We start from the raw sequence: 144,179 nt of genomic DNA, 5'->3' as shown, positions 1-144,179 counted from the left end.
ACAAGGGGGCATAGCTACAAATTGAGGGGCGATAGATTTAGGACAGATGCCAGAGACAGGTTCTTTACTCAGAGAGTGGTAAGGGCGTGGAATGCCCCGCCTGCCAATGTAGTTAACTCAGCCACATTAGGGGCATTTAAACAGTCCTTGGATAAGCATATGGATAATGATGGGATAGTGTAGGGGGATGGGCTTAGATTAGTTCACAGGTCGGCGCAACATCGAGGGCCGAAGGGCCGGTTCTGCACTGTATTGTTCTATGTTCTGTCCCAGGGATGAAGGGCTTGTCATATGAGGAGCAGTTGAGGACTCTGGGGCTGTACTCAGTGGGGTTTTGAACAACAGGGAGGTGGGGTGATCTTGTTGAAACTGACAAAATTCTGAGAGGTCTGGACAGAGTTGACGTGGAGAAGATGTTTCAACTACTAGGAGAGATGAGAACCAGAGGGCACAGCCTCAGTGAAGGGATGACCCTTTAGAAGCCAAATCAGTGAATATATTCAAAAGAGAGTGAGAGACTTTTTTTTTTCAGATTTTAAAGACATCGAGGGGTATGGGGAGAAAGCAGGAATGGGGTGTTGAAACAGACGGTCAGCCACGATCATATTAACTGGTGGAGCAGGCTTGAAGGCGTACTCCTGTTTCAAGCTTCTGTTTCTGTGCTGTGAGGTGAGGCGTGGATAGCTGAGTTACTGGCTATGTAGTTTACACTGTTGGGAGTTTAGAAGAATGAGAGGTCACCATATTGAAACATGCGAGATTATCAGGGGACTTGACTGGGTCGATGCAGAGAGGATGTTTCCCCTTGTGTTGGTGGGGTGGGGTGGGGGGGAACACTATTAAAATATACTTTAAATATTTAAAAATAAAATTTAAGATGGAGATAAGGAGGCATTTCCCCGTGAGTCACACCTCTTTGGTGTTCTTTTCCCCCCAAGAGAACTGTCGAAGCTGGTTCATTAATTATATTCCAGGCTGAGTGAGGCAGATTTTTATCAGAGACGTTTATTGGGAAAGGCAAGAAAGTGGACTTGAGGCTGATCAAATCATTGAATGTTGGAGCAGATTTGATGGGCTGAACAGCCTATTTCTCCTCCTATGTCTTATGGATTGGCCCATTCGAGATAGAGATAAGGAAGGATTACTTTCCTCTGGGCCATTTTTTGGAATTCTCTCTCCCAGAGACCCTGGTTGAGGACATTGAGTATATTCAAGGCTGAGATAAACAGAGATTTGATTGGTAACAAAGTAAAGTGTTACATGGGGGTAGGCTGGACAGTGGAGTTGAGATTAGTCAGATCAGCCATGATTGTACTGATTTTGAAGGGCAGGATGGCCTACTTCTGCTCTTGATGGATCTGATCCGATGATGTTGTAAAAATTGGTCTGTGTGTGTGTGTGTGTGTGTGTGTGTGTTCAGAATCGAGCTTTCAATATTTTCCCTCCTTCTGTGTTCGCCATCCTGTTATGCATTGAGCAGTAACAAAAGTCTTCACCCTCGGATAGCTTTTATAAACTGTGTGTCATTGACGCGTCCTGTGTTTGGTGTCCAGGCTTGCACTGCTCTACTGGCCCATCAGAAGCAGTTGACGGTGGGTTTGCCCCCAGAGCCACGAGAGCGGATCATCACCACGTGAGTATTTGACGTATTGACGTATAATTTGAGTATTCTATAAATAGAAAGCGTGACATAACACCAGCGCTTCGTCGGAGGCTCACTGATGATGTTACCTAGAATGGTGACGAAACGTCTGAAAACGAACCTTCCAGCTCAGCGAGCAAACTCACATCCAGAACCTCAACCTGAGCTACAAATCTTCTCAAAACTCGCTAGTATTTGACCCAGTTTCAGGGGGACCTATTCACACTGGGCTTGAGAGGAGAGGGGTTGGGGACAGCAGCAGAGGGGATGAGCAGAGTGATGCATCAATTGGAGGTGTGCCATCCGAATGCAGATTGAATCATACATTTCAGCAGATAATTGGTACAGCACTGAAAAGTAAAGATTGTCAGGGCCGTGGGAGCTGAGCAGTAGAATGGCACTAATTGGATAGCAGCAGAGGGATTATGGACCAAATGGCTTTATTTGGTGGCACATGTGGAGGATAGTATAATATAGGGTATGCACGGTAGTTTGATCTTATTAGGATAATAGGTCAGCACAAATTGGTGGGCCGAAGGGCCTGTGCTGTGCTGTTCAATGTTCTATCATTCTACAAGTGGACACCCCACCATAGTGGATACCAAGACAACAGAATTGCTTTATTTTTAGTTTATTCATTTTGTGGGATGTGGGCGTCGCTGGCTGGGTCAGCATTTCTTGCCCGTCCCTAGTTGCCCTTGAGAAGGTGGTGGATGAATTGCCTCCTTGAAGCGCTGCAGTCCTCCTGCTGTGGGTTGGTCCACAATGACATTAGGGAGGGAATTCTGGGATTTTGACTCAGCAAACAGTGAAGGAACGGCGATATATTTCCAAGTCAGGATGGGGAGTGGCTCGGAGGGGAACTTGAAGTTGGTGGTGTTCCCATATATCTGCTGCCCTTGTCCTCCTAGATGGATGTGGTCGTGGGTTTGGAAGGTGCTGACTGAGGATCTTTGGTGAGTTTCTGCCGTGCATCTTGTAGGTAGTACACACTGCTGCTACTGAGAGTCGGTGGTGGAGGGAGTGGGTACTTGTGGATGTAGTGTCAATCAGATGGGGGCTGCTTTGTCCTGGATGGTGTCAAGCTTCTGGAGGACTCATTTTTAGTCTCCAGATGTTGATGGTAAAATACTAATTGATGGGATGCGAAGAGATGATGGTGGACTGAGTGTAGCGTGGATCTTGCAGCTGCTCCTGAACTTCAGGCTTATTTCTAGATTTACTTCTCAATTTCTTACTCTAGGATTTGAAAGCTTGCAGGACTGTGACATCTTCCTGTTCTTTTCTAGACCATTGCCACCGAACGAGCTGGCGCAGCTTATTTATGAAGCAAGTGGACAAGACATTAGCTTAGCCGTCCTTACTCAGGTAGGGTCTGTTGCTTGGGGTGAGGGCTATCGGTTACTGCACTGCTGCTGTTATTTACATGTTATTTCTGCCCTGTCCACCAGGAAATCATGGTCTACCTTGCGATGTATGTGAGGACTGAGCCCTGCCTCTTTGCTGAAATGCTCAGGCTGCGAGTTGGGCTGATCATCCAGGTGATGGCTACAGAGTTGGCCTACAGCCTTAGCTGCTCAGGTAGGCCCGTGTCTATGTGGAGGGCAAGACCTGGTTCAGAAAGCTGCTCTCCCCGCTATTTCCGCCTGCCCCTTTTTCCCTCATCCAGCTTACCCTGCCCTATCTGCCGAAGGCTCCGAGAAACGCTCACGTCCTCTGTGCAGTCAGCATCGCTGCAGAGCCCATTTCTCCTGTCTCCACACGAGCACCACGCCCTCAGAGCCCACACCTCAGCATGAAGTGCTTAGAGGAATGTAGGAGCCTGCTCTGCCAGTCAGTCGTTGGCCTAGCTGTGGTTCCCAGCCCCCGTTTCCTGCCTGCACCCCTTACCTTGCCCCCCTCCTCCACTAATCAGTTTTACTTGTCCATCAAACAAAAAGTCCGATGGGATTTTGCATTGCATAATACTGCTGTCTGCAAATACAAACATTCTCTTCATCTCAGTCTTAGAAAGGGACCTCTTATGGTTAAACTCTGTCCCCTGGTTCTGGCCTCACCTACAGGAGTATTCACTCTGTCAGTTCTTTCAGGATCTCATAAATCATCCCCAGTTCTATCTCTCAAATGTCCAAATATCCAGACCTCTCAAATGTTAATTCGGACCTGTATCTCTCTGCAGCTGTAACACTGTATTCTGCGCTCTGTTCCTGCTATCCCGGTGCACTTTGTATGGTATGATCTTCCTGTATAGCTCGCAAAACAACACTTTTTTTACTGTGTTTTTTCTAATTAACCGGTTCAGGTATTTATTACACCCCTCTGGAGCAGGTGGGACTTGAGCCCGGGCCACCTGGTCCAGAGGTAGAGATACTACCACAGCTTCACAAAAGGACCCTCCATATTACTACACACTTTGGGAGCAAGTGGGACTTGAACCTGGACCTCCTGCCTCCAAAGGCCGGGGCACTACCGCTGTGTTAACTTCCCTCCCTCACTGTATCTCGCAACAATAAATCAATCAATCACCCAATAAAATGAACACAAAGATTAGTATTCTCATTATGCCAAACTCACAGGGAGGTCAGCTCAATCCATTCAAAACTTTCTTCATAACATAAACCCTCTCGGTGGGTTGATAAACTGCTCTGAATGAGTGGGATCAACACTGTAGGCTATCTTCTAGGTGTGGTCTCACCAAAGTCCTGTCCAGCTGCAGTAAAACTTCCCCATTTTAATTTTCCGTTCCACTTGCACTCCCCATCTCTATTGTTGCATGAATTCCTGGGAAGTGTGAAAAATATGGTTTTGCAGTTGATTATCACATAATGTCCAGTCCCCTCAAAATATGTGCTTGTGTTCGCTTTGAGCTTGACATGAAATTTGATGCTTATTTGTTTATATTTTGTCCCAGTCAAACTTCTAAGCATGGCGTGTAAAGAAGTGATATGAAATAATTTCTGTGAGAGGGCCCATTGTGTTGAAGTTTAAAGGATATCCCTGAGTTAATGACTCCATGCTGAACAAGTATGGCTGAGAAAAGACCCATTTTGTCATAGCTTTTTATCTTTCACTCATCAGGATATTTCACAACAATGCAAATGTAGAGAGAAAACAACATTTATGCTGTATGAGAGAAGAGTGCTGATCATGTGGGCAAGGGGACACCAGCAGTACTACTGCCATGGAGAATGAACCAGTTTATGATGACTGATAGTTAACTGCCAAGCTTTGTTTAAATCTTAAACCAGGCTGATTGGCTCTGATTGGTCAAGCTGAGTGAATATGATATATGATAAAAGACACGTGGCATCACATTGCATTCAAATTTATGTACCACATTACTCACTGCAGGAGTGGTATTGATAGTGTTTGCAAAACACAGCACCAAAGATTGGATCTGATTCCATGACTGGACCGCATTTAGCACATAATCTTGAGAAATGCTAAGAATTATGCTGACGTTTGAGATTGTGAGCTTGAATGACAGTGTCCTACTGGACATACAGGCCCTTTGCCTTGCTGGAAGCGATGTATATTACTGCACAGATTCTGCTCTTTGGAGACAGGAATAACATGTCTACACATTGCACCTGTTTCAACTCAACAAAATACATGATAGCCAATCATTTTGGTCAACACACTTGCCTGAGGACAGAGTCAACCTGCCTGGTTTAAATTTAAACAAAACTTGACAGTTAGCTGGCAGTCATCATCAAACTGGTGCATTCTCTATGACAACACCTCTAGTGAACATAGCCCATTTGCTAACCAATTAGCACATTTCTTCTTACAGCGTATAAAATGTTTTTCCCCTTTACATCAGTATTCTTGCAGATGTACTGAATGGTGCACAATGGGAAAATTTAGACAAAACTTTGTCAGCAGTGCTCAAGTCTGAATTATCAAACAGCAACTTTGATAATAAGATGCAGATTAGTCTGTGTTAGTTATGGAAACAAATGATGTTGGCTTGTTGGACATCATAATGAAGTCTATCAGGAGCCAGAGGTGGCATATCTGTCTCATAGACAGATTCATAGATTCCTTGCAGCATGGAAGCAGGCCACTCAGCCTAGTAAGTCCATACCAACCCTCCGAAGAGCATTCCACCCAAACTCGTCCCATCCCTGGAACCCAATGCTAACCACTGGTCCACCATGCCACACCGTCTCCATCAGGATCTCATTGTAGACTTCCTTCGCTTCATCCAAAGACTGGGTGGCATCATGAGCTTGGGTAGTGCTTCATGCAACGCCAACAATAACCCTTTCATAAAGCCGCGAATACCCTGCCTATCGCTGAGTGGATATCAGCTTTGCCTAGATGAAGCTTTTTAAGTAGGCATTGATTGGTAACCTCTGGGTTTTAATTGGCAGCGGGAACAAGAAGACAATCAAGCAGTTTAACTGGGGAAAAGGTGACAAGGCAGTAAGCAACCTCCTGCTCAATTAAATGCCCCCTCAAGCCCAAACTGAGCAAATGGAGGACATTCAGTTCCACTCAGTGACTCTGAGCAGAGACATGCAAATGGGGGAAAAGCCAATGAGATTTATAAACACTGTCCCAGTTGGTGACAGTGTGTGTGTGGGGCACACTGCATGCGTAATCTTGTTGGTGTTTGTTAATGAAAACACGTTCTCTTTGGATGTGCAGGGGAGATGGCTTCCGAGACTTTGATGAACCTGAGCCCTTTTGACATGAAGAAGCTGCTTCACCACATTCTGAGTGGAAAGGAGTTTGGAGTTGAAAAGAGTGGTCAGTGTTAGCATTATAGTTGTAACATTGCTGCTTGTCAAGAACAAATTCGTTTTTCACCGTGACAAAATTATTGTTGATTATTAATTTATACCCTCAGATTTGGCACCTATTTTGGTGTTATTTTATTTTTAAAATTGTCGCAGTTGTTTGGTTTATATTCCCCTATGGCTCCCATCCCACATGTAATGCCTAACATTGGGAGTTGGGTTTGCAGGCCCAACATTGCGTGTCCTAATGCGAGCCCCAATCCCATGGAGGTCTTTAACTTGGATCTAGACACACTACCACCCTGCAGGGGGTGCTCTGAAGTAAATATGACTCTCTTTGCTGACGCGTTCCCAGCCATCTTTGTTACCATTCTGTGACCGGTCCAGTCTGCCTCTATCGCAGTCACCTCAGAACGTAACTCTCTCATTAGCTGATTTGCAACCACCTGGAAACAGAGGCAAAGAACCATTCCAGCATTTTCAGAGGCCAGTCGGCCTCATTTAGCCTTATGCCCTGCAGTGAGTGAGGTAGAAAGTAAGTTTTACTGTCTTCAAAAGACCTTAAGCTCCTGTTTATGTTATTGAGAGATGATCCGTTATAAGACCGTAAAACGTAGGAATAGAATTAGGCCATTTAGCCCATCGAGTGCTGTTCAGCCATTTGTGACTATGTTGTGACTTTAAGAGGTTATTTTGTCCTGGATTTTATTTTTAAGGAGAGATTGTAAGGCAGAGGTTTCAAGCAGTTTACCAAAACGACTGGAGTAAACAGCTTGTGAGGCCTTCAGGGTTTTTTTTTAAAACAAGTTGGAACAATAGAGGCAGCCTGGCTGGGTGTGGCCAGCTCTCTCAGACCAGGCTTTCTCGTTTTTGTTTAAGTTTTTAGGTTTAGTTTTAAGCAGTGGGTATTGTGGGTTTGAAGAAGTCAAAACTATCTTTTCCACCTCTCGGTTACAGCTAGAAGCTGGGGTTTCCCTTTGGGTTACTAAATCTAATTTTCTGAATTTGCCTTTGTTGCCAAGGGGGTGTGTTTGTGGGATACTACTGTATTGGATTAGTTAATTAGTAACAATTACAGAGTCTGTTATTCAGTTAAGATTTTCAGTAGAGTTAAGCTATCCTCAGTTCTTCTGTCCTTTGTTAGTATTTCAACTACAGTTGTTAAATAAATTGTGTTTTTGCTCAACGTCGAGTAGTTTGACCAGTTGCGTTGCATCTGGAACATGGCCCTTCACATCTGCCTTTTAAAATAACTAAAAGCCATGATCTATGCTCCTTTCTTAAAATATTTTGCGGAGGTCTGCTCTGGTCTGGTCCATAATACATTCAATGAGGTCATGTCTGAGCTGGTCATCCTTAACTCCGTGTTCCTGCCTTTTCCTGCAGAATCCTTGTTTCCCTTACTGATTTAAGAGCCTACCCCTCTCAGCCCTGAGTGTACTCAACAACCCAGCCTCTACGGCCCCTTGTGGCACAGAATTCCACAGATTCGCTACCCCACTGAGAGAAGAATTCCTCTTCTTTAAAAGTAGAATCTTGCCCTTCAGGTGTGTCCCCTAGTTCAAGCCTCGGGATGAAACACCTTCTCAGCATCCACCCTCTCATGGCTCCTCAGGGCCCGTAAAAGCACACAGAGGAGGCCCTTCAGCCCATCAGATCTACACCAACAGTATCCTGCTACCTACTACAGTCCCACTTCCCCGCACTAGCCTATAGCCTCCAATGTTATGACACTCCCAAGTTCACTTTTTGAAGTGAAGTTTGCCACTTTTGACTACCCTGCCAGGCAGTACATTCCAGACCCTTTCTGCCCACCTTTTTTTTGTTTCAATAAGATCGTCTCTTATTCTAAACCCCAGAGCGTAGAGGCCCAGTCACCTCAACCTTTCTGTTGCCTACAACAACCACCCACACCCTCCTGCTTCATCCCAGGGGTCTGTCAAGTGAATCTTGTCTGAACTGCTTCTTGTATTAATTTGGGATATTGTTAAGATGGAGGGGGTTCAGAAGAGATTTACCAGGACGTTGTCAGGAATGGAGGGTCTGAGTTATAAGGAGAGGCTGGATCGACTGGGAGTTTTTTCACTGGAGCTGAGGAGGCTGAGGGCTGACTTTATAAAGGTTTATACAATCATGAGGGACACAGATAGGGTGAACGGCAGGAGATTTCTAGGTGAGGGGCCGTACTTTTAAGGTGAGAGGAGAAAGGTTTTAAAAGAGACATGAGGAGCAGTTTCTTTTACATAGTGAGTGGTTTGTGTGTGGAATGAACTTTCAGAGGAAGTGGTAGATGCAGGCACATTAAGAGACATGTGGATAAGTACATGAATAAGAAAGGTTTGGAGGGATATGGGCCAAGCACAGACAGGTGGGATGAGTTTAGTTTGGGATTTTTTTTATTCGTTAAGAACACCATGGTGTGGAAACAACAGGCCATTCGGCCCACCAAGTCTGCACCAACACCCTGAACTCCACCACACCCAGACTCACCTTTTCCTGTAACCCCACATTCCCCTACAGCAACCCCCTGCACCCCCCCCCCCATGGACAATTTAGCATGGCCAATCCACCCTAGCCTGCACATCTTTGGACCGCGCACAGACACGGGGAGAATGTGCAAACTCCACACAGACAGTTACCGGAGGGTGGAATCGAACCCTGGCGCTGTGAGGCTGCAGTGCTAACCACTGAGCCACCGTCTGGTATGTACAAGGTGGACAAAAGAGTCTGTTTCCATGTGCTCTATGACTTAATACGGAAACCAGAGCTGGACATAGTACTCAGTTTTGTGTCTTTCAATTATTACTGGCCTGTCACTCACTGTTGAATCTTCAGCTATCGGTGCTGGAAAGTCAGAAGTTCTCTCCCTCACCTGTGAACCCTTTGCTTCTCCATTTTAAAGTACTCCTTAAAACCAAAATACTTAACCTGATGAAGGGTCTAGGCCCGAAGCGTCAGCTTTTGTGCTCCTGAGATGCTGCTTGGCCTGCTGTGTTCATCCAGCTTCACACTTTGTTATCTTATACTTAACCAAGTTTTGGATTATCTGACATTTTATAGCTTGATGTCATATTTTATAGTCATACAGCACAGAGACAGACCCTTTGGCCCAACTTGTCCACACTGACCAGGCATCCCAATCTGACCTGATCCCATTTGCCGGAATTTGGCCCACATCCCTCTGAGCCCTTCCTATTCATATGCCTATCCAGGTGCCTTTTAAATGCTGTAACTGTACCAGCCTCCACCACCTCCTCTGGCAGCTCATTCCATACACACACCACCCTCTGTGTGAAAAAGTTGCCCCTTATGTATGTTTTAAATCTTTCCCCTCTCACCTTAAACCTATGCCCTCTAATTTTGGACTCCCCCAGGTTGAGGAAAAGACCTTGTCTATTCACCCTATCCATGCCCCTCATGATTTTATAAATCCTCTATAAGGTCATCCCTCAGTCTCTGACATTCCAGGGAAAATAGCTCCAGCCTGTTCCGCCTCTCCCTGTAGCTCAAACCCTCCAACCCTGGCAACATCCTTGTAAATCTTTTCTGAACCTCTTTCAAATTTAACAACATCCTTCCTAGAGCAGGGTGACCAGGATTGAACGCAGTGTTCCAAAAGTGGCCTCACCAATGTTCTGGACAGCCACAACATGATCTTCCAGCTCCTGTACTCAGTGTTCTGACCAATGAAGACAAGCATGCCAAATGCATTCTTCACTGCCCTGTCTACTTCTGGCTCTACTTTCAAGGAACTGTGAACTGTTTGTTTTATAACAATCCCCTGAAGTGCCTTGTGTTGTTTCATTACCTTAAGGAGGCCATAAAAATGCAAGCTATTGTTGTTGGTCACTTCTAGTTTACATTGTAATGCAATGGTCAAATATGGAATTTCCCAAAAGCATTTGTGTTGCGTATTCTAGTACGACCCATCGACTCCGCTGCCATCAGTCCCATCATTTCCATCCATGAAGTTGATCACGCGGGACCTACAAAGACTGAGAGAACTGGAATCAGCAAAATCAAGACAGAAATAAAGCAGGTACAAACTTGACAGAAATAGCTGTTAACACTGGGCAGAAGGAGGATTAAGGGCAGAGTTTCTCTTCTTCCATTCATCAGAGGGACTGAAGTGTGAGGGCAGCAATTTAAAGGGTAAGAAATTGATGTTTCCTTTGTAAAGTTCGTTATCTTGTGTTTCAGTCCTGCTGAGTCCAGCAGGAGAAAATGTTGATTTGCAAGTGTTTAAGTTCTGTACTATTAAGCAATTATTGCAAAGAGTTTGTTAGAGCTGCAGTATCAGTTTAACTGAGCTGGTTAGTATACAAAACAGAGTGAGACCAGCAGCCCGGGTTTGATTCCCACAATGGCTGAAGTTGCATGAAAGGTTTGTTCTCTCAAACTCTCCCTTGTCTGAGGGTGTGGTGATCCTCAGCCTAAAATGAGAGAGCAATCCTCTACTCCTCTAGGGCCGTTACAACTTTATTGCCCTGATTGGGACTTGTTAGCTGGTATACATATAACACAGGACATGTTCCATCTTCTAACTTCTGATTACAGGAGCAACTACGCTATCCTGATGTTATATTTTTGTACAGAACAGTCTAAAATCTTATCGGGAATCTTGAATTAGCTTTGCGATTCCATGGTAGTTTCTGTAGCCTGGACATTATAAATTTGTCATCTTATTAGAAGTGAGAAAAACACAATCAAAGTTCCAGGACGGGCTCTAGGGTCCAAGTGGCCAACTGGCCGATTTCCTATTTTGTTCAGGACTAGTAAAAGCCAATGGCCTCACTTTCGGCCAGTTCCTGTGAGTGACTCAGGAAATAGCAGAACACAAGACCCATGCTGTGGGATGGAGGAAGTCCCCGAGATGGGCACAGCAGGGTGGATGTAGTTAAACTCATCTTTGTCATCGTTGCTAGAAGGTGTCAGGCAGTTTCGGCTCCAGTGGAGATTATGGTCATGACTGTATGAGGATGGGGGCGGCACGGTGGCTCAGTGGTTAGCACTGCAGCCTCACAGCACCAGGGACCCGGGTTTGATTCCACCCTCGGGCAACTGTCTGTGTGGAGTTTGCACATTCCCCCCGTGTCTGCATGGGTTTCCTCCGGGCGCTCCGGTTTCCTCCCACAGTCCAAAGATGTGCAGGCTAGGTGGATTGGCAATGGTAAACTGCCTGTAGTGTTCAGGGGTGTGTAGGTGAGGTGGGTTAACTAAGGGAAGTGCAAGGTTACAAGGGAAAGGGTGGGTATTGGTTGGGGGGATATGGGTCCGGGTGGGTTGCTCTTCAAAGGGTCACTGTGGACTCGGTGGGCTGAATGGCCTGCTCCCACACTGTAGGGGCTCTGTGATGAAATGGTAGGAGGCAGCTACGCAGATGGGTGCTGGGTGAGCACAGCGGCACATGCAGTACCAGGGTGGGTGCTGAGGGGATGGCTGAGAGGTCGGAGGGACCGACAGACATTCCCTGCGGATTGCGAGCGTGTCAGAGAAGTGCTATCACCCGAGGGGCAAGAGTTCGCGCGCAGCTCGTATTTCCAAGGGAATGGTTCCATCTTCGACATCCTCTCTGATAACTCGGCCACTGTGTTACGTTCTTGTAACAATTAAATATATTTTGTTTTAAGGCAGTGAAACACCATTTGAATTCTGAGGAATTTCCTCCCTTCCTGGAGACTGTGGGCTAACCCCTGCCCCCACCCCCCAACCCTTGCTGTGGCTAGGACCTCCAGCTGCCCAGCGGGTGGTTTGTCTCTAGGATTGGCACCTACCACTGGACCCTCATGGGCAGCTGCCTGGCACTGGGGCTGGTGCCCCCTTGTGGCCACCGCTGCCTCTGCTGCAGAGAGGCATCTCCCAACACCCCCTTTGCTGTCAAACCTCCCAGACCACAGCTTGACCCAGAGCCCTCATGTGGGTGGGAGGCCACCTTCTGAGGGCTGTTTGTGAAGGACCACAGTGACTTGGAAGGGCAAAGGGCTTTAGGGAGAGAATTCCTGAGCTTGGGGACCCAGGGAGCTGGAGGTGGGACCTGCCAAGGGCAGAGTGATGGAAATCGGAAAGAAATCTAAGGATGAGGTGAACACGAGAGTCCTGGGGCTGAAGAAGATTGCATGGGAACACACAAACTAGGAGCAGGAGTAGGCCATTCAGCCCATTGGACCTTGTGATGTTCAGTATGATCATGGCCGATCCTCTATCTCAGTGACACTTTCTCCTTGTGCATCTTTTAATAAACTTTTATTTATCAGTCAATAAATTCACTGACTTGGCCTTCACTGCTTTCTGCGGTAGAGAATTCCACAGGTTCACTACCCGCTGAGTGAACAAATGTTTCCTTATCCTAGAGTTAATGGTCTTAGCCCGAATCCTAAGACTGTGACCCCTGGTTCGAGACACTCCAACCAGGGGAAAGCATCCACCCTGTATATACGTCAGCTGTGAACTACTGCCCGTGCAGGTCAGTCATAAAATGTAATGGTCTGTTCAGCCATGTTAGAACTTTTATACATTTCACTCTCATTTTTCTGAACTTAAACAGAATCATCCAGTGTGGAAACAGGCCATTCGGCCCAACAGGTCCACACTGACCCCTCCACCCATTCCCCTATCCCTGTAACCCTGCCTTTTCCCATGGCCAATCCACCCGGCCTGCACATCCCTGAACACTATGGGCAATTTTAGATAACAAGATGTAGAGCTGGATGAACACAGCAGGTCAAGCAGCATCAGAGGAGGAGGAAAGCTGACGTTTCGGACCTAGACCCTTCTTCAGAAAGGCCTTTCAGCTCCTCTGATGCTGCTTGGCCTGCTGTGCTCATCCAGCTCTACACCTCGTTATCTGAGATTCTCCAGCATCTGCAGTTCCTACTATCTCTGGGAGTGGGGAGACAGTGAAGGGGAAGGAGGTGGAGAGGGTAGTGCAGTTGGGCAGATCACCAGGAGTGTAGCTGGCACAGAAGCGAGTATTGGAAGGTTCCGGAAACCGTTGAAATGCAGACTCAGGACAAGGGGCCCGTATATCCCCAGGGCATTGCCCCTTTGTGGTGGAGAATGGAACGTGGGCTGGGTCTGGACACTCAGAATTGTTAGATTGACATGATGGGTGTGGGGTGTTTCTGCCTTTGAGGAGCTGAGCTGGGAAAGGAAAGATAATGAGGCTGGGAGTGATGGCGGGGACGGGGAGGGCCGAGGCCACCGGATAGGGTGACCAAGGAGACAGGGACATTTCTAAACAATTCTGTAAATTCTAAAGAGCAGGCCAGCTTGACAAAGGACGTGAGTGCAGACCTGTGCTCTCAGGACCATCCCTGTCAATGTATCCCTTATTTTAAATGAAATATTACAATGGTAACTGACTGAGTAAGCCTTTATTTTAATAAACATTCTCTGTCCTAGATGGATAGCAGTCTAAAACTTAGTTTGCTGGCCGATCAGGTGACTTTTTATTGTGTGCACCTTGTGGTTTTGTATGTTCATTAACAACTTGTAAAGAGCTCAGTGCCAGTCCCGACCAGATACTGGACATCTCAGGCACTGTAATACTCCCTCTTGTTCACTCCATCCCCCCCCCTCCTGCTCCCTTCATTCCTATCTCCATCACTTTTCTCCTCCTTGCATCTTGCCCTCTCTCACTTTGTGCCCCTCCATCTCTCTTTCCTTCACTCCATCTCCTCCTTCCATCTCCTTCCCATCCAGATTCCCACCTCACCTCAGTCTTGCCGCCTCCTTTCCCCCTCTCTTTCTTTTTTTCTCTCCCCCTCTCTTTTTTTTCTCTCCCCCTCTCTTTCTTTCTTTTCTTTCTCCCCCGCTTCCCTCTCCCCCCGCTTCCCTCTCCCCCCGCTTCCCTCTCCCCCCTTCTCTCCCCACTTCTCTCTTCCCCCCCTTCTCTCTCCCCCGCTTCCCTCTCCCCCCTTCTCTCCCCGCTTCCCTCTCCCCCCTTCTCTCCCCGCCTCTCTCTCCCCCCCGCTTCCCTCTTCCCCCCTTCTCTCCCCGCTTCTCCCTCCTCTTCCCTCTCCCCCCTACCTCTTCTCTTCCTCCCCCTTCTCTTCCTCCCCCTTCTCTTCCTCCCCCTTCTCTTCCTCCCCCTTCTCTTCCCCCCTCTTCTCTTCCCCCCTCTTCTCTTCCCCCCTCTTCTCTTCCCCCCCTTCTCCCCACCCTTCCTCCCCTCTTCTCTTCTCTCCCCCCCTTCCTCCCCTCTTCTTTCGCCCCCTTCCCTCATCCCCCCATCCCTAACCCCCCTTCTCTCCCTCCCCCCCCCCCATGTCACATCTCTGTCACCTCCCTCCCTGCGCCCCCCCCCCCCCCCCATTTCCTCCTACTTCCCCTCCTCCTTTAGGCTGTCGCTGTGTCCGTTTCACACACCGCGACCCTGTGGACTGGCTAAGGTTGTCTCCCTGGAAGGGTCCGTTCTCTGGGTAATTTCACACAAAGCTATCTCTCTCCGACTACCCCAATCTCCTTACTTGCTGGAAATTGGATAAAATTGCTCCCAAATAGGCAGAGCCTTTGCAAATTTCCGGATAGTTTGCTAGTTATTTCAACATGTTCAGTTTGTGACTGAGCTGAATTGGTGTCCTTTGTTGAACCACAGCCTGCAGCTTTATGTGCCATTTAATTTTACAGTCTAACCAACAACTATGTCCTTGACATTCATTTTGCATGTAAACATTACGCCCCAAGAGCGTGATAGGTTGATCTGCCTGCTTTCTGCTTTGAAATTTGAAATCGGAGCAAACCCAAAGGGAAAGGACAGAATTGTTGGTGGAAAACCGTATTTATTTTGCGTTTTTACTTCAAGGGGACAACTTTAAACCAGATTGCAGCGAAGAGATGCATATAATCCGTGTGTGTGTGTGTGTGTGTGCGCGCGCGCGTTTTCAAACTTACATTTTCATTATTCTTCTGTGGCTTTTGCTTCTAAATCTGTGCAAGTTGCATAATGCAGTGAAAGGTTGCTCAGATATTCCGATATAAGCAAAGTACTTTTTTTTTAAGCAGCACAAATTACTTTTTCCAGTAGCAAAAGAGATCCCGCTGGATTGGAGGATAATAACAGTTCAAACCAAATTGAAGTTTACATCTCAAAACCAGACCAGGCATTTTCAGAATGCACCCAGCTGCTTTAAACTTTGTTACAATAAGACTAAACCCTGACAAATTCAATTATTTGCAGCTACTTGTAAAATTACAGAGAAGGAAGTAGGAGCTTTTCACATGTCCAGTTTACAGATTATGAGCACGCAACAAAATGTCTGCTCAGGAGCTTTTCACTGCAATATTAGCTTCGGCTACAAGTTCCACTGTTGCTGTGTACTTTGTTGTTTCTTTGCTTTTCCTTTTGCCTCATTTTCTTATTTCTGTTTTGTCTTTTCTTTTTCTGCTAGTTCTGCATTTTCAATGGAGGTTCGTTAGGGTCCGGCATTCAGTCACTAAGATCAAGGGTAATCATTTCCAGTGTGGTACAGTATCAGCCCACTGCCTGTCCAACAATCACTTCAGTGTGGTACAGTATGAGCCCACTGCCTGTACAACAGTCGCTTCAGTGTGGTACAGTATGAGCCCACTGCCTGTACAACAATCACTTCAGTGTGGTACAGTATGAGCCCACTGCCTGTACAACAGTCGCTTCAGTGTGGTACAGTATGAGCCCACTGCCTGTACAACAGTCGCTTCAGTGTGGTACAGTATGAGCCCACTGCCTGTACAACAATCGCTTCAGTGTGGTACAGTATGAGCCCCCTGCCTGTCCAACAATCACTTCAGTGTGGTACAGTATCAGCCCCCTGCCTGTACAACAATCGCTCCAGTGTGGTACAGTATGAGCCCATTGCCTGTACAACAATCACTCCAGTGTGGTACAGTATGAGCCCACTGCCTGTACAACAATCACTTCAGTGTGGTACAGTATGAGCCCACTGCCTGTACAACAATCACTTCAGTGTGGTACAGTATGAGCCCACTGCCTGTACAACAATCGCTTCAGTGTGGTACAGTATGAGCCCCCTGCCTGTCCAACAATCACTTCAGTGTGGTACAGTATCAGCCCCCTGCCTGTACAACAATCGCTCCAGTGTGGTACAGTATGAGCCCATTGCCTGTACAACAATCACTCCAGTGTGGTACAGTATGAGCCCCCTGCCTGTACAACAATCACTTCAGTGTGGTACAGTATGAGCCCACTGCCTGTACAACAATCACTTCAGTGTGGTACAGTATGAGCCCCCTGCCTGTACAACAATCGCTCCATGTGGTACAGTATCAGCCCACTGCCTGTACAACAATCGCTTCAGTGTGGTACAGTATGAGCCCCCTGCCTGTACAACAATCACTTCAGTGTGGTACAGTATGAGCCCCCTGCCTGTACAACAATCACTTCAGTGTGGTACAGTATGAGCCCACTGCCTGTACAACAATCACTTCAGTGTGGTACAGTATGAGCCCCCTGCCTGTACAACAATCGCTCCATGTGGTACAGTATCAGCCCACTGCCTGTACAACAATCACTTCAGTGTGGTACAGTATGAGCCCCCTGCCTGTACAACAATCACTTCAGTGTGGTACAGTATGAGCCCCCTGCCTGTACAACAATCACTTCAGTGTGGTACAGTATCAGCCCACTGCCTGTACAACAATCACTTCAGTGTGGTACAGTATGAGCCCCCTGCCTGTACAACAATCACTTCAGTGTGGTACAGTATCAGCCCACTGCCTGTACAACAATCACTTCAGTGTGGTACAGTATGAGCCCCCTGCCTGTACAACAATCACTTCAGTGTGGTACAGTATGAGCCCACTGCCTGTACGACAATCACTTCAGTGTGGTACAGTATCAGCCCCCTGCCTGTACAACAATCGCTCCAGTGTGGTACAGTATGAGCCCATTGCCTGTACAACAATCACTCCAGTGTGGTACAGTATGAGCCCCCTGCCTGTACAACAATCACTTCAGTGTGGTACAGTATGAGCCCACTGCCTGTACAACAATCACTTCAGTGTGGTACAGTATGAGCCCCCTGCCTGTACAACAATCGCTCCATGTGGTACAGTATCAGCCCACTGCCTGTACAACAATCGCTTCAGTGTGGTACAGTATGAGCCCCCTGCCTGTACAACAATCGCTCCATGTGGTACAGTATCAGCCCACTGCCTGTACAACAATCACTTCAGTGTGGTACAGTATGAGCCCACTGCCTGTACAACAATCACTTCAGTGTGGTACAGTATGAGCCCCCTGCCTGTACAACAATCGCTCCATGTGGTACAGTATCAGCCCACTGCCTGTACAACAATCGCTTCAGTGTGGTACAGTATGAGCCCCCTGCCTGTACAACAATCACTTCAGTGTGGTACAGTATGAGCCCCCTGCCTGTACAACAATCACTTCAGTGTGGTACAGTATGAGCCCACTGCCTGTACAACAATCACTTCAGTGTGGTACAGTATGAGCCCCCTGCCTGTACAACAATCGCTCCATGTGGTACAGTATCAGCCCACTGCCTGTACAACAATCACTTCAGTGTGGTACAGTATCAGCCCACTGCCTGTACAACAATCACTTCAGTGTGGTACAGTATGAGCCCCCTGCCTGTACAACAATCACTTCAGTGTGGTACAGTATGAGCCCCCTGCCTGTACAACAATCACTTCAGTGTGGTACAGTATGAGCCCCCTGCCTGTACGACAATCACTTCAGTGTGGTACAGTATGAGCCCACTGCCTGTACGACAATCACTTCAGTGTGGTACAGTATGAGCCCACTGCCTGTACAACAATCGCTCCAGTGTGGTACAGTATGAGCCCCCTGCCTGTACAACAATCACTTCAGTGTGGTACAGTATGAGCCCCCTGCCTGTACAACAATCACTTCAGTGTGGTACAGTATCAGCCCACTGCCTGTACAACAATCACTTCAGTGTGGTACAGTATGAGCCCCCTGCCTGTACAACAATCACTTCAGTGTGGTACAGTATGAGCCCCCTGCCTGTACAACAATCACTTCAGTGTGGTACAGTATGAGCCCACTGCCTGTACAACAATCACTTCAGTGTGGTACAGTATGAGCCCCCTGCCTGTACAACAATCACTTCAGTGTGGTACAGTATCAGCCCACTGCCTGTACAACAATCACTTCAGTGTGGTACAGTATGAGCCCACTGCCTGTACAACAATCACTTCAGTGTGGTACAGTATGAGCCCACTGCCTGTACAACAATCACTTCAGTGTGGTACAGTATGAGCCCACTGCCTGTACAACAATCGCTCCAGTGTGGTACAGTATGAGCCCATTGCCTGTACAACAATCACTTCAGTGTGGTACAGTATGAGCCCCCTGCCTGTACAACAATCACTTCAGTGTGGTACAGTATGAGCCCACTGCCTGTACAACAATCACTTCAGTGTGGTACAGTATCAGCCCCCTGCCTGTACAACAATCGCTTCAGTGTGGTACAGTATGAGCCCCCTGCCTGTACAACAATCACTTCAGTGTGGTACAGTATGAGCCCCCTGCCTGTACAACAATCACTTCAGTGTGGTACAGTATCAGCCCACTGCCTGTACAACAATAACTTCAGTGTGGTACAGTATGAGCCCACTGCCTGTACGACAATCACTCCACTCCAGTGTGGTGCAGTATCACCTCTTTGCCTGTGTACTGGCCACGCCAATGTGGCATGGTATCAGCCCAGTGTCTGTACAACAGTCGCTCGAGTGTGCACAGAAGTGGTGTAAAAACCTGACCAGTTTGTTGCTGTTGAAAATAAACCCTGCAAGTCGCTCCCTGATAGCTGAGTGTGTGTACGTGTGTGCCTAGCCCCTGAGATGCACAGTAAATGACAAGGGCCGTTCAACATCACCTTCTGAGGTGTCATTTAGGGTCAGGTGATCAGCCTGGCTTTACCATATTTGTAAATGATGGAAATCACTCGGCCATAAGCCATGCCTTAAAAACTATCTCAAAACAGAATCGACACCCATAATTCCAGTCAGGAATTCCAGAGAATCTCAGGGAATGTGGCAGAATATGACGTGCTGTCACATGACTAAATAAATCGATGGAGTGATGGGGAAGTGTAATAAAGAGGTGAGTGAGAGCAAAGTTGGATTGACGTGCTGTGTGGTGGACATAACATGGGCACCACAAAAGCCAAACTAGCTCAAACGGGCCGAATGGCCTGGGGTCCGATGCTGCGGGTACTTCGTAATAACCATTCGAGGCTCCATGTATAACTAAAGAACAGCAAAGTAAATTGGTAAACCTTGGTATGGTAAGAGCCCTCTCCCTAAACAAGACTAACTGGATTTTTTATAATAACTAGGCGGCACGGGGGTTAGCACTGCTGCCTCACAGCGCCGGGGACCCGGGTTCAATTCCAGCCTCAGGTGACTGTCTTTGTGGAGTTTGCACTTTCTCCCCGTGTCTGCATGGGTTTTCTCCGGGTGCTCCGGTTTCCTCCCACAGTCCAAAGACGTGCAGCCTAGGTGGGTTAGCTGTGGGAAATGCCGGGTTACAGGAACCGAGTAGGAGGGGGTGTCTGTTTGGGGTGCTCTTCAGAGGATCAGTGTGACTCAAAGGGCTGAATGGCCTGCTTCTGCACTATAGGGATTCTGTCAATAGGTTTCAATTCCAGGCCTAAAAATTGAATTGAAATTCCAGTGGTGGTGGGATTTGATCCCATGTACTCAGAGCCCTGGGATTACAAGTCCAGTGACGTTAGCACATACATCATCCTCCTGCATTATTCCAAAAAGTCCTAACATTTGCATATGGCAAATGGCTAATAGCTGACTGGAAGATAGCCAACCAGTGATGTGCAAATAGCTCCCTGCAGCATAGCGTTTATTTTTGACTAAAATTGTTCTATTTCTGAACTGAGCATCTTTGGACCAATTGCCACTCTGAAGAGTAGGTCTCTGTAAGGCTGAGAATGAGGCAGAAATTTCCCCCTTTGCTTGCCACACATCTCACATGTAGCAAGACTGTAGAGCTGTGAAATACTTCAGAGGCTATTGATAGGGTGGAGGATAATCAGCAACAAACCTTGCAGTGAGAAATATTCCCACACTGCATCATCTGTTCCTTCTTCTGGCTGTATCATGCACATTCCAAATGGTAGGTAGCACTGAGTCCATCGGCTTTCAACTGAGAATCTCTTCCAAAAACATGAGAAATTTATGGCTGCATGCCTGGTATTCTAACAGTGTGTTTGCTGTCACTTTGCCAAACCGTGAGGAACACCTTTCAGCAGCTTTCTAGTTGTTGTAGCCTTTAATCCTGGAATTGTCAGAAATTAAATACCTGGGATGTTGAGCATTGAATGTGATGACTAATAGGTTTTGGCTATGTTAGAATGTGAAATCAGAGTTTAAAATATCTGTGATCAAAAATATACGGTCAATCTGCAGGAAACCTGAGAGAATTTAAACCCTACTTATAGAACAGTATTGTAGTTTGTTGTATGTATTTATGAAAAATATAGTAAAATGTGCATAAGTTGCCATAATTAATCCAGTGCCATTTTAATTCTTAACTCTATTTCCTTTTTGAAATAATTTAAGACAAATTTCAGTTTTTGTTCCAGACACAGCTTCTCGATTTCATAATGGTTCTCAGCTTAAAATCATTAGCAAGGCTGGAAAGTTATGTTCATGAATGAGTTTGTATTGCTGAAGAAAGAGATGTTTTGTTCAACCTTTTTGGCCTGCAATCATCAGGACCATTTGCACAAATACTGCTGTAGAGGGACAACAAAAAACAGTAGTTGCTCAAAGCTCAGCAAGTCTGGCAGCATCTGTGAAGAGAAGTCGACATTAAGGTCTTAAGTCCAGTGACCTCTTCCTCAGAACTGCTGTGCTTTTTCAGCAACCTCTTTTTTTGTTTGTTTCTGATTTACAGCACCCACAGTTCCTTCAGTTTTTAAATGGAAAAACAACCTTTTCAATACCATATGAGGGAGAGTGGTACACTAGGTTGGTAAGTGAGATTCGATCAGTAGAGGCATCACCATTGGGAAATGCACTGTTAGAATGTGACTGACAGTTAGTCACCAAACGTTGCTTCATCTTAAACCAGGTAGGCTGTCTAGGCCCGAAATGTCAGCTTTCCTGCTCCTCTGATGCTGCTTGGCCTGCTGTGTTCATCCAGCTCTACACCTTGTTATCTCAGGCTGACTTTGGTTCACTTCTCAGAGTGATATTTTGAACAATCGCAGGAAACTGGCCTGTTTTAAAATGAAAGTATAAAAAGAGTTATTTTCCCTCTACCTTGGTATACTTGCAAAATGTCCTGATGAACGCAATATGAAAAACTTTGACAAAAATGTGTCTGTTTTTCAGCATTTGTTCCAATTCTGTACAATGAAATGATTAGTTTCTATATTTATTATCTGATCCTGGTAATGTACAAGGAAGCTGCAAAATAGAAAACTCATACTTTGTATTTTGTGGACAGATAACATTGGCCCTTATTTTCTACTTACGGCCCAAAGCCTTATTCTGACCCTGATGGGATTAAAAATCACCCACTTCCCGTTTGATACCTTCTTCTGCATTGGAGATTCCTAGACAGGTGGCAGTTGTTACAAATCTATCTAGGAAGTTCCAAATCCAGCAGCAAGGAGAATAGCCATGGGAACGATCCCTCTTTTGCATTAAATTGCACTTGCATTTAATTAAACATCCAGCAGCACAGACCTGACAAGGGTGTGTATGCAATGTAACTGACTCAGTGAGGGGTGGCATAGCTGGGTCAGGAAGGTGCAATATGCCAGGAGGGTGAGGCAGGGGATTCAGTGTTCCAGGTGAGTAAGGTGGGGGCTCAGTGTGCCAGGTGGGTGAGGGGGACAGCCAGATGGATGGCGGGGTTAGTGTGCTAGGAGCTTTGGCAGATGGTGCATCAGGCAGGCTGCAGGAGGAATAGTGTGCCAGGTGGGTTCTCGGAGCGGGGGGGTAGGGGGGGCGGTGGGGGCGAGGGGATGGAGGGGAAATGTGCCTGATGGTTTTCCACAAGTTATCCTGATGAGTATAAGGGGGGGAAAGATTTGAGGAAATGTGTCTTTTTCATCAATACTGATGTTACCCAGGAGCTAGAGCGTGTTTTCAATCCTCCAATTTATTCTGGGTAGCTATTAAACTAAAGTGAGATAGAACCTTCTGAATTCTTCCCCTTTTGAAGGTGCTTTCAGATGGGGGTGGGACTGCTCTTTGGAAAATTCCACTTCCCTGGGCAATTCTCACAGAGCCAGCCATGTCAGAGATTCTGTCAGGGATGGGGGGAGCTGTTCCTGGCATGTGTAAACTCCAGTCTGCGCTGGGGAGACAGTATCTGGGGCATTTCCCTTGCACCAGTGAGTCCTTTACAATGGGCTGAACCTTGACTTTCGAAAGCCCAGCGCTAGCAGACTCAAAGGAGTGAGTTGACTGCCTCCTGGTGGTCAGAGGAGCTGGCAGCCAGCTGCTGCAGGGCGGTTCGACCCAGGGTTTGGGCTGTTACTGTTTCTGGTGAATCTCTGTCTTCTCCCCTGCTCCGTCTCCAACAGTTTTGTTTTTGAAGTAATAACCGGAAGCATTTGTAGAAAACGAAACGAAGACTTGAATTTGCATTTGGCCCCCCAATTACAGGAAGCAATGGCCTGGAGGTGAATGGATGGTTCCTGCAGATTCTGGGACAGCTGGTCAAATTTGTTGAAGTCAGTGTTGCTAGGAGCCTGTTACATTGAAGAGCCTGTTCCCAAGGTCAAATTAGCCCCAACTTAGCATTAATTTCACATTCACAGAGGTCAGAGACTGGGCCTAGTAGGTACCACATTGGAGAGAGAGCAGAAACAGGGGACCAGTGATAATGGGAACTGCAGATGCTGGAGAACCCGAGATAACAAAAGTGTGGAGCTGGATGAACACAGCAGGCCAAGCAGCATCTCAGGAGCACAAAAGCTGATGTTTCAGGCCTAGACCCTTCATCAGAGCAGGGGACCAAATTGGATGATCAGCCATGATCATATTGAATGGTAGAGCAGCCTCGAATGGCCTACTGCTGCTCCTGTTTTTAATTTTGATTTGTCTGTGTAATGCTACCTGGGTGCTGCCCTGAACTTTGGACTGAAGCAAGCTTTAGATTAGCCGAAGCAGGAGGCGTTTTGAATCATCCAGCGCTAACTCGCAGAGCAGAAACGGGATTCTGGTGGAATGATTGGAGAGATGCCTTGGTGCGATTGGTCAGTTCTCAGACCGTGTGAGGGAATCGCAGTGGGTTTCAGCGAGAGGGGGCTGCCTGTGACTGTGACCATCCAGCCATGGCGCAGTGCTGTTGTAGTTCCAAAACGTGCATGCGGGGTTTGGGGGGCGGGGGCGGTGGTGGTGATGGGCAGGGGGGGGGGGCAGCACTCAGTACAGGTCTCCGAGGTCTTTGCCCCTGGATGGAAAGCAGGCAGGTGCCCCATGTTTCGAGAAGGGCCTGTCAAGTTAATTGGCTGCCAGGGATTGGAGTGGATTTTGGCAGACCTCCCCGCCAGGGGGTGATAGAAATTATACCAAAGGGGCACAATCGGTGGTGAGACGGTACTGGACATGAACCTGCCCTCAATCAGAATAGAGGTAAGAACTCTCCTGTCTGATTAAATACTCTCAACTGCTAACCTCCAAAAGCACCCACTGTCTAAGAATGACATCAGTTTGTCAAGGCCATACACGATACTGTTGCTGCATCCATTGTATTTCTACCTGTCTCTCTGTCTCTAACTATTCCAGAGATGCAGTGGTTCCTCCTCTCCCACGACCACCACATCCCCCGTGGGCTCTTTCTGTACCCGTTTGACCTGGGACGACCGGCAGGGCCAGTGGCTCCGTAGACGACGCCTCGATGGAGCCATTAACCGTGTTCCCATGGGCTTCTACCAAAAAGTCTGGAACGTTCTACAGAAGGTGAGTCTCCAGGCTTGTAAAGGTGTGGCTTTGCTCCCACCCCTCACGGCCAGAAGCAGATCATTTATTTTCTGAGGCGTCATCGGGAGATGTGGGACCCAATTTTCACACAGCAAGCTCTCCCCGATAGTGAAGTGGTAATGACCGTTTTGTGTGATGGCAGTCGAGGGGTAAATATTGGTCAGTGCACCAGGGAAGATCATGGCACATTCCAGCAATCGTGTCACAGAATGACAACTGTGCCAGAGGCCATTTGGCCCCTCAGTGCCTCATCCGTTGTCCATTCTCCTTCTCACGCTCTTGGTTTTACAAATGACCATCCACCTCCCTTTCGATTGCCCATGCCTCATCCATACTCCGAGACATTGTATTGCAGACCTGATTATTTCCAGGAGCTTTTCTGTGCTTTTTTTCCCCCAAGGAGAAGTAGTTGTTTAGTTTCTCTGCATTTCCCTGCCCTCTGTTCTTCGACTTTACACATTTCATTGGCTGCCTGAATGATTCTCATAGCTCCTATTCAAATTCTGTCTCCAGTTCCTTGGCCATCCTTTGACTTGCTCTAACTTGTTTCCAAACTTCAGGCTTTTCACTTTCCTTGTGAACCTGTGATCTGTTGCAACCCTTAACTTTTTTTGTTGCGCTTCATTGATTTTCTTTTTCTTTGGCAGTTTGTGCCTTTGAGGAATGTCTATCCATTGTAAATCATGTGGCATTTATTTTAAAATATTACCCATTGCCCATCTAAGGTCAAACTGTCTGGTATAGGTTCCTAACCTGCCAGGGCCAGATCACTCCCAAGGTTTCCAAGACCCCAGCTTCAGACAGAATTTTTCATTAGGTTTGAAAACAATCATGTGATGATCACTAGTTCCCAAAGGCTCCTTTACAGCAAGGTTATTAATTAGCCATTTCTCATTAAACAGCGCTAAACAAAAAAAGCGCAGTCTCTAGTTGGCCCAGAATATAGTCGCCCCGTCCCTTTCCCGGTCGCCCTGTTCCTGATATGTACACATCGACACTCACCTGTACATATGTAATATAGACATATATATAGGCACAGTGGCCAAGAGCAAGGAGACTAGGTGGTCAAGCTGCGGTTGGTGTATTGTGTTTAGTCAGGACACCTCACTTGAGGAAAGGTGCAAACATAAAATTCGAGAGAAGAGTGATAAGATCGATACCAGGGGAACAGATTTCAGTCAATGTGGAGAGAATGGAAATGTTGAGATTGAGCTCAGAGCAGAGAGTTACTGCAGGTTTTCAAAATTGAGAGGTTTTAGTAAAATAAATGGAGGGAATAATGCATCACCATTACAAAGGAACCTAGGGGCTGACTCTTCGTATGATTCTGTGATATTATTGCCAGATCAATACAAATATTAAACTTTGAATGGATCATTTTTCCAGAGATCAGTGAGTAATCCAGCTCTACTTCTGCCAGATCGAAAGTGGGACTTTATTGTTTGACGCATTTTCTGTCAAAAAGACGACCTGGAATTGCTAACACATTTCTCTTTGCTCCCCTTGTCTTAATCGGTGGCTAGTGTCATGGACTTTCTATTGATGGCTACGTCCTCCCATCTTCAAGCACAAGAGAGGTAGGTCTGAACAATGTTTAATTCCAACCTACTCAGATCCCTGTTAGAGCTATCGTTTCAGTCAGATCCCATTCATTTTGTAATAATGGACCATTTGTATTTCAGTGTCAAACCCTGACTGATATCAAAATGTTGTGTTCTGACCAGCCAGGATTACAATTTGATACCTGGATCTGGTTGATTCTCGTTGATGTCTCAGTAGTTCATGAGCGAAATGGTTTTGAATGTGAATGATGTGTGAATGTTATGAGTTGACATCCCCCACTGTTATTCTTTCAGCTGTTTCATCATTCGTTCAAACTGAGTTGCATTAGGACAGGGCAGAGTCAGTCATTCTATCTCCAAACATTGTGTGTCAAAACTCATCGATTGTTACTGCATCAGTGCACGCGCACACACACAGGCACAGGCACACGCACATACACACATGCACACAGACACGCATTCTGCCAGTTCACTGAACAAGATATTGACAAAAATGGACTGGAGCAGTTTGTCATTGTGTCCTTCAGCTTTTCTCCTGTGACTTTATTTCTCAATTTGTGTTGGACTGTGTGTGATTGACTCATTAATAATTGAAAAACAAAAATGTGTAACTGTGCAGATAGTGGTGAACCAGATGTAGTTTGTAATGTTAGCCCAGTTCCCTGACCTAATCCCTGTAACCACAAGAGTGAGATTTTCTGGACCCTCAGAGCAAATTAATGGGGGTTGAAACCCCCCGTAGACACCCCGTCCATGCATGCAGTCACAGGCATATTATACTCTCACACTCTCTCTCACGCTCTCTCTCACACTTACAAATATACACGTAAACACATACAAACACATGCGCGCACACACACACGTGTGTGTGTGTGTGTATATATATATATATACATTCAAACACACACACAAACACTCATATACATACAGACACGTACACACACATACAAATATATATATATTATTTATTATTATTATTTTATTATATATGGTTATATATATGCGCACACACACACAGACGTGTACACGTATACACGCACATGTACACACACATACATGCGCGCACACACACGTACTCACTCGCGCATTCGTATACACATATGCATATATGCATGCACGCACGCACAGACGTGCACCTCCTCTGCCCAACCCCTTTGTCAGTGACAAATCGATAATCTGTTGTGGACTACCTTTCCCACTCTGTCGTCTTGCTGCTTAAAAACCCTCTGGTTCAATGGAATGTGATGATATGTTTTCAGTTCCCTCTATTTCGCTAATCTGGGCTTGTCTGTATGAATCTTCAGTTTTCTCTAAATTATCATTCCCCTGTCTCCCACTGTGTTAATCACACGACAGTTGAGGTTTGGTCCACTGTTACTTCCTTTTACAATTCTCCAATCCTCTGGCTACACCCTGGACCCTGAGGAAGAAGCACAAAACAATGGTGTCCTTAAGTCTCCGGTCTTTCTTCCTTTGTTTTGCTGCAATACAGCGGCTCCTGAAGCCTCATGAACCTGAAATGCAGTGCCTTCTCTGTCCTGAATGTTAAACCTCACTAGGGTGGGAGTCAGCTCACTGTTCTGTGACCAGGCTGCTGTAACCCAGCTGCCATGGATCCATTGGCTATTTCAGTGTTCTCACCACCTTTTTAACCATTGGTGATTCACACAGCAGTCGCATTAACCTTTAGTTTGTATTGTTCTCTTCAAGATGACACCCCAGGAGATCAAATTTGCTGTTCATGTGGAGTCAGTTCTGAACCATGTCCCTCAGCCTGAGTACAGACAGATTTTGGTGGAAGCGATCCTGGTTCTCACAGTCCTGGCAGAGCTGGATGTTCACAGTATTGGAGGGATCATCTGTGTGGATCACATTGTGCACTTGGCCAATGATTACTTCCTGCAGGACCAGGTAAAATTGTTCAGGGACCTTGCTGGTTGAAGCAAACGTTGTCCAGAAATGTCCCATTTGGAAGCAGCCATTGTTTGAGCAGAACCATTGTCGCTTCAGATCATCTGTGTACAGCCCCATGGGAGGGGAAAGGTAGATGGTTTGTGGATAAGCAAAGCCATTTTTATTTCTGCCTTCTCAAGGTTTGATGAGTGCTCCTGGTAAAACATTCAGATGGAGGGTATTTTCCAATTGACACCCTTGTGGTTAGTGTTTTATTGCCCAGAAGGTTCTGGAATTGAGAAATGCCTTGGCCCTAAGCTTTCCAAGCTATCAAAGTTAATGTGATCAAATACCTTAGCTTAGAATCATAGCATCCCTACAGTGTAGAAGCAAGCCATTTGGCCCATCGAGTCAACATTGACCCTCCAAAGAGCTTACCTTATCCCCGTAATGCTGCATTTCCCACAGCTAACCCACCTAAACTAGCTATCCCTGAACACTATGAGCAATTTCCCATGACCAATTGCCTAACCTGCACATCTTTGTACTCTCGGAGGAAATCAGAGCACCCAGAGGAAACCCACACAGGCACAGGGAGAATGTGCAAACTCCACCCAGACAGTTGCCCGAGGCTGGAATCGAACGCGGGTCCCTGGCGCTGTGAGGCAGCAGTGCGAACCACTGAGCCGCACTGCCACCTCGTGTAGATATACTTAATTTGTTTTTTAGAAAAATGAACCTTGTAAACAGAACACCTTTTCGCAGTATCTTTGTAACTGTGTTCAAGCACAAAGCTCAATTCGGGCTGCGAGGGAAGGCAATAAGCAGGAAATTGTTGAAATGTTTTTGTAAAAGGAAATAATATGCAGATAAAACAAGGGCCTTTGTTGCATTGGAGTTGATGGGAGATGTCTGTACAGGGCATTTAATACTGTGGCAAAGCGATGGTCTGTCGTTGAACTTCCTGCTTTGTGTCTCTCTCAGAAATCCCTGGGTGCAAGTGAATCCTTGTTAGAGATTGACGGGGCTACAAGAGTCTGCAACATGTTCTACGACAGTGCTCCAAGTGGGAGCTACGGCACCATGACTTACTTGACAAAGGCTGTTGCTACATACATACAGGACTTCCTGCCAAGTGCTGGCTGCTTCATGCAATAGAGCCTGTTAAAACAAACCTCGTGGAACAAAGGAGTTTCCTTTCTGTGTTGTTTTGATACTCCATCAATATAAGCTTGAAGTGAACAGATTTCTAATAAAATTCTGAGGCCTGATTGCATTAGAACATAGGATATTATGAACTGTGTCTCCGACTCGTACAGTATATGGCTATCATTCATTTGGCACATTGTTACTGTCAGAATAAATTGCACATTGTGAGAGGGCCAAACCTCACCCTCTCAAGACTGGCACCTTTTGAAGGCTAACCTGTAAATACATTTAACTGTTTAAAAATCAGCTAAATTCTGCAGTTTGAGAAATGTTAACCCAATGGCACAGACTTTTCTCTGCTCAATTTACTCACTCAATCTCTAATTATCCTTTCTTTCTAGCTAAATTTATAAAGGCATGATAAGGCGTATTTTAATTGGAGGAACACAACTATTAAACTCCATCACTTTAGGTTGTAAGAATTGTGATGCAGTTCTCAATCCATTTCACTGGTGAATATATGATGCATGTGAGAGATAAGGCAGGTTTTGTGTGTATTTTATAAAGTGATATTGAACAAAGACAAAGGAGAAACAAATAATGTTTAATCTCTTGTGGGACATGGGCATCACTGGCTGGGTCAGCATTTTGTGCCAGTCCCTAGTTGCCCTGGAGAAGGTGCTGGTGAGCTGCCCTCTTGAACCACTGCAGTCCATGTGCTGTAGGTTGACCCATAATAGCCTGAGAGAGGCAATTTCAGGATTCTGACCCAGTGACAGCGATATATTTCCAAGTCAGAATGGTGAGTGGCTTGGAGGGCAACTTGCAGGCGTGGTGTTCCCATGTGTCTGATCTTTTTGAAATTTTCTTGATGGGAGTGTGGATGGATTTTGGCATTTTCAAATTAGGAATTTTTCTGGGATGTTTTGAAATAATGTCCTATGTTTCATAAGTTTTGGGGTTTTAAAAAATGGAGTTCACTAACTCAGGTGTATTACTTGGGTAGATTTGAATTATTTGACTTCCCAGTGTGTGCAATTTTATTCATGGAATCCCTACAGTGTGGAAGCAGGCCATTTGGCCCAACAAGTCCACACCAACTCATTGAATAGCATCCCACCCAGACCTGTCCCCCATACCCTATCCCTGTAACCCTGCATTTCCCATGGCTAACCCAACTAGCCTGCACATCCTTGGATACAATGGGCATTTGAGTATGGCCAATCCACCTAACATCTTTGGACTGTGGGAGGAAAGTGGACCACTCAGAGGAAACCCATGCAAACGTAGGGAGAACATGCAAATTCCACACAGGCAGTCGCCCGACTGTGGAATGGAACTCATAGAACATTACAGCACAGTACAGGCCCTTCGGCCCTTGATGTTGCACTGACCTGTGAAACCAGTCTGAAGCCCATCTAACCTACACTATTCCATTATCATCTAAATGTTTATCCAATGACCATTTAAATGCCCTTAAAGTTGGCGAGTCTACTGCTGTTGCAGACAGGACATTCCACGCCCTTACTACTCTCTGAGTAAAGAAACTACTTCTGACTTCTGTCCTATATCTATCACCCCTCAATTTAAAGCTACGCCCCCTCATGCGAGCCATCACCAATTGAGGAAAAAGGCCTCACTATCCACCCCATCTAATCCTCTGATCATCTTGTATGTCTCTATTAGGTCACCTGTTAACCTCCTTCTCTCTAACGAAAACAGCCTCAAGTTCCTCAGCCTTTCCTCATAAGACCTTCCCTCCATACCAGGCAACCAGGCCCCTGGCACTGTGAGGCAGCAGTGCTAATCACTGTGCTGCTGCATTGTGCATTGTATGCAAAAATCCCCGAAGACTGCAGTGATTAAAAAGGCAACTATTTTCCAGGGGCAATTGGGGATGGGTAATGAAGTTTGGTTTGGCTAGAGACACCCATATCCAATGAGTGAATAAATAACAGTTTGTGTATCAACATTACACTTAAGATAACTAAGTAGACATTAACTTATCATTGTGAAGTACTGATTTGCACAGTGTATGTCCTTTAAGGATATACAAGAAGGATAAAAATAGATTAAATTGTTATTTCTAAGAGTGTGCACTTAATTAATTGTAAGCTAAAAATGTTTCAATACATAATAACCATGTCTGATACACCTTGTTACATTAATGAAAGATTGTAAATAGTTCTGCAGCAATAGACAAGGCATGCCTCTTAGCAGTATTGCCTATAATATATCTTGCACCTTGTTTGAAGAATGTTTTCTTTCATGATTGAAGAATGTGCATGTTTAACATTTATGTTCACAGAGTCCCTGAATGACAGGGTGTGGAATCAATAAGTTACTTCAGAGTGATTAGCAATAGGATTTCTCTGGTGCTTAGCAATCAGATAACATTAATGGATAATTCTCCTAACTAGTAGACTAGTGATCGCGGGCAGACTCGTGGGTTAGAGAATGAGTGACGACACAGGGAGCTGGGGACCCTTGAGACATCTCCCATGTGGTGAATAAACGTCTGTGATGATTTAACCTGTCTCTGAAAGGTCAGACATTACAGAGCAAAGAAAAATTAACACATTGTGTGAAGCAGATGAACCAAAGCCCCAACTGTAAGTGGGATGTGTCATATCCCTGTAGTTACTACAGTGTGGAGTAATTTCTCTGAATCCTTCTTCACTGAGAGACTTGCTGAGCGTGTAATTGGTCAGCTCTTCGTAAAGGCGACATACCATCTGCATTTATAGTTACTGGATGATAAAGTTAAAGATGAGCAGAAATACTTATAGCTTTAAAAGTAAGGTTGGGTGGATTTGTCAAGCTGATAGAGTGGGATTAGAATGCAGGTTGTAGATTGTTGAATTGACCTTCACCCTCCGACTACTTTCAATTGACTGATGTTCCTGTGTCTTGTCAGACAGACATTTGGTTAAGTACATGTATAGGAAAGGTTTAGAGGGATATGGACCATATGCAGGCAAATAGGACTAGTTCCGTTTTGGGAAATCTGGTCAGTGTGGACGAGTTGGACCAAAGGGTCTGTTCTTGTGCTGTACAACTCTATAAGACCTTTGCAATACTGCATAACCCTGTGCAGATCAGTGGCATTATGGTGTGGGGAGGTGCTGGTGGGAGTGGTAATGTCACTGGCCCATCTAATGTTTGGGGGACTTTGGTTCAAATCACACCAGGCCAGCTGGTGGAATTTAAACTCAAATAATAAAATCTAGAATTGAAAGGTAACAATTGATTGTTGGAAAAATCCATCTTGTTCATTGATGTCCTTTAGGAAAGGAAATCTGCTGTTCTTCCCTGGACTGGCCTAAATGTAACTCCAGACCCACAACAACGATGTTGACTCTTGATTGGCTTGCCAGGCCATTGCAAAGAATAATCAGTTTGAGGACAATTAGGAATGGGCAACACGTGCTTGCCTTGCTCGCGGTACCTACCTCCCATTAACAAGTGAAGGTCCTGATGCTACTTAGTCTTAAGCAAAGCTGGAGGCACTCATGAGTACTTACAGTTTAGAGAATAACACAAGTGTTGTGGCCATTTGGCCCATCATACCCCCTGCACTGGTTTTGTGCAGTGTCATGTCTGCCTGAGCACGTAATATAGCTTAACTGATCAACCAGTTCTACTGACCCAGTAGAAAGCCTTTCATTCCGCCCAACTGGAAAATATAAGCCACACTGCAGGCCCACTCATAAAGTCATAGACATTTACAGCATGGAAATAGGTCCTTCAGCCCGATTTGCCCATACCACGCAGTTTCCACAATTAAACTAGCTCCATTTGCCTGCATTTGGTTCATATCTCTCCATACCGATCCCATCCATGTACCTGTCCAAATGTTTCTTAAATTGCAAAATTGTGCTCACCTCCACCACTGCCTCTGGCATCCCATTGCAGTCAGTCACTACCCTCTGTGTGAAATATTGCCCCTCTGGCCCCTTTTGTATCCCTCACCTAGGCAGTCTAGTTTTAGGCTCCCCGACCCTACAGAAAAGCTGCTGACTCTCTACCTTATCTATGCCCCTCATGATTTTATAGACCTCCATAAGGTCACCCCTCAGTCTCCTCTGCTCCAGGGAAAGTCGAACCAAATAAACCATCGATTGATGGTTTTTGTAGATACTGCGCCAACAATGACGTGCAATTACATGGGACATTTTAGGTTCGCGGGAAAGGTACTAAACAAATGAAAAGGAAGGAGATTAGGACAAACTAAGGAGCATCTGAAAAGGGTTGAGGGGGGCTTGAAGATGAAAAATACATAGGTTAGACCCCATACAGATGGAGGAACTGGCAAGGGAGCAGAGGTGAAATTTCAGAGTGGTTGTGCAGTTACAGGAGATGACAGAGATGGGGAGATACGCAGCTATGTATTGGTAAACTACAGGATGGGAATTTTAATCGCAACTTGTTCTCTAACTTGGAGCCAGCATGGAGCGGTGCATGTCGAACTTCCAACTGAATGAAAACTTGATACAAGTTAAGATGTTGCAGATTTTTATTTCCACAGTTTTAGCACTTGTTCCGAATGTCCTCTCCAGGCGCTAGCGGTTTGACAACACTGTGGCAGTTAATACTCTTCAATGTACCAACTTGTACAACAGGGAGCAGTACCCAATACAATAAAATACTGCATCTTTGACCACATTATGTGCTGGCTTGTGTTGTTCCTTTGTACAGCAGGGGGCAGAATTTCTCAAGAAGTGTGCTTGCTAACAAAATTACCGTGTATTTTGTCCTGTTAATTGTCCAGAAGCTGAGGGTTCAGTCTCCTTTCTGGACAGTGTTGCTAATCAGATGTTGCCAGTTACCTTGTATTGTGAGTGCAGGGAACCTGACCACCGCTGGTGTTTGTACCAGGCGCTTGCTATAACTGTTTCCTTGTTATTGCTACCTTGCTGTTCCCTGTGTGTGAACTATTGAGGAGACTGGCGACAATATTGTTCTTCCTCAACCTCCGTGAAGATGTTACCTTTGTGCTCTTCTGGAAAGAAATTCCAAGATGCAGAAAGTGAATGATCTGAATAGGAAGCACTGGAAACGTTCAGCAACTGTTGCTGACGGAGGAGACTGTCCAGTTTAGGTTCCAGCTGGATATAAGATTTGTCTTCAGTAGTTTTGTGTTTCAGTATAAATCGAGATTATTAACAAACACTTTTGTATAAAACTCAGATAGTACAAATAATAGACCCAACATACAAAGAAATCCAGGGCTCTCACATCATGCTAGTGAAGTAGGATAACAAGGTGTAGAGCTGGATGAACACAGCAGGCCAAGCAGCATCAGAGCAGGAAAGCTGACATTTCGGGTCTGGACCCTTCAGAAAATTATTAGTGAAGTCTTAATGTTTCCTTCATTCCATTGAATAAATTGATGACATTTTAATATAGTGATTGGCTTGATTGCAAGGCTTCAAGCTCTAGTAAACCAGGAAGGTGCATTGGTTTTTATTAACTTAAAAACGGAACACGCTTGTAAGAGGATGATGCACTTTATATTAGACCAAGATACCTGTACACACATCTGTTTTACGTACATGAGCAGGATAGCTGGGTTCTGACCATTGTCATTTTCAACAGCAGATATTTCACAATAAATAGTTTCGACAAGTGACAGTTTCTGAGAAAATGCTTGAAAGTAATTTTAGGACAAAGTAAACACACCTGGAGGTGATTTTGTGTCTCCTTGTCTGAAGTTTTTTGAAAAGGATTCCAAATTTTATCCATTCTGAGGTCACATTGTAATATGTCCAAATGGACTTGGAGATTTGAGACAAACAACAGAAAGTGCTGGAGAAATTTAGCAGGTCTGGCAGTATCTGCGAAAGAGAAACCAAGTTAACATTTTGGATCTGATGTGACTCTCCTTTGGATCTAAAGGGAGGGCTTCTGTAAAATGGTGATAGTTATGCTGTTGACAAAGGAGGAAGAGAAGTAAATGGAAGAGATGGTGTGTCCTGACCAAAAGCTGATGGTAGAGGAGAGTTATAGGTGTAGAATAGGTGTCATAGAGTTTTACAGCATAGAAACAGACCCTTCAGTCCAGCCAATCCGTGCCAACCAAAATCCCAACTATAACTAGTCCCACCTGCCGGTGCTTGACCCATATCCCTCAATACCTTTCCTATTCATTCATTTCTCCAAATGTCTTTTCATATTGTAACTGTACTCACATTCACCACTTCCTCAAAACGTTCATTCCACATATGAACCACTCCATGTTATAAAAAGTTACCCCACATGTCTTTTTTAAAATCTTTCACCATTCACCTTAAAAATTTGCTCCCGAGTCTTGAAATCCTTCACCCAAGAGAAAACACACCTACCACTCACCTTATCTATACCCATCGTGATTTCATAAACCTGTATAAGGTCACTGCTCAAACTCCTGCGCTCCAGTGAAAACAGTCCCAACAAATCCTTTTAACTCAAACCCTCCATTCCTGGCAACATCCTGGTAAATCTCTTCTGAACCCTCTCCAGCTTAATAATATACTTCCTATAATGTGCTGACCAGAACTGGGCACAGTACTCCAGAAAAGGTGCTCATGGTCAGTGTTATCAGTAGAAAACAGGTCAGTTCTGCCAACAGAAAACCCATTTGAAGTAAACACAATGGGGAGCACAGTGTTTGTACTCAATATTGAGCCCTGAGGGCTGTAAAGCGAGAAATGAGATGTTGTTCCTCCAAGTTGCGTTGGGCTGTGCTGGAATCAGACCCAGGATGGAAATGTTAACGTGGGAGCACAGTGATCATGATGGCAAACATTCACACAGACAAACGATCACCAGGTTTCTGTTTACTAACTTGCTCTCGTGCTGTTGTCCCTTTTATGAACAGTATAAAAATCGTCATTTTCCTGGTGCTTGGACAAGGGGCACTAGATTTGAAACATTAATGTTTTCTCTTCACAGATGCTTCCAGATCTGCTTTGTTTTATTGTTTCAGACTTTCAAGAATCCACACTATTTTGCTTTTCGTTAGAGTGTGTGTGTGTGCGTGCGAGAGAGAGATCAAAGCTAATCTCTCACTGACACATTTGGCAATACACCAGTATTCTCAAATCTCAAGCCTGTGGTGGTTTAACTTGCAAATAATGAAGGTTGAAGCTGTATTTAAGCACATGAACAAAGTTGAAGAATATACACCCAAAGAATTTGTTTAGTGTACGCTCACTTTTAGAATGTTGGTGAAGTTAAGCTCAAACAGCTTGGCTACGATAGCTTGTCACTCCAGCAGCGAGTGGTAATGTTGAGGGAGAGCACTGAGCAGGGACGCTGCAGCAATCGAAGGGTGGGGCCTTTTATCTGGAGGGTGGACTGAAAAGAGGGTTCACTGAGCGAGGGTGAGACAGCCTAAGGGCTCTTCCCCAACCCCGACAGGTTTAAGCCCAATGGAAATACCCAGTTTTTCCTTGTTGGCAAACATGATGGCAAATTAATTTTTAAAACGGAGACGCGGAGGAGAAACCCACTTGTAGCCGGTGCCAAGCTCTCCTAATCTTAAACTCTTCCCCCACTACCAATCATCCCCAGAGTCCTCATCCGGAGGACCCATTGAAAACCATACCTTCTCCTGGGCTGTACATTGTTGTACTTGTTTGAAATTTGACATTCTTACAGGCCGCTCACCATCCTGACTTGGAAATAGATCGCCCTTCCTTTGGTGTTGCAGGGTCAAAATCCCTAGAATTCCCTCCTGCAAGCATGTGAACTGCAGCAGGTTGAGCAGGAATCTCACCTGTGCCCCCCCCCCCCCCCCCCCCCCCCCCCTCAGAGGTAACTAGGGACACACAATAAATGCTGGCCCGACACCAGCTTCGAAAGAATGAAGTTTTTTAAAGAAAAAGAAAAAAAAAAAATCGGATTATTAACATTGAGGGAAATCTGAAGAAAGCCAGAGAAGAAGCTGAGGGAAGTCAATGATAACGGGACCTGTAGATGCTGGAGAATCCAAGATAATAAAGTGTGAAGCTGGATGAACACAGCAGGCCAAGCAGCATCTCAGGAGCACAAAAGCTGACGTTTCGGGCCTAGATCCTTCATCAGAGAGGCCTCTCTGATGAAGGGTCTAGGCCCGAAACGTCAGCTTTTGTGCTCCTGAGATGCTGCTTGGCCTGCTGTGTTCATCCAGCTTCACACTATTATTATGAGGGATGTCAATGGCTCCTTTACTGTGGGTGACAGTGAGCAAAGGTGTTGAAACAGTGTATAATAAATGCATGATGAGTGATGTCTATGAGCAATGGGGAACACTGTAGGATTTAGGTTTGAAGTAATCAGTGTATAAATGTTTCACTGTCTAAACCCTCACCATTTGGCACTTCTTCTTGTCGTACGGACCAAAAGTGTATCCTTCTGGACAGTCGCATCGATATCTGCCATTAGTGTTGATGCAGAGGTGAGAACAGCCACCATGCTTATAGGAACATTCATTAATGTCTGTCAATGCAAAAAAACAATAACACATCGACCTTACAACACAATTCACCGTCAGTCAGTACAGCATTTCGTCAAGTCTGAGCCACTTTTAGGAACGGCCCAGAAATAAACAGCAGCTTGCAAATCCATTTTTAAAATTCATTTACAGGAAGCACAGGCCGAATGAAGTGTCATGATCATAACACCAGACTCCTAGCTCGGAACCCAACCTCATGTTCTGGGCACAGGATTCTGAATCTCACTGTGGCTGATGGTGAGATTTAAATTCAATAAAAATGTGGCCTATTTGTGGCTGTTATTTCTCATAAAAAGCCATCTGATTCACTGATGTCCTTCAGGGACACTGTCCTTTTCTGCAGGCCTGGAGTCACATGTAGGCCAGACCAGGTAAAAATGGCAGATTTCCTTCCCAATGGTACATCAGTAAACCAGGTGGGTTTCGTGACAATCTGGTTGTTTCACGATTACCATCACTGAGATTCTCTTTTCACTTTGTATTTATTAATGGGTAGAATTTAAATGTCCCCACTGCAGTGGTAGTGGAACTTTTAACCCATGTGTCTGGATGACTAGTCCAATAAATCAACTACCAAACAGTCAGACATGCTCCAAACCAACTTGTTCTTTCTCAGGGGTCACGTTATGAAGAGAGATGAGACAAATTAAGCCTTTACTCTCTAGAATTTATCACGTTAATGTTGAACAAATTGAGGTTTTCAGTACATTAACAGGGAAGGACAGGGTAGATAAAGATAAACAATTTCCATTGGTGGAAGATTCTAGAATAGGCGGTATAGTTTAAGAATTAGGGCCAGGCCATTCAGGAGAGATGTCAGAAAGCAGTTCTCCACGCAAAGAGGAATGGAGGTTTGGAACTCTCTTCCTCTAATGGCGGCTGATGTTAATTCAACTGTTAAATTTAAATCTGAGAGGCAAACTTTTATTAAGCAAGGGATATGGGCCCAAAGCAGGCATATGGAGTGTTAGGCCTCAGATCAGCCATGATCTTATTGAATGGTGGAGCAGGCTCAAGGTGCACAAGAGCAGGAGGAGGCCATTAAGTTCTTACCTTACAAACTCAAACTGGTACATGCCCATATCGTGGAAAGAGTGTCTTATGTTTCAGCTCTGGTGCATTCCAATGTCTCCTAAATTACACTGCCTGTATTGTCTGGCACCAGTGTGCACCGTTGGAGACTGTGATGCAGGAGTTACTATTCTACAGTATGGTTCAATGGGCCAAATGGCCTTTATTGAACCCAGATTTCTTAAAATGGTATTCCTCACATTTTCTGGTGTTCTCCATCCTGGTTAGAAATAATATAAGACATTTGAGAAGGTGTGAAAGGCAGATGGATCTTTGATCAGATATAGATATAGAATAGAATCCCTAGAATGTGGAAACAGGCCCTTCGGCCCAACAAGTCCAAACCAAACCTCACAGCATCCCACCTAGACTCATCCCCCTCTAACCCACCTAATCTACACCTCCATGAACACTACGGGCAATTTAGCATGGCCAATCCACCTAACCTGCACATCTTTGGACCCTGGGAGGAAACCCGAGCACCCGGAGGAAACCCACACAGACACCAGGAGAATGTGCAAACTCCACACAGACAGTCGCCCAAGGCTGGAGTCGAACCCTGGTCCCTGGTGCTGTGAGGCTGCAGTGCTAACCACTGTGCCACCATGCCTCCCTGAAATCAAGGTTTGAGGAGTGTGGTTGTCTTCAGCGAAGGGCAATGGGGCCTAAACTCATGTGGTGTCATAGCAAGGGCAAAACCTCAATGAGGCATTGGGTGGCCAACTGGAGAGAGGACCCCTCACTGCCGCTCTCAGGCCCACAAACCTGTCAGGCAGTGACAAAGCCACCCATGAAGCCCTCCCACTCTGGAAATGAGGACCCCGAGGGTGGAGGTCCTGGTCAGTGGGAGCTCTTGGCCAGAGGCCATAGAAATACTATTGAAGGAGGATGGGGGAGGACAGGGGCCAAGCATCTGGGAACAACCCAGGAGTGTGGCAGAAGGGTGACTCCCAGCCAACAACACGCCTGCCAATCCAATGTGCATCCTTGCCAAGCGCGCACAGAGTGAGGGAGCCTCTTGAGGTGACAACCTCCCAGTGCAGGGCAGTCAGTCAAAGTGGCTATGTTAGTCACAGCTGGAGATGGGAGCTGAGGCCAATAAAGTGTCCCTAATTGTCCACTGTGGAGTTGGAAAGTCAACCATGGGCCATCCCGCTTGGGGCTAACTCCCAGTGGAGGAGACAGAGGTTTGAGGATGAAACCATGGTGCCCTTCCCACTTCCAAGTTCCTCACCACTGGCTGGCTATTAGAGGGGAGTGTGTGAGGGTGGGTGGGCCAAGATGAACATTGTTGCCCCACGGACAGTTGCTAGCTGGACAAGTCTGTGAGCTGAGCCTTGCCAACTCAGATGTGTGTCACAAACCCAGCCCCCACCCCCCCCCCAGAAAACAAGACAGATGAGAACGGAAACCCTCACCTTCACACCGATACGTATCAGCGTTTAATACGTAGCCACGGGGACAAAGACAGCGGAAAGAGCCGGGGATGTTGAAGCAGCTCCACTCGCATGGTGGCTGGCTGTTGTGAATCTCCCAGCACTCGTTTATATCTGTCGGGATCAGAATTGTGAACACGCCACATGGGAACCATCATCATTAACCAACTCATCCACAACACATTGGAGAAACTGAAATGATTGAAGTACCACCTTTCAAACTCATTGGACAGGGTCAGTTCCACTTGAACTCACAGCTCTAGTTCCCTGAGGGGTCAGCTATCACCGATGACATCTTGGTCTGAGATTCTGTTTTGTGTCAGAGAAAGTTCTAACCCCTCCCATCCTGCTGGTTCGGAACACCAATTTAGTTTTAGTTCTTTTTGAGTCAAGGCCAGAATTTGTTGCCCCTTGAAAGGATAGACCCCCTCAGCCATTTCAGAGGGTACTTAGGAGTCAAGCCAATTGCAGTTGGGTCTGGAGTCACGTGGAATCCAGACTGGGTAAGGGCTGGGTTTGAGTTCCAAGCTGGCGTACAGCTTATACAGTGACCTGAGAGAGGACCAGCACCAGAGGCGCAGGTTTAAGGTAAGAAACGTGTGGTTTAGAGAGGAATTGAGGAACCATTTTCTGACCCAGAGGGTGGTGGATGTCTGGAAGTCACTGCCTGGAGGGCTGGTAGGGGTAAGATCCTAAGACATTTAAAAATATTGCGATTTGAGCACTGGTAACACAATGCCACACAACGTTCCAGGCCAAGTGCTGAAAACTGGGGGTAAAAATAGATGGATGTTTGGTGACTGATGTAGACATGATGGGCTAGAGGGCCCCTTTGTGCCCTATAAAACTCCAGAGGTCCTGAGGGTGTTTAGGGACTTGACAGGGTGATTGCTGGGAGAGATTAGAACCACAGGGGTAGCGTTTCAGAAGAAGGGGTCTCCCTTTTTAAGTTGGAGAGGAGGAGGAGGAGGAGGAGGAGGAGGAGGAGGAATTTAATCTGAGACAGTTGACTGATGTTTGGAATTCTCTCCTAAAGAGTGGAAGCTTTGTCATTGAATATATTCACAGTTACTTTCGACAGATTTCTGACTGGACAGGGAGCAGGCAGGAGAGTGGAATTAAAACCTGAATAAGATCAACCGTGATCTGGTTGAATAGCAGAGAGGAAGCCAAAGGAGCAAAGGACCTACTTCTGGTTATTTCTTAGTGATCTGTTGCAGTCTGGCCCATTGGGAAGCTTCTAGAACATGCATGAGCAGCACACTGTTCCCAGAGTGGGATTTAAGACCAGTTAATACAGAAGAAGCTGGGAGTGTTATCTTCCCAACTGTGGGGGTCTCCTGGCTTCTGCTAGCCCTGGACCTAGAGCAGAATTTTTAACCTTTGACCTGCTGTATAGTCTGGTTACTAGTCACAACCTCCAAGGGTACACACTGACCATCAGCAAACACATTGCTGTCTTACAACAGAGCAGAATTGCCTTTGTAAACACTGATAATTTCCTACATTCAGCCCTAACTCCGAATGAATTAAACCATCAAGTCTAACTAATCAGAACCTGCTACATACCGCTGATGATTGGCTCATAGTTACACGGAGGTGGTCTGAGGCTCTGTTACCAATGGAAATGACACTGACAGCCAGCTTTGTAATGGAATCCTCTTGGATCACCTCAGTGGTGTTACCAACTCCAACTGAGTATATTCCTGAAGGTTTCATCACGTGACCTATCTCCCCCACCACTTTTAACACTCCTGCCATTGGTCCATTCTCAGGGATCGCTGTCTTTCCTGACCAATGGGAATGGATATTGGAGGTTGGGGGGGTGGGGTGGTGGGTATTATTCTTTGATATCTGATTGGCTTAACCAAATTGATTTTTTTTGCTGCCACCTCCCAGTATTTTGAAAGGTGATAAACGTGTGTTTAAAGTGGACATCATTTATTTTCAAAGGCCCCTTTATGATTATTACTTGGCTCATTTGCAACAGAAAGATTGTCAATCCCTCCATCGTCAGGAAGACCCGTGAGTTTGGGAGACCTAAGAACTTGCCAGTGGCACTTGTTCACACTGATGTTGTATTAGGAGGGAGCCACCTATCCCACTGCTTGCAAACAGAGGAACAGAATCTTTGGTACTCAGAGATGATATGGCAAAATTAAATCCAAAAACTACTGTTCACCCCTTTCTGAACCATAACGTTCAAGGTTCCCATTCCAGAGACTTGACTACAGAAATTTAGGCGTCCTGTCTAGTGCCTGTACTGAGGGAACAGTGTATTGCTGCCTTTTGGATAAGACATTAACCTGGAGGCCCATTTGACTGCAACCATGGATGACACAGGCTCCCGAGTCACTGCATTAAGAGTGCTGCCAGTCCTTCCCAGTACTGACCTCTCAACCAGCTTCACTGGAACAGATTGACCAGCTGATTTGCGGTGTGTGGGAGCTTGCTGTGCACAATGTTACAGTAGTGACTGTGTTTGGAAATGTGGTCCCTAAGTGCTGGGAACCGATCACGGCAAATATTTATTTCCTCTTTAAAACCAGAAGCAAACAAACAAAAAAGAAATTGCTCAAAAAACTTCACACCAAAAGGTGAGGAAGGTTTGAAAAAAAATTCACAGACAAAACGAACGACAGCTTTGTGTCATTCTCCCTGGGTCGCACTGGCAAGGCCAGCATCTGTTGCCTGTCCCTAATTGCCCCTGAGATGAGTGCCTCGCCTGGGCATTTCAAGGTGACCCTCACAGCCTGAGATCCGGAGTCACACCGAGGCCAGTGTGTGTGAGAGCGCAGGGCACTGCCCCTTTCAGGAAGGCACCCACACAGTCAGTGCCAGTGGGACAGGGCTTAGTATCCCAGCTGTTGAGTCAGTCAGAGCTGGGCATCTCTATTGACTGGTACTGCCACTGGGGAGCAGAATTGGGAACCTCAGATTGCAGCTCAGCAGTGAGCGCTGTTGGGGAGGTGGGGTATCAAGGGAAGACGATCCCAGAGGAGGGAGCAAGGATAAAAGGGGCTAGGTCCCAGCAGGCTCCCCCAGCCCCCATTTCTCACCTCTGACAACAGTCCCTTACGCAGTTCCCCCCTACCCCACCCCCCAACCTGCACAGGAAGCCCGCATTAACTGCTCACTTCAGGGGCATGGTGGTAATGGGTCAGGGAACATAGGGAATAGGAGGAGGCCATTCAGTCCATCAAGTCTTCTCTGCCATTCAACGTAGCTGATCCCCCTCAGTGTCATTTTCCCATCCGATCTCCTTCTCCCTTGATATCTTCAATGTCAAAAATATCTATCAATGCCTGTCGATCACTGCCTGGCCCCTCCACTACCCCTTGGGCAGAGAATTCCAAAAGATTGACCACCATCTGCGAATAAAAACATTTCTGCACACCTCAGTGTGCCTGTTTGAAATGCTTCCCCACCAGTAAACATGCCACGGTGGTTGGAGTTGGAGAGTTTGTTGGATGGGGGTGAGGAGGGTGGAGATGTGGGTTGGAGGGGTGATGCACAGAGCTGTCAGGGAGTCACTCCCAATGCTGTGGTCATCTGGGGGCAAGAACTCTCTTACCTCTTCCTAACACCAATACACTCTCAAACAAGTAGATATTGGCCTGATGGGGAATGAGGGGATATGGACTCAGTCAGGAAAGAGGAATTGGAGCCTAAAATAGGTCACAGTTGTATTGAATGATGGACTATGCTCTATGGACAGAACTCTTATTGCTTTCACTTCTATTCATTTTTTTAAAATGACACCTAAATGGGGCTTACTAACACTCCTTAACTTGTCCTTCAATGTATTTTTATTCATTTCTACAATGAACAATTTGATCCAATCTTGGGTCCAAAGCTGAGGCAGTTAAATTGTTTCAGAGATAGTGGGAACTGCAGATGCTGGACAATCTGAGATAACTGCGTACAGTTCTGGTCGCCACATTACCAAAAGGATGTGGATGCTTTGGAAAGGGTGCAGAGGAGGTTCTCCAGGATGTTGCTTGTTATGGAGGGCGCTAGCTATGAAGAGAGGTTGAGGAGATTAGGATTATTTTCATTAGAAAGATGGAGATTGAGGTGGGACCTGATTGAGGTCTACAAAATCAAGAGGGGTATAGACAAGGTGGATAGCAAGAAGCTTCTTCCCAGAGTGGGGGACTCAGTTACTAGGGGTCGTGAGTTCAAAGTGAGAGGAGGAAAGTTTAAGGGAGATATGCGTGGAAAGTTCTTTACGCAGAGGGTGGTGGGTGCCTGGAATGCGTTGCCAGCGGAGGTGGTAGACGCAGACACGTTAGCGTCTTTTAAGATATATTTGGACATGTACATGGATGGGCAGGGAGCAAAGGGATACAGACCCTTAGAAAATAGATGACAGGTAAAGACAGAGGATCTTGATCGGCGCATGCTTGGACAGCCAAAGGGACTGTTCCTGTGCTGTAATTTTCTTTGTTCTTTGTTCTTTGTCCTAACAAGGTGTAGAGCTGGAATGACACAGCAGGCCAAGCAGCATCAGAGGAGCAGGAAAGCTGACGTTTCTGTGCTCCCTTTCTCAAGAGACAATTTGCCAAGTGATAAGTTTTGAATACAGCTGGGGCACTAACCTACACAGACCGGTGTCTCTCCACTCCATGTGCCATTATGACAGAAGCTAAGCTGGTCTCCGTGCGCCAGTCTGTAGCCTGGAATACAGGCGTACTGTATGTAGTATTTGTACTGCCATGGTGATGCTCTGGCCAAGTTGTGGAAGTACAGTATGCCGTGGTCTGGTACCGGTGGCGAGGGACACACAATGGGTCTTTGTAGATTAAGGTGTGCTGATTCATTCTGATCCACCCTGTTTATATCCACCAGTTCATTCTGTAGGTCAGGCTCAGAGAGTTTCGGAGCACGCACTTCTGTTGGGGTACTAGTGACTTTATTGGCTAACCAGCCTTCACTCTGCAGGATGTGATTGGCCCATGTTCTGGCAATCTCCCCGTTAGTTGAACCTGATAGGCTGTTTCTCAAACTGGGCCTTCCCTTGGCTTGATCTAAATCCACCGGGTTCGCTCGCAAGGGGTTTGTAAATTCAATCTGATTTGGATTATTTGCGCTCGCTCGCAAATTAAATGTGCTCAATCGTGGCACTGTCTGATCCGTGAATATTAGCTCTTCCTTTATTTGAATGGCCATCTGACTGTGACTGGTTATTTCCATCTGTGGACCAGGGGGGACTGTTGTTTCGGGGCCACCTTCAGTTTTGTACAGATTGACAGGTGTATTTGTTGGAGAGTGCAGAGATTCCAAACCTGGTGCCATTCCCACAGTTACTGCACTCATAGACTTGTACCAAGGACTTGGGCTTGTCAGAGTTAGGATTCCACTAACTGACCAAGCAGGGATGGAGTCACTGGACAGCAGTACATCTGAAATGACATTTGGAGCCTCCTTTTTATATTGCAGGATGATGGAATTGGCAGGAGAAGGGGCTGCATTTATTCTAGTGGAAATATATTCACTGGTGCCGTGTTGGGTAATTTTAAGGGGCGGTGAGCCTGGTCCCTCCTCATCCATTGAGAGCGTGGGCTTTGAACTCGTAGCTAATGTTGTAATCCTTTCAGCCGTCCCATCAAATGATCCAGGCTGTTTCAAATCGTAATTAGGAGATATCCGGTCCTTAGAAGCCCGCCATCTTGTTCCTTCAGAGTCTTTTTCAGCCATGATGCTGTCTTCTTCAATGTTATGACCCTCTAATCTTCTTAACCATCTATAAGATTTGGATGTAATTGGAGATGAGTGAGGAGCTCTCTGTGTCACTGTGAAAAGACCAGATCTGGCGTTAGATACAGATGAAAAAGTGATGATTTTCAGACCTTTGATGGAAATATTCAAACTGAATCTGTTTGGACTAGAGCTGATTGTCGATTGGGAAGATGGTCGGTTTGGTCTTCCATCAGAGAAGGACTGTTTCGGGCACCTAATCTCGGAATAAGGAGCAGGATAATTGGGACTGAGGTAATGAGGAAGAATATCACTCAGCAGGTGGTGAACATTTGGAATTTTTTAGCCCAGAGAGTATGGACGCTCAGTCATTGAGAATATTCAAGGCAGAGATCATTAGATTTCTACATGTTAAAGACATTATGAGATATGGTGATAGTGTAAGAGGATTAGCCATGATGTGGAAAGCAGAGCAGACTCAAGGGCTGAATGGTCTATTCCCCCTCCAATTTCTTACATTCATCATTTTGTACAATTGTCACCAATTTTGTAACAGCAGCAATGGCACAGTCAGGTGAGAGGGTTTAACATTAAATAATTTTGTTTCCATTTCCACAGTGATCCTGTTGAATTTACACAGGGTGATCCACTGACTTTTTGAGGAATGATGGTTTGGAATTCAGTCTGATCCAATCACCTCCGGATAGTTTTCTCCAATCTAAACCTCATCACACCTGATTCCGAAACAAAGGGATGGATTGCTGAATCCGAGCTATGTTTCTTGGATACCAGGAGCTACAGGGCAAAGTCCACCATTTTTCGACAGCTACGTTGGGCTCCGTGTGAGGTGGGAAGTGGGCCTTGCCTCCCGGATCACAGAGTATGCTCGATAGAGAGGGCAGGACTCACGGCATGGGAAGGATGTTTGTAAGAATCTGTGCTTTGGTAGGAAGGGCATTGCATCAGATGGTGAAATGTGAGTTCCTCATCTTCAGTGATGTTAAAGCTTTCTTTTTGTTAACAGATTGTTCCAAGATCTGCATCAGGTTAAAGACTACATTCTATACGCAACATCATCAAAGAGTGACACGCCTCACTAAATACCAATGACCGGCTCTAATCCCAAAAAAAGATTAATAGCAAGCACTAAAATACTCTAAATTTAGGACTAATAATTCACAGTGAAACAAGCTGAGTTAGCCCTAACTTAGTGCTGTGGTTTTATATATGAGGACAGGTTTTATATATAAATTTCTCCTCTCTCCTGAAGGTGCCGACTGTTTCAATTTATTCTTACACGGGATTCTTTTTTAAAAGAATCACTCATGAGACGTAGGCAGCATTTATTGCCCATCCCTAATTACCCAGAGGGCAGTTAAGAGTTAGCCACATTGCTGAGAGTCTAAAGTGACAAACAGGTCAGACCAGATAAGGAGGGCAGATTTCCTTCCTGTGAGGGCATTTGTGAACCAGATATCAGGGTCACAGTCATAGGGACTAGCTTTATACCTCAGACACATTCATGTTGTTTGTTGGGATTTTTTAGCGTCTGGTTTACTGGGTGAAAGATATTTCCGCTGACGTGACGCAAATACAATTTGTGACAGGTTTTATGTGAATAAGTTAACTAATAAGTGAATAGCTTGCGAGTGAATAATAATTGTGCAAACGTCATGCAAGGTCTGCATTACATTTACAGCCCACCTTTGCAAATTGGCTTGGTGCCATTCCAGTTACTGCCGTCGCAATAAAGCGTACGCGATCCCAGCAGTGTGAAGCCGGAGTCACATACAAATCGGACGATTGAGCCACTGTCGTACAGAGTGCTGCTTCCGTGGAGGATGGTGCCAATGTCCGGACATCCAGAAGCTGTAGCAAGACAACGAGATTCTGATTAATAGAGCCGTCGGTCAGATTAAGGTCTAACATCCGTTGTATGGGACTGACCTTAAAAGCAAAAGGTGTGAGGGGAGGTTGTGAGGTGGTGGCAAAGACACGATACCGCTGGATTGGCAACCGCCCCACCATACCTCCGCCGGGGGGGTGTTTTGATTTTGTAGGAAGTTTGTCCAAATGTGTTTTGGAAATAATTGTGGTTTAGTGAGTGTGTTGTGATTCCTGCTTACTCCTGGTTCAATTTGAGGTCTTCGCTAAAATATACTACAGCGTAACCCTCCTGAGGTCAAACTGCATTAGAATAAGTGGATATTGCAACTTTTATATTGACAAAGTGCAACCCTGTCAACATATAAAAGATTAATCAAAGTGACAGCAATGGTAACATTTGAGTCATTTGGAAGACTCATAATCTATCTAACTGACTGTATAAACAAATACACTGATGGTTACAGACCCTGGGCAGTGTCCCGAGGATGGTCTGCTTTGGCACTATGGGCAGCTTTCACACTGTCTTCTCTTGTGGCTGGGGAAAGGCCAGCGTTTGAGTGGAATGACTTTCGCTTACCAACACAAACAGGAGGTGCCCTGGTCCACCGACCGGACACACAGCTACTGGTCGGAAATCCATGACGTTTAAATCCAGGATTGCAAAAGAAAATCACGTAAATCCCACCATAGCGGAAAAACTGACGGCCGTTTGACAACTTGTACAAAGCCGGACAATGGCTTAGGGCATGCCCTGGAAAGAGAATTGGATAATTTATCGTTTATTTTGTAAACCTCTGGAAACACACAGGAGTTCACACCAGCAAAGCTGATTTTCAACAGCAGCTATGTCTAACAACAATCGATTTATTTCTTCTGGTCTGGTATTCTATAAGATAGCCCCTGTGGAGGTTGTAACTTTTGAAGGACCAAATGATTTTGCCTAGAACCTGTTGGGATATTTTAGTAGGCAAATCTAATCAGCTTAAGGGTTAATAAACAGTTTGTTAGAGAGTTACTCAGCACCAAACTGTTGCTCCTAGTTATCTCCCTCTGTTACTGCTCAGAGAAACTCCAAAAGCCAATTCCATGTTGCTGGGCAGTTGGGACTTGGGGAAGGACTGCAGAGCCAATCACCTCAGTGGACTGAAAGAAAGAGGTTGTCCGGAGAGCTGGAATTGTGATGATGATTTGACGCTGGAGAGCAGCCTTACAATCTCAGATGAAGAAATTGAGCAACCACACCATCTAAATAGTAACACATTCCCTGTGACCTTGTCTCAGTCATAACACACTCAGTGAACTCATCTAAATAGTAACAAGAAGTTGTCCAGAAACTGTGTTTATGTTGTTGATTATATGCAAGAGCGCAGCCTTGCAGTCTCGGGGGAAGAGATTGAGCAACGACATCATGGTATGACCTGTCCTTACTCTAAGGCTCAGTTTTTCCTCATACCCTGATTACACCTACCTACTCTACAGTAATCTGTGTAGTAATTCCAAATCTATTTTCACAACACATGTTTCTATAGCCTAGTGCAGAATGTTCTGCTCGTGTCATGATGATGGTTACATGACAGCTGAATGATTACTAACCCTTTAGATTAGATTCCCTACAGTGTGGAAACAGGCCCTTCGGCCCAACAAGTCCACAAAGGACCTTGAAGCATCCCACCCAGACCCATCCCCCTTATAACCCACACACTCCTGAACACTACGGGCAATTTAGCATGGCCTATCCACCTAGCCTGCGCATCTTTGGACTGTGGGAGAAAACCTGAGCACCCGGAGGAAACCCACGCAGACATGGGGAGAATGTGCAAACTCCGCACGGACAGTCGTCTGAGGCGGGAATTGAACCCGGGTCCCTGGCACTGTGAGGCTGCAGTGTTAACCACTGAGCCACCGTGCCGCCCATTTTACTTCGCAGACAGGGTACAAGGAGGAATGCAGAATGAGAGTGGTGTCAGCATTGCTTTTACATTGGCTCCATGTCACTTTTATAGATTCGACCCATGTTCCTTGTTGTTTCTATCCTCTTTCCTGATTCCCTAGCACTTAACTGTTTGGATTCACTGACAAGATACAGAAGAATGGCTAGTTCAGCCTCTACAACAGACTCTGCACCACTTCCATAGGGAATATTCCCTCTTCAATTGGGAAATATTGTCATCAAGAATGTTAAAAAGACAGAGTCCCTGACGCCTTATCTGATTGCACATCAGAACAATCTTGAACACCAGACAGAAAGCACATTGAGACTGATAGGTTTAAAATTTGCCAAGTTGTCCAGACTTGGTGGCCTGTATCCTCAGCTATTATAATTCCCTGTAGCGATAGCAAATGTATTTGATTGTAATCTTCCAAAGCCCCCTTGATTCTGAAAGAGTCCCAGCAGATTAGAAAGTAATATCTAACTGAAGAAAAAACAGCAACAGAGTGCAGAAAACTTTATACCAGCCAGGATCACATCTAGTGTGGGGGAAGTAAGAGAATGCATTACAGGAGGGTTTTTAGAAAAACATCCATACAATTGGGCAAAGTCAACATGGTTTTGTGAAAGAGAATTTTTTCTGGATTAATTTGTGAGAGTTCTTTGAGGACGCAACAAGCAGGATGGAGAATGGAGAACAGAAGATGTAGCGTACTTGGGTTTCCAAAAGGCATTTAGTAAGATGGCACATAAAGGGGTTACAGCACAAGGTAAGAGAACATAGCATTTGGGGTGATATTTTAGGAGGGATGGGACTCTGACTAACTAACATGAAACAGGCTCAGCATAGATGCGTCATTCTCAGTGGGCAAAGGAGAACCATTTGAGTTAGGGTTCAGAGGTTAGGAGTCAGCGCTCAATGCTGGGGACCAACTATTTATAATTTATGTTGTAATTATGACTTAATGAAGCGACCAATTGCATTGGAGCCAAATTTGTATTTGTTCCAAAGACAGATAAGGGAACTAAGTTGTGAGGAGGATACAAAGACACTGCAAGGGGTAGCGAACATCTTCCTGTTCCTATTTCTTACGTTCTTACCTTTTTTTGGTAACTATCCAATGAGTCTGAGTCCTCTCATTCAGAGTTAGGGATATTTCTGGAAACTTCTGGGTAATTGTAGACAGTACGTTCCAGTTGTGATGGGTTTTCTGAGGGTGACCTCATCCACATCCTGCAGATAACCCCGGGTCAGGTGAGAGTCCCCAGGGTCATACCAGCCCCCACAAAGGAGTGAGGATTTTAAACTTCTGTCTCAGATTTGATCTGAAAATCTAACCTCACAGGAGTGTATCCGAAGGGAGTAAAATCTGGAGGGAGGGAATGTTGAAGATGTGCACCAGGAGAGAGTGTAGTCGTTCAGGAGGGACTGTATCTGGTTGGAGTAAATCTGGAGGGAGTGGTCAAGAGGGAGGGATCAAGAGGACTTAGTTGAGGAGGAATGTAGTCGTATTGGAGGCTGTACAGAGGAGCGTCACCAGATTGATTCTGGAGATGAAGAGTTTATGTTATGAAGAGAGATTGAGCACTATAGGCCTGTACTGTCTGCAGGCTTAGAAGAGCGAGGGTACCCTACAATGAAGAAGTCACAATTTTAGGACAAAGGGTAGTAGATTTAAAACTAAGCTGAGGAGAAATTATTTCCCTCGGAAGGTGGAGAATCTGTGGAATTCGCTACCCTAGGTGCCTGCTGGTACGTTGAGTAAATTTAAGAAGGAAATAGATTTATAATTATTAAAGGGTTGGATGGTTATGGAGAGTGGACAGGAAAGTAGAGTTGAGGCTGGGATAAAATCAGCCATGATTGTATTGAATAATGGAGCAGGCTTTGGAGCTGTAAGGCCTATTCCTGCTCCTAGTTCTAATGTTCTTATATTCTTTAGTAGATTTTAAGGGCGTCTATAGCCTCTTTGACAGTCACTCAGGAAGTGTGTGTAAGGTGGGTAAAAAGTGGTAAGGCGTTGTTTACATGGACTTTAGTAACACCTTTAACAATGTTCGGCATAGTCGGCTCATGAGTAAAGTTAGATCACATGGAATTCAGGGTGAGCTTGCCAATTGGATACAAAACTGGGTTGACGGTACGAGACACCAGTGATGTTCCACAGATATTGGTGCTGAGTCCACTTCTGTTCGTCATTTATTTAAATTATTTAGATGAGGATATAGACAGGGTGGCTAAGGCGGCGTTTGGCACGCTTGCCTTCATTGCTCAGACTTTTGAGTACAGGAGTCAGGAGGTCATGTTGTGAGGTTCATAGAGTTGTAGAATCCCTACAGTGTGGAAGCAGGCCATTCAAGTCCATACCAACCATCCCACCCAGACCCACTCCCTGTACCCTATCCTTGTAACTCTGCATTTCCATGGTTAATCTACCTGGTCTGCACACAGCAATTTAGCATGGCCAATCCACCCAATACTGCACATCTTTGGGCTGTGGGAGGAAACCAGGCCATTCAGAGGAAACCCACACAGACACGGGGAAAGTGTGCAAACGCCACACAGATAGTAGTCCAAGGATGGAATTGAGCTCAGATCCCTGGTGCTTTGAGGCAGCAGTGCAAACTGCTGAGCCACCGTGCTACAGGTAGATTAACCATGGAAATGTAGGTCAGTCACCCAAGGACTTGGTGGGACAAGTTATTAGTGGAAGCGGCGGTGGTGGGATTTGAACCCAAACATCATAGAGACTGGAACCTAAAATCAGCACCGTAGACTGGTCAGCCTCACCAGCACACAATGCAGTGCTTTGGTGAGGCCTGTTCTGGAGTACCCTGTTCAGTTCAGGTTGCCCTGTTATGGGAAGGATACTATTAAACTGGAGACGGTTCAGAAAAAAAAATTACCAGGATGTTACCAGGAATGGAGGGTTTGAGTTATAAGGAGAGGTTGGATAGGCTGGGACGTTTTTCACTGGAGCACAGGAGGTCAAGGGGTGACCTTATGCACGTATATAAAATAATGAGGGGTATAGATAAGGCAAAATGGCAGGTGTCTTTTTCCCAGGATGGGGCATTTCAAGACCGCGGGCATATTTTTAAGGTGAGAGGAGAAGTATCTTAAAAAGTCATGGAGACAACTTTTTACAAAGAGAGTGGTTTGTGTGTGGAATGAACTGCTGGAGGAAGTAATGGATGCAGGTACAATGTTTAAAAGACATTTAGATAAGTTCATGAATAAGAAATGTTTCGAGGGACATGGGCAAAGCACAAGCAGTTGGAGCTAGTTTAGTTTGAGATTATGGTCGGCACGGACAGGTTGGACCAAAGGATCTGTTTCTGACCTGTATGCCATGTGGCTCTTAACGTGGAATACCAGGAGAGTGAAGTTATGGTGACTAGTAGGTGGGCACTGCAGGTACTAGAGAGTTGAGATGAGGGTGGCATTTTCAGATTGGCAATTTGTAACTAGTGGAGTGCTACAGGGCTCAGTGCTGGGATCACAATTTTTGACAATATACATATTAATGACCTGGATGAGTAGAGTGCCCATACTATCACCGAGTTTGTCACAATAATAAGTGGGAAGGCAAGTGGTGAGGATAGACACAGATAGTCTGCAGAGACATAAAGGCGAGGCAGCAAAAACCGGGCAGGTGGAGTACAACCTGGGAAAGTATGAGGTTTGTACTTTGACAGGAGGCATAAAGGAGCTGAATATTGTTTAAATGGAGAAAGACTGAAGAACGCTGCAGCACAGAGAGTTTTGGAGTACTCATACTTGTATCACACAGAGAGATAGCATCCAAGTTCTCCCGGTCATAGGGAAGGCAAATGGAATGTTGACATTTATTTCAAAGGGAATAGAGTATAAAAATGTAGAGGTTTTGCTAAAACTGTGCAAGGTGTTATTCAGACTGCAGCTAGAATACTGTGAACAGTCTTATCTAGAGAAAGAAATACCGGCATTGGAAGCAGTCCAGAGAAGGTTCACATGGCTTATCCCCAGTACAGATGGATACATGACAACACAATGTTGTTGCCATCACAGAAACCTGGTCTAAAGGAGGGTCAAAATTTGCAATTCAATATCCCTGAATATACAGTATTTAAGCAGGATAGATTGGGTGTCAAAAAAGGAGCGGGTTAGCAGTATGGCTTAAAGAATCAATTACAGTTGTGAGAGGGATTATATGCTACAGGTTAATGAATATGGTTTAATAGGTTGAGTTTTAAAAAAAGGGCAGTCACACTACAAGGAGTGCTACAGACCCCCAAATAGTGAGATGGAGATAGAGGAACAAATGTAGATTCTGGTTCCAGTCTCTGAGGAGGTGTGGGTTCGCATCCCACCGTTGCTAACCGTTATCCCAAAACTGTGTTTAACTTCTCACGGTGGCTCAGTGGTTAGCACTGCTGCATCACAGCGCCAGGAACCCGGGTGCGATTCCACCCTCAGGCGACTGTCTGTGCGGAGTTTGCACATTCTCCCCGTGTCTGCGTGGGTTTCCTCCGGGTGCTCCGGTTTCCTCCCACAGTCCAAAGATGTGCAGGCTAGGTGGATTGGCCATGCTAAATTGCCCGTAGGGTTCAGGGGTGTGTGGGTTATAGGGGGTGGGTCTGGGTGGGATGGTCCAAGGGGCAGTGTGGACTTGTTGGGCTGAAGGGCCTGTTTCCACACTGTAGGGATTCTATGATTCTAGACAAATTTCTAACTGTAGGAATAGGAGGGCAATAATAGTAGGAGACTTGAACTATCCCAGTATTAACTGGGTTTCCTACAATATAAGGGGCAATAAGAGTAAAATTCATGTGCTGTGTACAGGAATTGTTTTTAAACAACATGTGGCAAGTCCAATGAGCAGTGTCACAATTCTGGATTTTGTTTTGGGAAATGAAGATGGGCAATTGAGTGGTGATAATGGGCAATCTATCGGGAATAGTGACCACAATTTGATTTGACTTAGTATCATTATGGAAAAGGGCAGAGATAAATCTGGAGTAAATGTTTTTAACTGGGAGAAGGCAAATGTTGCAAAACTGTGATTTGGCTGAGGCAGTCCAGACAGGGCTGCTGAAAGATAAATCAGTAGTAAACCAGTGAGAGGCACTAATTAGTGAGATCCCTGGGGCACATGCCAGCTCCAAAAATAAGAATGGTACCTGCCAAAGTTAGACCATGGTTTTAGAAAAATACAAGGGGGAGATTTAACAGAGAAAGCAATCCTATAATAGTCACAATAAGCTCAAAGCTACAGATAGCCTAGACAAATATAGATAGTACAAGGATCAAGTTAAAAAAAAGGAAATCAAAGAGAGGGCGTGAAAAACTGCTAGCAAACAAGATAAAGGAAAACCCAAAGATTATTTTTACTGTTACATGAAGGGCAAAAGGAAAAAGTGGGGCTGATTAAAGATGAAGAAGGGAGCTGGTATAATCCCTTTTACTGTTTAGCCTCCCTAAATGCATTATGTCACATTTCATACAGAGATGAGGAAGAATTTCTTCCTTCAGAGGGTCGTGAAACTCTGGACGTCTTCACTGCATAGGGCTATGGAGGCTGGGGCAGTAAGTATATTCAAGGCTGAGATAGAGAGATTTTTAAAGAGCAAGAAAATCAGGGTCATGGGCTAAAAGCAGGAAAGTGGAGTTGAAAATTATCACATCAGCCATGATATCATTGTACAGCGGACTCGATGGGATGAATGGCCTACTTCTGATCCCACATTGTGTGGTTTTATATTTAGCCGGGGGGGGTGGTGGTGGAGGTTTGGGTGAGGGATTAGGCATGACTACAGGAGTTCAGCAAGTTGAAGGAGGGGTGGATAGACTTGACAATGGGGTAAGTCAGAAACAGCTTAAGCTGAAGCATGTCAGATCCAGGGGAGAGAGAGTTGTGGGCTGCTGGGAGGGTGTTCTGGGAGATTTGGAGGAGGGAATTTGGGCTGGGTCGGATTTGGAGGCAGTGAGAGAAGGAGTGAGGCCTCGGCTCATTTGGGAGGTGGAGGAGATTGTCAGATCTGGAGGGAATCTTTGGGGATGTGTCCACAGAATTTTGGAGTGTCAATGATGAGTTTAGTCAATTTTATAGCGAACAGAACCCCTACAGTATGAAAGGATGCCATTTGGCCCGTCAAGTAAACTCCAATCCCCCAAAGAGCATCCCACCCAGATCCACCCCCTACCCAATAATCCTGCATTCCCCATGGCTAACCTACCCAGCCAGCACATCCCTGGACACTATGGGCAATTTCCCATGGCCAGTCCATCCTAGCCTGCACACCTTTGGGCTGTGGGAGGAAACCCACACAGACACAGGGAGAACGGGCAGATTCTGCACAGACAGTCACCTGAGGCTGGAACTGAACTGGATTCTTGCCACCGTGCTGCCCAGTTGGTCAGGGAGTACAACAGCTTTTAATCTCTTTAGTTTTCCCTGTGTAACTATTGAGGCTCAACCATCCAACTCTGTCTTAGAGTCTTGGAAGCCTTACCAAAAGGTTCCAGATTCCATACAGTTGCCCCCTGGAGGTTTCCAGAACTGGGGCAATTCCCACTCCAGCAGCTACCTTAGGAATTCTGCAGGAGTCTGATGCTGTCTGTAGCATACGCTGCTATAAAAGTGACGACACCCCCTCCCCACCTTTGAGGGTGTTGGCCTGCAGTGTACAAACTACCCCAATCCAGATTTCAACACCAAAGTGCAATACTGAGCTCCCTACCTTGGCCAACATTCATTCCCAGTAGTAACGTCCTTTAGAAATATCTAGCCCTTGTGGACATTTAGCAAGCACGTTCCAGAAGCTAAAATAATTGACCTCCTGTAAACTGCAAGAAACTACTCGAGTATTTTCCGTAGTTCCCCTCATGTTATAAGAAACTTATTTAACCCTTAGGTCAAAGTTTTGGCTGTATTGACAGGAGCCCAAATGATGTGGGTCATTAGCGATTTTGCTAGCTGCCGATCAAGCAGGAAGGACGACATGTATCTGGGCAACTGCTCAAGTCCCATGGAAGAGCTGGCTGGTGCAGGATAAGTCAAAAATTTCTTCCAAGAGTTTGGATGTGGTTATGTGGCCTTTTTTGGTGGTTAAAAGGATTGCTTAAAATTATATTAATTAGTGGGGAATTAATGAGTGGGAAGGAATCTACTTTTCGAATCGCTACACGCTAGCTCACTTTTTTTTATTATTCATTCATGGGATGAGGGTGACCCTGGATAGCCATTATTTATTGCCCATCCTGAAATATCCAGAGGGCAGTTGAGAGTCAACTACATTGCTGTGGGTCTGGAGTCACATGTTGGCAGTTTCCTTTCTGAAAGGGCATTATTGAACCAGGCAGGTTTATCCAACAATCAACAAAAGCTTTATGGTTAGCATTAGATCCTTAACAGCAGGAGTGGAACCCAAGCCTGCAGAATATCATGTGGGTCTCTGGATTAACAACCCAGTGACAGTGTGACTAAGCTAATGCCTATTCACAGGTGTCTTATTCCTGTTTATTGGGCTTCATTCTTGGCTAGTTCTGAGGGAACACTTGGGGATGCCAATGTTAACCTGATGCTTCCAGGGGAGGTAATGGCCTAGTGGTATTATTGCTGGACTGTTAATCCAGAGACCGTGTTCTGCAGAACACGGGTTCAAATCCTGCCATGGCAGATAATGGAATTTGAATTCAGTAAATACCTGGAATTAAGAATCTAATGATAATTGACTTCTCCCTGTCCACTCTTATCCATGCCCCTTGTTCTTTTGTATGTGTCAATTTAATCTCCCTTTAGCCCCTTCTAAAGCAATCCTTGCCCAGCCAGCCTTTCTTCATGGTTTTCAATACTCAAGCCTTGGAAACACTCGAGGGACAGCAAGAACTGCCAATGCTGGAGTCAGAGATAACACAGAGTGGAGTTGGAGGAGCACAGCAGGCCAGACAGCATCAGAGAGCAGGAAAGTAACTTTCCTCTGCACTGTCTCTAGAGCAACACTGTCCTTCCTGTAATATGGGGTGAACAGAATGGAGTACACAACTGTAGCTGTGGTCTAACCTGCTTATGTGCTCAATATCTCTCCCATCTGCGGCGCTGTAAGCAGTTTTGCTCCTCTTATTTAAAGAAAGATATCATTTCACTGGACGCAGTTCAGAGAAGATTGGTTAGGATGATCCCTGGTATGGAGGGATGGCTTCATGAGCAAAAATTAAACAGGTTGGGACTGTAATTGCTGGAATGTTTGAAGAATGAGAGGTGATCTCATTGAAAAATATAGGATTCTTAAGGGGTTTGACAGGGTAAATGCTGAGAGGATGTTTCCCCTCATGGGAGAGTCTAGGTCCAGAGGGCATAGTCTCAGAATAAAGGGGCACCAATTTCAGACTGAGATGAGATTGAATTTTGTTTTCTCTCAGACGGTTGAGAGTCATTGAATCTCCCAGCCACAGGGAGAAATGGGAACAAATTGTGTTTATTTAAGGCTGAGGTAGATTTTTGATTGGGAGGGAATCAAGAGTTATGGGGAAAGGGCAGGAAAGCGCACTTCAGGAATATCGGAAACAGCCGTGATCCAATTGAATGGCACAGCAGATTCAAGGGGCCGAATGGCCTACACCTGTTGCTATTTCTAATAGACTTACAATCAATCCTTGGGTGAATGAGAATCACAGTAAATTCAGCATGAAACTTTCCATCGAGTATGGATTAAACAGCGATGAGAGGCCAAATTGCAAGGTATAGATCATTTACACTTTAAGGCATATTAAATACCACACAAAACTTCAGATAAAAGCTCACTCACCACTGTCCAGGAGAGACAAGATCACACAGACCAATAGTTGCAAGTAGCCCATCGCAGAGACTGTTGAAACGGCTCAAGGTTAAAGTCACTTCTTGGAGGAGGTGAAATTTCTATTTAAACTGAGGCTCAAGGTGTGAACTCTTCAAATTCCGAGCAAGGTACTGAGTGAGATACAGAGCACAGCAGAGCTCACTGCAACCTCCAGCTGGACTGGGAGGCTGACTGGAACTCACACTGCAAACTCTCAATCCCACCCATTCAGCTCCCCGCCTTCCAGCTCCCAACAGCATTGTTATCTTGTGTTGGAACTCGCCCACAGCTGAGACGCAGCATCGAACACAATGACCACTCACTGTCTCCCCAATTCTCAGGCCGAAGCTGCACCCGAAACTTGAGTTTGTCTGTAATGTGGATGCCGCAGGGCCGTTCAAAACAGTGCTTCCTGTTTTTGACACAGAATACCATAACAGTCTTCATCTCAAAACCATTAACAATACAAGAAGACAGCCCACTCTATGTTGAACAATTTATTTATGCGGAGCACAGACCAATACAGCACGGGAACAGGCGCTTTGGCCCACAATGTTGTGCCCAACATGACACATAGAACATAGAACATTACAGCACAGTACAGGCCCTTCGGCCCTCGATGTTTTGCCGACCTGTCATATCGAGCTCAAGCCCATCTAACCTACACTATTCCATGTACGTCCATATGCTTGTCCAATGACGACTTAAATGTACCTAAAGTTGGCGAATCTACTACCATTGTAGGCAAAGCGTTCCATTCCCTTACTACTCTCTGAGTAAAGAAACCACCTCTGACATCTGTCCTATATCTTTCACTCCTCAATTTAAAGCTATGCCCCCTCGTGCTTGCCGTCACCATCCTAGGAAAAAGGCTCTCCCTATCCACCCTATCTAACCCTCTAATTATTTTATATGTCACAATTAAGTCACCTCTCAACCTTCTTCTCTCTAACTAAAACAGCCTCAAGTCCCTCAGACTTTCCTCATAAGACCTTCCCTCCATACCAGGCAACATCCTAGTCAATCTCCTCTGCACCCTTTCCAAAGCTTCCACATCCTTCTTATAATGCGGTGACCAGAACTGTACACAATACTCCAAGTGCGGCTGCACCAGAGTTTTGTACAGCTGCAGCATAACCTCATGGTTCCAGAACTCAATCCCTCTATTAATAAAAGCTAAAACACTGAATGCCTTCTTAACAGCCCTGTCAACCTGGGTGGCAACTTTCAAGGATCTGTGTACCTGGACACTGAGATCTCTCTGCTCATCTACACTGCTAACAATCTTACCATTAGCCCTGTACTTTGCCTTCCGGTTACTCCTACCAAAGTGCATCACCTCACACTTGTCTGCATTAAACTCCATTTGCCACCTCTCAGCCCAGCTCTGCAGCTTATCTATGTCTCTCTTCAACCTACAGCATCCTTCGTCACTATCCACAACTCCGCCGACCTTAGTGTCATCTGCAAATTTACTAACCCATCCTTCTACGCCCTCATCCAGGTCATTTATAAAAATGACAAACAGCAATGGACCCAACACCGACCCTTGCAGTACACCACTAGTAACTGGTCTCCAGGATGAACATTTCCCATCAACTACCACCCTCTGTCATCTTTCAGCAAGCTAATTTCCGATCCAAACTGCTATATCTCCCACAATTCCATTCCTCCGCATTCTGTACAATAGCCTACTGTGGGGAACCTTATCGAACGCCTTGCAGAAATCTATATACACCACATCAACCAGTTTACTCTCATCTACCTGTTTGGTCACCTTCTCAAAGAACTCAATAAGGTTTGTGAGGCACGACCTTCCCTTCACAAAACCGTGCTGACTATCCCTAATCAATTTATTCTTTTCTAGATGATTGTAAATCCTATCCCTTATAACCTTTTCCAACACTTTACCAACAACTGAGGTAAGGCTCACTGGTCTATAATTACCAGGGTTGTCTCTACTCCCCTTCTTGAACAGGGGAACCACATTTGCTATCCTCCAGTCATCTGGCACTATTCCTGTAGACAATGGTGAGTTAAAGATCAATGCCAAAGGCTCGGCAATCTCCTCCCTGGCTTCCCAGAGGATCCTAGGATAAATCCCATCTGGCCCAGGGGACTTATCTATCTTCACACTCTGTAGGATTTCTAATACCTCTTCCTTGTGAACCTCAATCCCACCTAGTCTAGTAGCCTGTATCTCAGTATTCTTCTCGACAACATTGTCGTTTTCTCGAGTGAATACTGTTGAAAAATATTCATTTAGTGCTTCCCCTATCTCCTCTGACTCCACACACAACTTCCCACTACTATCCTTGCTTGGGCTAATCTTACTTTCGTCATTCTTTGATTCCTTAAATACCTATAGAAAGCCTTAGGGTTTACCCTGATCCTACCAGCCAACAACTTCTCATGTCTCCTCCTGGCTCTTCTGAGCTCTCTCTTTAGGTCTTTCCTGGCTACCTCGTAGCCCTCAAGCGCCCTAACTGAGCCTTCACATCTCATCCTAACATAAGCCTTCTTCTTCCTCTTGACCAGAGATTCCACCTCCTTCGTAAACCATGGCTCCCACGCTCTACAGCTTCCTCCCTGCCTGACAGGTACATACTTATCTAGGACACACAGGAGCTTTTCCTTGAATAACCTCCACATTTCTAATGTGCCCATTCCCTGCAGTTTCCTTCCCCATCCTATGCTCCCTAAATCTTGCCTAATCTCATCGTAATTGCCTTTCCCCCAGCTATAACTCTTGCCCAGTGGTATACACCTATCCCTTTCCATCACTAAAGTAAACATAACAGAATTGTGATCGCTATCACCAAAGTGCTCACCTACTTCCAAATCTAACACCTGGCAGGACTCATTACCCAGTACCAAATCTACTGTGGCTTCGCCCCTTGTTGGCCTATCTACATACTGTGTCAGGAAGCCCTTCTGCATACACTGGACAAAAACTGACCCATCTATAGTACTCGAACTATAGTGTTCCCAGTCAATATTTGGAAAGTTGAAGTCCCCCATGACAACTACCCTGTCTCTCTCACTCCTATTGAGAATCATCTTTGCTATCCTTTCTTCTACATATCTGGAACTATTCGGAGGCCTATAGAAAACTCCCAACAGGGTGACCTCTCCTTTCCTGTTTCTAACCCCAGCCCATACTACCTTAGTTGACCAGTCCCCAAACATCCTTTCTGCAACTGTAATACTGTCCTTGACCAACAATGCCATACCTCCGCCCCTTTTGCCATCCTCTCTGTTCTTACTGAAACATCTAAATCCTGGAACCTGCAACAACCATTCCTGTCCCTGCTCTATCCATGTCTCCGAAATGGCCACAACATCGAAGTCCCAGGTACCAACCTATGCTGCAAGTTCACCCACCTTATTCCGGACGCTCCTGGCGTTGAAGTAGACACACTTCAAACCAACTTCTTGCTTGCCGGTGCCATCTTGCATCCCTGAAACTTTATTTCGGACCTCCCTACTCTCAACCTTTTCTATACTCAAAATTAATCTAAATCCCTTCTGCATCCCATCTCACTCAGTCACTGCATCCCATCTTGGTCCATATCCCTCTATTCCTTGCATATTCATTTTCTTGTCTAAAGCCTCTTAAATGCCCCTATGGTATCTGTCTCCACCACCACCTGGTAGCACGTTCTAGGCACGTACCACTCTCTGTGTAATAAATGTACCCCTCACATTGCCTTTGACCTTTGTCCCTCTCACCTTAAATGCATGCCCTTTAATTCAACTCCTTTAATTCAAAAATATTCTAACCGTCAACCCTACATATGCCTCTTGTAATTTTACAAACTTCTTTTGGGTCTCCCCTTAGCCTCCACTGGCTTATGCTCACTTGTTACACGTTGCACAATTTCAACAGTGCAAGATAGTGAACGCCTCAATGAGTCACCTTGCTCATTGAAGGAGTGAGGCTTTATTCACAGACAATTGGTCACGACTAAAGGAACAGACAACACTTAAACTGCAAGAAGGCTGAGAAGCATCTGTGTGGATATGTTACCATTCCAATGATATTTTGGCATTTCAAACATCAATAAGCCAATTAGCACTTAATTAATGGCACATCATCTCTAGGAATTGGTCTGCAATATCCTGTAGCTCCCAAGTCCCAGACACTGCATTTCAGACCATAACCAGACACAGTCTCTGCATTCACTTGTTTTTTAATTTTGCTTTCTATGTTCAAAGTATTATCAAACACACAGTTGTTTTATCCTCCATCACCCATTCAAATGGCATTTCTCACCCACAATGAAGTCTCAGGCTCTGCATTTTGGATGGTGATTAATACCATTGTAATGGAAAAATAAAACCTGAACTTTTCAAAAAAAAATTCTCTCTCTCTCTCTCAGTCTGTAGCTTCTCTGCACCATAACACTGTATCCTGCATTCTGTTGTTACCCTGATGCACTTGTTTTAATGTAAAGCACATAAGAGAACACTTTTCACTGTGTCTCAGTACACATGCTAGTAACATGTCAAAAATCAAAACCAGTAACTCATCCACATTTTCCAATTAATTAAGTGACATGCAAAGCCCTTTAAAGATAATGCGTGCTATCAAAGGTGAGGGAGAGACGGGGAGAATGGGAAGAGGCTAATCAGAATGGAGTTGGAGAGGGATATAAAGCACTGTGTCCCTCGAAGTGCATGCCTCTCTCGATAGGCATCAAGAACACTGAAGACACCCGGGTTCAAATGTAACTATGATGGAGGGGCAGGGATAATGTCCTCCATGGCCCACTGCCTGGACCTGTTTATAGCCAGCCTGGCCAGGCCCAGGAGCAGGCCCATGAGGATGTCCTCCAACCTGTGCCCGCCCCTCTGTACCAGGTGCCTAAAGATCCAGGAGTATGGGGCTGAAGGGCAATCAGAAGGCGTTTCAAGTAACTGAAAAGGGGACTCAACTTCCTAACCACACCCCTCATGTTGCCAATCATTCACAATCCGTGTGCTCTGCATCTCAACCGTCCGACAGCACAAATGCCTTCTTCACTTCTGTCAGAGCCCTAGCTAGTTTTAAACAGCTACCTCGTAGCTCTCTTTAACCTGCTGTACCCTGGGGAGAACAAGTCCAACTGCTCCATCTATCAAATACCCCATAGCGCTGGTTCCCGTGACGACCGTGATTGATTGTTGTTAAAAAAACCCATCTGGTTCACTCACATTCTTTTATAGAGGAAAATCCCTCACCTGGTCTGGCTTAAAAGTAACACCAGACCCACAGCAATGTAGTTGGTTCTTAAACTCTTCTCAAGGGCCATTAGGGATAGGCAATGAATGCTGGCCTTGCTAGCGATAGCCATGTCCCTCAAAAGAATAAAGAGAAGGAAACATGGCTGAAGCAGTCCTTGCTGCATTTCACTTGCACACTCCACACTGACCTGTCCAACTCACCTACTACCTCCGTGCCCCATTGGGAGCTAAACAAGATCCACTGCCGACATCCTGCGGACCAAGGCATAGAAAACGCAGCAAGTCTCTCACAGGTTCCCTGGGACCGATCCCATCTGGTGAATGGCAGGTTTTGAGCTCCTGCAGTGACAGTGGTCCTTGCACAGTGATGGGGCCCCTGTGCAGCCAACCTCCACCACAGGGGCCCGATACAAACCCTGTATTCACATGTGGAGACGCACAAACAATGCTGTACATTCCCGAGAAATGACTGGACGGGATGGGAGGGTGGACGAATCATCTTCACTCAACAGCTGAGGAGGCTCTGGAGACTTGCATTCACTCTTTAGTGGTACGCAACTTGTGAACAGTGAAATGAAAAGTACATTATTTTGAAGCTTTTCATCTTGCATTCATCAGGACAATAAACAATAATGCAAGGGGGAAAGCCAACATGACTGCTGCATGATGGAAAGACTGCTGATCGGCATTCTTTCTCGACTGAAAGAAAATGTATGCACAATGCCTACTCCAACTCAACAAAATCAGTGGCAGCCAATTGTTTGTTTATTCCCCAGAGAAATGCTCTGACCAGTCGGAGTGGTTTCAAATTTAAACAACCTGGCAGTTAACTGTCGACCATTGTTGACAGGTGTGTTCTCCATGGCAAACTCTCCACGGAACCGAGCCCACTTGCAACCAATCAGCACACTCCACTCATGCAGTGCAAGTGTTGGCTTTCCTCTTGTAATAGCACTCTTGTGAATGGTCTTCATGAGTGCAAGTCAGGAAATCTTTGATAAGCCATATCATTTTTCCAGCAATAGTCAGTTTATGAATAAATATTTTTAAGATGTTATTGATCAGATGCAGCCGAACAGAAATAAAGAGTTTTAGAATAAAATATCTCCATTTATTACAACACAATATGTACATTTCCTGTGTCTTAATATGCAAGAGTTGTACAAATGGATATTTAGTTGAAACTGGACACAGGCAAGTACCATTTGATGAATATTTATATGATCCTGACACTCTCTTCTTGCAATGTTATTGGTTATCTTTCTGCACCAATCGGAAAGCCTCCAGAAACTCATTGAAATCTATGCTGCCATCCTTGTTGAAGTCAATACTGCGAGCCAGACCGTCAATACACTCATCATCCAAGTTGACGTGCAGGTGGGAGCTGAACAATTTCCAGGTCTGGCGAAATTCCTCAATGGAGATCATTCCTGATGGGGAAGAGTTTGGTGGTTGATTAGTTGGCATGGTAACTGTGTTCCTTTATCATACAGCTGTGAGGGCACACTTCTCCCCCACCGCCATCCCCCACCTCCCAATGGAATCTGCTCAATTGAGAAAGGGAACCCCGTCCATTAACACCATGCAGCAGCTTGAACATCACAGAGTTTTCAACAAAGGCTCTCAGGAACTCAACTGACTGCCACCAACCATCCTATGCTCTCCCTCTATCTACCTTCATTCCCTCTCTCTCTACCTTCATTCTCTTTCTCTGTACCTTCATTCCTTCTCTCTCCCCACCTTTACTCCCTCTCTCTCTACCTTCACCCCACCACCCTCATTCCCTCTCTCTCTACCTTCAGTCCCTCTGTCTACCTTCACTCCCTCTCTCCACCCTTGGTCCTTTTATTTTGTCTCTAGTCCCTCTTGCTGCCTTCATTCCCTCCCTCTCTATTTTGACTCCTTCCCTCTCTCTCCACCTTCACTTTCCCATCACTTCCCCCCATCTTCACTCCCACATTGCCACCACCCCACACTCTCATACCCCTGCTCCCACACATCCCACACCGTCATTACTGACACCCAGACCCCCCACACCCCTACAACCCAATCACCTACCTCCTACATACTCACACCCCTACGGCCCATTCCCCGCACCCCTCCCTCTAACTCCCCCATACTATTGGTTGCCCTTATGCCAATTTGGCTAATGCCCTGCCTTTCTGCACCAGCCAGGTCTGTTCATTGCTCTGATTAGACAATCCCTCACTGCCAGCCAATAACATCTTCTCCATCCGCAGTACTTTTTAAATCGAATTAACAAAAGTGTGGCAAGAATCCTTTTCGATAAGGCCACTTTAGAATGGCCACCCTCAGGATCTGCTATCCTGAGAATGCAATTGGAATTGTCAGGGGCTCACATCTGGGCATTTCAGGAGAGTTGCCAACTTTGTTTTATATTTTACTAGTGCCAGTACATCTGCTGGCATTGGCTGGTCATTGGTAAACATGTGCTTTATTGGAACAGAGGGATCTTATATATTACCATCATTTCCTTACTAGGGATTCCAATCTTAAATGCTATTTTATCCTATAATTCTAACAAATATGGCACAGTGTCTCTACTTTAGAGTAGAATGAAGGGTGTCATGTAACAGGCCAGGGTGGTAGGCATTGATTCAAAGGATGTTTTGCTGGAAAGAGGGTGTAAGATGTTCACAGCTGGAGATAGTGTCGGCAGCATCTGTGTTTCTAATGGTCGGACTCTAGATCTCCAAAACACTAAAAATATGTTCAGGTCATCAGGGTGTAAACAGGTGCACTTTAAACTGTCACTGTCTTCAAAGATAAAAGACAGTCATGGTCTCAAGGATAATTAATCAGCATTCCAGCCTGGATACAAGGCCCTTGTGATTCACATTGCCACAAAGATATCTTTGGAAAGTCACAGATGGGTAATCACTCCGGATATCAGAAAGCGACAGAGGACAGCTGGATCTTGACAGTCTATGGTTCACCATGCGAGTGGGAGGTCATGCTTGGATTGAAAAGCTCACATTCCCTGAGGATATCAGAGAAGGCAGATTTCCAAGAAAAACCCTCAACATGAAAGATAGCTCTGGAGTTACATGTTACCAGGCTGGGAATGGAAAGGAAGAAATATAAACAATTCCTTATGAATCATGTTTGACAAGAATGGGAGGGATTTAATACTTACTTAAGAAACTGTGTATTGTACAATTGTGAAATGGGTTTTTCCATTGTATTAACAGTTTCAGGAGAAGTTGTAGTTCTGTAGTTTAAAGGCTAAATTCCTGACACAAATATCGTGTAGCCCATTTTACTCATATTCTATTTGTTACAGAAAAAGTCTTAAAAACATAATGTCATTCTTTCAGTTTGACTATAAATTTGAATTTGATTTAAACGTTATTGTTCTCTCTGGGAATCATTAGTAGAATTGATATAAAAGTTGAACTAATACTTTGGTTTACCTGAGTGATCTTTATCAATCATTCCAAAGATGATTTCTAGGTCTGCCCGATGCCGGTACAGAGTCTCGATCAGGTTTGGTTGAACCTGCATGTTAAACTCAGGCAGTCAGAGTAGTTAAATGTCTGTTGTTGAACACTTTTTGCACTTCAAGCCACTGTTACTCATTATAAATCATAATCGGTGCATACAGCTCAGCTGTACCCTGGTGTCCAGATCAACATTTATCACTCAAACATCATGCAAACATTATCTGGCCATTGCAGCACTGTTGTTTTTGGGATCTTGCTATGTGTCAGTGGGTAGACCCATTTCCTACGTTACAACAGCGAACGGCATTGCAAACATTCGCCTCCCCAGCTGCCAATCACTTTGGGAAATCCTACGTTGGTTAATTGGATGTAGTACATAAATATAAATCTTTACTTTTCAGCTTGGCATCATACCCAAAAGAGTTGGTGGGATTCCTTTTATTAAAATTTATGTAAAACCCTGAAGCCGGGGGCCAAGACAGGGCCCTTATCATTGTAATCTCAATAATCGCCAGCAATGTAAAAGGCTAGGATAGTTATCAGGGTAAATGACGTAATCCTGCATCAAAGTTTTATGTAAGTACTGTGTTTTTCCCTCAAGAGGAGTCAGACTTTGTTTTGTTGCTGCGGTCAGATTTCTTAAAGCCAAGGAGCCATTATTTTAGTCTCACCTCTTTCATAGGCTGCTCAATCTGGAGATCCTCAAAGCTGGAAAGATAATCCACACTGCCCTCAGCATCAACCCGCACCAGCCTGGAGCGTAGAGTTCTCCAGGGGAGGTGTAAATGGAGCACCGATTCCACTGCTGATGCCCACTGACTGGTAGAAATCTTGCCTGTAAACAAAACCATGGAGTGACAGGAGTGTTAGGGCACAGACAAGGCCAGTCAGCACATTGTGTCTGTACCAGCTCCCTAAATGAACATCTAACCTAGCACTATCCTCCTGCTTCTCTCCCAGTACCCCTTACAAATTGCTTCTTTTTAAACATGAGAGAGAAAATAAATGCTGGATTGCCTTTAAAGGAATTTTTTTTCTGTTATGTAGAATGATCTTTGGCCCAGTGTGTCCACATCGGACATCTGTCATTAAATATCTATCAATACTAATCTCAGTTTCCAGCACTTAGCCTGCCACCTTGAATGCTCATTTTTAACTCCCTCCTGGGACATGGGGATCGTTGGCTGGGCCCAACCGTTATTATCCATCCCTAGTTGCCCATGAGAAGGTGGTGGTGATCTGCCTTCTTGAACTGCTGCAATCCTCCTGCTGTGGGTTGACCCACATTGCCATTAGGGAGGGAATTCCAGGATTTTGACCAGCAACAGTGAAGGAACAGTGACATATTTCCGAGTCAGGATGGTGAGTGGCTTGGAAGGGAACTTGCAGGGGGATGGTGTTCCTGTGTATCTGCTGCCCTTGTCCTTCCAAATGGAAGTGGTCGTGGGTTTGGAAGATGCTGTCTGAGGATCTTTGATGAATCTCTGCAGTGCATCTTGTAGACAGTACACACTGCTGCTACTGAGCATCAATGGTGGAGGGAGTGGATACTTGAGGATGTAGTGCCAATCAAGCGGCTGCTTTGTCCTGGATGGTGTCAAGCTTCTTGAGCGTTGTTGGGGCTGCACCCATCCAAGCAAGTGGGGAATATTCCATCACACTCCTGACTTGTGCCTTGTAAATGGCTTTGGAGAGTCAAGAGATGAGTTACTAACTTCAGTATTCCTAGTCTCTGATCTGCTCCTGTAGCCACTGTGTTTATGTGGTGAGTCCAGTTGAGTTTCTGCTCAATGGTAACCCCCAGGATGTTGATAGTGGGGGAGTCAGTGATGGAAACCTAATTAAATGTCAAGGGGCAGTAGTTAGATTGTCTCTTATTGGTGATGGCCATAGCCTGGCATTTACATGGCACGAATGTCACTTGCCACTTGTCAGCCTAAGCTTGGATATTGTCCAGATCTTGTTGCATGTGAACATGGATTGCTTCAGTATCTGAGGAGTCATGAATGGTGCTGAACATTGTGCAATCATCAACGAACATCCCTAATTCTGACCTTATGATGGAAGGATGGACTTTGCTGAAAGCAGTTGAAGATGGTTGGACCTGGGATACTACCATGACGAACTCCTGCAGAGATGTCCTGGAGCTGAGATGACTGACCTCTAACAACCACAACCATCTTCCTATGTGTCAGGTATGACTGCAACCAGTGGAAAGTTTGCCCCCCTAGTATCCATTGACTCCAGTTTCGCCAGGACTCCTTGATATCACACCTGATCAATTGCAGTCTTGATATTAAGGGCTGTCACTCTTACCTCACCTCTGGAATTTAGCCCTTATGGCATTTCAAGTGTTTGTATAAACATTTCTTAAATGTCTTGGGGACTCCTGCCTCTATCACCTCAACAGGCATTGAGTTCCAGATTCTCTCTACTGTCTGGATGCATTATTTTCCTCAAAAATCTCCTGCTCCTTACCTCAAACCTGTACCCCTCGGTTATTGACCACTGTACTAAGGGGAAAATTTCCCCCTATCTACCTTGTCTATACAGCTTCAAACTATGTACACCTCAGATTCCCCTCAGCCTTCTCTGCTCCAAGATAAATAATTCCAGCCTGTCATGTCTTCCTTCATCGGAAAATCACTCCATTCCAGGCAACATCTTAGTGTATCCTATCTGCACTTTCTCCCAGTGCAATCATGTCCTTCCTATAGTACAGTGACCACAGAGCTACCCACTGTACTCCAGCTGTGACTTAACCAACGTTATATACAGCTCTATCATAACCTCCTTAATCTTGTATTCAATGCTTTGAGAAATAAATCCAGGTATCCCGTATGTCCCCTTAACCACCTTGTCTACCTGTCCTGCTTCTGTCAAGGATCTGTGGGCATGCAAATCCAGGTCCCTCTGGTCCTCTGTACTTCCCAGGGTCCTACCATTAAATATGTATTCCCTTCTCTTGTTAGCCTTCTTAAATTACCTCATACTTTTCAGGATTAAATTCCATTTGCTAAAGTCCTGCCCTTTGACCAGCCCATCTATGTTGTCCTGTAGTCTCCTGTACTCAGGCTTTACTCTGCTATTTACTACATTACCCATTTCTGTGCCATCTACAAGCTTACCTCCCACATGCATGAGTAGACAATGAGCTTTGTTAACCTGTCTGTGACCTTTGATGTCATTTTGCCACAACATGCTCCTGCACCAGCTCTTCTCCTTTGTTGAGCTCGGTGGTTCAGTTCCTGCTTTCATCCCTTTCTCTAAAACACAGTGAGGTAATCACCATCAGTGAATCTCCTCTCACTGTTGCATCGTTAGCTCTGGTGTCCCCCAGGAATTTATCCTTAGCTCCTGTTATTCCTTTTCTACAATGCTGTCCTTCCATAGCATCATCAGAAACCTAATGGGAGCCTTTTCAGTGTTTGTTAACAATACCCTTCCAGCACCTCTCTCTCTCCACCCATTTGCTGATTATTTACAAGGCACAAGTCAGGAGTGTGATGGAATATTCCCCACTTGCCTGGATGGGTGTAGGTCCAGGACAAAGCAGCTGCTTGACTGGCATTACATCCTCTGATTTGTCATGTTGCTTTTCTGACATCCAATATGTTTGCCCAGAAACGTCCCCAAACCAAACACTGCAGGAAGCTGAGTTTAAATAGTATCAGAGATAATGGGAACTGCAGATGCTGGAGATTCCAAGATAATAAAATGTGAGGCTGGATGAACACAGCAGGCCAAGCAGCATCTCAGGAGCACAAAAGCTGACGTTTCGGGCCTAGACCCTTCATCAGAGAGCAAGCTGAGTTTGTTGTGTTCCTTTGCTGTCAACCCTATTCCTGTTCCCAGCAATTTGTTTGAAGCTGAACCTGGCTGTTTGCAATCTCAGTGTCCTAGTTTATCTTGAGCTGAGCTTTCAACCACAGTTCCCTTTCTTCCCAAAGATTGCCTTACTTGGAGTTGTAGGTTCATGCTTGCCTCTTCCCTTGGCTCAGCCCATTTGCTTTGGTCAGGCCTTTGTTACACTCAACCTTGACTATTCCATTGTCCTTGAAGCTTCTTTAAGGCTGAAAGCAGACAAAATTGGCTTCACTCTTCATAGAATCCCTACAGTGTGGAAACAGGCTCTTCGGCTCAACCAGTCCACACTGACCCTCAGAGCATCCCTCCCAGACCCATCCCTCTAATCTACATGAACACTATGGGCAATTTCCCATGGCCAATCCACTCTAACTTGTACATCTTTGGACTATGGGAGGAAACTGGAGTAAACCCACACAGACACAGGGAGAACATGCAAACTCCACACAGACAGTCACCCAAGGGTGGGATTGAGTGGAACTGAACCCAGGTCCATGAACACCAGCTCACCGCCCGAAGGCACGTCCCAATGTTACTATCCATCCATGAGGACCAAGAGGGACACCAGTACTGGCACAAGGAAATACCAAACAAGAATGGGAATTTATCAAGGCATGGTACTCATCCGAAGAAGCAATAAACAAGCACATCGAAATCGATCCAGCCTACCAACCATTACGGACAAGGGAACAACGAACTTGGGGGAACCACGGAAGAGACCAAACGCCACAAACCCAAGGCGTGCAGAAATAATTCAGACAACCTCCAAACAACCAATCAAATGACGACTTGACAAACCATAACACAAACTTGATTTAGGTTACTAAAATATCTACCAATCAAAATCGAGAACATTATCTACTAAACTATCTACCAATCAAAATCGAGAACACTAACTACTAAAATATCTACCAATCAAAATTGAGAACATTAACTACCAAAACTATCCACTAATCAAAACTGAGAACATTAACTACTCTTAGGCCACCTATATAAATGCGAGCACCAGTGGAGTCACCCACCTATGTACTGATGATGTCTTCTTGACTGGAGATGAAAAGTTTGCAATTCATTTGCCAAGTTAGGTGAGCAAACTAACCGCCAGGAAAAAAGGAACTTAAATTAGATTTCCCAATGGCAAGAGATAGGGTAGACCTTGAGATTCAAAGAAGGCAAATGGAAAGAGAAACTGGACGAATGCAAGAAGAACAATATGATCCCAGACTTTTATAATGGGACAAAGCAATGATAAGTTATTGAGTGTAAGCTAAATGATGAAGTTATTGCACTCAGAAGAATATACATTGACTCAGCCCATTCTGAACTTAAAGACCAAAATCAGAAAGACCTTGAAAGAATATGAGAACTGACCAGAAAGGAGTATGCAGATTTATTTTAGGATGATTATTGACATTACTGTAATAAGGTTCTTGAAGCAGTTACAGATGAAATTTACTGAACTCGGAAATGAAATGGTTGTAGTAAATGAAGTGGCGTTTAAGTTCCTGGGTACAACCTTAAAGATTGGGGTGATCCAATCCTGAACCTAAACCGGATGATGACAATTCAGATGTTTGGTAAATAGAAACTTTGTTCCCCGCTTGGACACTATTGCAGAAGAAAATTTTAAGAATCAGGAGGTAAATCCTAAACAGGGTGCTTCTTAGAATCCCTATGCTGTTAAAAGTGGGCCATTTGGCCCATACTGATCATCCAATCCAGACTCACCTCTCCTACCCTATCCCTGCATGTCCCATGGCCAGTCCACGTAGCCTGCACATCTTTGGACTGTGGGAGGAAACTGGAGCACCCAGAGGAAACCCATGCAGACACAGGGAGAATGTGCAAACTCCACACAGACAGTCACCGGAGGGTGGAATTGAACCCGGGTCCCTGGTGCTTTGAGGTTGCAGTGCTAACCACTGAGCCGCTGAAATGATCACAGTGGGGCTGGAACCTACACAATCATCTGCTAGCACCCCAGTTAGCACCCTACCTGTTGGGCATGTGACCAAATGACCAGTTTCAAAGGTTGCGTTCAATGATCAAGAGAGGGCAGCACGGTGGCTCAGTGAATAGCCCTGCTGCCTTGGATGAGGTCGTAGAGGTATTGTTTCCTTATGTACCTTTTGGGAGTCCGTAGAATCTAGCAACTTCCGAATCACGTGCTCTCATCCTCCAGTGTTCTTCTTCGGTGATTTTGTTTAGTTCCATGAGTTTCTTTAGGGTTTTGTTAATTCTGTTTGTATGTTTTGTGGTTTGATCGGTTTCTAGTCGGCGATAGGTATTTGTGTCGTTGAGTAGTCCTCTTGCTTTATCTATGTATTCTGCTTTGTCCATGATGACTGTGATACGTCCTTTGTCAGCTGGTAGAATAAAGGTGTTTTGATCCGCTTTGAGGTTGTTTAGCGCTTCCCGTTCTTCTACAGAGAAAGTTCTTTTTTCCCTTTTTCTCTTTCTTCCTGGTTTTTGCCTCTGCCTCATGTTTGGCCTGAATCTTACTTTCCTTGGCAATGTGTAAGTCTCAGGGAGTTACACCGAATGTTTTTCACTGCAAGGCCAAGAGATCTCTCAGCTATCTCACCAAACTCGTCTCATTAGCCATCCCATCCCTATGGTGCCACCTGATACTAGCCCTACTCGACCATTCGCGGTTCTCCAACTAAATCTAACTAAAATCTAAATCCAACTTGTGTGCGTTTAGAGTGAAACAGATAGAATCTTGATCACTCGGGGAATTAAGGGTTATGGAGAAAGGGCAGGAAAAGTGGACGTGAAGAATGTCAGAACAGCTGTGATCCTATTGAATGGCAGAGTAGACCCGAGGGGCTAAATGGCCTTCCCCTGTTCCTACTGCAGCATGGTGGCTCAGTGGTTAGCACTGCTGCCCCACAAAGTGATAGGGACCCAGGTTCAATTCCACCCTCGGGTGACTGTCTGACTGTTTGCACATTCTCCCCGTGTCTGCGTGGGTTTCCTCCGTGTGCTCCGGTTTCCTCCCACAGTCCAAAGATGTGCAGGCTAGGTGGATTGGCCATGCTACAGTGTGCAGGGACGTGCAGGCCAGTGGGCTTAGCCATGGAAAATGTAGGCTTACCGGAGGTGGGCCTGGGTAGGATGGCCTTTTGAGGGTCAATGTGGGCTGAATGGCCTCTTTCCACACTGTATGGATTCTATGATTTCATATGGTCTTAACTTCCCACCCATCAGATATCTACAAAGAAACCAACATCGCTGGCACCGATGCCATCTTGAAAAAGACCACTCTGCATCTGGATGGGCACTGGCATCCAGAAGCTGCCCTCCTGAACAAGCTCAAACTTTCTGAAACTGCCAGAGAAGGAGAAAATGGCACCTATAGGGACCTGTAGGTCCTAGTGTGGGCTCCCAGAGGAGTGCCAACCTCAAGTTTGAGAGCTGGCAGAGGAGGCCCTGACATCAGACCAGGCTGGTTAATCAGGCGTCATTTCCTGGATCACTGTCATTTTCATAGCTCAGAGGAACAGCTAGCAGTGCCTCTGATGAAGGGTCTAGGCCCGAAACGTCAGCTTTTGTGCTCCTGAGATGCTGCTGGGCCTGCTGTGTTCATCCAGCCTCACATTTCATTACCTAGCAGTGCTGTAAGGTCAGTTAGCTCTTTGGCTACATCATGATAAGTACCGCACTCTTCTCCCTGCTACCTCACACTCACTCTCTCCCTCTCTCTCTGCTACTGTGCCAACCCCCCACCAAAGCTCTCTCACTCTCACAATTGCCTACAGTATCTGCCATCACTCACTGGTGCCCACCTCATCACCCTTCCTGCCCAATCTGCTGCCTACTCACAGGGTCATGAAACCTCTTTATTTTTCCCCTTGGCTTCACAAGCTGTGCCAGCTAGAGCAAGGAAGGCTAACTTCCACAAAATGTATATGGGAATGCCCATTTGTACAGTCATAGAATCTCATGGCACAGAAACAGATCCTTCGGTCCAACCAGTCCATGCTGGCCATAATCCCTAACTGCACTAGTCCCACCTGCCTATTCCTGGCCCATATCCCTCCTTTCTTATTCATGTATCTGTACAAATGTGTTTTAAACATTGTAACTGTACCTGCATCCACCACTTCCTGTTTGTGACAGGCAGCATGTCGACATAAGCTTAGAGGGCCGAAAAGCCTGTTCCTGTGCTGTCATTTTCTTTGTTCTTTCTTCCCCTAGAAGTTCATTCCACACATGAACAACAGTCTGTGTAAACTATTTGACCCTCATGTTTTTTCTAAAATGTTTCTTCCCTCAACTTAAAAATACGCCCACAAGTCATGAAATCTTCCACCCTAGGGGAAAAAAAAACTACCATTAACCCTATCTGTACCCCTCATGATTTTACAAACTTTTATAAGGTCATCTCTCAACCTCCTATGCTCAAGTGAAAAACGTCCCAACCTATCCACCCTCTCATCATAACTTAAACCCTCCATTCCTGGCAACATCCTCGTAAATCTGTTCTGAACCCTCTCCAGCTCATATACTTCCTATAACAGGGCGACCAGAACTGGACGCAGTACTGCAGAAGAGACCTCACCAATGTCATGTGCAACCTCAACATGACGTCCCAACTCCTGCACCCAAAGGACTGAGCAATGAAGGCAAGCGTGCTAAATGCCTTTTTAACTACGCTGTCTACATGTGATGCAAACTTCAAAGAATTATGTACCTCTTTATGAATTAATGGGATGAGGGCATCACTGGCTAGGTCAGCATTTATTGCCCATCCCTAATTGCCCAGAGGGCAGGCGAGAGTCAACCACATTGCTGTGGGTCTGGAACAGAGAGACCTAGGGCCCAAACTCCTAGGTCTCCTCTGTTCTAGAAAAGTCTCAAATCAATACAAATCAACATTAATGCAGAAATGTTTGACAGTCAGAAACAAGCCCTGTTTATTTCCTTGGCTCATTACCTGTCTGATCTTTATCATATTGTTTGAAGGCATCGATAACTTCAGATTTGTGTGCGTAAAACTTTTCACGCAAGGACTTCAGGGCTGATGCTTCAACTACGCTTACCCTTCACGTGCGAGAAAAGAATGAACAGAGTTAATGTGCAAGATTTCTTAAAGTTAAACAGAATAAACATCACGTTTATGCTGCAAATCAAAAGCCTTCCACAAGTAAGTGCAAAATACTGCGAATGTTGGAACTGTGAAATAAACAGATTATAATATCACAAGCATACACCTGAAAATGGTTAGTCATGTCAAGAAACCAGAGCTGGGGGGAGCCCTTCCCACTCTTCCTACCCCTACCTCACTTTTAATGGTCTGCTTTGTCTCTAATGAGCTTTGCAATGTAAATATCCAATTGGCTGTATACATGATTTGCTGGTGGTGGTGAAGAGATAGAAATTTTTTAAGAAGTCATGGTGATTTGGTGATGGGTAAAAACAATTTAGAGCATGAGCACTTCTGGATGTATTAAAAGGACAGAGCTGGGAACAACCTGTTCCTTTTGAGGTCTTTTGGAAAGAATGCTTAAGGCAATATCACAGGACACAGGAAATAGTAAAAGAGGGGCCTGGGGTTTTATACACTGTCTAAGGGGCTGAATTGCAGGAGCTTGTAGACAAATCCAAGACCATGTTCCGTATCTGTCTGTTGTGTTGAAGCTGTCATGGAATGTGGGTGTCACGGAGTCATACAGCACAGAACCAGACCCTTTGGTCCAACTTGTCCATGCTGACCGAATCTCCCAAACTAAACTAAACTATTTGCCTGCTTTTGGCCCATATCTATCTCTTCTATCTGTTTACCTGTCCAAAGGTCTTTTGAATGTTGCAATTGTACCCATCTCTATCATTTCCTTTGACAGCTCATTGGCAGGTACATGTCTGCCCACTTCATTAATCAGTCTGTATCTCTCTGGTGTGATGTACGATTCAGAACCCTGCCAAGTTTTGTGCCATCCGCAAATGTTGAAATTGCACCCTGTAAACCGGAGTCTAAATCATTAATTGTGTACGTACTAATAAAATCACCGAAACGGAAGCCAATCCCTTGGGAATTCCATGGTGAACCTCCAGCTGACAAACAACCATTCATCATGACTTCTTGCTTTCTATCAGTCAACCTAATTATTATCTCTGTTGCTAATGCCCCTTTTACTCTGTGGACCTCAATGTTGCTGACAAGCCTGTTATGCTTGGCACAAAAATGTTGTAAAACTTGAAGGGATTCAGAAAAGATTACAAGGATGTTGCCAGAGTTGGAGGGTTTAAACAATAGGGAGAGGCTGAATAGGCTTGTGCTATTTTCCCTGGAGTGTCAGAGACTGAGGGGTGACTTTATATAGGTTTATAAAATCATGAGGGACATGGGTGGAGTGAATAGTCAAGGTCATTTTCCCCAGGGTGGGGGGAGTCCAAAACTATAGGGCGTGGGTTTAAGATGAGAGGGGAAAGATTTAAAAGGGCCCTGAGGGGGAACTTTTTCACACAGAGGGTGGTGCATGTAAGGAATGTGCTGCCAGAGGAAGTGGTGGAGGCTGGTGCAGTTACAACATTTAAAAGGCATCTGGATGAGTACATGAACAGGAAGGGTTAGAGAGATAAAGGCAAAATGCCGGCAAATAGGGTTAGATTGATTTAGTATGTCTGGTTGGCATGGATGAGTTGAACCGGAAGGTCTGTTTCCATGCTGTATGTCTCTATGATTCTGTGACGAAGTCCACATAGACTTCATCTGCTACATTAACTTCTTCCACCATCTCTGTTACTTCATGAGAAAAAGCTGACCAACTGACAGGTTGCGCAGGTGAGTGAGTTTGAAACTGGAGTCTCTCCTATCACCACTTGCCTCAATGCACGGGGCATCCCAACTTAAACCCCTCGCGTGTCGGATGAAAGAGGGCCTACAGAAGGGGAAATATTCCCTCTCTGCACAGCTGTTTGCCTGTCGCACTGGGGAAATGACACGAGTCTATCTCTGTGCTGTACTCACCTCTCCCGAAGAGTCAGTTTCCTTGTGCTTTTACTAACTCGGTACTGGACAAAACGAGGTACCCGATTGGGACCGAGTTTGATGTAAGCCCCTCGATTGCTGCCCTCTTCGTAGTAATTCGAGGCGGAGAAAATGGTGATGACCTGCGTGAGAAATGGATGATTCAGCTCCCTACGACAGACCACAAATCAGCGTGTTTGCACCAACACGAGCCACAATTCCTTCATGGTTGATGCGCAAGTCACGCGACAGGGGTTCAGCTCGATGTTTTACCTTTCTGTTGTGGCAGAGTTCATAGCCTTCCTGTTTGCACTCATGCGACCGTATCAGCAGCTCTAAGTCGTACCTTCTCAGCAGGCTTTCTGTCACATTGTGACCAAAATAACAGCCCCCGCCTCGGAAGCTGTTTGGGATGCAGCCAACGAAGTTCCTTGGATCACTCCAAAGTATGTCTACGATCTACAGAAAGATAACTTACAGAATAAACATTCACCTCCACAACCCTGCGATCACAGAGGTTGACAGATCTAGAAATGCCTCATTCATCTGGCCGTCTAGTCTGCAACGAGGAGAGCTGAAGTTATTTCATACGTTTGTATCTGGTACATTATTTTCTAACTGAGTCTGGGTACTTATGAAAGCAAGCAGCAGAGCTTCGTTCACAAGGTAACTGCGTTGCAACTCGAGGGGCAGAGGTTTAAGGTGAAAGGGGAAAGATTTAAAACGGACCTACGGGCAACTTTTTTCACACAGAGGGTGGTATGGAATGAGCTGCCATTGGAAGTGGTGGAGGATGGTACAATTACAACATTTAACAGGCATCTGGATGGGTAGATGAATGGGAAGGGTTTAGAGGAAAATGGGCCAAATGCTGGCAAATGAGGCTAGATTAATTCAGGATATCTGGTCGGCATGGAATTAGACCCAAGGGTCTGTTTCCAAACTGTACAGCTCTATGGCTCTGGGTGGGAGGAGCTGACCATTCGACCCCTCAGGCCCAGCCTGTTCTCCCCACTATCCAGATCTTGGCCGATCTTGTACCTCTGCACCATTTTCCCACACTAGCTCCAAATCCCACATTCTCTTTACAAATCTGGAATTGCATACAGTATACCTGCTTCCATTCCATCTCCTCTCTCAATAAGTCATTAGGAAATGCCACTTCGCAGTCCAAGCAGGACACTTCAAGGATTGGAGTGAAGCGGTGTCCCCCATCTGGCAGTCGTTCCTGGTTGGAATAATGTTGGAGCACACCTTCCTCCTTCCCTCCATCCTGCTCACCATCAGACCTACTCAGGCTGGACCCAGAGGAGTGTGATGAGATCACTAGCCTCTGCTTTCGAAAGGAGGAAGGATCAGTCGCGGAAATGCTGGAAGTTTCTGGCAGCTTCCGTCGGACATTCCCATTCTTGTCCAGCCTGCTCGAAGTTTGTGCCTTGAGGCAGAGATTCGTTGAGCTTTTCTCATTCGGGTTTTCCAAGGCTCTGGCCTGTGACCTGAGTGCAGATTTAAACTGTGAGGGAATGAGAAATTCTTAATTCATGATAAAGGCAAAGTCCTGCAGATGCTGGCAACCCGAAATAAATACAAAGAACATTGGGGAAATTCAGCAGGGTCTGGCAGCATCTGCCGAGAGAGAAAAACAGAGTTAACATTTCGAGTTTGGTATGAGTCTTCTTCAGAGATTCAAAGGACGATTGCACCGAGTTATTGGAGATGATGCGGGCCAAATGGATGATTTGTCAGGGGAAGCATCTGGAAGACAGTGATCATTGTATCAAAAGGTTCAGGATGATGGTGGAGATGGTTACAGTGCGGTATGAGAAAAATAAATTGGCAGAACACAGAATTCGAAGGGGCAAGAACAGAGTTGGATAGGATTTACTAGAAAAACAGTCACTGGACAACGAAACAGGGTTTCGCTTGAGCAGGCAGGGGGAATTTGTTCTTACTTACGAAAGGATCAAGAGTCAGACCATGCTGAATTAAAGGGATGTGAAAATGGATCATGGGTGATATGAGAAAAAGAAAATTTTTCACACAGTGAGTAGGACGGATTTTATAGCCTAAAAATGTGAAAGAGACATTGGATGATTATTTGGATTAGAAATGGTGTGAGAGATATGTGGAAAAGGCAGGAAACTGGCATGGGGTAATGATGCTCGTTTGAAGAGCCAGTGCAGGCACGACAGGCCGAGTGGCTTCATTCTGCACTGTTTCTGTAATTTGGTGATATTCTTAATATTGTGGCAATCCATCAATATGTAATGTACTGATCATCACAGAAAATGCAACCAGTTAAGAGTAGATTACAATCATTTTATCAGTCCTTTCTCTTGTTGTTTGATACTATCAGATAGTTGTAATATGAAGCGTTAGGTCAAACTGCGTGATAAGACAACGGATATCAGCTTCAGCCAGTGGCAGCACAGCAGTTAGCACAGCTGCCTCACAGGGCTAGAGATGTGGGCTCGATCCCACCCTCGGTCAACTGTCTGTGTACAGTTTGCACATTCTCCCCGTGTCTGTGTGGGCTTTGATTAAAGAGTTGTGAAGATGAGGGCAATGCTTTTGACGTAGTCTATTTGGATTTCAGCAAGACTTTTGATAAGGTTATGCACGGGAGACTAATACCAAAAGTAAGAGGCCATGGGTTCCAAGGAAACTTGGAAGAGAAGCAGGTTAGGTGGGTTGTCCATGCTAAATTGCTCATAACGTCACAGATATGTAGGCTGGGTGGGTAAGCCATAAGAAATGCAGGGATACAGGGATACAGAAGTGGATCTGGATGGGATGCTATTTGGACGGTCGTTGTGGACTGGATAAGCTGAATGGCCTGCTTCCATGCTGTATGATTCTATCACAGGAATCAATGTGGATTTCACTCTCTCTTGCCGCCTTCACCATACAGAAGGACTTGGTGGATGATGAGTCTGGGGAAGGGTGTGTCAATAATTTGGGTCATATTGAGATCACAAGGGAGGAGGTATTGGCAGTTTTGAAAAACATTAAGGTAGACAGGTCCACAAGGCCTGATGGATATACCCCAGAATACTGGGAGAGGAAGAGAGGAAATTGCTGGGGCCTTGAGGGAAATCTTTGTATCCTCACTGGCTACAGGGGAGGTCCCAGAGGATTGGAGAACAGTCAATGTTGTTCCATTGTTTAAGAAAGGCGGCAAGGATAATCCAGCTAATTACAGGCCAGTGAACCTTATGTCAGTGGTAGTGAAATTATTAGACAGGATTCTTCAAGACAAGATTTACTCCCATCTGCAAATCAGTGGGCATATTAGTGAAAGGTAACATAGTTTTGTGAAGGAGAGGTCGTGCCTCACTGACTTGATTGAGTTTTTTGAGGAAGTGACGAAGATGTTCAATGAGGGTAGGGCAGTGGATGTTGTCTGCATGGGCTTCAGCAAGGACTTAGACAGGGTCACTCATGGCAGGCCGATACAGAAGACTGGGCAGTCAGAAGCTTTTTCCCCAGGGTGGAAGAGTCAGTTACTAGGGGCCATAGGTTTAAGGTGGGAGGGGCAAGGTTTAAAGGTGATGTACAAGGCAGGTTTTTTTACACAGAGGCTGGTGGGTGCATGGAACTTGCTGCCAGGGGGAGGTAATGGAAGCAAACGTGATAGTGACTTCTAAAGGGTATCTTGATAAATACATGAATAGGATTGGAATAGAGGGATAGAGTCCCCGGAAGGGTAGGGTGGTTTTAGTTGTGATGGGCAGCATGTCAGTGCAGGCTTGGAAGACCGAAGGGCCTGTTCCTGTGCTTAATTCTCATTGTTCTTTGTTGTGGCAAAATAAAACCATAGTAAGATGTTTATTCAAGTTAATTTTCTCCTTTCCTCACCAGACTCTGTAAATATTCTTCAGCAGTACAATAAGATCAAGTGTATTATAAAATAATTGCTTGCAATTCAGATTGTCAAACAATGCACCTGCTCAGCAAGACCATCAATTCAGAAAGGACCAGTTTGACATCAGTGAAGCCCAGTATCAGAGTGGGAAAGGAAATAAGGGCAGTGCCAGTTACTGCTGTGTCCACAGACCTTTAAAAGGTGGTTGATCAAGTATCACACTGAGGACATGTTCATAAAATTAAAGATCATGGGATTAAAGGAGGCTGTGAGCATGTAGATGCAAAATTAACAAAAAGGAAGGAAGTAGGAAGCTGTTGTGTTTCACCCTGAAATCTATGTTTCTCTGTGTTGGTGTAAAGAAGAAGTGTTGACAATACACATGGCCAAACAGTACGTGACAGGCAGGACATCACATCAAACCCTTGCAGCTGATTCGATACGGACAAGCAGTGAGAACCTGATTACCAGAGTTCAAGAGAATGGAAACAGCCTGTGAAAGCAGCAGGTACATTTCACATAGAAATGTGATTTAGTTGTTCGAAGCATGATGGAGGTAGGTGTGGATAAATATACTGGATAACGAAATCTGGATAGAGCGTAGACTATTGTAGTGCAATAGTAGTACCCCAACCTTTGAGACAGGAGGCTCAGATTCAAGTTACACTCATCCTAGAGATCTATGCTAATATCTCTGAACAGGTCGATTTGAAAATAGGTTAATTAAAAAAACTATTAGAGTGTAGGAAGCCTGTGTCCAGTGGAGATTCACAGGGATCAATGTTGGGGCCCTTGCTGTTTGTGGTTAATTTAAATGACTTGAATGTAGGAGTATTGGTTCATAAATTTGCACATTATACAAAAATTGTTGGGTGGTACACAGTGAGGTGGAGAGCTTCAGATTAGAAGAAGATATAAACTGCCTGGTCAGATGGGCTGAGTGGCAAATGGAATTCAATCCAGAAAAATGTGAGGGGATGTACTTCGACAGGACAATGTAAGGGAATACATGATGAACTGTAGGACCCATGAAGCACTGAGGATCAGGGGGACCTGAGTATGCAAGTATTCTGGTCCTGTATGGTAGCAGGAGATTTGGATAAAATGGTTGAGAAAGTATGTGGCATACTTGCTTTTATTATCTGAGGCAAAGAGTTTAAGAGTAGAGAGGTTACGCTGGAAGTGTATAAAACACTGGTTAGGCCACAGCTACAGTATTGTGTGCAGTTCTGGAATCCCCATTATACAAAGGGACGTGATAGCACTGGAGTGGGTGCAGAGGGGGCTTTATCAGGGTGTTGCCTGGGCTGGAGAGTTTCAGTTATGAAGAGGGATTGGACAGACAGGGGTTGTTTTCCTCAGAACAGAGGAGATTGAGAGGGGGCATGATTGAAATGTATGAAATCATGAGGAGCATAGATAGAGCAGGCAGGAAGAAATATTAGCTCTTGATGCAAGGATCAATGACTCGGTGGTGGGGGGGGCAACATAGATTTAAGGTAAGGGCAGAAGGTGTAGAGGATGTGAGAAAAATATGTGAGGATCACGGTAATCTGGAGTTCACAGCTTGTAAGGGTGGTAGAGACAGAAACTGTTATAACACTTTAGAAGTATGTAGATGTCTACCACAAGTCTACAGATAACTCCATGAAGCTGCACTTCTCTACCTTCCACCCAAAACATATTAAAACAGCCATCCCCTGCGGACGAGCCCTACGCATACACAGAATCTGTTTGGATGAGGAGAAATAACTTGGACACCTGAAGATGTTGGAAGATGTTCTCACAGGAACAGGATACAATGATCAACTCATTGATGGCCAGTTCCAACGTGCCACAGTGAAAAGCCATAATGGCGTCTTCGGATAACAGACATGGAATACATCCAATAGGATGCCCTTCATTAGTTCATTACTTCCTGGGAGAGGTGAAACTACACCATGTTCTTCTCTGCCTTCAACACATTATTGATAACAATGAGCAGCTCGCCAAGATCTTCCCAACATCTCCACTTGTCGCCCTCAAACAAACACCAAACCTTAAACAGACCATTGTTCGTAGCAAACTACCCAGCCTTCAGGACAACATCAACCACAACACTATACAACCCTGTTAAGCTAAACTCTGCAAGACATGTCAGATCTTTGACATGAATACTACTACCACACGTGGGAACACCAAGCACCAAGTACACAGCAGAGACTGATGTGACTCGGCCAACATTGTCTATCTCATACACTGCAGGCAAGGTTGCCCTGAGGCATGGTGCGTTGGTGAGACCATGCAGACGCTACGACAACAGATGAATGGACTCTGCGCAACAATCACCTCCCAGTGGGGGAACACTTCAGTGGTCAAGGACATTCAGCTTTAGATTTTCAGGTAAACGCCCTGCAGGCGAACTTCAGGATACACAACAACACAGAGTCGCTGAGCAGAGGCTGACAGCCAAGTTCCAAACCAATGAGGACAGCACACAATAATAGACAGTCAGTCAATATGGCATTTTATAAATTCCTGCATTAGAAATAAAACCAGTCTGACTCCAAACTAAAACATAAACCGATTCTAAGCAAGGTCTCACCCCTAACATGCACTGTCTGACTTAAACTGTCACCTCTTCTTCACACTGATAAAATCTTCAGTTCTCTCAGGACCATGGCTGGAAAGTAATTCAGGGATTTACATATCAGTTGAAATCTCCGAACTGATTAAAGACTTAACAGTATCCTATGTTTGTTTACTACTTCCTCACCAATGGTGTGAACCTTTGATCATCTACTGACAAGTCTGTGACTGACACTACCTGTCATTTCAAGAGTGAACTAAGCAGTAAGTGGAAAAGTCCTGGGGAAAACTGATGCACAGAGAGATCTGGGTGCTCAGGTCCATTGTTCCTTGAAGGTGGCAACACAGGTCAATACAGTGGTCAAGAAGGCATACAGCATGCTTTCCTTCATTGGACGGGGGATATTGAGTACAAGAGTTGGCATGTCATGTAAGAGTTATATAGGACTTTGGTTCAGCCACATTTAGAGCACTGCGTACAGTTCTGGTCGCCACATTCCCAAAAGGATGTGGATGCTTTGGAGAGGGTGCAGAGGATGTTCACCGGGTTGTTGCCTGGTATGGAGGGCGCTGGCTACGGAGAGAGGTTGAGTAGATTAGGATTAGCATTCCCCTCAGCAATAAGTATACCGTTTTGGATACTGCTGGGGGGGATGACCTACCAGAGGAAAGCCATAGTAGTCAGTTCTCTGGCACTGAGCCTGACACTGTGGCAAAGAAGGGAAGGGGGCAGAATAGAAAAGTACTCGTGGTAGGGGACTCGATAGTTAGGGGAATCGACAGGAGATTTTGTGGTCAAGATCGGGATTCCCGGAAGGTATGTTGCCTCCCTGGTGCCAGGGTCCGGGACGTCTCCGATCGGGTGTATAAGGTTCTAAAAGGGGAGGGCGAACAGCCAGAAATCGTGTTACATATTGGCACAAATGATATAGCCAGAAATAGGATTGAGGATATAAAAAGTGATTTCAGGGAGTTAGGATGGAAGCTGCAGAGCAGGACGAACAGAGTAGTGTTCTCTGGTTTACTACCGGTGCCACGAGATAGCGAGGTGAGGAACAGGGAGCGGGCGCAGCTGAACACATGGCTACGCAGCTGGTGTAGGAGGGAGGGCTTCAGATATGTAGATAATTGGGATGCCTTCTGGGGAAGGTGGGACCTGTACAAGAAGGACGGGTTGCATCTGAACTGGAAGGGGACCAATGTCCTGGGTGGAAGGTTTGCTCGAGCAGTTCGAGAGGGTTTAAACTAGTATGGCAGGGGGGTGGGAACCTGAGCTGTATACCAGAGGTGAGCATTGATGCAGGTGAGGCAGTAGCAAGAGGTAGACCAGCTAGTGGGAAGGATTTTCCTGGGAAGGAACCAAGGGATCGGTTAAAGTGTGTTTGCTTTAATGCAAGGAGTATCAGGAATAAAAGTGATGAACTTAGAGCATGGATCAGTACCTGGTGCTATGATGTTGTGGCCATAACAGAGACATAGGTTTCTCATGGGCAGGAATGGTTGCTGGAACTTCCAGGGTTTAGAACATTTAAAAAGAATAGGGACGGGGGAAAAAGAGGAGGGGGTGTAGCACTACTAATCAGAGAGGGTATCACAGCTATAGAAGCTTCCATTGTTGAGGAAGATCTGCCTACTGAGTCAGTATGGGTGGAAATTAGGAACAGCAAGGGAGTAGTCACCTCGTTTGGGGTTTACTACAGGCCCCCCAATAGCAGCAGGGAGATTGAAGAAAGCGTAGGTCGACAGATTTTGGAAAAGTGTGGACGCAGTAGGGTTGTTGTAATGGGTGACTTTAACTTTCCTAATATTGATTGGAACCTCCTTCGAGCAGAAGATTTGAATGGAGCTGTTTTTGTAAGGTGTGCTCAGGAGGGTTTCCTAACGCAGTACGTTGACAGGCCGACGAGGGGAGAGGCCATTCTAGACTTGGTGCTCGGAAACGAGCCGGGGCAGGTATCAGATCTTGTGGTGGGAGAGCATTTTGGTGATAGTGACCATAACTGCCTCACATTCTACATAGCTATGGAGAAGGAGAGGATTAGGCAAAATGGGAGGATATTTAATTGGGGAAGAGGAAACTATGATGCGATTAGACATGAGTTAGGAAGCATGGACTGGGAGCAGTTGTTCCATGGTAAGGGAACTATAGACATGTGGAGACTGCTTAAGGAACAGTTGTTGGGAATGATGAGTAAATATGTCCCTCTGAGACAGGCAAGAAGGGGTAAGATAAAGGAACCTTGGATGACGAGAGCGGTGGAGCTTCTTGTGAAAAGGAAGAAGGTAGCTTACATAAGGTGGAGGAAGCTAGGGTCAAGTTCAGCTAGAGAGGATTACATGCAGGCAAGGAAGGAGCTCAAAAATGGTCTGAGGAGAGCCAGGAGGGGGCACGAGAAAGGCTTGGCAGAAGGAATCTGGGAAAACACAAAGGCATTTTACACTTACGTGAGGAATAAGAGAATAATCAAAGAAAGAGTAGGGCCGATCAGGGATAGCATAGGGAACTTGTGTGTGGAGCCTGAGGAGGTAGGGGAAGCCCTAAATGAGTTTTTTGCTTCTGTCTGTACGAAAGTAACGAACTTTGTAGTGAATGAAACCTTTGAAGAGCAGGTGTGCATGCTGGAATGGATAGAGATAGAGGAAGCTGATGTGCTGAAAATTTTGTCAAACATTAAGATTGACAAGTCGCCAGGCCCGGACCAGATTTGTCCTCGGATGCTTTGGGAAGTGAGAAATGCAATTGCTTCGCCACTTGCGAAGATCTTTGCATCCTCGCTCTCCACTGGAGTCGTACCTGAGGACTGGAGAGAGGCAAATGTAATTCCTCTCTTCAAGAAAGGAAATAGGGAAATCCCCGGCAATTATAGACCAGTAAGTCTCACGTCTGTTGTCTGCAAGGTGTTAGAAAGGATTCTGAGGGATAAGATTTATGACCATCTGGAAGAGCATGGCTTGATCAAATACAGTCAACACGGCTTTGTGAGGGGTAGGTCATGCCTTACAAACCTTATCGAGTTTTTTGAGGATGTGACTAGAAAAGTTGATGAGGGTCGAGCTGTGGATGTGGTGTATATGGACTTCAGTAAGGCATTTGATAAGGTTCCCCATGGTAGGCTCATTCAGAAGGTCAGGAGGAATGGGATACAGGGGAACTTAGCTGCTTGGATACAGAATTGGCTGGCCAACAGAAGACAGCAAGTGGTAGTAGAAGGAAAATATTCTGCCTGGGAGTCAGTGGTGAGTGGGGTTCCACAGGGCTCTGTCCTTGGGTCTCTACTGTTTGTAATTTTTATTAATGACTTGGATGAGGGGATTGAAGGATGGGTCAGCAAGTTTGCAGACGACACAAAGGTCGGAGGTGTCGTTGACAGTGTAGAGGGCTGTTGTAGGCTGCAGCGGGACATTGACAGGATGCAGAGATGGGCTGAGAGGTGGCAGATGGAGTTCAACCTGGATAAATGCGAGGTGATGCATTTTGGAAGGTCGAATTTGAAAGCTGAGTACAGGATTAAGGATAGGATTCTTGGCAGCGTGGAGGAACAGAGGGATCTTGGTGTGCAGATACATAGATCCCTTAAAATGGCCACCCAAGTGGACAGGGTTGTAAAGAAAGCATATGGTGTTTTGGCTTTCATTAACAGGGGGATTGAGTTTAAGAGTCGTGAGATCTTGTTGCAGCTCTATAAAACTTTGGTTAGACCGCACTTGGAATACTGCGTCCAGTTCTGGGCGCCCTATTATAGGAAAGATGTGGATGCTTTGGAGAGGGTTGAGAGGAGGTTTACCAGGATGCTGCCTGGACTGGAGGGCTTATCTTATGAAGAGAGGTTGACTGAGCTCGGTCTCTTTTCATTGGAGAAAAGGAGGAGGAGAGGGGACCTAATTGAGGTATACAAGATAATGAGAGGCATAGATAGAGTTGATAGCCAGAGACTATTTCCCAGGGCAGAAATGGCTAGCACGAGGGGTCATAGTTTTAAGCTGGTTGGTGGAAAGTATAGAGGGGATGTCAGAGGCAGGTTCTTTACGCAGAGAGTTGTGAGAGCATGGAATGCGTTGCCAGCAGCAGTTGTGGAAGCAAGGTCATTGGGGTCATTTAAGAGACTGCTGGACATGTATATGGTCACAGAAATTTGAGGGTGCATACATGAGGATCAATGGTCGGCACAACATTGTGGGCTGAAGGGCCTGTTCTGTGCTGTACTGTTCTATGTTCTATGTTCTAATTATTTTCATTAGAAAGACGGAGATTGAGGGGGGACCTGATTGAGGCCTACAAAATCATGAGGGGTATAGACAAGATGCATAGCAAGAAGCTTTTTCCCAGAGTGGGGGACTCAATTACTAGGGGTCATGAGTTCAAAGTGAGAGGAGGAAAGTTTAAGGGAGATATGCGTGGGAAGTTCTTTACGCAGAGAGCGGTGGGTGCCTGGAATGCGTTGCTAGCAGAGGTGGTAGACGCAGACAAGATAGTGTCTTTTAAGATGTATCTGGACAGGTACATGGATGGGCAGGGAGCAAAGGGATACAGACCTTAGAAAATAGATGACAGGTTTAGACAGAGGATCTCAATCGGCGCAGGCTTGGAGGGCTGAAGGGCCTGTTCCTGTGCTGTAACTTTCTTTGTTCTTTGTTCTTACCTTTCTCACTAACGCCTGAAGGAGGACTAAGGCTCCGAAAGTCTGTGTTTTCAAACAAACCTGTTGGATTATAACTTGGTGTCATGTGATTTCTGACTATATGGCACACACGGGTATGGGCCAAGTGCTGGAAAATGGGATTAGAATAGTTTGGCTGTTTCTCAATGTCATGGAGATGTTGGGCTGAAGGGCCTTTTCCTGTGCTGTAGATTTGTGTGACTATGGCTCAATGAACAGGGAGTCCAGAAACAAGAATCACAGCCTGAGGAGACAGGCTCGGCCATGAGGACTGAGGTGAGGAGAAACGTGTTCAACCAGAGAGCAGTGAGCCTGAGGAATTATCTGCCACAACACACAGTTGAGGTTGAAACATTGAATGTTTTTAAGAAGGAGTTTGATATAGTTGGTGAAGATTTAGAAGCGAGCTGCGCACTCATTACTACATTGTACAGCTGGGACACACAACCTGATGGGGACATGGCTTTACCCTGTGTCTGTCTATCGAGGCCAGGAAGTCTAGGTCAGTTGTGTCTGAGATTCCTCCATGGACAACCAGCACCTTCGAGTCAACGATTGTTGCCAACGGCAGCCAACTGAACACATCCTGCACCAGGCGGAGAATTTTTTTCCCACAGGCCTGCATAAAGAAACAACATGAGCTTTAATCGACATGCGGAGAGACGTTTGATTTTATTCTCACTAAAACAGCAATCACCCCACGGCCTGAAGCCGGGATCTCTCTCAGACGTTGGGAAGCTGGTGGCTTTGAGGTACTATCACTGGACTGTTAATCCAGACACCCAGGCAATGTTCTGAAGACCAGAGTTCAAATCCACAATCCAAATCCATATTCAATAAAAATTTGGAATTTAAAGTCTAATGATGACTGTGAATCCATACAGTGGAATCAGGCCATTTGGTACAGCAAGTCCACACTGACTCACTCCTGCTATCCTAGCCCTGCCTTTCCCTTGTCTAACCCACCTAAGCCTGCACATCCCTGGACACTATGGGTAGGTTAGCTTGGCCAATCCACTTAACCTGCACATCCTAGGGCTGTGGGAGGAAACCGGAGCACTCGGAAGAAACCCATGCAGACACAGGGGAATGTGCAAACTCCACACAGAGAGTCACCTGAGGGAGGAATCAAACCCAGGTCTCTGGCGGTATGGGACGGCGGTGCTAACCACTGAACCACTGTGCCACTCCAAATCCATTGTTGATTCTTGGGGAAAGATCAATCTGGCTCTCTAATGCCCTTTAGGGAAGGAAACTGCTGTTATTACCGGGTCTCGACTACATGTGACCCACAGCAATGTGGTTGACTCTGAACTACCCTCTGGGCATTTAGGGATGGACAGTGAATGCTGGCTTAGCCAGTGACACCCTCATCCTAAGAATGAATGAAAACAAAACAACGCAACATAACCGCAGGTGAAAGGGGCGCAGGGAGGAATGAGGGTATCAGCAATGAAGCATGGTGAGTTACAGCAGGATGCTATTTGGCCCATCACACTGTACCAATTGCTGGTATGAATCTCCGACCTTTAGCCCCATAGCCTTAACCACCATTTCAATCCAAATAACCCCTCTTGATTGCCTCAATAGAACCTGTCTCCTCTACCTTCCTTGGCAGTGCATTGCCATTCCATGGTCTAAACCTCTTTTCAATTCTGATCTCTGAAATATTAGATGTTTCGCAGGCTTAGACCACTTCTGATGGAATGATTAATTCTCCTGAACTGGAACCTTAAATCTTTTGAGCTGAGATCAAGACTAAAATAGTGCCTCTCTCCTTTTATTTCCGCTCTGTCTATGGTAAACTCAGCAGTTTAAAAAAACATTTTATCAACTAACATCACAAGCATGCAATCAGGCACTTCACTGAAGTTGCACTCCTGCTTAGAATCTATGTCTTCTGTTACTGTTCCAAATAATTTTCTCACTTCAGAAATGAAAGCATCTCCACAGAACTGAAAAAATGCAGATTCTGACAAGGACAGAGCTGCAGCACAAATGCACTGACCTACGGATGTGAGCGTATCACAACTATTTGCTAGATTCATGAACTATTTAGCAAGGTTCTAGCTTAACTTTCAGAGCGTGAAATTCTATGCAAACTCATGGCTAAGGACATGCAAGTAGTATAGGACGCATAACAAGAAGCAGCTTTCACCCGAAACAAGTCACTGAGTTAGCTCAGTTGGCTGGATGGCTGGATTGCAATACAGGGCATTACCAACAGAGCGAGTTCAATTTGCGGTTGCCTTCATTGGTCTGAGCACAGGAGTTGGGAGGTCTTCTTGCGGCTGTAAAGGATACTGGGGAGGCCACTTTTAGAATACCGTGTACAATTCTGGTCTCCCTGCTGTAGGAAGGATGTTAATAAACTTCAGAGGGTGCAGAAAAGATTTTCAGGGATGTTACCAGAATTGGGGCGAGCTTACAGAAGTTTATAAAATCATGAGGGGCATAGATAGGATGAATAGCCAATATCTTTTCCCCAGGGTAGTTGAGTTCAAACCTAAAGAGCATAGGTTTAAGGTGAGAGGAAAAAGATTTTAAAAGGACCTGAGGGGTAACTTGTTCACACAGAGGGTGGTATGTGTTTGGAATGAACTGCCACAGGAAGTGAAGGAGGTGGGTACAGTTACAGCATTTAAAAGTCATCTGGATGGGTACATGAATAGGAAGGGTTTAGAGGGATATGGGCCAAATGCTGGCAAATGGGACTGGATTAATTTAAGATATTTGATCAGCACGGGCAAGCTGGACCGAAGGGCCTGTCTCCATGCTCTATGACTTTCCTTCTCAACCTCTCCTCTTGCCTGAGGCATGGTGGCCATTAGGTTAAACAACCATCAGTCATCTCTCTCCATCTCCCTCTCTCCCAAATGAGACAGCAGAACTGTGGCGAGTTACTTCTAGAGGCTGAGTGTGCCTTGTTTTAACGTCTTGTCTAAAAGACAGTATCAGACAGTATCAGTGAGAGTGTTGCACTGTAATGCAGTATTGCTCAGGTATGCGAGGTAGGGAGAAACTGGTCCCAGTTGAATGGAAAGGCACAGATTTAAGGATGTGAACATCACTATCTAAGCCACCATCTATTACTCGTTATGAATTGCCCTTGACAAGGTGGTGGTGAGCTGCCTTCTTGAGCCACTGCAGTCCATGTGGGGAAGGGACACTCCACAATTCTGTTAGGCAGGGAGTTCCAGGATTTTGAACCAGTGACAGTGAAGGAACGGCGATATATTTCCAAGTCAGGAAGGAGAGTGGCTCAGAGGGGAACCTGCAGGGGGGTGGTGTTCCCATCTTTTTGCTGCTTTTGTCCTTTTAGATGGAAAAGGTTGTGGATTTGTTAACAACTGTCTAAGGAGCCTTGGTGAATTTCTGTAGTGCATCATGTAGATGGTACTGAGCATCAGGGAGCAGGTATTTTTTTTAAACACGGATAAAGATGAAAACTCCTTACCTTGTACTTTTGCATAACTTCTTTTGTAAAACCATATCTGAAATGATTTAAAATAAACAGGTAATTTGTACCAGGTAGACAGGAAGACAATAATGTCTGTATGAGACAGCGGAAGTTGACAGTAACATAGATAATCTGTTCTCACTCAAACACATTAAATGCCAAGTCACTTCACTGTATAAACGGGCATAAATTAAGAAGTTCACTTCTACAAAAATGTTGCAACCCGCCTCACCAACAAATGTATCATGCTTCACCTTCACATTCCTTTTATCAAACTTGCAGTTAACATTATAACATCTGAATGTGTCAATGAGTAAGTATAAGTAGCCTGCTTTGAATAGTGGGTGAAAAGAGACCATTTTCAGTTTTGTTTCAGTGCAGAGCTGCTATGTGAGTTGACTTTGAGCGCTGTAGGCATTTGCAGCACATAAGGAGGCCATTTGGCCCATTTCAACCATACTGGTCCTCTCTAGAGGGCACCTGTCTTTGCCCTGCACTTTCCACATTGCCTATTGAATATTCCCATTCTCAAAATTATCTAATTGCCTTCGTAAAGTTGCTACTGGGTGCTACTTCCACTGCCCCTTCGGGCAGTGCAGTCCAGATCGCAACAACTTCTTCAGTGTCACAAGCTCCCATCTCTCACTTCAACTTTTGTCAAGTATTCGTGAGCCCTGATCACTCCTGCTGGGTCACAAGAAGCAGATCTTCCTTGTTTACCAGTTGAACTCCAATGTTAGATCACACCTTCAATTTCTCCGATGTTCATAGCATGGGAAAAATTCAGTAGCAGCCCTGAAAGAAATATTTTCAGGGCTCTCTTGTAAGAGTAGGGTTGTGAGAAAAATTGGGATAGCCCTTATACAGGGCTGGCATGGATACGATGGAATGAATGGCCTCCTTCTGTTTGTCTCAATGATTTTGAATCACTGACAGGCATCCAGTTTCTTGGACACCCTCCTCCCCAGTGCCCCATTCAGGAATGTGCAGGTTAGGTGGATTAGCCATGGGAAATGCAGGGTTACAGGGATAGGACAGGGGGATAGGTCTGGATGGGGTGATCTTTGGAGGATTCAATGGGCTGAGTGGTCTGCTCCCACACTGTAGGGATTCTATGATTCTATGTGTGTCCGAACCCTGAGCTCTCTGCGAGGAGTAGAGATGGAGACAGTGTGCAGAGAGTGAGTAGGGGATGTGAGGAGATGGAGGGAGGCAACTGGGGTGATGGGGGCACCGGAGGTAAAGGGAGGTGTTGTAGGGGGACCACATCAGGGGCATGTTGGTTTGTAATGGTGGGGGAGGAAACAAGTGGGCAGGAGTGGCAGAGAGAATTGGGGAGTGAGTAGCGAATCAGGGGAGAAGCTGGAGACGGAAGGGAGACCGGGGGGAGGGGGGGGCAAGTGGGGCAGAGGAATAGGGGAAAGAATGGGGCAAAAGGTAAGGTGGGATTCTGAGGGAAGGAGAGGGGAGAGAAGTGTGTGAGAGGTAGGGGAGAGTTGGAAACTGGGAGAAATATGTGCCCGAGGGGAGCAGGGAAAAGCGGGGGTGGGTGAATCAGGACAGAATTGGTCTCTTTAATATCAAAATCAGTCAGTAAGTCAGGAGCTGCCTATTTCTGGCTCCCATCAAGGCTGGGCCTCATTAAAAAATCAGCCCAGACCATGGTTCTGCTTCTTATTAGTTCAATCAGAATGAAACAGAGCCCTCTAATGAGAATGATTTACCCAAAATGGTGTTCATCAATAGGCTGCTAAATTCTAAGCATAGGCCGATTCCATTATGGACAAAGACAGACAGATTCACCTCAGGTTCACAATGTGGTCCTCATGATTCCCTCGGTTTAAGTGCACATCGTTTGGGTAGATCAAGAGGAATGCAAACAGGATTATGATCACCTCCAGGGAATTCTTCCCCCTGTCGACAAAGTCCCCATTAAACACGTATGGTTTCTCGGGGGAGGGGAGACCATTCTGTGGGACAAAGAGAGAGGTGGATGAAATGGATCAGGCCCGCCCATATGGAATGCTGGAGCAGGCTCAAGGGCCCGAGTGATGTCATTTGCACATGCCTCCCAATGAGGGTCATAATTGATTCAGGGCTGCTTCAGTGTAGACCAAAGGAAGTAGCCACACTGTGCACAGCAAGATCCCACAATGGGACATATGACAGGCCTGATCAATTCCTGCTGGACGGGTGGAGGGATACACCTCAGTCAGAGCACAGGCTGGTCCTCCAATCTTCTTCAGACAGTGCCGTTGGCTTTGCTACGTCTACCTGAGGAAGTGGTGATCTTAGTTCATTGCTTCCTCTGAATAGACTATCCCTGACCTAGCCCCCTGCTCTAATCATCTGAGGAGAGGTGCAGGCTCCAATCCTTAGAGAGTGCCTGAGTAGGCCAGCCCTTGCTTCAGCTAATTTTACATTCACGGGTGACAAGATGCACACACTCATTTATTGAAGTGGGTTAGATGATTGCTGTATCACCTCCAGCTACAATTCCACCTTGGTTAGGAAGTGATTGTGTCCCCACCCCAAAGATGGAGGCCATTGGCCAATGAAATCATTCACCAGGGCATGGGGAGAGGCTTGCAGAGATCTGCAACAAGGCCCAGGAAGGAACAGGTTTCCCATTATACTCAAGTCCCATGGTAACCTTTGACAGAAACTGGCAGAGCTTGGGCACTACATAGAATCATACAGCACAGAAACAGTCCCTTCGGTCCAACTCATCCATGCCGACCAGGCATCCCAATCTTACCTAGTCCCATTTGCCAGCATTAGATCCATATCCCTCTAAACCCTTCCTATTCATGTACCTATCCAGAACCTTTTTAAATGTAATTCGACATGCCTCTAAAACTTGGCTGCGTGAAAAAGTTACCCCTCAGGTCACTTTTAAATGTTTCTCCCCCTCTCACCTTAAACATATGCTGTCTCGCTTTGGACTCTCCAACCCTGGGCAAAAGACTTTGGCTATTCACCCTATACATGTCCCTCATTAATTTTATAAGTCTCTATAAGGTCACCCCTCAGCCTCTGACATTCCAGGGAAAATAGCCGCAGCCTAATCAGCTTCTCCCTATGGCTCAAACCCTCCAGTCCCAGCAACATCCTTGTAAATTTTCTCTGCATTCTCTCAAGTTTAACAACATCCTTCCTAGAGCAAGGAGGCCAGAACTGAAAGCAGTATTCCAAAGTGGGATACCCAATGCCCTGTACAGCCACAACATGACCTCCCAACTCCTATACTCAATGCACTGACCAAGAAAGGCAGGCATATCAAAAGCCTTCCCCACCATCCTGTCTACCTGTGACTCCACTTCCAACGAACTGTGCACCTGCATCCCAAGGTCTCTTTGTTCGGCAGCACTCCTTAGGGTCCTACAATTAACTACATAAGTCTTGCCCTGATTTCCTTTCTTACATTTATCTAAATTGATCCCTATCTGCCACTCCTCGGCCCATTGGCCCATCTGATCCAGGCCTGCCTCCAATATGGCACAGATATGTCTGACCACACCCTGAGATGTTAAGAGCATTAACTGTCACTGCCTCTCAGCCACAACAAGGATGTAGAACCGGTTCCAGTTGATCCATCATTCAGGGGAGTATCTTACTTTGCGTGCTGGTCTGCCTGAGTACTGTGATGCCTCATGCCTGTGTGTTCTGGCTCTAGCCTCAAAATGTAGTATGAGGGGAAGGAGCTGAACTCATTTCTTCAACAGTCCTTCCCTCACTCAGAGATAGTGACAGATTTCACTTGTCTGGTCAGGCCACGAGGGTAGAGAGACTGCAGGCATACATGTACTCTTCCTCTTTCACAGCCATTCCACTCCCACCTTCCCTGAGCCCACCCCAGCTCACAACTCCATGAAAATTCAGTCCGTTATAGCAATCTTATTTTACTTCACTCATGGAACATGGGTGTCGCTGGCTGCCCCTTGAGAAGGTGGTGGTGGTGAGCTGCCTTCTTGAACTGCTGCAATCCACCTGCTGTGGGTTGACCCACAATGTCCTTGGGGAAGGAATTCAAGAGAAAATGGTCTATTTCTATGTCAGGATGATGAGGTGCTTGGAGGCAAACTTGAAGGTGGTGGTGTTCCCACGTACCTACTGCCCTTGGATTTCTGGATGGAAGTGGTCGTAGGTTTGGAAGGTACTATCTGAGGACCTTTGGTGAATTTCTGGCAGATAGTACACACTGAGGTAACTGAGTATCAGTGGTGGAGGGAGTGGATGCTTGTGATGTAGTGTCAATGAAGCGGGCTGCTTTGTCCTGGATAGAGTCAAGCTTCTTGAGTGTTGTTGGGGCTGCACTCATCCAGGCAAGTGGGGAGTATTCCATCACACTCCTGACTTCTGCCTTGTACATGGTGGACAGGCTCTAGGAGGTCAGGAGCTGAGTTACTCACTGCAGGATTCCTAACTTCTGACCTGCTGTTATAGCCACTGTGTTTATGTGGTGATTCCAGTTGAGTTTCTTGTCAATGGTAGTCTCCAAGATGTTGATAGTGAGGGATTCAGCAATGGTAATGACAAGAGGCAATGGGTGGACTTTTCCTTGTTAGAGATGGTTATTGCATCGTGTTGAAGCACTTTTTATCAAACAGAGAAACATGCAGGACAGGATGTCATTTTAAGGTTTTACAGGACATTGTTGAGTCCTCTTCTGGAATACTGTGTCCAGTTATGGTAGCCCTGTCATAGGAAGGATATTATTAAGCTGCAGAAGGTGCAGATGAGATTTACTACAATGTCACCGGGAATGGAGGGGTTGAGTTATAAGGAGGGACTGAATAGGCTGGGATTTTTTTCCAGCAGAAGGTTGAGAGGTGACCTTGTATAGGTTTATAAAATCATGAGGGGAAGTGTCTTTTCTCTAAGGTTGGGGGTTTCAAGATGAGGGAATACATTTTTAAGGTGAGAGGAGAGAGATTTAAAAAAGACTTGAGGGACATTTTCTTTTTACACAGAGGATGGTTCGTGTGTGGAAAGAACTGCCAGAGGAAGTGGTCGATGTGGGTACAGTTACAACATTAAATGGCATTTTGAATAAGCACATGAATAGGAAAGGTACTGGGGGAAATCAGCAGGCTGGTGGGACAAGTTTAATTTGAGATTATGGTCCACATGGACTGGTTGGATCTAAGGGTCTGTTTCCATTTTGTATGACGTGATGATCCATTTTAAAAGGATAACAAGCAATATCACTCAAGAATGAACATTCATACCTTGTAGAATATTAACATCAGGTCATCTAATTTCCCATGTAAATCTCCTGAAAGACATCACAAAAAGATATGATTAAAGATAAAAATAATACATCTGGTTCAGTTTTGGTGTCAGCTGGTAAGCTTTATGTTCTCTGCAAGGGCAGTCAAACAACTGATCAACTAATGATACAGACCAAAGCCTGAAACAGATGGAAATAAAAACAGAAATGTACAAGAATGCCTCAGCAGGTTAGGCAGCTGAGCTGCCTGTACAGAGAGAGGGAAATAAGAGTTAACATTGTGGATCAACGATTTTTAACCAGATTGGACATAGCTGGGTGTCAGAGACAAAAAAATCCTGCAGATACTGAACTCCAAGGTAGACAAACGGGAGGCAGGCAGAAATCAGCAGGCCAGGCAGCACCTGGAGTGAAGGAAAGGTTAATGTTTCAGGTATTATCCTTCTTCAGGACTGGGAATAGGGGAAGGGGGAGCTGCAGATAAAGAGAGGGGGAGGGGGTTATTGGAAAGGTCATGATAGGCGGACACTGGTGGTAGGTATGACCTGGTTGGTCATTGGGAGGGATGAGTCCTGCTGGTGGCTGGAAGGGAGGCCCAGAAGGTGGAATGGAAGGGAGGAGGTGGGGCTGGAAAGGGAGCCGGGGGATGGGCGGGAAGGTTATTTGAAAATTGACTCAATTTTGAGTCCTCCGGGCTGTAGGGTGTCCAGGTGGAAGATAAGGTGTTGTTACTCAAATTTGTGCTCTGAGTCGCTGTGACACTGGAGGAGGCCGAGAACGGACATGTCAGGGGTGGGGGGACAGTTGAAATGGGTGGTGACCAGGAGGTTAGGTAGACTGTTATGGGCCAGGCAGAGATACTCAGTGAAACGGTCACCCTCATCTATGTTTGGTCTCACCGACATAGAGAAGACCACATTGGGAGAACCAGATGCAGGAGACTGGGTTGGAGGAGATGCAAGTGAAGCTCCATCTCACTTGGAAGGATAGTTTAGAGCCCTGGATGGAGGTGAGGGAGGTTGTGTGTGGCCAGGTGTTGCATCTTTTACAGTTACAGAGGAAGGTACTGGGCAGGTTGGAGTGGTTGGTAGGGAGTGTGGTGCGAACTAAGGAGCAGCAAAAGGAAAGGTTCTTGCGAAAGGCAGAGCGGGGTGGGGAGTGGAAGATGTTCCTGGTGGTGGGCACTAATTGTAATTGGCCGAAATGTTTGAGGATGATATGTTGGATGCGGAGGCTGGTTGGGTGGAAAGTGAGGACATGGGGGACCCTATCTTTATTATGTTTCGGGCGGGTGGTAGAACATATAACATAGAACATTACAGCACAGTACAGGCCCTTCGGCCCTCGATGTTGTGCCGACCTGTCATACCAATCTCAAGCCCATCTAACCTACACTATTCCATGTATGTCCATATGCTTATCCAATGACGACTTAAATGTACCTAAAGTTGGCGAATCTACTACCATTGCAGGCAAAGCGTTCCATTCCCTTACTACTCTCTGAGTAAAGAAACCACCTCTGACATCTGTCCTATATCTTTCATCCCTCAATTTAAAGCTATGCCCCCTCGTGCTCGCCGTCACCATCCTAGTAAAAAGGCTCTCCCTATCCACCCTATCTAACCCTCTGATTATTTTATATGTTTCAATTAAGTTACCTCACAACCTTCTTCTCTCTAACTAAAACAGCCTCAAGTCCCTCAGACTTTCCTCGTAAGACCTTCCCTCCATACCAGGCAACATCCTAGTCAATCTCCTCTGCACCCTTTCCAAAGCTTCCACATCCTTCTTATAATGCGGTGACCAGAACTGTACACAATACTCCAAGTGTGGCCGCACCAGAGTTTTGTACAGCTTCACCATAACCTCTTGGTCCCGGAACTCAATCCCTCTATTAATAAAAGCTAAAACACTGAATGCCTTCTTAACAGCCCTGTCAACCTGGGTGGCAACTTTCAAGGATCTGTGTACATGGGCACCGAGATCTCTCTGCTCATCTACACTGCTAAGAATCTTACCATTAGCCCTGTACTTTGCCTTCCGGTTACTCCTACCAAAGTGCATCACCTCACACTTGTCTGCATTAAACTCCATTTGCCACCTCTCAGCCCAGCTCTGCAGCTTATCTATGTCTCTCTGCAACCTACAGCATCCTTCGTCACTATCCACAACTCCACCGACCTTAGTGCAAATTTACTAACCCATCCTTCTACGCCCTCATTCAGGTCATTTATAAAAATGACAAACAGCAGTGGACCCAACACCGACCCTTGCAGTACACCACTAGTAACTGGTCTCCAGGATGAACATTTCCCATCAACTACCACCCTCTGTCTCCTTTCAGCAAGCCAATTTCCGATCCAAACTGCTATATCTCCCACAATTCCATTCCTCCGCATTTTGTACACTAGCCTACTGTGGGGAACCTTATCGAACGCCTTGCTGAAATCCATATACGCCACATCAACCGGTTTACTCTCATCTACCTGTTTGGTCACCTTCTCAAAGAACTCAATAAGGTTTGTGAGGCACGACCTTCCCTTCACAAAACCGTGCTGACTATCCCTAATCAATTTATTCTTTTCTAGATGATTATAAATCCTATCCCTTATAACCTTTTCCAACACTTTACCAACAACTGAGGTAAGGCTCACTGGTCTATAATTACCAGGGTTGTCTATACTCCGCTTCTTGAACAGGGGAACCACATTTGCTATCCTCCAGTTATCTGGCACTATTCCTGTAGACAATGACGAGTTAAAGATCAATGCCAAAGGCTCAGTAATCTCCTCCCTGGTGAAGAGCTTTGGAGCAGGGAATGGAGGGGACATGGTGGAGGGCTGTCTGGATGACACAGAGTGGGGGAAAGATCGTATTTGAAAAAGGTGGACATCCAGGATGCTTGGGAATGGAACGTCACCTCGTCAGAGCAGATCCGACGGAGACGGAAGAATTGGGAAAATGGGATGGAGTTTTTGCAGAATACAGGGTGGGAGGAGGCGTAATCTTGAAATGGAAATGGAAAGGTCAAGAAAGGGGAGGAAGGTATCTGAGGTAGACCAAGTGAATTTGAGGGCAGGGTGGAAGTTGTTCACAAACTTGACAAACTTTGCTTGGTGTCCTTTGCCGGCAGGCTCCAAGTAATTATAACATTTAGTTTTTTCCATGTTGTAGTCTCTATTGTGATGAAAAATTCTTCTAAGAAAACACAAGCCACTTTCTCCCACCATGTGTTGGCTTGTTCTTTTTGAACACATCTTGTATTGTAAGTGAGAAGGGTGGATTGTTACATGGCCTGCACCCTGGTTACTGTACAGCTGTACCCCTACAGAGACTGTCTGAACAAACACAAAACTACCAGAACTGACCTGGTTGAGAATAACCAACAACCTTGTAGCCTCACAGCCTCAGGCCGTGTGGGAACTACCTGATGACGAGCTCCTAGAAGCAGATGACGTGGCCAAGGATCGAATCACAGAATCGAAACAGTGCAGCAGTCCATTCAGCCCATCATTACTATTACTTAGTGTCCATCTCCTGCCTTTTCCACAAAGCCCTGCACACCATTTCTGTTGAAATAACCATCCAATGCCCCCCTTGAAAGCCTCAATCGAACATTTCTAGGCAGTGCATTCCAGACTCTAAACAATCGCTGAGTGAAGTGGACTTCTCTCACACATGGACATGACACACTGGAACAAATTTAGGCCATTCAGCCCATCATGTCTGCTCCACCTCCAATGAGATCATGGCTGATCTGATCATCCTCAGCTCCACTTTTCCCTATAAATCTTGATTTCCTTACCCGATTCACAAATCTCTCTATCTCCATCTTGAATATTCTTAACAACTCAGCCTTGACGGCCCTCTGTGGTAAAGAATTCCACAGATTCACTACCCCCTGAGAGAGAAAAAAAATTCCCCCTCATCTCTGTCTTAAGCGTAGAACTGCTTACTCTGCGAATATGCTGTCTGGTCCTTGCATCTCCCACAAGGGGGAAAGAAACTCTCAACATCTACACCATCTGGGCCAATATTACCTCTCATTCTTCTATATTCCAATCACTCCACATCAATCTACTGAACCAGTCCACCCTAGACATAACCCTCATTTCACTTGTGCATCACTTTAAATCTATACTCTCTTGTTCTTTTACAAGGGAAGCAGTTTCCCTCTATCTACTCTGTCCGGTCCCTGCTCATGATTTTGAGAGCCTCTATCAGACCTCCTCTCAGCTTTCCTCTCTGCCAGGAGGACAGCCTCAACTTCTTCAATTTATCCTCATCACTGACATTTCTCATCCCCAGAACCCTTCTTGTAAATTACCTTTGCCCTCTCTCTCTCTCTCCCCAATGTGTTCACAACTTTCCTGTAATAGGGCACGCAGAACATGTACACAATACTCCAGCTGAGGTCTAACAAGTGTATTATACAAGTTCACCATCACCTCCCTGCTCTTGTCCCTCTATTCCCGTGTTAATAAAGCCAAAGACACTGCATGCTTTATTCACTGCTCTCTTTTCTACCACTTTCAGTGATCCGTGACATATATAGCCTGGGCCGCTCTGCTCCTGTGACCCCTTTAGAATTGTACACCTGAATTTATATTGTTTTTCAATATTTTTCTGAGTAAAGTGCATCACCTCACACTTTACTGTATTGAGCCTCATCTGTCACTCATCCATCCACTCCGTCAACATACGAATGACCTTCGGGAGTTCCACCCTATCCTCCTTGCAGCTGAAGATGCTACCACTTGTAGTGACTCTTGCTGCAGATTTGTACAAAACAGAATGGATTACTCACCTGTTTCTCCAATCCTTCTGCACTATGCTGTTACCCACATTAACTTCACATTTAATTGTGTAAACCTAAATGTCTTGAGACGGTTCTTCTGACAGTGTGGTGCTAACAACTTCTCTCCTTTTCACGTGCCACTTCACCTAACGAAGGAATCACACTCCGAAAGCTTGTGATTTCAAATAAACCTGTTGGATTGTAACCTGGTGTCGTGTGAATTCTGATTTTGTGCACCCCAGTCCAACACCAGGCACCCCCACATCATTTCAAACGCCTGAACAAACCACTTCTGCTGTCACTGACCTTACCTCTTTGCGTTTAATGCTGCTGAAAATGAGGGATAATCGAGAGCCCCCTGCAGACCTACAGGCATTATCATCCTCATACACACACACAAAAAAATCTGCATGAAGTGACAAGCTCATTTGGAAAATAAAATGAAATTGTCTTTGCTGTGGCCAATCGAGGAGTCATTATGCAACAATGGGAATCAAAATCCCTTACCACAGATGGTTATCTCCTTGGAGTAGCATGTTGAAATGTGCGTGATGTTCGGCATCTGTTTCAAGGTCTTCCTGGTTTCATGCAGGAGCTGCAGCACGTAGCGGCCATGAAGCTGCTAAAACATCAAAGACATTTTTCGGGAAGCAGACCTTTATTAAATTATAGAATAATTCTACAAAAGTTTATTCCACTGCAGCAGAGAAACTGTTTCCTTTCTCTCTCTCTCTCTCAGCTCTCTGTTAAGCCCCCAGAGGGGTATCTGACTTTGGAATCCTTTGACTCAGGCGACAGTGAAGGCTGGGATGATATTTAAAACAGAGGTGGGAGATAGGTTCTTGTTTGGCGGGGAATCAAGCATTTTTCAGGACAAATGTGGAATGGAACGCAAAGGGGTTGGCCATGGTCTTATTAAATAGTGAGCAGGATCGAGGGACTGAATGGACTATTTCCACTCATGTTTGAGCAGTGGTGCTTTCCATGGTGACAAGGATCAACCCCGGTTCAATGGAGAGTGCAGGAGAGTGTACCAGGTAGACCTGAAGGTGAGGTATCAACTTGGTGGAGCCACCAAACACTTGCACGCCAAAATGAGAAAGCAGCAAGTGATAGGTGGATCTAAGTGATCCCACAACCAACGGATCAGATCTAAGCTCTATATTCCTGTCACATTCAGTCATGAATGGTGGTGGATGATTAGACAACTCACTGGAGGAGGAGGAAGCTCAACGGAAGGAGACACATTGTCAGTTTCCATGTGACCATCAGCAAGGCCGCAGGAAGGGGACAGTGTGTTCTTTGATTGACAAACAGATCCTGGAGCCTGGCTTTTACAGAGTGATGACCTCTCTTGGAAATGGCTTTGTTAGCACATTTAGCCCCTTTAGGCTATGCTCTTGATTATTAAATCACAGGATATGGGTGTCACAGGATGGGCCAGACATTCATCGCCCAGTCCGAGATGCCCTTGAGAAGGTGATGGCAAGCTGCCTTTTTGAGCCACTGCAGTCTGTGTGCTGTTGGGACACCCTCATTCAGGCTTCATCATGGTTGGATACAGCTGAATAGCTTGAGGGCAGCTTAGAATCAATAACAATACTGGGAGTCTGAACTCTCAGACCAGCTAAGGGGCAATAGATTTTCCTTCCCCAGAGGACACTGACACCAGATGGGTCTTTCATAGAATTCCTACAGTGTGGAAGCAGGCCATTTGGCCCATTAAGTCTGCTCTGGCCATCCACCTACGCCCACCCCCACTACACTATCGCCCTGTATTTCCCATGACAAACCCACCTGTACATCCCTGAACACTACCGGCAATTTAGCATGGCCGATCCACCTAGCCTGCACTTCTTTGGACTGTGGGAGGAAACTGGAGCACCCGGAGGAAACCCACACAGACACGGGGAGAATGTGCAAACTCCGCACAGACAGTTACCCGAGGGTGGAATCGAACCCGGGTCCCTGGTGCTGTGAGGCAGTAGCGCTAACTGTAATCACGTTGTGGTCACCGTTAGATCTTAATTCCAGATGTTTACTGAGTGCAGTCATTGCTGTGGTGAGATGTGAAGCCAGGTACTGAAAGAATTAGCCTGGACCAGGGGATGATGTCCAGTTTGATACACACTGCGTTCTGATAGCCCCCACAATAACTTGACATGTGTGCCATGGTGACAGTATCCAGGGCCTTGGGGAATCTTACCCTCTGTCTGGGTACAAATAATAACTCACTTGCTGCTGTTTGAATGTTTTAAGCAATGTGCTGGCATCTGCAACAGTCAGAGGGAAGGACAGTCGAGGGCCGGTGTAGGAATCAGGAACATTGATGCTTTCGTATTCCGCCTCCTGCTCAGTGTCTGAATTGTCGCCCGGGTGTCCTGATGGGGTCAACAGATGGGAAAGCCAGTCTGCAGAAGGAAAACAATCCGATGGGATAGATCAGTAGGGAATGTGCCATCACGGAACACATTCAAGAAGCTGGGAGCTGACAGCTCCTTTAGACATGAAGATTTCACCCTGTCATGAGCGGGTTTATAAACAGTGCACACACTTGGGAGCACAAACAGTCAGCAATGGCTGCACTTTGCACAGGGACTACTGCAGTATCTCGGTGAAACTGAGTCATACAGCATGGAAACAGACTTTTTGGTCCAACTCTTATCTGGTCCCATTTCCCTGCATTTGGCCCACATCCTTCTAAACCCTTCCCATTCATGTACTCCTCCAGTTGCCTTTTCAATGCTGGTATTGTACCAGGCTCCACCACTTCCTCCAGTAGCTCATTCCATACATGCACCACCCTCTGTGTGGAAAAAGTTCCCTTTTAAATCCTTCCCGTCTCATGTTAAACCCATGTCCTCTAGATTTGGACTCTGCCAACCTGGTGAAAAGACCTTGTCTATTTCACCTAATTATGCCCCAACAGACTTTATAAGCCGTTATAAGTTCACCCCTCAGCCTTTGACATGCCAGGGAAAAGAAATCTCAGCCAGTTCAAGATTGGACTGAATGGAGTCTCAGAGACATCCATGCTGGGTTATCGAGACTGGGCACCCTCCCCTCTCCCCTTCCAACGGAAGCACCGTCCAGCACTGGCCCAGCTCTCTTTGGGCCCGGAGCCTCAGGGAAAGCCTGGCCATCTCCAAGATGATGTCCCAGGAAAAAGGAGCCTTAATCAGCAGGACAAGATTCAGACATGGAAAACGTTCTCCGTTCATACATCTGTCTGTGGACAGGAGATGCCTGTAGCTATCATCGCCCAGCCTACACTGTATTCCAACCACAGGAGCTATTCCTCACTGTGCCTGGATGCTTAATGATTGGCATTTGGTTTAAATATCAACACACAGAGGGGAGGCGATGGCCTAGTGATATGACTGTGGGTCTGTTAACCCAGATGATGCTCTGGGTTTGAACCTGACTATGACAGATGGTGGAATTTAAATTCAATAAATAGCTGGAATTAAGACACTAATGATGTCTATGAGTCCATTGCCATCTGTTAGAAAAACCCACCTGGTTCAGTAATGCCCATTAGGGAAGGAAACTGCCATCCTCACCTGATCTGGCCTACACATGACTCCAGACCCACGGCAATGTGGTTGACTCTTAACTGTTCTCTGGGCAATTACGGATGAGCAATAAATTATGGTCTAGCCACAGATGCCCTCATCCTGTGAATAAATAAAGGAAAAGCTTTCCTCGCCTTTCTCCATTTAAATAATATCCAGATCCTCTATTCTTTCTGCCAAAGTCCATGTCCTCACTCTTCCCTACATTATATTCTATCTGCCACGTTTTTGTCAGCTTGTTTCTGTAGACAATCTGTGTCTATCCTCATCGCTTGTCTTCCCACTTATTATTGCAACATCTACAAACCCAATTTTAATACATTCATTTCCCTCATCCAAGTCTTTCATGTCTATTGTCAATAATTGGGGTCCCAGCACCGATCCCTGTGGCACTCCACTAGTTACGGGTTGTCATCCTGAAAATACCAATACCCCCATCCCATCTCTCCAGTATCTGCAGCCCTCTCCACACCTATTGGGACAGTACCTGACAACTCACTCATGGCTCATTTCTCCCCAGTGGGGCTGTAGACACCTAAGCTATGACACTAAGACTGGGATCTTGCTGATCAGCATGCCTCACTGTCAGTGTGGCCACATCTGAACGTTTCCTCACAACCGCCATAACCTTTCAACGCTGCCACCTCTGCAGCTTTTGGTCATCCATCTGTCGCACCGCTCCATCTTCCCCAAACAATCAGAAAGTGAACAGCTCCTCATCATCCGGTTTTATTTTCTCAGGAGATGGGGGCGTTGCTGGCGATGCCAGCATTTGTTGCCCCATACCTAACTAGCCTTGAAACAAATGGCTCTCTAGGCCATCCCAGAGGGCATTTAAGAGTCAATCACATTGCTGTGGGTCAGGAGTTACATGTAGGCCAGACCAGTTAAGGATGGCAGTTTCCTTCCCTAAAGGACATTAGTGAACCAGATGGGATTTGCCAACAATAATTAATGAACTTCATAGCTTTAAACTCAAGCTTAATTCAATGAATTATAAATTCCATTGCGTCCCGTGGTGGGATTAGAACCCACAGTTCTGGATTATAAGCCCAACTCCACCATCACTCACATGGTCTAGTTGAATAACACAATCTCTGATATTTGTATAACTAGTAAATAAAAGGCGTTCCAAACACAATGAGGGGCAGGGTCTTATTTGGATGGCGGGGTTTCCCATCATCCCTCATGTATGCAGACATGTGACATTCGAAGGAGCATTCATTAGCTGGAGTTAAGACTTGTCTCTTTATACTGGAGGATGTCCTGTCTCTTGAGAGTCACCAATCCAAGGGGCTGGTGGGGTGAGAGTCATTTTGTAAAATTCATTTATTGGATGTGTGCGCCACAGACCATTCATTACCCATCCCTAATTGCCTATTGCTGTGGGTCTGGAGTTACATGCAGGCCAGACCAGGTAAGGATGGAGGTTTCCTTCCTTAAAGGACATCAGTGAGCCTGATGGGTTCTTCCGACAATCGACCATGGATTCACAGCATCATAGAGTCATATGGCATGGAAACAGTGGGATGGAGAGGTGGGGCCTGGAGGGAGGCTTGGTTGGACAGTCTGGATGGGTAATTACCACTCATTCCCACCCCCAGTCTCAATCCCCTTGAGATGCTCCCTCACTATGGCGGCCCAGGCAGGAACTGGCATTTGAGTGACCAATAACTACCCACAGAAGAGCCTGCATTGAGGGGAGGATGTGCTGGCCATCTTCGAATCTGCACTCCCATCCTTCACCATGCCCTGGAAAACTGTGTCAGGACTGGTAGGAGAGAGGGCAGATGGAAGGCCAGCAGGGGTATCGTACATGCCTCTCGCCACTGTCCGTATCTCCCCCTGAAACCCTCCAACAAACCCATCAGCGAGGGCTCCATAACATCCTGTCAATACTTGTAACAGTCCTGTGATGGGTTCCTTTCTTCTTCCCTAGTGGTCAATGGGACAGTGCCAGGAGCACTGCTGGGAAAATCAGGAATGTTGGCAGAACTCTACAGTGCCGCGGTCACATTCGGATTCATTCATCCCAGCGGCCTCTTGGGAGGAAGGGAAACATATTAGAGTCCAGCAGCTCCCCTGTGTACACAGCAGCCATACTCCAGAAAGGCAGCCCCTCAACACAGCTTACAAACTCCTACATCTGTCAATTATGAAGGTATAGAACAGAAGCTAAAAACAGCACAAGAATTTCACAACATCAAACTTCGCGCCAATTGATTGTGTCAGATTATTATGGTTTTGTTGAAAATGAATTTAATGATCAGCAAAGGTAGATTCATGGAGAGATTAAAGGCACTGTGTCTTGTTCACTGAAATACAGCTGTTTGGAGTCTCAAGCGCGTACAAGGAGCAATTACTGTGATTAGGAGTAATTGATACTTCTCAAATTATGGTGAGCATCTTATTATAGACACAAGAAGTCCTGTGTATCGCACAAGCTCAAACCTGCCGGGCTTTTAGGCAGGATGTTAGTGAGGACAGGCGGGCAATGAACAAAGCCACTTGTCTCATCCGAGAGAAAAGGGGACGGTATGTCCAGTAAGGAGTAACACTTTCGAGGGGGATCCAGAGAGGACAGAGGGTCAAGGGATGGGGAGAGCTTGAGAAACAGAGATTTGCTAAACCAGTTGATCTTTCTTTGTTCACAATCCCTCTCAGATGTTCCATGATCAGCATTTTTTTTCACATTTTTAAATATGGCAATGAGTTTGCAAGAAATATCAATTTTGATGATGTTATTGTGTCAGCTTTCTTTATTGATTTCACGGTGTCACGTTTATCTGGGTGTCACTCTCTCATTCTCAAATACTCAAAGACACTTTTAGGATTTTCCCAAATTGTCTGTACCTTTTGTGAGTTTTCAATTTCATTGGGCTCCTGGGTTACACGTGTTAAAGTGATATTTACAACACCTTCACTCCTGTTGTAAAATCTAAGACGTGAGTGTAATGTAGAGAAACATTGGGAACATTTGATTATAATGGTCAGCATGAGTAATTGTGAAGAACTTCTATTAAAGAAAACAGAATTGTGAAAGGGAACAAAATAAGGTGCATGCTTGATGGGAGGGGAGGATTAACAGAACTGGAAATTGGTGGGGGGTGGGGTCAGGGTTGGGACACACACACACACGGTGCAGTGCTGGGAACTGGAGTACCACCACCATGATTCCTCTTCCTAACCCTGGGTTTAGGACACATTAGTTTAAGCAATAACAGTGATCAAGCTTTGAGGAAGACTGGTAGATGTAGATCTTCACTGCTTGAGATCATTCAGTGCTCCCCCTTATCCCCACACAAACCTCGATGACATACAATGGTACAGATGAGACACTGGAGGAGGCCCCATCAAGCCTGCTCACCCATTTAGTAAGATCATGGCTGATCAGAGTGTAGCCTCAAATCCATATTCTCACCTCGCTAAGTAAGCTTTCAACCATCTCCCGTTGCTCATCACAAATCTATCCACCTCTGCCTCAAAAATATTCTGTTTGAGGAAGAAGGAGATGGAATACACTGTCTGGAAATGAGGTGCAGGCAGGTTCAACTGAGGCATTCAAGATGGGCATTGGATGATTAAATGGATTGGAATATTTCCAAAGGCTCATGGCCCTCCCTGGCCACAGAAAGCATTCTCCTCACCCTTTTGCCTGAAATGAGCATCTCCTTCTTTTTGTAAAATAGTAGCCTCTAGTTCTGCATTCTCACACGTCATAAGATTGAGCGGACCTTAAGCTAAGTGTCCAACGTTAACCCTTTCAGAACCATTCCTACCTTAACAATAGTTCATGCCCTCTGAAATGGCAAGGCATTGGTACAAGGGCTGTTTGGGATGGGAAACAAATGCAGCAATTGCCAACCACACCTACATCACTCAAAAGAACGGTGGTGCTGCAGAACGGAGAGGCTCAGGGGTTCAGGTACATAATTCTTTGAAGTTTCTGTCACACGTAGACAGGGTGGTTAAGAAGGTATTTGGCACGCTTGACTTCATTGCTCAGGCCTTTGAATATAGGAGTTGGGACATCATGTTGAGGTTATACAGGATGTTGGCGAGGCCTCATCTGGAGTACTGTGTACAGTAGTCACCCTGATATGGGCCGGAGAGGGCTCAGAAGAGATTTACCAGGATGTTGCCAGGAATGGAGTGTGTGAGTTATAAGGAGAGGCTGGGACTTTTTTCACTGACGCGTAGGAGGTCGAGGGGTGACCTTACAGGGGTTTGTAAAATCCTGAGGGGTAGAAATAAGGTGATTTTTTTTCCCTGGGTTGGGGTCTAGGGGACAAATTTTTTAAGAGAGCAGAAATATTTTAAAAAGATCTGAGGGACAACCTTTTTACACAGAGTGGTTCACACGTGGAATGAACTTCCTGAGGAAGTGGTAGATGTGGGTACAGTTACAACATTTCAAAGACATTTAGATAAGTACATGCATAAGAAATGTTTGGAGGGATATGGGCCAGGGCAGACAGGTGGGACTAGTTTAGTTTGGGATCATGGACTGTTTGGACAGAAGGGTCTGTTTCCATGCTGTATGACTCTACAAAGTAAAATGAATAAAGATCCCTGACATAATGATCCCTCTTTGGTTGATTGCTTATGGGAACACCTTCACATAGGGTCATGAGCAGGACTGGGAAAAGTTAGACAGGCTGGCTTATATCCTCTGGAGCATAGCACCAATTAAGAGCTGTAAGTTCCTGGGGTGGGGGGGTGGTGGTTGTGTTTGAACCGGCTGGATGTAGAGAAGACATTTCCATTTGTGGGGGAATCTAGAACCGGGGGTGGGGGGGGGGGGGGTCATTGTTTAAAAAAAAACTGGGGTTGCACATTTAAACCAGAGATGAGGATAAATAATTTCCTCTCAGAGGTTCATGAGTCTTTGGTACACTTTGCCTCAAAAACCATGCGGAGGCAGAGTCCTTGAATATTTTTAAGGCAGTAGTAGATAGATTCCCAACTGACGAAGGGGTGGAAGACTATTGAGAACGTGAAGGAACGTAGAGTTCAAGTTACTATCAGAACAGCCACGATCTTATTCAATGGTGGAGCATATTAGAGAAACTGAATTGAGGTGCAGACAGGGTGGATAGCAAGAAACTTTTTCCCAGACTGGGGGACTCAATTACTAGGGGTTAGGATTTCAAGGTGAGAGGGGAAAAGTTTAAGGGAGATATGCATGGAGAGTTCCTTACATGGAGGGTGGTGGGTGCCTGGAACATGTTACCAGTGGAGGTGGTAGAGGCGGGCACGATAGTGTCATTTAAGATGTATCTGGACAGATACATGAATGGGCAGGGAGCAGAGGGATACAGATCCTTGGAAAATAGATGACAGGTTTAGATAGAGGATCTGGATCGGTGCAGGTTTAGAGGGCCAAAGGGCCTGTTCCTGTGCTATAATTTTCTTTGTTCTTTGTTCTTTGAATGGCCTACTCCTGCTCTGGAACAGTGGCTCAGTGGTTAGCACTGCTGTCTTGTGGCATCAGCAATCCACGTTCAATTCTGCCTTCGGGTGACTGTTTGTATGTTCTCCCTATGCCTGTGTGGGTTTGCTCTGGCCTCCTCCCACAGGCGTGCAGGTTAGATGCATCAGCCATGGGAGATATAGGGTAGGGAGATTGGGTCTGGGTGGAATGCTATTTGGAGTGTTGGTGTCGGGACGAATGGCCTGCTTCCACACTGTAAAGGGTTCTAATTCATGCGTTTGTAAATATATATGTACTCACTCTTCCTCGCTATCTATGCACCAGTACTTGCCATTATCTACATGAATAAATGCAACTTGCTATATGCTACAAAGGCAACATGGTTAAAATATTCACTCAGCTTTTAAACCATGTGTGTATTATGGTAAGTGTCAGCAATTTCTTTCTATAATATAATTAAAGTAAGAGTCTGTCCAGTGTCCAAAACACTCAGCAAAGCAGTGATTCATTAATGTGAAAAAATATTTTGAAGAATCGCATCTCAGTTAACTGTCAAGTCATTTGCTCTCAAAACACTTACAACAGAACGTGAAGGAATAAGCTTCAAAGGGGTTGCAAAAATGCACGTTCATCGAGAACGTCTAAGTTTCCTTTTAAACAATGTCCCTTTGATGCTTTCAAATTCAATGAAAATTGCAGGGAGATGTTTGTTACTCACCACCGCCTGTCTCGCCTGACTGCACATAGTGGTTCATTAGAAATGAAAAGAAGTGGGACAGCTGGAAATGAAGGACAAGACTCAGGTTATCAAAGGCAGCTTGTGTCAACCCAACATCTGCAAGAACATCTGTACCACCTCGCGATACTGGGCTCACAACACAACATCATTTCACAAAGCAAATGTAAATTAAAGACTGCACAGAGTTCAAAGGACTGTCCTCAGTGCAGTTACAAAATGGAATGATTATTGAATAATTACTCTTGAGTACAAAGCCAGACTCAGCATTACCACAATTGTGCTTTTGTTACTACTTCATTAGCTGTGTTCAAAGTTGCACAGCGCCAATGCCATATTTAATAATAACATTGACAATAGCATATATCACCGTACCTGTCTATGCAGACATCCCTTTATACTTGTGAGAGCAATCCAGTTAACCCTGCATCAACCCTTGCTAAAACTGCATTTGGAGCATGGTGTACAGTTCTCCATTTTATCAGAGGGACATGGAGACTCTGATCAAGGTGCAAAAAATAATTGACGAGAACAACACTGGGCCAGGAGCTGCAGATTGGAGTCCCACCAGGACTTGTTGGCAATAGAGCATGGTCAACAAGTCGATTCTCAACCTTTAAATCCTCCAATAGCTAGGATAGTGATAAGAGTCCTTTCAGTAGGTCCTGAAGGGAATTGCAAACTCCTGAATTGGCTGTCTCATAAGGTCCATTTCAGAAAGCAGATATACACATCGCTAAGGGTGGGGAGTCACATTTTGGCCAGAACAGGAAAGGATGGCAGATTTCCTTCCCTAGAGGACATTGGTGAAGCAGAAGGGTTTTTAATGAAAACTGTTTACAATTTCAGATTTACAGGTGGAATTTAAATTTGAGTCTGTACCCCCACAGCGTTATCCTCAGCCTCTGGATTATAAATCCAGTGAGAATGCCTGATGCTCTGTCTCTCCCTTGTACTCTTGAGCCCTGTTGATGAAGCCAAGGATACTGTATTCTTCACTAACTGTGCTGGGAACAATTCCTACCACCCTGAATGACTAGCACATATAGACACCCCGGTTCTCCTGTGGCTGCACTACTTCGGAAATATTTTCCACCGTCTCTCCATGTTTTTCCGTCAAAATAGGTTGCTTCACACTTATCTGCGTGGAACTTCATCTGCCACTTATCTGCCCCTTCCACTAACCATTACAATGTAAAAACATCTGAACATAAGAACAATACAACTAGGAGCAGGAGTGGGCTATTTGTCCCCTAAAGCCTGTTGCACACTTTGATACAATCGTGGCTGATCTCAATGTAGCCTCGACTCCACTTTACTGTCTGCCCTCTGTCACTCTCCAACCTTTTACTGATTAAAAATCTATCTCATCCTTAAGTTTACTCCATGTCCCAGCATTTGCCACACTCTCACAACTCATTAAGAGATCCTGAAACTATGACCTCTTGTTCTAGATTGACCCACACAAGGAAAAGTCCTCTCTGCATTTACATCATCAATCCTTACTATACTATCTTCCTCTCAGTTCACAATGTTTCCAAGTTTTACATCATCCATGAAATTTTGAAATTAGTTCTGATCATTAGTATAAGAAGAAAAAGTTGGGGCCCTAATACTGACCTCTGCAGAACCCACTACAAACTTTTTTCCAGCCCAAAAAATATCCACTGACCATTTCGCTATTCCTGTCACTCATCTGGTTTGGTATCCATATTGTCATTGTCCCTTTACTACCAGGAGTGAGAACTTTCCTCATAGGTCTATTATCTTTTAGAAGTCCACAAATACCATATGGACAGCACTGCCCACATCAACCTTCTCTGCCACCTCATGAAAAAAAACTACCCAACAAATTAATTCAACACAAATTCACTTTCATCAATGCCTTTGTCAAAGTGATTTGTAATTTTACCACAACCTATCACTTCAGACAAGATTCTCACTACTGAGGATAAACTGTCTCGTCTGTAGTTGCTGGGCATATCCTTACACCCATTTTTAACTGTGGGTGATGTTTGCAATTCTCCATTTTTCTGAGAATACTCTGAGTCAAGGGAAGGTGGGAAAATCAGGACCTGTGCATCCACAATTTTCCCTCTCACATCCAACAATGTCCTTAGATACAGGGTTAATGGGAGCTGCAGAGGCTGGAGAATCCAAGATAATAAAGTGTGGAGCTGGATGAACACAGCAGGCCAAGCAGCATCTCAGGAGCACAAAAGCTGACGTTTCGGGCCTAGACGCTTCATCAGAGAGAAGGGGATGAAGGGTCTAGGCCCGAAACGTCAGCTTTTGTGCTCCTAAGATGCTGCTTGGCCTGCTGTGTTCATCCAGCTCCACACTTTATTATCATGTCCTTAGATACATCTCATTTTGTTTACTTTGAGTACAGATGGCCAGGTTACCGTACAGCACTGGCTGGGATTGGTCGGTGAGAATGCTATTCACCTGCAATTGGTCTTGCTCTCCTGAATACTCAATAGATTGAAAAATGCTCCAAGTGTAGCGACGTCTCATTTCCATTCGTGCCACATAACGACGATACCAACCCTGAATCAGGATGGCTGCTTTAATTGCTGCACAATGAAGGGGGGGAAGCATTGTGAGAAACAGTTCAGAAACATTTACATTCAGTGTAATGTTGATGCATCATACACACACTGACTCTCACGCGGACACAGTACAACATGTTCTGACCTGCTCTGGGGTACTGCTCCACAGAGACAGATTCTCACTGTGCTTTTGTTGTTCAGACTCTGACTCTTGAACAGGTTAGTGTCCCACACCACTGATTCTCAACAGGTTACAGTCCCATAGGCATAAACTCCCAAATAGGTTACAGTCCTAAAGACACCATCAAGCCTATATTTTTTTCTCCCAGTGCTTTTTATCATTTGTGAATTGTAGGTATCATTCAGAAGGACCAATGTGCAATGTGTGACAATAGAGCTGAAGGCACTATGTCCCTCAGTGAGGATCCAGCATTGAGCTTAAATCAGATTGTTGTATCACTCTCAGCTGGAAATACTGGAGCAAATTGTGAATTTGCTGAATGAGATAGACTTAGGAAATAAATGGCTCAGAAACTATAGCCAGCGGGAATGAGATTTCAGAAAACAGAAGGATAGTGCAAATTGTAACTCTTACTTGACTTCATAGGAACAGTGTGATTCTCATGGTGCCCTCCTTTATGACGGAATTGGATTAGGAAGGACCAACGTTCATTTTACTGAAAATCTCATTCAGATTTGCTTAACATACAAGCCAATGACCTGCAGGTAAAGAAGATGATAATTGTGCACACTCAGTAACATACCACTGACTGGGCTCTTCCCAGCTCCTGGACACATAGTGTCCTCCTCGCTTTGGCTTCTTTACCGCACTCTGCTGCTTAAGCAGTGGCATAACGTGCACAGGATTTTTGAATTGAATTTATCGCTGGGTTCATTGCCAAACCAGGGACACTCTCATCCGCTGTCCGCAGTGTCACAGCAGGAGGTGAAGGACAGATCTGCAAATTCTCAAAATCACAATTCGCCATTGGGTGTCCACCTTAAGATCACTGACACTTCCGACCAGTGCACTCTGTAATTGGAATTCTTCATAAACTCATGCTCTGGTAGGAGAAATAAACAAATTCCACATTTCCTTTAACATCTGGAGTACTGAGCGCTGTTTGGGTCTCCTTACCTGAGTAAGGATGTGCTGGTGATGGAGGTAGTGCAGCGAAGTTTTACCAGAGTGATTCCTGGGATGGCAGGATTGATGTATGACGGGAGACTGGGTTGGCCAGGACTATATTGAGTGGTGTTGAGAAGAATGAGGAGAGGGATCTGATAGAAACCAGACTGGATAGGGTAAACACAGGAAGGGTATTCCCAGTGATAATGGGAACTGCAGATGCTGGAGACTCCAAGATAATAAAGTGTGGAGCTGGATGAACACAGCAGGCCAAGCAGCATCTTAGGAGCACAAAAGCTGACGTTTCGGGCCTAGACCCTTCATCAGAGAGGGGGATGGGGAGAGGGTTCTGGAATAAATAGGGAGAGAGGGGGAGGCGGACCGAAGATGGAGAGAAAAGAAGATAGGTGGAGAGGAGAGTATAGGTGGGGAGGTAGGGAGGGGATAGGTCAGTCCAGGGAAGACGGACAGGTCAAGGAGGGGGGATGAGGTTAGTAGGTAGGAAATGGAGGTGCGGCTTGAAATGGGAGGAAGGGATGGGTGAGAGGAAGAACAGGTTAGGGAGGCAGAGACAGGCTGGGCTGGTTGTGCAATGCCATTGGGGGAGGGACGAGCTGGGCTGGTTGTGGGATGCAGTGGGGGAAGGGGAGATTTTGAAGCTGGTGATGTCCACATTGATACCATTGGGCTGCAGGGTTCCCACGCGGAATATGAGTTGTTGTTCCTGCAACCTTTGGGTGGCATCATTGTGGCACTGCAGGAGGCCCATGATGGACGTGTCATCTGAAGAATGGGAGGGGGAGTGGAAATGGTTAGCGACTGGGAGGTGCAGTTGTTTATTGCGAACTGAGCGGAGGTGTTCTGCAAAGCTGTTCCCAAGCCTCCACTAGGTTTCCCCAATGTAGAGGAAGCCGCACCGGGTACAGTGGATGCAGTATACCACATTGGCAGATGTGCAGGTGAACCTCTGTTTAATGTGGAATGTCATCTTGGGGCCTGGGATAGGGGTGAGGGAGGAGGTGTGGGGACAAGTGTAGCATTTCCTGCGGTTGCAGGGGAAAGTGCCGGGTGTGGTGGGGTTGGAGGGGAGTGTGGAGCAAACAAGGGAGTCACGGAGAGAGCGGTCTCTCCGGAAAGCAGACAGGGGAGGGGATGGAAAAATGTCTTGGGTGGTGGGGTCGGAGTGTAGATGGCCATGCGACCCCACCACCCAAGACATTTTTCCATCCCCTCCCTTGTTTGCCTTCCGGAGAGACCACTCCCTCCATGACTCCCTTGTTCACTCCGCACTCCCCTCCAACCCCACCACACCCGGCACCTTCCCCCGCAACCGCAGGAAATGCTACACTTGTCCCACACCTCCTCCCTCACCCCCATCCCAGGCCCCAAGGTGACTTTCCAAATTAAGCAGAGGTTCACCTGCACATCTGCCAATGTGGTATACTGCATCCACTGTACCCGGTGTGGCTTCCTCTACATTGGGGAAACCAAGCGGAGGCTTGGGAACAGCTTTGCAGAACACCTCCGCTCGGTTCGCAATAAACAACTGCACCTCCCAGTCGCTAACCATTTTAACTCACCCTCCCATTCTTCAGATGACATGTCCATCATGGGCCTCCTGCAGTGCAACAAGGATGCCACCCGAAGGTTGCAGGAATAGCAACTCATATTCCGCTTGGGAACGCTGCAGCCCAATGGTATCAATGTTGACTTCACCAGCTTCAAAATCTCCCCTTCCCCCACCACAACCCACAACCAGCCCAGCTCGTCCCCTCACCCCACGGCATCACACAACAAGCCCAGCTCATCCCCTCCCCCCACTTCATCCCAAAACCAGCCCAGCCTGTCTCTGCCTCCCTAACCTGTTCTTCCTCTCACTCATCCCTTCCTCCCATCTCAAGCTGCACCTCCATTTCCTACCTACTAACCTCATCCCACCTCCTTGACCTGTCCATCTTCCTGGACTGACCTATCCCCTCCCTACCTCCCCACCTATACTCTCCTCTCCACCTATCTTCTTTTCTCTCCATCTTCGGTCCGCCTCCCCCTCTCTCCCTATTTATTCCTTCTCCCCATCCCCCTTTTCTGATGAAGGGTCTAGGCCCGAAACATCAGCGTTTGTGCTCCTGAGATGCTGCTTGGCCTGCTGTGTTCATCCAGCTCCACACTTTGTTATCAAGGGTATTCCCAGTGACTGGGAAATCCAGACCGGGGGTCATAGTTTACAGATACAAGATAGGCCACTTAGAACTGAGATGAGGAGAATTCTTTTTTCACCCTGACAGTGAATTCTCTAAAAAGCTGATGAGGACAAATATTGAAAGTTTTCAAGAAGGTGTTTGATGTGGTTCTTATGGATAAAGGAATCTAAGTGAATGGGGAGGAAGTGGAAACAAGGGTCTGAGTTTGATGATCAGTCATTGCCTGCTCCTGTAAAATGTTTCATAGGAGTAGGCAGCATATATAAGGAGCTATTTCCCATTGATTCCGTGCTGGCTCTATGACAGTATTGCTGAATATCTTTCGCTCTGGTCTTTTCCCTTCTTTTCTGATTCAGTTATTTACCCAACTGCCTTATGAAGGTTATTATTGAGTCTGTCTGCACATCATCTTCCAGGCATCAAAGCGACCTGCTGGGTGAAAACTATTCCTTGCATTTTCGTTTTACCAACCTCTTTCCACTAAAAATGGACTCTTCTCATTGACACAATCAAAACCATCCACCATTAACAACAACCTTCTCAAACTTCCTCTTAGCTCTCTCTGTTCTGAGACTTCTCCAGACTCATTTCTCCCTTGCTTCATTTGCTGATCACTTTAAATCAATGTCTTCTCATTCTCCTTTCTTTTCCAAGTGTGAACAGCTCCCCCCTATCAACTCTATCCAGCCCCAGTCGTGGTTTTGAAAGCCTCTATCAAATCTCCTCCCGGCCTTCTTCTCTCCTAACATCTTCAGTCTATCCTCATCATCCCTGGAACCCTCCTTGTAAATCACCTCTGCGGGCTCTCTCCTTCCTATAATGTGACTCCCACAACTGTACAGAATATTCCAGCTGGGGTCTAACAAGTGCCTTGTACAAGATCAACATCACCTTCCTGTTCTTGTCCCTCTATTACCCTACTGGTAAAGCCAAGGACACTGTAAGCTTTATTCACTGTTCTCGCTACTGTCCTGCCACCTTTGACGATCTCTAGACACCGGGGCCCTTGCACTCTCTTTAGAATAGTGTTCCTTATTTTATACTCTCTACATGTTCTTTGTACTGAAACACAACACCTCACACCTCTTTGCATTGAACCTTATCAACCACCTATCTGCCCACTCCACCAACTTGTCAATGTCTTTTTGGTGCTCTACACTGCCCTTCTCACAGTTTACATTCTCCCAAGTTTAGTGTCATCCATAAACTTTGAGATCGTTGCCTGCACACCAAAATCTGGATCATTTTCACAAAGAGCAAGGTTCTGAATACAAACCGTCCTACAGCCCGAAAAATGCCCATTAACCAGTGATAAAAGTGGAAAGCTTTGGAGAAACGCAGCAGGTCTGGAGAGAAAAACAGAGATAACATTGTGAGCCCAATGTGGCTCTTTTTCAGAATTCAGGCCCACAGGTGTTGTCAGACCTGCTGCGTTCTTCCAGCATTTCTTAAATTTCAGATTTCCATCCTCCACAGTACTTTGCTTTTATTTAATTACCCATTAATCATTAACTCTGTTTCCTATCCCTCAGCCCATTTTGTATCCATATTGTTCCTGTTCCCTTTATCGGATTAAGATGGTGGCAAAGGAAGACGCTCCAACTGGAGCTCCTCTGCTCAATAGCTCCTTGTCCTTTTTCTTTCTTTTCTTTTACTCTTGTTTGCAGTTTTCTTCTACGCCCCCAACCCTACCAACATTTAACGTCTTAAAGTGCCCTGCCTGGAGGGAATGGGGAACGGGCTCCAAGACCAGGTCAGTGCAGGAGGTGAGTGGTGACTGAAGCCTGGAGCAGGAGCAGATTGTGCCCAGGCTGGCTGGGCGCGGGGACGAGTCCTGGATGGAGACCAGCATGTGGAGATAGCGTGGCCTCATGTTGTGAAGCCCGGCAGGCGCAAACACAGTGAAAAAGGACTATAACTTGAGCACTTTAAAGATACCTTTTTTTAATTCTCATTCTGGACTTTTTAAACTCTGTATTCCCATATTAGTGTATTTTTATTTCTACTATTTCAATTCTGTTACAACACGTAAACTATCTATACTTAGGTAACCCTGTGCCTAAGATGGCAATGAGAGACAACATTACAAACTTTTCACTGCACTCATTCAAGTGCACATGATAATAAAGGCTATTCCATTCAATTCTGTTCTGCTCTCTTCTGTTCCCCGCTCTGTAACCTTCATCACAAAGTTTGTATTAAATGCCTTTTGGAAACCCATACGCACCACATCAATAGTATTATCGTCATCAATCCACTCTTCAAAAAATTCCAGCAAGTCAGCCAGGCGTGATCTTCCCTTAACAAATCCTTACTGATGCTTCTGGATTTGCCTGAGTTTTTTTAATCCCAAATAACTGCCCCCCACCACCAAAGTTCACGAGTGTACTGTCATCCTGACACCTGTTGGAAGGATAGTTTTCATTCTTTATCTTGATCTCTATCTCCTTTGTGACCCAGGGACTTCTGAGTTTGTCTGTCCTTCCTTGCTCTTTTTAGGGGATACTACCTCAACTGTGTTCAAACTACCCCTTCATTGAAGATAGCCCATTTTGGAGTTACTATTTATCCATCAACCTTTGGTTCCATTCTGTCCGGCCCATCTCCACTGAAGTCAGTTTCATTGAAGCCCCATTGAAGCTAGTTCTCTGTTCACTGATAAGTTTTACTCAAGACTGTCCTCTGTCATCATGAACCTTATGATACAATGACCACTGTCCCTGGAATGCTCTCCTTCCTGGTCACAAATTGTTGGCTTGTACACATTAGCAATCTCCTCGATGATGAATCAGTGATTAAGGCTCCCCATAATAGCAGAATTATTATGAACCATTCAGCCCACTGCGCCTGCAATGCTCTCTGAATCAGCATCTCACTTTGTGTTTTCCTTCTTCTTCTGCCTTTTATGGAGTCACAGAGTCATTCAGCACAGAAGAAGACCCTTCAGTCTGACCAGTCCATGCCGAACATAATCCCAAACTAAACTAGCCCCACCTACCTGCTCCTGGCCCATATCCCTTCAGACATTTCTTATTTATGAACTTACCTAAATGTCTTTTGAACATTGTAGCTGTACCCACATCCACCACTTCCTCTGGAGATTCATTTCACACACCAACTAGCCTCTGTGTAAAAAACATTGCCCCTTGTATCTTCTTTAAATCTCTCTCCTCTCACCTTAAAAATGTGCCCCTAGTTTTGAAATCCATCACCCTAAGGAAAAGACACCTGTCATTTACCCTATTTATACCCATCAAGATTTTATAAACTTCTATAAGGTCACCCATCAAACTCCGACACTCCAGCCTATGCTACCTCTCCTCGCCAGCATATCTCAGTAAAACTTCCTTCTGAACCCTCTCCAGCTTAAAAATTCCTTCCTGTAATTGGGTGGCCAGAACTGCACACAGGCCTCACCAACGTCCTGTACAACCTCAACATGACTTCCCAACTCCTATACTCAAAGGCTTGAACTACCCTGTCTACCTGTGATGGCAACTTCCAAAGAATTATATACCTGAACCCCACGGTCTCTCTGCTCTACAACACCACCCTATATTAATTGTGTAAGTCTGCCCTTGTTTGTTTTACAAAAGAAAATCTACATTTCTCTAATTCTGGCCACTTCAGTATCACAAATTTTAATTGCTTCACTGCAAATTGTGGTATTGGTTGTGTTAGCCGCGGAGTCTGGGAAGTCCTAAGTCAGGCTCTCATTCTGTACTGCCCTCTCCTTCTGACTTCAAGACACTCCTACCTTCTACTATTCTTCCCATTGCATTGAGGAATGGAGCGTCAGGATGTATTTACGAGATAAAATTGTGCTGTTAGAATGGATAATGATAGTTCATTCTTAATATGACACAAAGGACAGAATCAATGCTTACCTGCAAAAGGAGAGGGAGTTCTTGCCAACTCATCAGCCTGGGAGGCAACTGAACAAAAGAATCTGTAAGTTTTACATAGTCAGATCCCAGTAAACAGAGGGAACGAAATGAGCTTAGTCAGTAACAAACTCCACTGTACCAAGGAGAGAAGAGCAGAAGTAAGGTTAAAAAGGGAAGTTGCGTATAGAATCCCACAGAGGTTACAATATGGAAAGATTACTCATCCAACTGATTCTGGGAGGTTATTGGGCCCACCCATATCCTACAACCCCCAAGCATTTATATCCAACAGATCACTCCCCCCACCCCGATGCCACCAACAAATCCCTGCAGTGTGGAAGCAGGCCATTCGATCCATTGAGTCCACACCAAACCTCTGAAGAGCATCCCACCCAGACCCACCCCCTCCCTGTGGCCCTGCATTGCCCATGGCTAACCCACCTACCCTGCACATCTTTGGACTGTGGAAAGAAACTGGAGCATCCGGAGGTTACCCATGCAGACATGGGGAAAATATGTAAACTCCACACAGACAGTCACCCGAGGGTGGAATTGAACCCAGGTCCCTGGTGCTGTGAGGCTGCACTGCTAACCACTGAGCCACCGTGCCACCCATCTTTCCATATGCCCCTCTCCTCCCTGTCAACAAATGCAAAGAAAATGTTCCCTCCATGACACTGCTCAATCACCACAACACCAACATTTCTCTGCCCAGGGCAACTTTCGATGTGGATATGGGATAACAGCTGCCCTTAGGCCTGCTCTCCCCTCACTATGCAAGACCCTAAGCATTCCTTCTAACTGAAAGAGTGAACTACTTTGTGCTTCTTTCAATTTGAACACAGTGGTGAAGACTTGCCGCCTCTTGGAATTACCCAAGAGCTTGGACAGCCAATAGCTCCTATCTCAAAACCTTCCCTGTTCTGGCAAAAGGATAGAACATTTCACTGATATAACAAGGTGTAGAGCTGGATGAACACAACAGGCCAAACAGCATCAGTGGAGCAGGTAGGCTGACGTTTTGGGCCTAGGCCCTTCTTCAGAAATCCTACTATCCTTCTATCTCGAGAACGTTTTCCCTGTTGTTCTCTCTCCTCAGATATTGGTCTAAGCTGCTGAACCTCTCTGACACTTTCTACATTTTACAGCTCACACCAACATTCTCCAATCCAGTTGTTGTATGCTGCTATTTCTCTGTCCCTCCTGAATTTCCCCTTGCTTTCTGAGAGAACATCTTCTCCTTGAGAAACAGAGTAATAAGTACCACAGTTTGTTCAGATTGGGAGTAAGAAAGTGTGGCTTTAGTCTAATTTGGATCAGTGTCAGTGAACATGCTGATTTGCTGAGGCACTATTAATTAGCTATTTGGTTGAACTTGCAGTTCCTCAGAGAAAAATGAGCCAGTGCTATCTCTTACATTTAAGATAGCTAGGTGGTGAAGAATTGAACTGGAGTCTAGTCTTTCTCTATTTATAGACATTATCCTCCCAGAGTCCAGAACACAGCTCCAAACTCAACTGAGTCTCAGTCTGTTCCCATTCATAGCACCACAAATAAATCTGCCCTTGTGAACAGCCTGTATCTGAACGCAACTCATTTAATATGTAACCTTTACAAAGATTGTCAAACAGCTTCACTGCTATTACTGCACCTAATATGGCCATACGAATGTGAAAAGCTGCAAATTAAGGCCAAGCAGCAACAATTTGGAATAATTGACTGTTACTCGGTTGTATGAAATCCATTTCTGACAGGGAGGAGTGTATGGAATGACAGAGAGAGGGATAGAGGCTTCGAGTTGTCACTATCCTGTTGATATTGTCAAACAAAACAGCTAGGCCAAGTGGCTGTGACAGCATAGCCTCCTTTTCTTTAGAATTCTGAACAGAGCCCCACACCTACAATTCAGTGTCTGACCTGAGGTATCACCTTTCGTATATTCCTGTTGCCCTGTGTGATTGTCATGAAAGCACAGCACTGACATTGACTTTATAAACACTTTACACACTGTGTAACGCTCTTGGTCACCTGTACAGACTTATTATCTCCACACTCCACTCACACTAGCTGCATGATCTTTTGATCTCTCTGCCCTTGATCACTCTGCCTATAACCTGTGTGTCTGTGTGCTCTCCCCTCTCACTGCACCTGACAAAAGGGCTGCGCTCCAAAAGCTTGTGTGATTCCAAATAACCTGCTGGAGTATAACCTGGTGTTGTGTGATTTCTGACTTCATTAGAACCTGTGGCCAAGGGGCCAACGGCCAAAGCCACAAGGCTCAGCATTAAATTGGTTAACCAATTTCTGCCAACAATGCCTGATGGAATGCAAAGATGCCAAGTTACCACAGGACAAAAGCCAACAAGGGCCCCAGTCACGCCTGGACTTGCATATCAAACAATGGGAGAGTTGTTACGACCAAAACCCATTAAGAGGTACTCAGCTGGAGCAATACAAAAATTGTTTGTGAATTCCCACAGTTTCGGCCAGACTCCTCGACACCATGAAGTAATCATATCTTGGAAAGGGGATGGATACACCTAGGAAGACTTAGTTTAACCTCATTGGGTGCTGTGATCCTGGCCCGGTGGCTGAATTGAGAGAACATTCCACAAGGACACAGAAAAGGGGGTTGGAAGGGACACCTGGAGGCCATTCTCCCAGTGAAGGCTCGGCCAGCAAATGGTCCATTCAAGGCCACCATAGTACTGAGAAAACCTAAAGTACCCTGTTGACGGAGCTCAGTGAATTGAATCCAACAGCCCAGTCAAATTCACCAGGAGCAGATAGTAAATGTGTTTTTTCAGGCAGTTAGTCTAGTTTGGGATAAAGTTAACTTAGTTTGTTGTGTAAGAGTTGTTTCTTTAACTTGTCAGTGTTTTAATAAAAGTAGGTTTGGACCACAGTCCTTTGTTCATCTCAGACAGTAGTAGCACCAGGGTGAATGCATTTTATGAGCAATAAACTGGTCGAATATTACACAGGCAACAAGCCTTCATTTTTATCAATGCCACCAGATGTGATAATTTCTGATTGTTTGATGTTTGCACATTTCACATTGGTAGCATCCTAATGTCTGGGTTGGAGTCCAGAACTTAATGACTGAGGAAGGTGTGTTTGTAGCACAGACAAATAGGTTGGGTATCCATCTGTAAATACTTCCAACATGGTAACAGCAGGCATTAAGAATCCGAGAAATTCCTGGCCCACATACTTCATCTGTGGTGGCACCTCCCCAGGGAGTTGTCACAGGCAGAACTGGACTATGAAAACAGATATGATGATGTGCTCTGACACCCAATGTTGTGGGCAACAACATTTCAAAGTGGGAGGCATGAAGTTGAGAAGGGTTTTGAGGCTGGTGGGGGTCTGGAATGTGCTGCAATGTGGAGGGTATTTGAGGTGAGAAACCTCAAAACCTTTAAAAAGTATTTGGATGAGAACTGGCAGAGTTATAACATGCAAGACCACAGGCCTAGTGCAGAAAAGTGAGACAAGCGTAGACAATAATATATTGTTGGTAGAACAGAGTTGATGGGCCAAAAGGCCTCTTGCATACTGTATGATTCTATGAACAGACTGGAATGTGCAAGATTGTGGCTGGTGTGATCTATCACAATGATGAATGGGCTGAGAGTCATTCAGGTCAATAAAACACATGTTACTCGAACATGAAATCAGATATTTGTATAACATTCAAGGAAGCCTTATGCTCCACAAGGGATATCAAACTGGATGTATTCTATCCTCACTGTCTTCCAGATAATTTACCTCCTACCATTTATCCCATTTTACTTTGCAAATTATTCTGGAATTTACTCCATTGCACATTCATCTGGACAATTCCTGATCATAATATTCCTTGAATCTCTCTTGGAATTTTGACCAAATATCTGTTTCCTCTGGTAATCAACCTTCAGCCAATGGAAAGAGTTTCACATAATGTTTTTAAGAAACTACTGATAGGGAAGGGCATCACTGGCTGGGACAGCATTTCTTGCCCATCCCTAGTTGCCCCCTGAGAAGGTGGTGGTGAGCTGTCTTCTTGCAGTCCACCTGCTGTAGTTAGAACTGAAGGTGTAGGAGGGAATTCCATGATTTTGACCCAGTGACACTGTCTGAGGATTTTTGGTGCATTTCTGCAGTGAATCTTGCAGATGGTGCACACTGGTGCTGCTGAACATCAGTGGCAGAGGGAGTGAATGTTTGTGGATAGAATCATAGAATTCCTACAATGTAGAAACAGGCCATTTAGCCCATCCAGTCCACGACACTCCAAAGAGCACCCCACCCAGACCCACCCACCCCAACTACCCTATCCCTGTGACCCTGCATTTCCCATGGCAAATCCACCTAACCTACATATCTTTGATCTTGGGAGGAAACCCATGCAGACACAGGGACAATATGCAAACTCCACACAGACAGTTATTCGAGGCTGGAATTGAACCCAAGTCCCTGGCGCTGTGAGGCAACAGTGTTAACCACTGAGCGCTGTGGTGCTAGTCAAGCGAGCTGTTTTGTCCTGGATGGTGTCAAGCTTCTTGAGTGTTGTTGGGGCTGCACCCATCCAGGCAAGTGGGGAGTATTCCATCACACTCCTGGCTTGTGCCTTGTAGATGGTGGGCAGGTTTTTGGGGAGTCAGGAAGTGAGTTTCTCACTGCAGGATTCCTAGCCTCTGACCTTGTAGCCACTGTGATTATGTGGTGAGTTCTGCGTTCAGTGCGTGGTCAATGGTAGCCCCTAGGATGTTGATAATGGGGGATTCAGTGATGGTAACACCATTAAATTTCAAGGTGCAATGACTAGATTCATTCTTGATGGAGATGGTCATTGCTGGCATTTGTGTGTTGTAAATGTTATTTGTTATATATTAGCCCAGGCCTGGATATTGTCCAGGTCTTGCTGTATGTGAACATGGACTGTTTCAGTATATAAGGAATCACAAATGATGCTGAACGTTGTGCAATCATCAGTGTGAACATCCCCACTTCTGACCTTATGATAGAGGGAAGGTCAATGCTGAAGCAGCTGGAGGTGGTTGGGCCTAGGACACTACCCTGAGGAACTCCTGCAGAGCTGAGCATGACTGACATCCAACAACCATGACAATCTTCCTATGTGTCAGGTATGATTCCAATCTGTGAGCAGTATTTACAGTCATAGAGATGTACAGCACAGAAACAACCTTTTGATCCAATTCATCCATGCTGACCAAATATCCTAAATTAATCTAGTTCTATTTGCCAGTATTTGGCCCTTATCCTATTCATGATCCCATCCAGATGCTTTTTGTAGATATTCTGTCAAAATCCATTAAGAATTTGTTTGAATTTCTCCTGAATATAAAACTACATTTTGAAAATCTGCAATGTTTCTAACATCACCTTCCAAAATTGGTGATTCATTACTGAAATATTCTAAGCTTACTGAGCAAAAGCCGTGTTTGCACGTCTTTAGATTCCGGGGATTGTCATCTCTGCGTTGTATTTGTAAATGTCAAGTCCCACTGGCTCACCTCTTTCATTTATTAATAAGGAGGCTGGCAATGTGGGAGGTTTCCGAACATGCAGAGTGCTTCTGTCTGTACGTACCTCTGTCGGATCTCTTTGACTGATTTTCCATGACAGCTGACGAGCTACATCCCATCTCTATCGCCTCGGAGATTGAGCTTGGTATCACAGGCACCAACCGCCCTTCCCTTGGAAGCTTCCACTCTGTAGCATTTTTTTTTCCAATTCAAGGACCATCAGGAATAAATCACCAACAGAAGTGGCATTCTAAAGGAAAAGAGGGGGAGAAATTATGACATCGGGGGACAAGCGGCAGCGATAGCAGTCAGACTGCTGAGGGAATCATGGAACCTGAAACCTGACCTAGGCCTCACCCTCCCAACCAAATTAATTATTACTCAGAAAGCTTTGGCGGTTTCATATTGTTGTCACATATCTTAGTCACTTGTCGTACCCAATAACTGAAGGGTGCTCAAAAGTTTTCTTTTGATGTTTAACAGTGAAGCACCTACCAGTGTGATTAGGGCCAGTTAGGGACCAGCCCAGTGGAGACTTCATAGTGGGGGAAGAAAGCGTGCCTGGGATGGTAATTGACAATTTTATATTGGTGTTTACACGCAAGAGGACATGGCGAAAGCCATGATAAACAATCTAAGGAGCTGGAATACCATGTGCAGTTCTGCTCACCTGCTCGATAGAAGGATGTAATTGCACTGGGAGAGGGGGCAGAGGAGATTCACCAGGATTTTCCGTGGGTAGTGTGATTCAACAATGAAGAGAGATTAGACAGACTGAGATTGTTTTCCTTGGAGCAGAGAAAGCTGACGGAGATCTGTTTGAGGTGTACAAAGTTCTAAGCTGCAAAGACAGGATAGATGGGGAGAAACTTTTCCCCTTAGTAGAGCAATCAATAATCGGGGGGACAGGTTTAGGGTAAGGAGCAGGAGGTTTAGAGAGGAATTGAAGAAACATTTACCGCTCAGAAGGTGGTGGGAATCGTCAATTCACTGCCTTAAGGGGTGTTGGAGTCAGAAACCCTCAACACATTGCACTTAATGGTAAGGTCCTGGGGAGTGTTGCTGAACAAAGAGACCAAGGAGTGCAGGTTCATAGTTTCTTGGAAGTAGAGTCACAGCTGGACAGAATAGTGAGGAAGGCATTTGGTATGCTTGCCATTATTGGTCAGAACATTGAGTATTGGAGTTTGGAGGTCATGTCATAGCTGCACAAGACATTGGTTAGGCCACTTTGGGAACACTGCATCCAATTCTGGTCTCCCTGCTATAGGAAGGATCTTGTGAAACTAGAAAGGGTTCAGAAAAGACTTACAAGGATGTTGCGGGGTTGGAGGGTTTGAGCTACAGGGAGAGGCTGAATACATTGGGGCTAATTCTCCCTGGAGCATCAGAGGCTGAGGGCTGACCTGATAGAAATTCATAAAATTATGAGGGACATAGATGGGTTGAATAGCCAAGGTTTTTTCCCTAAAGTAGTGGAGTTCAAAACAACAGGGCATGGGTTTAAGGTGAGAGGGGTAAGGTTTAAAAGGGGACTTAAGGAGTAATGTTTTTCACACAGAGGGAATGAGCTGCCAGATGAAGGGGTGGAGGCTGGTACAATTACAACATTTAAAAGGCTTCTGGATGGGGACGTGAATAGGAAGGGTTTAGAGGGATGTGGCCCAAATGGAACTAGACTAAATTAGGATAACTGCTTGGCATGGAAGAATTGGAATGACGGGTCTGTTTCCATTCTCTACAGCTCTATGATTCTATGACATTTTAAAATATTTAGATGAGTATTTGAAGCACAATAGCACATGGGCCACTTGCTCGAAACTGGGGTTAGAATAGAAAGATGTTTGATGGGAGAGATATGTTGGGCTGAGGGGCCCCTTTTAGCCCTGTAAAATCCCACTGACTGATCGGTTGCTGGGCACTGAACGAGGGGAGATGCTGAAAGGACTGTCAGGCCGTTGTGTGGGGTACAATCTTTATGAGGCTTGTCAGCTGCTGGGTACAGGGGTGGTGCTGGAGAGTGACTGGTGGCATCCCTTACAGGGGAAGGGTCACTGAAGCCCCTCAGACAGGAGGGGTCATTGGTGTACATCCCTCTGGAATCATGACCTGGGGATTTGGACCCTTCCCAGTGAGTGCTATCTGCCAGTCAATCAGAGGGTGCCACCTCTTGTCCTCGGGTGTGCCACTCCGGAGGATGTGGCTGTTAGTAGGAGCACCCCACCATGAGGGCCAGCATACTGGAGGACTGAGGGGGTGAGTAGTCTGTTCTTGCCCCCAATTCATTTGTTTGCATGGTCGGTGCTTCCTCTGATCAGAAAATGAGGCTCTGCCACCCTCCCCGACCCCCCCAAGGTGACAGGCTGCCCACACGAATTGACCTGTTGGGCCCACCACATGGTGATTGAACACTAGCAGCCGAGTTAATGCCAGCGCTGGCAGAATGAGGGCTTTCGATGCCCCTCAACCTGGTGGCAGAGTTGGCAAGGCCAACCTTGGGCCACCTCATTGGCAGCCCAATCCCAATGGAGATGGGAAGGTCGCGGGCTTCAGGTACGCCACCACTCCCTGCCTCGTTGGCTGCACTTCCCATCTCTGAGCTCCAAGAGACGAGGAATCTGCCACTGGTCTGGTGGGATGTGATGTGGAAGTGATGGCAGTGAGCTTACGGGGATGGTCTCCACAGGCTTGCAGTCAACTCAAATTAGACTCAAGGGAAGTGTCAAAGGATTGGACCACTGCAAGCCCTACACTGTCCCACAAACAAAAGTCAGTCAGTTTAATGTCAGTGACCTGGCAGGACATGATGACTTGGACAAGATTTAGGGTCAAAGAGGCTTACAGCATAGAAACAGGTCCTTTTGGTCCCCACTTGTCCATGCAGCCCAGTTTCCACCATTAATTTGACTCACAAAGGGAAGTCAGCAGAAGTTGGTGTTTGAGGAACTTGCTTGAGATTTTTTGAAGAATATAAATATACAAACGCAGGCCTCTCAGCCTCTTGAGCCTGCTCTGCTATGATCTGATTTTAATCTTAACTCCAGATTCCTCAATTTTTTAAAATTCATTCACAGGATGAGGGTGTCACTGGCTAGGCCCACATTTATTGCCCATCCCTAACTGTGTGCAGTTAAGAGTCAAACACCTTACTGTGGGTCTGGAGTCATATATAGGCCAGCCAGGCAATGATAGCAGTTAGTTTTCACTGAAGGATATTAGTGAACCAGATGAGTTTTCACCTGACAATCAACTTGCAGAATAGCTGAGTCTTGGACTGTGAGAAGGTCTACCAGGCTGAAATATGGACAATTTTCTCCAACAAGAGGAATCTAACCATTGACGTCACCATTGCCAAATCCTCCATTAGCAGCATCCTGGGGCTTACAGATGACGAATTACAGCAGTGTGTACTATCTACAAGATGCACTGCAAAGCTCCTTCAAAAGCACCTTCCAGCTAGAAGGGCAAGGGCAGCAGATACACAGGAACGCCACAGAATGACATTGAGACTTCATGCTAGCCGAAAGACAATATACACATCACTGAGCCAAGCAACTCCTCATCCATGCAGTGGTTAGAATAGAGCTGCCTGTTGTGAGAGAGATCAGGGTTCAATTTGCCGGTGGGGAGTAGCTGGTATCTCTGAGACAGGCTGAATGCAAGTTGGAAGTGCCTTTTAGGTGTCTTCTAGTGGTAGTGTCCTACCTCTGAGCCAGGCGGTCTGGGTTCAAGTCCCTCCTGCCCCAGAGGTGTGTAACAACATAGAATCAAAGAGACGTACAGCATGGAAACAGACCTCTTTGTCCGACTCATCCAGGCCTGCCGGATATCCTAAATTAATCTAGTCCCATTTGCCAGAAACCCTTCCTATTCATGTACACATCCAGATACCTTTTAAATGTTGTAATTGTATCAGCCTCCACCTCTTCCTCTGGCGGCTCATTCCATAAACACACAACCCTCTGTGTGAAAATGTTGCCCCTTTTAAATTTTTCCCTTAACCTTAAAACTATGCCCTCCAGTTTTTGACTCCCCCACCCCAGGGAAAAGACTCTGCCTATTTACCCTCTCTGCTCAGAAAGTATCTATATACGCTACTGTTCAGGTAGAATCGTACAGTGCCAAAGAGGCCTTTTAGCCCATCAAGTCCATACCAACCCTGCGAGGAGCATGTCACCCTGTCCCTGTAATCCTGCATTTCCCATTGCCAATCCACCTGGCCTGTACATCTTTGGACTGTGGGAGGAAGTCCACACAGATGCAGGAAGAATGAGCAGACTCCACACAGACAGTAGCCCAATGCTGGAATCGAACCCAGAGTGCTGGTCCTGTGAGACAGGGACAGCTATCCACTGTGCTGTCCCAAGCTGTAAAATGTACCACTGCAGACATTGAAAGATCCTCCCAGGAGCAGTAATTTATTATCTATGAATAAAGGCAAAACACTACAGATATTGGAAGTCTGAAACGGATGCAGAGAACTCTGGAGAAACTCAGCAGGTCTGACACAATCTGTGGAGAGAGAAATAAAGTTAACCTTTAAAATCCAGTATGACTCTTCTTCAGCTCAATTCTTGAAACATTGACTCTGGTTCTCTCTCCGTTTGGATACTGCCATTTCTGAAGGAGGGTCTAGGCCAGAAACGTCAGCTTTCCTGCTCCTAAGATGCTGCTTGGCCTGCTGTGTTCATTCAGCTTCACACCTTGTTATCTCACATTCTCCAGCATCTGCAGTTCCCACTATCTCAGATACTGCCAGACCTGCTGAGTTTCTCCAGCGTTTTCGGTGTTCAGTCCCTTATCTCCTTGACCAGTTGATGTCAATTAATCCTTGACAGCAATGGCCAGTAGTCAGTTGAATCTTCACTAGTGTCGGTTAGTCAGATGAATGTCACAATTATTCTGTTTATGTGAATTCAGGTTAAATGAGGTAACATTCAGAACACTGATCTCACTGGGGGTAGGGTAACAGAACTCAAAACTAGTAAGTGGGTTAAATTGGGCTGTGGTTCTGGGATCCATCAGCTGTTTTTGGCCATTTGTTCACAACTCCCAACTCCCCTTGGGGTCAAAATATTGTAACCCAAGCTGCTCTAACCTGCTGCTCTTAACAAAATCTACCTTAGGGAACAAACTATTGTGCAGGCTTGAAATAGCGCACTGTATTAGGTCAAGAACCACTTGGTTTCCTTCTTTAACAAAAACAGAAGTTGCTGGAAAAGCTCAGCAGGTCTGGCAGCATCTGTGAAGAAAAAAATCAGTTAACGCTTCGGGTCCGGTGACACTTCCTCAGAACCAGACCCGAAACATCTGATTTCTTTTCACAGTTACTGCCAGACCTGCTGAGCTTTTCCAGTCACTTCTGCTTTTGTTTCTGATTTCCAGCATCCGCAGTTCTTTCAGTTTTTGTTTTTTCTTCAAATCAGATATCTTTGTAGAAAGCAGTAGGGGCAATCCAGAACCATTTCTCTTCTCCCAGCATGACTGAAGAGAATTATCCTGAACTTGTGGGCTAAAGCTGATTCATTAACGTCAGTCCCTGTTCTGTAATATAACCTCAGAAATCAGAAATAGTCATCACACAGACAGCAAAGCAAGCCCGAGTCTCTATCTCTCCCAGAATCTATCCAATTAGTCAAATAGGCCAACTTTTCATAATTTTAACCTTGCCCCATGCTGCCAAATGGCCTGTGATTCATTTTAACACAGATCTGTTTCATGCATATTAATCAGTCATTCTGGATTCACTGCAATAAATAAATAATGAAGATTGGGTCACACAAACAGAATTAGTAGATAAAGAGTAAAGCATTTGCAATTCCCCATAAACATGTTTACCGAAGGCTCGCCCTATAGGCTAATCGAAGAATTGGAGCCTGAAACAAACATGAAGAAATGCTGGCAGCAACTATGGAGAGACAGAAACAGAGATAATGTTTCAAGTCCAACATGATTCTTCTTCAGACCTGAAAGGAGAGGTGGAAATTTGACAAGTTTTATGCTATTGAAAATGTGGAGGGGCAGTATGTTATGGACCAGACCCTCTCAAAATTTATTAAGAGAGTAGCCTAGACCCTAACTTTTCCTCATTTATTTATAGGTGTTGCATTCAAGATGCAATTTAACTGGTCAAATACCGGATTTGAAACAAAACACTCTTATACATATATTGTAGTTAAAAAACAACAAAAGAAAGAATGAAGAAAAAAATTGGCTTAGCTGTTTCCTGGGAATATTAGCAGAATAAAACATACAGTAACAATTATCAATTAACTGTTCCAATTTAGTAACATTCCAAACGCACAATTTTGGCAAAAGGCAAATTCAGAAAACGGACTTTCTCACATGCAACTCCAGCAGCCCAGGAGGGAGAAACTTCAAGACAAAACTCTGTGAGAGTATAGCAGGGAGGGATTCCCTGCTGCAACAGGCCCAACAATAATTGTGACAGAAGAGCTAAGAAACTAAAAGTTCAGATTCCGTGAGTGTTTGACCACACCCGTTCAGGCTGCTTCTATTGTTCCAACTTACAAAAACCCCCTAGGCCTGTTTACGTTATGAGTGTATAATAAACCTCTTGGCACTGCTGTTTTAAAGCCTTCCTTCAAAAAAAGGACAGAAATAATCTCGTAAAGCCATATTATTGTCACAAGTGAAGCAAAAGGGATGGTCAGATAAGGTTAGAGGGCAAGGGAGATCAGAGATCGAAGATGGCATCACAGGGAATAAGAAACAAAAGTGTTGGCCCATATTAACTGTTAATAGAAACACAAAAGTCAGGTCTGGCTGTAAGCAAAAATGTGAAATGAGATGCAAACCCCAATGCAAGAGAATATCAAAATGGAGTTGGACAAAATTCATGGTTGAAAGTTGTTGAGCTAAATGTTGAGTCCAGAAGACTAAACCCATTAGAAGATGTGGTGTTCCATGTCATCCTTATACTGGGCTACAGAAGACTCAGGAAAGTGATGTGAGTGTGTGAGCATTATTTTTTGGGAGAGATTAAAACCTGGCCCAGTCAGGCTATGTCCTTGAAGGTGACATCCAGCAAAGTTATTGCCAGGAACAAAAAAAATGTTGCTGGAGAACCTCAGCAGGTCTGGCAGCATCTGTGAAAGAAAAAAGAGTCAATGTTTCGGGTCCGGAAACATTAACTCTGTTTATCCCCCCACAGATGCTGCCAGACCTGCTGAGCTTCTCCAGCATTTTTTTTGTTCCTGATTTAAAGCACCCGCAGTTCTTTTGGTTTTTATTTAGTTATTGTCAGGTTTGGCAGCATTTACCACAGATAACAACAATTGTCTTTTCCCTAATGAAGGGGAATTCAAAACTAGTGGGTGTAGGTTTAAGGTGAGAGGAGGAAGATTTTAAAGGGACTTGTGGGGCAATCTTTTCACACAGATGGTGGTTCATTTGTGGAAAGAACTGCCAGAGGAACTAATAGATGCAGGCACAGTTACAACATTTAAAAGACATTTGGATAGCTACATGAATGGGAAAGGCTTAGAGGAATATGGGCCAAGCAGGGGCAAATGGGGCTTGTTTAGTTTGAGAGACTTGGTCAACATGGACAAGTTGGACCAAAGGGTCTGTTTCCATGCTGTATGACTGTATGTCTCTATCACAGAGTAGTACAAATGGCTCCTGGTTGAAAGAGAATGAACACTATTGAGAGGAATATCTTTCAAGGATATATTTTAATGTATACATAATCTGAATTGGAGTTACAGGAGTCTCTTAGTGGAATTGAAAACACTTGAAGCTCTTAGATACAAAATGGGAAATTTTCTGGTTAGTAATGTTGAGAGTGTGTTACTTACAAGTTGCTATTGCTACTTTGCAATAAACACGACTGGTTTTCACCACCAACAGGTTATTGCCATCAAACCTAAAAGGCAGATCGCTTCCGCACTATGAATTTCAGTGCCAGTGTGATACCTGGCGTATGGGACGATGACTGGCAGACAGTATCAAACAGTGTGCCCCCTGAACCCACAGCTGGAGACAGTGAACTGAGTCGGACCACACTGAGCCAGTCTTGAAAACCTCAGGATACTGTTACAATCCCAATTGATATTAAAACTAGTCCAGGCCGATTTTGGACAGAAACCTGGCTTGCTACATCAAGAGTCACTATGTAAAACAAGAGCTCATGGCATTGGGAATAACTCACCAGTGTATGTACTGGACAGATTCACTAACAGGAATCAAAGAGAAAATGTCTCTTTCTGTTTCTATGAAGAAACACTGGATCAACTGGGCTTGTACTCGCTGGAATTTAGAATGAGAGGGGGGATCTCATAGAAACATGTAAAATCCTGATGGGACTGGACAGGTTAGATGCGGGACGAATGTTCCCAATGTTGGGGAAGTCCGTAACAAAGCGTACCAGTCTAAGAATAAGGGGTAAGCCGTTCAGGACTGAGATGAGGAGGAATTTCGTCACCTAGAGAGTTGTGAATCTGTGGAATTCTCTCCCACAGGAAGCTGTTGGGGCGAGTTCACTAGATATATTCAAGAGGGAGCTGGGCATGGCCTTTGCAGCTAAAGGGATTGAGGGGTATGGAGACAAAGTGGGAGTGGGGTACTGAGATTGCACGATCAGCCATGATCATATTGAGTGGTGGGGCTTGAAGGACCGAATGGCCTACTGCTGCACCCATTTTCTAAGTGCCCCCCAAGGATGTATCCCTGACCCCCTCCTCTTATATGCATCTACACACTATCACTTAGTGTTGGGCCAAAGACATGATGTCAGTTTGCAAGCACCCAGCTCCTACCCACTGCCATCTCTCCTGCTCCCTTCACTCTAAACTGTTCGCCTGATATGTCAGCTCTTGGTGGATACAAATTCTCTTCAGTTTAACACTAGGCAGGCAGAAGCCAGTCCTGACACGAACTCTGCTCCCCCATCATTGATTTCAACCCCCTCCCTGACAATGTAATCTGAAACAGACTGTTTACAATCCTTGTGCCATATTTGACCCTGCAGCAAATGTCTGACTGTGTATATCAATGCCATCTCTTCCAACTCCAGAATTGTACCCCACCCCTGTCTCAGTTCCCCTGCTGCCTCATCCATACCTTTGTTCCCTCTGGGCTGTCCTCTGGGGTGGATCCCCCACATTCTGTAAACTCACGGTCATCCAAAATTCTGTTGTCCACATCTGAACTTGTGCCTGGTCCTGTTCACTCATCAGCCCCTGCAACTCACTGATGAAAACTGGCTCCCAGTCAGACAATACCTCAAGTTTAAAACTCCCAAACTCTTTTTCAATTCATCTTGTCTCTTTCTTGCCTCTGAAAGCTCTTCCACTTTCTCAATCCTTTGAGATACTTGCTTCAGTCCTCTTCAGGTTGTTTAATTTCTATCACTTCACCAGGTAGTGGTGGGTGCTCTCACCTCAAGCTCTGGGTTTCCCGTCAGAAATTCCAGTCATAATTTCTATCCCTTTCTTCCTTCACGACACTTCATCAGACCTCCCCTTTTGTTTAAGCTTTTGGCCATCTGACCCGATCTCATTTCACGTGGCTCAGGTCAAATTTCACTCTGTTAGAGCAGCTTCAGACACTTAATTGTGTTAAATGTATTTGTAATTTTTTTTAATTTATTCATTTGTGGGATGTTGGTATTGCTGGCTGGGCCCAGCATTTATTGCCCCGTCAGTAGTTGCCCTTGAGAAGGTGGTGATGAGCGGCCTTCTGGAACTGCTGCAGTCATCTTGCTGTGGGTTGACCCAGAATGCCCTTAGGGAGGGAATTCCAGGATTTTGACCCAGCAACAGTGAAGGAATGGTGACATATTTCCAAGTCAGGACGGCAAGTGGCTTAGAGGGGAACTTGCAGGGGGATGGTGTTCCCGTATGTCTGCTGCCCTAGTCCTTCTAGATGGAAGTGGTTGTAGGTTTGGAAGGTGCTGTCTGAGGATCTTTGGTGAATCTCTGCAGTGCATCTTGTAGATGGTACACACTGCTGCTACTGAGTGTCGGTGGTGGAGGGAGTGGATGCTTGTGGATGTCACGCCACTCAAGCGGGCTGCTTTGATTTCGACAGTGTCAAGCTTCTTGAATGTTGTTAGAACTACACCCATCTTGAAGGTTGTTGGATGTACACCCATCTTGAATGTTGGTAGACTACACCCATCTTGAATGTTGGTAGAGCTGCACCCATCCAGGCAATTGGGGAGTATTCCATCACACTCCTGACTTGTGCCTTATAGATGGTGGGCAAGCTTTGGGGAGTCAGGGGTGAGTTACTCACCACTTCTCCAGTGAAGTTTCTCATCAATGGTGATCCCCAGGATGTTCATGCCAAATCCCTGAGTATCAACTTCGTAGGGGTTACCATTAACCAGAAACTCAAGGATTCACCACATAAACACAGTGGCTGCAAGAGCAGATCCTAGGGCTAGGAATACTGCAGCAAGCAACTGCCCTCAAAAAGTTTGACACCATTTCAGACAAACCAGCCCAGATTGATTGGCACCATATCCACAAACATCCTCACAGAGACACCTACGTCTTGTGAGTGAATTTTAAAAAAAGTCGCAGTTCATTCCTACAAGTGTCAACCCATCAGGGTATAAAGAGCTACTTGTTAGAGGATGTTATCAGTTTCCAGTATTGTACTGAATCACATAACAGGTAACTGTGTGAACTTACTCTCAAGTCTAGCCTGAAGTATGCACAAGAGACTATCCTATAAGTCAGATGTGATGGAAGTAACTAGTAAGTTCTATATCATTGCAATGTGAGTGAAGCATGTCTGATGTTTGATTCTTACAGCATCCCTGAGAAAATTGATGTGCATAGTTTTACCACGAGAACTTCTGAGTTTCAAAGGCCTTTAAAAATGTTGCCTGTTGAAGACCTCACTCTATGTGAGGAGCGTGAACCTGAAGCTCATGTTACATGGAAACACAGAAAATAGCAGCAGGAGTAGGCCATTCAGGCTGATCATCCAACTCACTCCCCGTTACCACTTTCAACCCATATTCTTTGATCCCTTTAGCACTAAGAGCTATATCTAACTCCTTGAAAACTTCCAATGTTTTGGTCTCATCAACTTTCTGTGGCAGAGACTTCCACAGGGTCATCAGGTGCATAATTCATTGAAGTTTGCGTCACATGTTGACAGGGTGGTTAAGAAGGCATTTAGCATGTTTGCCTTCATTGCTCAGATCTTTAAGTATAGGAGTGGGGACGTCATGTTGAGGTTGTATAGGACATTGGTGAGGCCCCTTCTGGAGCACTGTGTCCAGTTCTGGTCTCCCTGTACTAGGAAGGATATTGTTAAGCTGGTGAGAGTTCAGAAAAGATTTGCCAGGATGTGCCGAGAATGGAGGGTTTGAGTTCTAAGGAAAGGCTGGATAGATTGGGACTTTTATCACTGGAGCCTAGCAGCCATGTAATATAGAGGTTTATAAAATCATGAAGGGTATAGATAAGGGGAATGGCAGATGCCTTTTCCCTATGGTGGGAGATTTCAAGACTAGGGGGAAAGTTTTAAGGTGAGAGGAGAAAGATTTTAAAATGTCATAAGGGGCAACATTTGTACACAGAGAGTAGTTTGTGTGTGGAATGAACTTCCAGAGGAAGTCGTGGATGCAGGCATAGTTACAACATTTTAAAAGATTTGGATAAGTATATGAATAGGAAATGTTTGGAGGGATATGGGCCAAGTGGGACTAGTTTAGTTTGGGATCTCTGGTCAGTGTGGACTGGTTGGAACAAAGGGTCTGTTTCCTTGCTGTATGACTCTACAACTCTGGGTGAATAAATTTCTCCTCATCTCAGTCCTAAGGGGCCCACCCAGTGTCCTTAGCCTGTGATCCCTAATTCTGGAGTTTCACAGTCACACCTCTGTTACTGAACACTGAAGCCAACAAATTACATCTTCCAGCATCTGACTGTCCAACAAAGCAAGGATATCACAGTTAACTCTAAAATGCCTGCAGCTAGTATGTCTGCTCACAAATGGTTTCCAACTGGAATTACTGGAGACAGGAATGCGAGATGATTGGTTTCTTAGTTGAGCAGTTAACCCCGAAACATTCAATCCAGCCCCAAATGGAACAGCCTGGAAGTAAACCAAGGATTATCCTGCTCTTGAGCAGCCTATTGTCATGATGGTCACTGCTGTTATATGGTGTGGTACCAACCGTGGGCAGTTTGTGGCAGGGTAGAGGCTCCAACCCTCCTTTATAGTTAATTCAGTCAATAACTTCTCTACAGCAAGCGTGGCTTGAGCACAGGCCTCCTGGCTCAGAGGTTGGGACACTCCCATTGTGCTACTCTCTCAACGCAAAACTTTAAATGGGGTAAACAGCCCAGAAACAAACTGAAATGGTTAGCAGAAACTTATAAAAATAAAATGGAACTTTATCACCAAGATTAAAATATCATGCTGCAGCTCAGTCCCAGGAGTGTGCAGTCTCAGTGTGGATGCCACCACTTCCACTGTTCCCTTCATTAAATTGAGTCTTAGTGGAATCTGGGTCTGGGTGGGATGCTCTTAGGAGGGTTGGTGGGGACTGAATGGACAGGATGGCCTGCTTTCACACTGTAGGGATTCCATGATTCTTTAACATGCTGCAGTCCCATCCCTGCAGTCTGCAGCAGTCTCAATGTGGCAGTGGATGTCACCGCTTCCCTTTATTAAACTGAGTCTTAGTGGGATCAGAAACCTCCACAGCAGTAGGTCAGGATTTGCAGTTTATTTTACAAAGGCAGAAAAAATTGCTGGAGAAACTCAGCACCTGTGGACAGACAGCAGAGTTAACATTTCGGGTGACTAATCTTCTGTGTTATTTTATTTTAGTTTATTAGTTTAGTAACATAACCACTCCAGCAGTGTCTCACCAGCCCTTCCTGCCCATGCTGAGTGTACGGACCTGTTGAAATACCAATAGGAGAGCATGATCACTACTGAATCGTGGAGAGAGGAGGCACTTGTCTTAACAACAATAAATGTGGGTTATTGCAATGATAACAAGTACTCATTACATTGATTAGTTAGCCATAATTATAAAGACAGTCAGGACAGAGACAGCATGTTTGTCTACATGTTAGTGTGTACAGATCTCCACACTGTGCAACATCATCGGATTGGGTGGAAATTAACGTCATTTCAACATTAATTCTTTCAGAGCCCATTGCCCCTTACCCAAACTGTCCGTGTGAACTGAGCTTTGAACCCTCTGTAACTCCTCGTCGGCGGTGCCTATGTCCAAATTCCCAGCTTCGAACATGCCTCCAAATACTAAACAAACTCGCCCCCATCACACTTACCCCCCCCCCCCCCAATCACTGCAGTCACTCTCACTCCTGTGACCCTCTGCCAGCCGTACTCAGTACGTCCCACTTACCCATCCCCTACACCTTTCCGGGCCTGAATCCCTGCGAATTTGAGAAAACACGTTCCCGATTTAAGGATTTGCCACACCGTTGGCGCAGTGCCCTCCAGGGTGATCTTACTGCTGTGTTTGACATTCGGTCAATCCTTTTAATATCAGTCTTACAGCCTCCAACACCCAACCTCATCCCGAAATTCTTAACCCCGCGACACACCTTCAAAAACCTCCTTAACCCCTCCTCAGGCCAGCTTCTTATTCACCGCTGCCACAGGACGTGAATACTGAGTGTTTTTTAACCATTCAGCATAAAGGAAGCCATTCAGCCCCTTCGTGCCCGGGCTAGCCTTTTGCAAGAGCTGCCCATTTGTCAGATCTCTCCTCCACATTTTAAAAGTGAAATTAAAGTTCAAATCCCTTTTTTGAAAAATTAATTCTCACCACTTGGCCGGACACGAAATTAATTGCCCAATCTCTTTTATTGCCCACCAGGACCTCAACGTGTCACAGAAAACTGAACAAACACATCCGGGGGTCCGGAGACTAGACTAGTCTGTCACAGAGCACATCTATCATACAACACAGAACAGACCCTTCGGTCTAACCAGCCCATGTGGACCCTAATCCCACCTGCCTGCTCCTGGCTGACATCCCTTCAAACCTTTCCTAGTTATTTCCTTATCTAAAAATGTATTTTAAACACTGCAATTGTACCCATATCCACCACTTCCTCTGGAAGCTCATTCCACATGCAAACCACCCTCTGTGTATAAAATTTAACCCTGATGTCTTTTTTAAACCTCTCTCCTTAAAAATGGGTCCCCTAGTCTTGAAAAGGCCCTATTCTAGAGAAAAGAAAGCTACCATTAACCCGCTCTATAGCCTTCATGATTTTATAAACCTCCAATAAGGTCCCCCCTCTCGGCCTCCCACGCTCCAGTGAGAAAATGTCCCAGCCTTTCTTGATAAATCCAAACCTTCCACACCGGCAACATCTCTTCTAAACACTCTCCGGCTAAATAATATCCTCCTCAGCTCACCCTCAGGCCCCTGAAAATACCCTGCGCTGTTCATTACCTGACTGCTGGTGTGCAGAGCCAGATTGGGGAACTGTGAATGTCATCAAGCCTGCTGCAAACGGTCTGCTCCTTAAAAACTTCGATTTCAACAGACACACCCAAGTGCCACAGCTGCTCAGCTGGCCAAAAATAACAAAATAATAGTAAAGCTGCAGCAAATTTCGGTGATGGTGGTCTCTCAGGCACTGTACAACAGTTAACCAATTGCTGTCCGTCAGCAGTGCTGTGTGCAGGCTATGCTGATCATAGTCAGCTTTACACACACACACACACACTTTACATAAGCAGCTGGGAGCAGCAGTAACAGAGATAATGGGAACTGCAGATGCTGGAGATTCCAAGATAATAAAATGTGAGGCTGGATGAACACAGCAGGCCAAGCAGCATCTCAGGAGCACAAAAGCTGACGTTTCGGGCCTAGACCCTTCATCAGAGAGGGGGATGGGGGGAGGGAACTGGAATAAATAGGGAGAGAGGGGGAGGCGGACCGAAGATGGAGAGTAAAGAAGATAGGTGGAGAGAGTGTAGGTGGGGAGGTAGGGAGGGGATAGGTCAGTCCAGGGAAGACGGACAGGTCAAGGAGGTGGGATGAGGTTAGTAGGTAGCTGGGGGTGCGGCTTGGGGTGGGAGGAAGGGATGGGTGAGAGGAAGAACCGGTTAGGGAGGCAGAGACAGGTTGGACTGGTTTTGGGATGCAGTGGGTGGGGGGGAAGAGCTGGGCTGGTTGTGTGGTGCAGTGGGGGGAGGGGATGAACTGGGCTGGTTTAGAGATGCAGTAGGGGAAGGGGAGATTTTGAAACTGGTGAAGTCCACATTGATACCATATGGCTGCAGGGTTCCCAGGCGGAATATGAGTTGCTGTTCCTGCAACCTTCGGGTGGCATCATTGTGGCAGTGCAGGAGGCCCATGATGGACATGTCATCAAGAGAATGGGAGGGGGAGTGGAAATGGTTTGCGACTGGGAGGTGCAGTTGTTTTTTGCGAACTGAGCGGAGGTGTTCTGCAAAGCGGTCCCCAAGCCTCCGCTTGGTTTCCCCAATGTAGAGGAAGCCGCTGCCCTGGGAAAGCAAGCTATTTTGAAGTAAAATTTTACTGGCCGGTGTTCGATAGGTAACAGAACAAGACCCAGTCCAGACTGTGTCAGCTCTCGGTCCTCCTTGCTGATGGCGAGGATCAGCAAGATCTCACGCACATCAGCGCATTACACAGTCATTGAGTCATACAGCACAGAAACAGACCCTTCGGTCCAACTCGTCCATGCCGACCAAAATAGCCTGAATTAATCTACTTCCATTTGCCAGCATTTGGCCCATATCCCTCTAAACCCTTCCTATTCATATACCCATCCAAATGCCTTTTAAATGCTGTAATTGTACCAGCCTCCACCCCTTCCTCTGGCAGCTCATTCCATACACGCACCAACCTCTGTGTGGAAAACGTTGCCCCTTAGCTCTCTTTTAAATCTTTGCCCTCTCATCACCCTGGGGAAAAGACTTTGGCTATTCACCCTATCCCTGTCCCTCATGATTTCGGAGACACATTTAGCCTCCAATACTCCAGGAAAATAGCCCCAGCCTATTCAGCCTCTCCCTGTAGCTCAAACCCTCCAACTCTGGCAACACCCTTGTAAATCTTTTCTGAACCTTTTCAAGTTTCACAACATACTTCCTAAAGCAGCGGGGCCAGTATTAAATGCAGTTTTCCAAAAGTGGCCTAACCAATGTCCTGTACATCTGCAACATGACCTCCTAATCCCTACACTCAATGCACTGATGAGTGGGCAATCTGCTTTTAGTGATGTTGGTACAGTCGGATGGTTGATACCCTGTCTGAAAGAAACCAACGTATTTCCTACTCAGCTGACGGACCACACAGCAAGGGGAATGAGAGAAGGGGGTTGGAGTGAGAGCAAGAGAAAGGGGAGAGTGGAAGTGAGAGAAGGAGGGGCGGAGGAAGATGGCGGGTGGGAAGAGAAGGATGGAGTCAGTAAGAGGAGGAGTGAGGGGAGTAGAGGGAGGAGTAGGGTAGAGGAAGAGAAGGAATGAGGTATAAGAGAATGAGGATGGAGGAAGAGAAGGAGAGGGAGAGTTTAAAAAGGGGCAAGTAACCGGAGGAAATTACTAAGAGAAACACAGAAAAATAAAAAATTGGAGCAGGATAGGCTATTGCTGATCATCCAACTCAGAATCCTGTTCCCCTGTTCCCAGATCTTCAATCCTTTAGCCCTAAGTATTATATCTGATGAAGCTCTGAATGACAAGTCATCTAGGCTCAAAATACTAGCTTGGTCTCTCTCCACAGATGCTGGCTGACTAGCTGTGACTTCCTGCAGTTTTT

At 45.5% G+C, this 144,179-nt stretch overlaps 3 protein-coding genes across 13 annotated transcripts in view; 1 reads left to right on the top strand and 2 right to left on the bottom strand.

The window, feature by feature from the left end:
- LOC125457171 (phosphorylase b kinase regulatory subunit alpha, liver isoform-like) overlaps positions 1 to 33,599 on the top strand; it is a 109,674-nt gene extending 76,075 nt beyond the window's left edge. The window contains exons 23-33 of one of the 2 annotated variants that reach the window (XM_059650494.1): positions 1,554 to 1,633; positions 2,932 to 3,010; positions 3,094 to 3,223; positions 6,296 to 6,397; positions 10,308 to 10,426; positions 13,789 to 13,827; positions 15,777 to 15,833; positions 24,136 to 24,309; positions 25,854 to 25,907; positions 27,603 to 27,803; positions 28,770 to 33,599. In XM_059650494.1, coding sequence (XP_059506477.1) covers positions 1,554 to 1,633; positions 2,932 to 3,010; positions 3,094 to 3,223; positions 6,296 to 6,397; positions 10,308 to 10,426; positions 13,789 to 13,827; positions 15,777 to 15,833; positions 24,136 to 24,309; positions 25,854 to 25,907; positions 27,603 to 27,803; positions 28,770 to 28,943 — 1,209 coding nt within the window. In that variant the 3' untranslated portion in view covers positions 28,944 to 33,599. The remainder of the gene's footprint in view (positions 1 to 1,553; positions 1,634 to 2,931; positions 3,011 to 3,093; positions 3,224 to 6,295; positions 6,398 to 10,307; positions 10,427 to 13,788; positions 13,828 to 15,776; positions 15,834 to 24,135; positions 24,310 to 25,853; positions 25,908 to 27,602; positions 27,804 to 28,769) is intronic. The other variant, XM_048541025.2, reaches the window with a different exon arrangement.
- A 3,512-nt stretch (positions 33,600 to 37,111) lies between these two features.
- On the bottom strand, positions 37,112 to 58,418 carry LOC125456777 (uncharacterized). The gene is made up of 6 exons (XM_048540178.2): positions 58,225 to 58,418; positions 48,082 to 48,255; positions 47,322 to 47,486; positions 44,519 to 45,712; positions 39,900 to 40,031; positions 37,112 to 37,394 (listed from the first exon to the last, which is right to left on the bottom strand). Exons 1-6 carry the CDS (start codon positions 58,274 to 58,276, stop codon positions 37,255 to 37,257), a joined length of 1,857 nt encoding a protein of 618 aa, XP_048396135.2. The 5' UTR covers positions 58,277 to 58,418; the 3' UTR covers positions 37,112 to 37,254.
- Positions 58,419 to 64,593: 6,175 nt separating this feature from the next.
- ppef1 (protein phosphatase, EF-hand calcium binding domain 1) lies at positions 64,594 to 142,258 on the bottom strand. Of its 10 annotated transcripts, XM_059650489.1 has the most exons (19): positions 141,840 to 142,258; positions 127,476 to 127,661; positions 121,881 to 121,942; positions 115,428 to 115,727; positions 114,560 to 114,687; positions 112,094 to 112,154; positions 104,602 to 104,777; positions 102,874 to 102,988; positions 97,567 to 97,613; positions 94,139 to 94,305; positions 92,333 to 92,369; positions 89,345 to 89,494; positions 78,899 to 79,297; positions 78,058 to 78,243; positions 77,785 to 77,927; positions 75,751 to 75,857; positions 67,616 to 67,779; positions 66,915 to 66,999; positions 64,594 to 64,910 (listed from the first exon to the last, which is right to left on the bottom strand). In XM_059650489.1, exons 4-19 carry the CDS (start codon positions 115,459 to 115,461, stop codon positions 64,729 to 64,731), a joined length of 2,181 nt encoding a protein of 726 aa, XP_059506472.1. In that variant the 5' UTR covers positions 115,462 to 115,727; positions 121,881 to 121,942; positions 127,476 to 127,661; positions 141,840 to 142,258; the 3' UTR covers positions 64,594 to 64,728. The 10 variants fall into 10 exon arrangements, with proteins under 10 accessions (XP_059506472.1, XP_059506474.1, XP_048396071.2 ...); XM_059650491.1 differs by lacking the exon at positions 115,428 to 115,727; XM_048540114.2 differs by lacking the exon at positions 115,428 to 115,727 and having other exon boundaries at positions 121,881 to 121,928.
- Positions 142,259 to 144,179: the final 1,921 nt, after the last annotated feature.

Source organism: Stegostoma tigrinum, chromosome 12 (assembly GCF_030684315.1).
Source record: "Stegostoma tigrinum isolate sSteTig4 chromosome 12, sSteTig4.hap1, whole genome shotgun sequence".
Taxonomy (NCBI): Eukaryota; Metazoa; Chordata; class Chondrichthyes; order Orectolobiformes; family Stegostomatidae; genus Stegostoma; species Stegostoma tigrinum.
Note: the sequence above shows the minus strand (reverse complement) of the source record. Positions and strands in the feature narration are given on the sequence as shown.

Coding starts and splice junctions, on each gene's coding strand:
- LOC125456777 (XM_048540178.2), bottom strand. CDS start 58,276: ATGGGCTACTTGCAACTATTGGTCTGTGTGATCTTGTCTCTCCTGGAC. Junction 48,256..58,224: donor CTTGTCTCTCCTGGACAGTG/GTGAGTGAGCTT, acceptor TTCTCTTTCCAG/GGCATGCCCTAAGCCATTGT. Junction 40,032..44,518: donor AGAGACACCGGTCTGTGTAG/GTTAGTGCCCCA, acceptor TGATCCCGACAG/ATATAAACGAGTGCTGGGAG.
- ppef1 (XM_048540114.2), bottom strand. CDS start 127,530: ATGGGATGTAGCTCGTCAGCTGTCATGGAAAATCAGTCAAAGAGATCC. Junction 92,370..94,138: donor GACCACATTGTGAACCTGAG/GTGAATCTGTCT, acceptor AAATCATTTCAG/ATATGGTTTTACAAAAGAAG. Junction 67,780..75,750: donor ATATGATAAAGATCAGACAG/GTAATGAGCCAA, acceptor TTTTGTTTACAG/GCAAGATTTCTACCAGTCAG.